The sequence below is a fragment of the Heloderma suspectum genome, chromosome 2 (assembly GCF_057233095.1).
Source record: "Heloderma suspectum isolate Gila_16-S chromosome 2, 16-S_ref, whole genome shotgun sequence".
Taxonomy (NCBI): Eukaryota; Metazoa; Chordata; class Lepidosauria; order Squamata; family Helodermatidae; genus Heloderma; species Heloderma suspectum.
Window position 1 is genome coordinate 286,039,464 of NC_139459.1, and position 144,179 is coordinate 286,183,642.

The following is a 144,179-nucleotide window of genomic DNA, read 5'->3' on the forward strand; positions in this document are numbered from 1 at the left end:
ATTCACTCTGACTTCCTTCACCTTGGATTGGCTGGCCGCCGTTTGTTCCCTCCCCTTTACTCATGGTTTCTTTTCTGACTGTGCAGAACGTTTAGTTTCTCTCCCCTCTACCTGCAATATCCAGGGAGCAAGCAAGTTAGTGTTAAATATCTTTACCCCTTTCAATGCCAGATGTATCTGTTAGTAGTGTGTGATTAACACTAATGTGAAATGTGGCGCGGTGTGTGCTCGCTCGCCTGTCTGAGGGGCTGGGATGACACAGTGGAGTGGAGACTTGGGGCTTTATTCATACAAGAGTGAACTGGGGGGAACTGAGAAGGCAATTGCAAAATGAAGGGCAAAATAGCAGAGTTTTATGTGTAGCTGAATTGAAGATTTCTGGGTTTGTGTGTTTGCCCCCTGTTCCTGCAATATCCAGCAAAGAAGCCTCTGTTGAACATTTTAATAGTGGTATGAGATTCAGTGTGGATTATATTGTAGTACTGTTTACAGATTCAGTTTCTTGCATTTTTAGTAGTGTTTTTTATTCAATCTGCTCATTATAATTGTTGTGCTTTTTAAATCAAGTCTGGTGGATTCAACTTTTCACCTTTCTTATGGGGCCTTTCCGAGAAGCATAAACCTACCTTTGTGTTTCTAACAAATAGTGCCTATGACAAAATTACATCCTGGGCAACGCCGGGTATATCAGCTAGTAAGTATATAAATAAATACAATATTCCTATTATACGGTGATACACATTTGGGAAGGCTAAATCTGGGCAGCTGAAGGCAAACCCTAACCTGATCCTATTTCCCCATCTGCTCAACCCTGGAAAAAATAATTATAAAAACAGAAATTTAAGAAGAAGAGAACCTGCTGAGCTCACAAGTTCCCAACCACACAGAAAGTGAGATGATGGGAAAAGGCTCTACTTCAGTCTTAACACCTCATTATCTAACACAGGTATTTTTTTGTGTGTATTTTGTATGGGAGAACATTGAATCATGTAAATTCTCTTTAGTGCATGGTTTCAATGCCACAGCAAGGATACATCAGCACAGGGATATATTTTGTAGCTGGGTTCACACAACATGCTAACCCACCCAACGTGGGTTGTTGCTGAACTGTGGGTTATCATGTTGTCTGAACACAGCACTTTTTCTGTAGGGTGGGTTATCGTGTTGTGTGAACGCAGTGAGTTTTCTGTGGGTTTGCTCATTAACCACGCAGTGTGGTTTGTAAACCACCCTGAACAACCCAACAACAAGCCATGGGTTCTCAAGGTGGCTTGTCTGAGAAAAATAAGCCACACTGCACAGTTAACAAGCCGCACTGCGTTCAGACAACACGTTAACCCACCCTGCGGAAAATGCACTGGATTCAGGCAACACATTAACCCGCCCTGGAGAAAATGTGCTGCGTTGAGACAACATGAAAGCCCATGGTGGGTTAGCGTGTTGCGTGAATCCAGCCTGTGTTCCAAGTTAGGTGCCTGTGTGCTAAACTGGATGTACTGGAATAAATTGCCACCAAAGTGAAACAATGCAGTGTAGATTAACTGCATCACATAAAAAGCAAAGGTAGCACTGTTGGTCACAGGAAAACCCCCAAAATCCATATTAGGGTAATTCCTTTATTAGGCCAATTCAAACGTCACAAAAAGTGTGAATGCTTTCGATGGCCATCTTGATGATATCATATAAAGCTTAAGCAACTGGTCAGAATGGCTATCACATGAAAGCATAATCCAGAGACATACACCTTTCAAAAAATTATAATGAAATTTTGCCACCTTACATGATACTAATATGTCACCTTTCAGCTCTTGGCCCACGGACTAAGCCCCCTATGCTGATTTCTCAGGACAGATTGTATGCTAAATAGTCAAGGCTTAATATGCACTATCTAGAAGAGAATACTTCAGATGCTTGGGCTTTGCACACATGCACCCCCCCTTCAATCCCCCCCCCATTAGCTCCACAATTTGAAATTCAGCTATAAGAGGGCTACCTTTATCCATTCGTGCCCTTATCTATGGTGCTACTACAAACAGTTCTTTGTTGATTCCGCTCAGCTGCTCAGAGAATCCAATTATGTGACTGCTCAAGCCCTAGATGGACTCACTTATGGCTCATCAGCTAACCCCACACACTGCTAATGCTGTCCTCTGCATGGCTCCTCCTTCCAAATGGCTAGAATGTTTCTCTTGGACAGGGGCACATTGGGGTTTCCGGCTGTGATCTTGTATCATGGGATGGATTCTGCTACCCTGAGATAGTAGAAATGATCTTGCAAAAACTCGAGTTACTGAGCAGTATTTATTTCCTGGTAGCGTGAACACTCCTGACTGTTGCCGCATCAGAACTAGGAACACAGGAAGCTGCCTTATAGTGCCTTAAGTGCCTTTGATCCTTCTAGCCCAGCACTGTCGACACTGACTGGCAGCAGCTCTCCAGGGTTTCAGGCAGGATTCTTTCCTAGCCCTCCCTGGACAAGCCGAGGATTAAACCTGGGACCTTCTGCATGTAAATCATGTGCTCCACCATTGAGCTACAGCCTCTTGCTAATATAATTCTGTTGTACTGTGAGCAAATCCATGGAGTAAGGTACCCTTGTTCATGTGTAAGACCATGAGAATCTGTCCTTCAGTAAGAGAATGCCAAGTGACTGAAAGTATCGCTAAGCCAATCTTGACCAAAACCAATGAATATCAACTAGTCTTTGATGATGAGGGCAGCCAGCGTATAAATCAAACAATTTGCCAGCAACTATGCCGAGCTCAAATATTAAATGTGTCTCCAAGGAACCCAATTAATTTAGGACAGCATAGCTTTCAGCAGAAGTTTGGGATGGTTCTGTCAAGGGCTCCTTGGTGGCCTCTCTCAGTCTATTCCAGTAGCCAAGTCCAGACACAGACAAAGGGATTCTTTTCAAAGCTTTATTCTTCTTTTATAACTTAACAACTCTACTGGTAGCAACTAGATCTGAGCAGCAGAGTACCTATGCCCTAAGTTGGAATAGTTGGTCCCCGTTTGAAAGGGAATTACTGGCAGACCCCTGAACTTAAGGACTAGGGAGAGTCTCTCCCCTTTTTCCTTGGATCCTCTGGGCGCAGCCGTTGTTTGCGCGCCAACCGGGCACTACGCCTCTTTTCTGCACCCTCCATTTGGCGCCGCTCTCTGCGTCGGCGTCGTGCGTCCACCAAGTCTACTTCCCGCACTCGGTCACTCCCTGGACTGCTATCTAAGCTAGGAATGCTGGTGGGAGGAATCTCTGTCAGCTGTTGACCCTGGAAAAGAGGAGCGCACTCCTCTCCCAGGAGCGACTGCTCTTCCTCAGAATCAGAACTACTCTGGGATTCTATGGGCTCAGTGTCCACCCTGACAGGTTCTTTGTATTATTCCCAGCTTCCCCTGCAATATCCAAAGGTGGTGCCAGGATCATGCCATGCTGTTTCTGCAAAAGTAGCAGTAGTTCTTGATCTTGGTGTTCATCAACTACTTTGTGATTATGCTATCCTGCCAATTATTTATTTGCATTTAAAAACGTCTATCCCGCAGAATGTAAATTCTAGCCTCAGTTCCTTCTGCATGCTTATGCTTCACTTTTCTTGCCTTTCAGCTTCATCAATTGCCATTAAGTGCTGTCTTCTCCTCCCCACCCCTAGCATCCCCCTTCCTTCAGGCTACTCAACTCAGCCCTCAGGATTCAAGGCTATGGGACAAACTACAGATTTACAGGCAATGCAGTCACTTTCCCTATTCACCCACAGCTTCTTTTTCACCTGCTACCTGTATCTTTTCTCTACTGGATAGGAAAGCGGGGGGGGGGGATCTTGAGCCGAAAAACAACAGTTAAGGACAGAGTTAAGCACCCTCTTGCCCTATTCTCCACTGCCCCTTCATTCCCATGACTTAAAAAAAAAAAGGAATAAGAGAGGTTACACTCAAGTTCATGCAATGTTTAATGTAATCTTCACTATTTTTCAATTATGAGTTGCTTTGGCTCCTGACGTTGCCACCAAGGCCACTTGGGGGTCTTTCCCAGGGCATGGGGGAGCTCTCCTGTTTCTTTCTACCAGGTCCCCAGATTCCATGCATATATGTGCTAGCACACACACACACAAAATATAGTTCTTTGCTTTGACAGATTTTCTTGAAAATAGCAAATTTTACCTGTGGCTAGCACAAAAGCCACTAGGCCTAACTGTCTGAAATTAGGGAAGTTTTGGTGCCAGATCACGAAACTTTATGCACTTACGTGGAAGCACAAAAAAAATTTATAGCACTTTGCTTTGACAGATTTTCTTGAAAATAGCAAATTTTACCTGTGACTAGCACAGAAACCACTGGACCTAACTGCCTGAAATTAGGGACGTTCAATCAGCTCCATGGGGGTTACCAGGTCTCCAAATTTCATGCATTTATCCTACAAGCTAAAGAAGTTATGGCCGTTTCCATTTTCCAATGCAAGTCAATGGAAAAATGTTTTTAAAAATGGCAATTAGGACAGCTCAAAAGATCTGGGGCCCATGCCCAAGTGGGCGTTGCCCTAGCAATGCCCCTGGTCACCAGTCAGGCAAATTTCCCCAGGCTCGCTTAGTACTTGGAACGGGATGGATCTTTTTCTCGGCACTGAGAGAATACTCTGCTCTGATTGGTGCTGCAAAATCTCCTAGCGCAGGTCCACGTTGAGCTCTCTCTTGCCTGTGCCGACATGTTCCCATCCACCTCCTGCTCAATGCACCACTGCAGCTAGTCACTCACATTGCTTTTTGCCTCTTGGGCTACCCACCCACCCACCCACCTCCGCTCCTAGCCACCTTACAGCTGATGAACACAAGGTCTCCTGACTTCCCACACCCAAAGCTTTCTCCTGTGGCCCAGATCACAGGAGCCCCCCCCCCCCCAGCAAATAAGAAGGCAAAGCTAGAGATCTGCAAGAAGAGAGAGTGAATAAATGAGAAAGCGGGGGGCGGGGGCGGGCAGAGAGCCACACTTGAGATTATTGGAAACTGTCAGTGGCCCTTCGGCCTTGCAGTGACAAACACTTGATGTAATGTGTAGTGTGGCCCTATAGAAATGACAACTACAGCCTCCAGGTGTAGGTACTACATAAACAGGATTATGTTATGAATGCCAAGTTGCTATTGTGCTACTTTAACCATTGATGCACTGTAGCTAGAGCAGGCTCCAAAGGTTTTTGGGAAACCCTCTCTACAGACATCATATAAAGAACCTGAAAAGGAGATGCCTGCTCATACTCACAGAGTCCTCCTCCTAGTGTTGTGGGTGCTGTGGATGGGAGCTGTGAAGAGGACTTGGGTAGTAAACAGAGGGAGCAGGTGAACTCCTGCAAACTCCAGTGACTTGCATCTGATACTAACCTTGGCATCCGGCCAATTTGTGTCAGTGTGTCCCTGAGATCCGCACAGGATGTGAACTTCATTGGCCTTCTTGTGCAAACCCCCAGTTCAAGGGCAGGGGGAGAGGAGAAGGAGTTCAGCAACAGACTGGAACACACACAGACCAAGGCCAGAACTTTGTACAAAGTGAATGTCATGTTTTCTTAGGCAAGCTTATGAAAAGGCTAAATATCTTCTGAGCTGTAAGTTTCAAAAATATTGTTTTTATAGTTAGTGTTTTTTTGCTTATCCATCCCTTACCCCTCTCAAAGATGCTGACTCCTTTTGAGCTTTCTAGATGATGGACACCCATCACCCAGTGTTGTAGGCCAACCTGCCCACCAGCAGCTACAGCTTCTCCGCAGGTTTCCTGATCTTCCAGTATGCTGTCACTAGTGCATGCACTGGTCACTTACTTGCTCACTTCAGAATACTATGTCAAGACCAGCAATTTATAATGTCCCTTTTCCAATTCCCTACCTGTCCCCAGTAAGCTTTTCAGAGAAAGCTTCTGATCTAAACGTCTGGGGCCGTGTGTGTGTGTTTGCTTGGAAGGAAAAGACCCTCACACTGTCTGTGTACAGGTAGATTAGATTCACCCATGTTCACTTTCATAATAAAGAATATTATGGATTCAGATGTGCAAATTTTAACAGAGTTGCTATGAAGGAGAGATGCAGACTTCTTTTCAGACAAATTAAGATGTATTTTTTTGCCACCCCCTTCCCAGCTGTGCCTATACCACATACACACACAACCAGCTCTCTCTCTCTCTCTCACACACACACACACACTCCCCCTTCCCTTCTATGTTTTCCTGACTGGGGACACCATATTTTCTTCCACACACTGATTTGCACTGTGGAAGTCTATGAGCTTCATCACACAAGGCTAAAAATCCTGCAATTTACCCGGGCTTCTGCTTCTGGAATCTTTGTGGGATTAGATTGGGTCCTTTCCACATGGCTTTAAAATAACCCTAAACTTCTATGTGTTTCATTACAAAGCCACCGGGTGGTGCTGTTGTTTTATTTGCAATAAAAGCGAAAGATTTATACTATCTGAAGAGAAAACAGAGTATAATACTTTAAACAGTATACCCTCATTTATAAATGACTCCATGCTGGGAGGAGGGAAAATGCCGGACTTTCATCATAATGAAAAACAACATAATAGAGCTCACAAAGAGCAGGAGGTTCCCTGGAGGAGGGCTGTGTCGTGTACAGGACTCGCAAACTTCTGTGAGTAACCAATCTCCGTAGCAGGATAAAAGCCCCATGTGAAGGAGCCCTGTAGCAGAAAAGAAAGTTCATTGCCATTAAAACAGCTTTCAAGCTGGGAGCAGTTTCTCCCCCCCCCCCAAATCTATTGTGCTTGGTGCCTAAGAAAAGGCACACATGGTTCCCCCCTGCCCTGCCCTCTACTCATTTTCCTTATGGCACTGATGAGACACCTTATTTCCTTGTACAGAACATAATAGTGTTGGTAGTCCATTAAACTAACCAAGATAACTGGAATTTGAGATAGGATAAATGAAGATCTTGATTGGCAGCAGCTATCCAGGGGCTTGGGCAAAAGCCTGTCCAGCACTGCTGCTTGAGATCTTTTTTTGTTTTTAAACTGGAAATGCCAGGGATTTAACCTGGGATCTGTGCATGCAAAACATGCGCTCTCTTATTCAGCTCCCTACAGTAAAACCTCAGCTTTACCTATCCTGCAGCAATTTTCTCATGTCCTTACATAATGAGTAAAGGACGCAAAGATATATTAACAGTCCTACATGTTGCTCCCTGTGTCTCTACATTTCTATCATGGAGGAAATTGTATGGATCCTGCATGTAGATCAGGGGTGGGCAACTTGTGGCCCTCCAGAGTCAGCACAGCCAATAGTGAGGGATGATGGGAGTTGTAGGCCAAAACATCTGGAGGGCCACAAGTTGCCCATCCCTGATTATGCATCATCGTGTGTGATGATCCTACACTTGTGAACATCTCTGTGCCTCCACTAAGGCAATGAGTAGGTGTTCATTTCTGAAAAACATTAAGAATAACTTCCACTTTCATGCTGCCAGGTACTAATTCCAATCCAGAATTGTTAGCTTGGTAATTGTAGAAATGTGTAGGGGGGAAAAGGAGGAGTTTCCTCTCCTGGGAGAAGGAGGACACTCGTTAGCATCTATCAAAGTTCTTCAGTGCCTCAACTTCTCCTAGTCCCATGGAGTGGTGAAACCTGACTAGACAAAATCACCACAAGCTTCGGCGTAAATCAATTTTATTCCTAATGGAAAGAAGAAAGGAAGATTTTTGAAATGGTGGGGCACTCAGGAGTGGGAGAGTGAGCCTAACCCCTCCCTTCATTTTAAAGACCTACACGTGTGCCATCTGGGATAAGCAATACTTTTCCAAGCACTTAAAATGTCAGGATTCAGGCAGAAAGGAAGGGCTTCAATGGTTCATTGGAGATCTGTCTAACTTCCAAAAATATTCCACAGACCACATTTTCAGAGCTGTTTGAAGAACAAAGAGCAGTGCTACAGATACCAAGAGCACATTAGCTTGCCAGGCAGCAACACCTTTCCCAGAAAATACTCACGTTTTACAGCCCAAATGTTCCTGTCTTACACAGCTATCACATTGATGTCTGACTCGCTCTCCCCCTGCACTTCTCTTAGTCTAAACATAGGTAAACTATGATTGCACTTGCTTTGCCGTGTAATTGATGAACAGCAGTAACGATTGGTTCTTCTGATATGGCGTTGCTTTTTCATTAATAAAGACTGCAGTAAAGCAAAGGCCAAGATTGCTTCTGATATGATGTTGCTTTGTCAGTAATAACAAGGATGTGTTCAAGGCTGAATATTTACTGAAGCTGATTCTCATGAAACATCAGGGCTAGCTTTGCCTTACCAAAGCTTTGGCTCCCAGGCATTTAAAGCTTCATTTGAAGAAATAAAAACAAGTACTGAGAAAACGGTCACATACATATAGTTAACCCCATTTACAGGAGAATAAAGATTGCTGTTTTCGGGGCTCAAGTATTAATGACATTTAACAGAGACGCACCAAAGTCCGTGCTGGATTATGACCAAAGTCTTTTTGAAAAATTGTTGCTGTTCAGTCGTTAAGTCGTGTCCGACTCTTCGTGACCCCATGGACCATAGCACGCCAGGCCTTCCTGTTCTCCGCTCTCTCCCGGAGCATGCTCAAGTTCATTGTGAAAAATTACAGTCTCATAAATTGAATAACTACTGACAACTACACCAGTTTGCTTGTTGAATCGTTTGAACTAAAATGCTCACTTTAATTTCATGGAATCAGTGCTTAACCTAGATTCTGAAGCTTTCATGGGATACAACACCTGCTTGGTATAAACTAAAGTAGGTTGCTGCTTTATCTGTGACGTTTCATAGAAATTGTCATGCTAGCTCATGACTCCAGGTTGATAGAGAAGAATACATCATCAGATTTATTTATATGCTGCTTTTCCAAATTATAAACAAATCATCAATTTATAGGCACAACAGAAACACTGATATATTTATGACTAATATTTTGTAATATTGCACTAATCACATTAGAAAGCTGGCATAAATTACAACTAACAAACAGGAGGATTTAATGTGTCCCTTAGCAAGGCGCTGGAAGTGCTTAAAGAGCTACTTATGGAAACCATCTAAGGCAGGAGTCTGGAACTGCTTTTCAGCCTGGGGGATACACTCCCTCCTGGCTAAACCTCAGGGGCCCACATGCCATTGGTGAGTGGGGCCTAAGGAAAAAGTGGGTGGCCTACCCACTCTGTCACACACATCTATACAACCATTCATTCACACTCCACACATGATTGGAAATGGAGTACTTTGTCCTTGCTTCACCAGTCCCATCACTTGCTGCACTGGCTGGCAAAGCAGGAACAGTGTGCAGGAAAGTATGCAAAAGCTGGAACAGTGTGCTCTGCTTCATCAGCCCCATAAAACTGACAGAACTGGCAAAGGGGCTCCCCCTTCACCACTGCTCAGCTGTTTCCAGGGCAGTGGGGTCAGGGGAGGGGGAGTTTCAAATAAGGCAGTGTTCGTTTCTAACAGAAGAACAAAGCTATAGCCAACTTGGGTTTTTTGGGCACAACAGATACAGTGCCTTGTGTAAGCATTCAGCCCTCTTTGACTTTTCCACATTTTGTTGTGTTATTACCTGGAATGAAAATGGATATAATTGGTGTTTTTACCATTTAATTTACACAACATACTTAACACTTTGAAGGTGCAAAATATTTTCATTGGGGGCACAGACGTTAATTAAACAAAAACAAACTGTCATTTGTTGGTTGCATAAGTATTCACCCCCGAGTCAATACTAGGTAGAAGCACTGTTGGCAGCAAATACAGCTGTGAGTCTTTCGGGGTAAGTCTCTACCAGGTTTCCGCACCTGGATCCTGCAATTTTTGCCCATTCTTCTTGGCAAAATTCCTCAAGCTCTGTCACGTTGAATGGGGACTGTTGGTGAACAGCAATTTTCAAGTCTTGCCACAGATTCTCAATCCAATTGAGGTCTGGGCTTTGACTGGGCCATTCTGAGACATTCAGGTTCTTGTTTTTCAACCATTCCAGTGTAACTTTGGCTGTGTGTTTACGGACATTGCCTTGCTGGAAGGTGAACCTCTGCCCCAGGTCCCTTGCAGACTAAAACGGGTTTTCCTCTAGAATTGGCCTGTATTCGGCTTCATCCATCTTGCCCTCAATCCTGACCAGTTCCCAGTCCCTGCCGATGAAAAGCATCCCAACATGATGCTGCCACCACCATGCTTCACCGTGGGGATGGTGTTCTCAGGGCGATGAGCACTGTTGGCTTTGCGCCACACAGAGGTTCTTGCAGTAAGGCCCCAAAGTTCAATTTTGGTCTCATCAGACCAGATAACCTTTTCCCACGTTTGCTGTGTCTCCCACATGCCTTTTGGCAAAATCCAAACAGGATTTGATAATGGGCTTTTTTTCAGCAATGGCTTTCTTCTTGCCATTCTTCCATAAAGCCCAGCTTTGTGGAGCATCCAGGTGATGTTATCCCATGGACGGTTTCTCTCATCTCAGCTGTGGATCTCTGCAGCTCTTTCAGAGTTACCCTTGACCTCTTGGTTGCTTCTCTAATGCCCTCCTTACCCAGTTACTGAGTTTTGGTGGACAGCCTTCTTTAGGCAGAATTATGGTTACACCATATTCTTCCCATTTTTTAATAATGGATTTAATGGTGCTCTGGGGAATGTTCATAGTTTGGGGTTGTTTTTTTTTATAACCCAACCCTGATTGGTGTTTCTCCAGAACTCTCTCCAGGACTTGTTTTGATAGCTCCTTGGTCTTCATGATGCTGTTTGTTTAGATATGCTCTCCAACGAACTCTGGAGCCTTCCAGGAACAGGTGTATTTAATCTGGGATCATGTGGCACTTGAATTGGTGGGAGATTCAGGACAGATAAAAGGAAGTACTTCTTCACACAGCACATAGCTAAACTATGGCATTCGCTACCACAGGAAGTAGTGATGGCCACCAGTTTGGATGGCTTTAAAAGGGGCTTAGACAAATTCATGGGGGAGAAGGCTATCAATGGCTACTAGTCTTGATAGCTATGTGCTACCTCCAGTACCAGAGGCAGTGAGCTTATGTACACCAGTTGCTGGGGAACATGGGCAGGAGGATGCTGTTGTGCTCACACCCTGCTTGTGGATTCCTGGTCGACAGCTGTTTGGCCACTGTGTGAACAGAATGCTGGACTAGATGGACCCTTGGTCTGATCCAGCAGGGCTCTTCTGTTCTTATGAACTGCACACAGGTGGACCCCATTCAACTAATTACGTGACTTCTGAAGGCAGTTGGTTGCACTACAGCTTATTTAGGGGTGTCACAGGAAAGGGGGTGAATACTTATATAATCCAGACTTTTCCGTTTATTTGTCAATCATTCTGTAAAATATGTAGATTTCCCCCCCACTTCGACATTTGTGTAAATCAGTGACAAAAAATCCCAATTAAATCAATTTTCCGGGTTGTAACACAACAAAATGTGGAAAAGTCAAAGGGGGGTGAATACTTATGCAAGGCACTGTACCTGCCTGCAAATTAACTCACAACCCAGCATACACTCAACAGCCCTACTTGATAAGGAATCTTTATTGCAGTGCCATCACAGATCTGGATGATATGTTTCTTAATGGGATCTCGTTCTCTGGATTTCTCAACTCCAGCAAACCTTGGGACTTGGGGGAGGTCCCTGCAAGAAAGTAAGTATGCACCCATTACAATTTTCTGAAGCTTCTTTTCTAGGAAGAAATCAAACTTCTTGGCAGTGAGTTCCAACTTGGATCATCAACAGTGTATGATCCATGGGATCAATGGAATACAATTTCTTCTATCAATTTCTGGCCACACATCATCTACCAAAGCCACAAACAAATGCTCACTCAGAGGTTAAGTCTTAGGGTCAAAACAGACATTAAGGGAGCAATCCTATGGCCACTAGATAGTGGCTAGATGGCCATAGGATATGCTGTTTTCTGGGAACTGACCTCGGAGCCTGTGCTTCGAGGTTGGTTCCCGGAAAACTGACCTCCCCCCACGAGGAGGCAGCATGGAGAAGCTCCATCCTCCGCGCTTGGAAGAGGAGTGCGGAGCGGCTGAAAAGGGGAGCGGCTGGGGGCGTTCTGGGGCGGGGAGAGCGGATCTGCGTGTACAACACATCCTATGCAAAGATGTCCTATGTGTCATACAGCAGCCTCCTCTCCCGCTCGCCCGCCACCCCACCCCCCGCAGCTAAACAGCCAGAAAAAGCAGGACAGGAGAGGTGCGGAGGGAACGATCCCCCCCGTGCGTCTCCTGCCTTGCTTTGGATAGGCGGCCGCCTATCTAGATAGGATTGTGCCCTAAATCTATGTGCAGCAGCTATGTCTCCCCCGCCCCATTTTTACTGTAGAGTAGGCCCAGGGCCCCCAATTGGGACCCTATTATGGGGTGGTAGGGGGGCTTTCAAGATCTGGAGCAAAGATCTTGAGAAGCCGGTGGAGTCCTGAGTCAGCTTTGGCCCCCACTCTCCTTCCCCAGTCGGAGAAAGGGAAGGTGCAGCGAAGCCAGCTCAGGACTCTGCCAGCTTGCTGAGGCACTGTTTTGAGTGTGCAACTGGCTTCACACGCAAGCTGCTTCAGCTGGTCCAGGGACTACAGAAGCAAGCAATCTCCCAGAGAGCGAGTGAACAGGGGGAGCAAACAGGGGGCGCAAACAGGAGTTGGCCAGGGGAGTTGCAGTGGTAGAAGAGACAAAGGAGACAGAGGCTAAGAGGTAAGTGGGCTGAGGAAGCCCAGGGGGCTGCCCTTTATCCTTCTGAGTGGCCGTGAGCTCACCAGATGCTTCTGAGAGCTCCAACTGAATCGGGGGTGTGGGCCTGAGTACTCCCAGCAGCTGAGTGGGCGGGAAGCTTCAGTCTGTTTCCCGCCTCCCAGCTGAGCAGAGCAGAGCAGAGCAGAGCAAGCTGCTCCAGGGACAACAGAAGCAAGCAAGCTCCCAGACAGCGCGCGACCAGAGCGAGTGGACAGGGGGAGCAAACAGGAGTTGGCCAGGGGATTTCGGCAGGAGAGGTCAAGGGGGAGGCCCCTATCATTTTTTTTCTTTTTTAACTAACTTTTTTTCATTTATTTGTCTTGTAACACACACTTCCACACCAGTGGGATTCTGCTTAACCTCTACTGAGTAAGGGAGCAGGCACAGGCTAGTCTAGAACAATCACAAAGCTAGACACAAAAAGGGAAAAGAAGCAATGGAAGGACAGGACTCTCCAGTGGTGGTGACCTGCAAGGTGTGTGCAATGTTTGTTTTCTTGCCTGAGAACAACATGGCCTACACCTGCAACAAGAAAAAGTAAGTGGACTGGAGCAGCGACTGTCGACCCTCCGGGGAATAAGAGAACACAAAGAGTTCTTGGACAGAATGGGGGAACTACAGCAGCAAAGGGAAGACCAGAAGCTTGAAAAGCAACAGCAAGAGGAGGCAGTGGGAAATGCTGAGGTGAAGAAAAATGGAGTAGAGGATACTCCTTGGAAAAGGGTGACAGGAGAAGAACTAGATGCCACTCTGCACCAGTGGAAGCAGTGGAGCTGTGGAACCGATTCCAGGTACTTGCGGATGAGACTGGAGGACAGCCTGCAGAGGAAGAATCACAGGGGAACCTACATGAGAGTGAGCAAGAGGCTGAAGGTCAGTCAAACAGAGGCGATGAAACCCAGGCCTATAATAATAATAAGAGAAGAGTGGTAGTAGTGGGAGACTCCTTGCTGCGTGAGATCGAGACCCAAGTATGTCGCGAAGACCCGTGGACTTGCCAGGTATGTTGTCTCCGGGAGGATGGATTAGAGACGTGACTGAAGGGTTGCCTGAACTCATAAAGCCCACTGACAGTTATCCCTTTCTTCTCATCCATGTGGGAACAAATGATACCGCCAAGCGGAGCTACGAAGAAATCACGTCAGACTTTGAAGCTTTGGGAAGGAAACTCAAGAACTTTGGGGCCCAGATAGTTTTCTCATCCATCCTTCCAGTAGTTAGAAGAGGGCTAGAAAGGGAAAGAAAAATACTCCGGGTGAATGACTGGCTACGAAGGTGGTGCTGACGAGAGAGATTTGGATTCTGGGACCACGGGCTATACTTCCTGGAAGATGGGCAAGGGACAGGTTGCACCTCACAAAGGATGGGAAGAATGTGTTTGGCCACAGCATGAAGAACTTCATCAGGAGGGCTTTAAACTGAATCCTACGAGGAAGGGAGATGTAATGTTGGGGATAACAATGGACGTAGGCTCATGTACTGCAACGGAGAGAACAGCTCTGATAGCGCCCAATAATAGTCTTCAGACACATATAGGAAGAAAGCCAGACTATGAAGCACGTGGTCTTTGATGTCTATAAACTAATGCCCAGAATATGGGAAACAAATAGAACGAACTTGAACTCTTAATACACGAGGGAAATTATGACTTGATAGGTATAACTGAGACTTGGTGGGATGACTCTCATGACTGGAACACAGCAATTGAAGGATATAACTCGTTCAAAAAGAACAGGAGGAACAGAAAGGGAGGTGGGGTTGCACTGTATGTGAAAAATACATATCTCTGCACAAAAATACAGGAGGATGAGCTTGGTAGCCCCATCGAGAGCACCTGGATCAAAATAAATGGAGCAAAGAATAAAAGGAACCTGGTGGTTGGAGTCTACTACCGGCCACCCAATCAAGGAGAAGATGAGGATGAAACTTTTGCAAAGCAAATAGCCAATGTTTTAAAGAAGCACGATGTAGTAGTAGTGGGGGACTTCAATTTCCCCGATATTTGTTGGGAGACAAATTCTGCAAAACATGGCCTCTCCAGGAAATTCCTGACTTGTGTGGCGGATAACTTCCTCCTACAGAAAATAGAGGAAGGAACTAGAGGATCGGCTATCCTTGACTTGATCTTAACCAACAGAGATGACTTAGTGGAGAAAGTAGCAGTTACAGGAACTCTGGGGGAAAGCAACCATGTTGTACTTGAGTTCTTGGTTCTAAGGGAAGCAAAAGCCGAGTGTAGTCAAACGCGTACCCTGGATTTCAGGAAAGCTGATTTTCATAAACTCAGAACAATGATCATTAAGGTCCCATGGCAAGCGACGCTAACGAGAAAAGGAGTCCAAGATGGGTGGGAGCTTTTAAAAAAGGAAATTCTCAAGGCACAATTACAAACAACTCCAACAAGAAGAAAAGGTGGAAGACAACAGAAGAAGCCAACGTGGTTTCACAAAAAGCTTAGGGATGACCTGAAAACAAAAAAGGACACATATAGGAAGTGGCAAGAAGGCCAAGTAACAAAGGAAGAGTACAGGCAGATACCACAGAATTGCAGGGATGGTGTCAGGAAGGCTAAAGCTGAGAACAAGCTGAGGTTAGCGAGGGATGCTAAAAACCACAAAAAGGCTTTCTTCAGCTAAGTGGATAGTAAAAGGCAGAGGAAAGAAATGGTGGTTCAGCTATTAAATAAGGATGGCAAAATGATAACAGATGACAAAGAAAAGGCAGAGGTGCTCAATTCCTACTTTGGCTCAGTCTTCTCCCAAAAGAGGGTCTATGACCCCCCTGGCAAAGGCGAAGTACAGGCTGAAGGGGCAGGATTGCAGCTTGAGATCGATAGGCATATGGTCGAGGAACACCTAATTTCTTTGAATAAGTTCAAATCTCTAGGGCCAGATGAACTGCATCCTAGAGTAATAAAGGAACTGGCAGAAGAACTCTCAGAACCGCTGTCTATTCTCTTTGAGAAATCATGGAGGACGGGGGAAGTGCCAGATGACTGGAGGAGGGCTAATGTTGTCCCTATCTTCAAAAAGGGTAAAAAGGAGGAACCTGGGAACTACAGACCAGGCAGCCTGACATCAATCCCTGGGGAAATTGTGGAGCAGATCATAAAGCAATCCATCTGTAAGCACCTTGAAAACAATGCAGTGATTACTCGAAGCCAACATAGATTTGTCAAAAACAAGTCCTGCCAGACGAATCTGATCTCATTTTTTGATCAAGTAACCTCCCTTGTGGACTGTGGGAATGCTGTGGACATCATATACCTTGACTTCAGCAAAGTTTTCGACAAAGTGCCCCATGATATCCTGATGAGCAAACTAGCTCGAAGTGGGCTAGATGAAACAACGATCCGGTGGATCCACAGTTGGCTACAGAATCGGACTTAAAGAGTGCTTATCAATGGGACCTTCTCAAACTGGGGAGAGGTAACGAGTAAGGTACCGCAGGGCTCAGTCCTGGGCCCAGTGCTCTTCACCATTTTTATTAATGACTTGGAGGAGGAGGTGCAGGGAATGCTGATCAAATTTGCAGATGACACAAAATTGGGCGGGATAGCTAATACTTTGGAAGACAGAAACAAAATTCAAAGTGATCTGGATAGACTGGAGTGCTGGGCAGAAAACAACAGAATGACATTTAATAGGGATAAATGCCAAGTTCTGCATCTAGGAAAAAGAAAGCAAAGGCACAGTTACAAGATGGGGGATACTTGGCTCAACAACACTACAAGCGAGAAGGATCTTGGAATTGTTGTCAATCACAAGCGGAATATGAGCCAACAATGTGATGTGGCTGCAAAAAAGGCAAATGCTCTTTTGGGCTGCATTCATAGAAGCATAGCTTCCAAATCCCAGGAAGTACTAGTTCCCCTCTACTCAGCACTGGTTAGGTCTCATCTGGAGTACTGTGTCCAGTTCTGGGCACCACACTTTAAGAAGGATGCAGACAAACTGGAGAGGGTTCAGAGGAGGGCAACAAAGATGATCAGGGGACTGGAAACAAAGCCCTAGGAAGAGAGACTGAAAGAAGTGGGCATGTTTACCCTTGAGAAGAGAAGACTGAGGGTAGATATGATAGCGCTCTTCAAGTACTTGAAAGGTTGTCACAGAGAGGAAGGCCAGGATCTCTTCTTGATCATCCCAGAGTGCAGGACACGGAATAATGGGCTGAAGTTACAGGAAGCCAGATGCTGGCTGAACATCAGGAAAAACTTCCTGACTGTTAGAGCAACACGACAATGGAACCAATGACCTAGGGAGGTGGTGGGCTCTCCCACATTGGAGGCGTTCAAGACGAGGCTGGACAGCCATCTGTCAGGGATGCTCTGACTTGGATTCCTGCATTGAGCAGGGGGTTGGACTCGATGGCCTTGTAGGCCCCTTCCAACTCTACTATTCTATGATTCTATGATTTATGCAATTGCTTCATTAATCAACATTTACCCAATCCAGGAAGATACTTTAAAGTGGTTCAGACTGAAATAGAAGTGATAGTCTGGGACACATATTTGTGCAGATGGGGATTCTCTTTCTCCAGTGGATACAGACCTGGGGTGCTTCCTACCAGCGCTAGTGCTACTGGTGAAAATGCATTGTACGGTTATTCCCTTTGTAACAGATTTTTGGGTATGAAAAAAATGGAAGATGCAGTAGAAAAACATGTGAGCATTACAAATGGGGTCTGGACACACCACGTTAAAATCCTGTGAATGAGGCAGGGCAATTGTACAATAATAGCCCTGTCTGGAAGCACTCAATATAATGCAGTGCTCTGGAGGGGCCCACATTAGCAGACCGAATCTTGCTGTAGTCACAAATTCTGGTATATTTTTGACGCTTGTTCTCTGACTTAATTTGATAATAATACATAAATGGTTTCAGGTGTAAAAATATTTCAGATTAGACATTAAACGTATATACGTCCCCAACAAAATGTTTTTGCACTTTGGTGTTAGTGCCACCTGGTGGTTGTGATGCAGAATCATGTCCATCGCTCTATTGTTTTTCACCAACCAAGGAACCTGTTTGGTTTCGCTCAAGATGGGAGATTGTTGTTGTTGTTCAGTCGTTCAGTCGTGTCCGACTCTTCGTGACCCCATGGACCATAGCACGCCAGGCCTTCCTGTCCTGCGCTCTCTCCCGGAGCGTGCTCAAGTTCATATTCATTGCATCCGTGATGCTATCTAGCCATCTCATCCTCTGCCGTCCCCTTCTCCTTTTGCCTTCAGTCTTTCCCAGCATCAGGGTCTTTTCCAAAGAGTTTTCCCTTCGCATTAGGTGGCCAAAATATTGGAGCTTCAGCTTCAGGATCTGTCCTTCCAATGAGCACTCAGGGTTGATTTCCTTTAGGATGGACTGATTTGACCTCCTTGCAGTCCAGGGGACTCGTAAGAGTCTTCTCCAGCACCACAGTTCGAAAGCATCAATTCTTCGGCACTCAGCCTTCCTTATAGTCCAGCTCTCACAGCCATACATTACTACTGGGAAAACCATAGCTTTGATTAGACGGACCTTTGTCGGCAAGGTGATGTCTCTGCTTCTTACTATGCTGTCTAGGTTGGCCATAGTTTACTCCCAAGGAGCAAGCGTCTTTTAATTTCATGGCTACAGTCACCGTCTGCGGTGATCTTGGAGCCCAAGAAAGTAAAATCTGTCACTGCTTCCATTTCTTCCCCTTCTATATGCCAGGAAGTGATAGGGCCAGATGCCATGATCTTAGTTTTTTTAATGTTGAGTTTCAAACCAGCTTTTGCACTCTCCTCTTTCACCCTCAACAAGAGGCTCTTGAGATCCTCTTCGCTTTCTGCCATTAGGGTGCTATCGTCTGCATATCGGAGGTTGTTGATAATTCTCCCGGCAATCTTAATTCCGACCTCTGATTCATCCAACCCGGCATTTCTCATGATGTACTCTGCATATAAGTTAAATAAGCAGGGTGACAATATGCAGCCTTGTCGTACTCCTTTCCCAATTTTGAACCAATCGGTTGTTCCATCTCTGGCTCTTACTGTTGCTTCTTGACCCTCGTACAGGTTTCTCAGGAGACAGGTAAGGTGGTCTGGTACTCCCATCTCTTTCAGAATTTGCCACAGTTTGTTGTGATCCACACAATCAAAGGCTTTAGCGTAGTCAATGATGCAGAAATAGACGTTTTTCTGGAATTCTCTTGCTTTCTCCATGATGCAGCGAATGTTGGCGATTTGATCTCTAGTTCCTCTGCCTCTTCTAAACCCAGCTTGTACTTCCGGTAGTTCTCGGTTCGCATACTGCTGAAGCCTAGCTTGTAGGATTTTGAGCATCACCTTGCTGGCATGTGAAATGAGCGCAATTGTGCGGTAGTTTGAACACTCTTTGGTGTTGCCCTTCTTTGGAATTGGAATGTAAACTGACCTTTTCCAGTCTTGTGGCCACTGTTGAGTGTTCCAGATTTGTTGGCATATTGAATGCAGCACTTTAACAGCATCATCTTTTAGGATTTTAAATAGCTCGGCTGGAATACTGTCATCTCCGCTAGCTTTGTTGTTACTAATGCTTCCTAAGGCCCACTTGACTTCACTCTCTAGGATGTCCGGCTCAAGTTCAGTGACCGCACTATCATGGCTATCAGGGACATTCAGATCTTTCCTGTATAGTTCTTCTGTGTATTCTTGCCACCTCTTCTTAATCTCATCTCCTTCTGTTAGGTCCCTGCCTTCTTTGTCCTTTAGCATGCCCGTCTTTGCACAAAACGTTCCCTTGAGATCTCCAATTTTCTTGAAGAGATCTCTAGTCTTTCCCATTCTGTTGTTTTCCTCGATTTCTTTGCATTGTTCATTTAAGAAGGCCTTCTTGTCTCTCCTTGCTATTCTCTGGAACTCTGCATTCAGTTGGGTATATCTTCCCCTTTCTCCCTTGCTTTTCGCTTCCCTTCTTTCGTGAGCTACTTGTAAAGCCTCATCAGACAGCCACTTGGCTTTCTTGCATTTCTTTTTCTTTGGGACGGATTTCGTTGCTGCCTCCTGAACAATGTTACGGACCTCCGTCCATAGTTCCTCAGGCACTCTATCAGGTCTAATCCCTGAAATCTATTCCTCACCTCCACTGTATATTCATCAGGGATATGATTTAGGTCATACCTGAACGGTTTAGTGGTTTTCCCTATGTTCTTCAATTTAAGACGAAATTTTGCAAGAAGCAGCTCATGATCTGAGCCACAGTCAGCTCCAGGTCTTGTTTTTACTGACTGTATGGGGCTTCTCCATCTTTGGCTGCAAAGGACATAATCAATCTGATTTCGATATTGACCATCTGGTGACGTCCATGTGTAGAGTCGCCTCTTGTGCTGTTGGAAAAGAGTGTTTGCTATGATCAGCATGTTCTCTTGGCAAAACTCTTATTAGCTTTTGTCCTGCTTCATTTTTTACACCAAGGCCATGCCTGCCTGTTATCCCGGTGATTTCTTGACTTCCTACTTTAGCATTCCAATCCCCTATGATGAAGAGGACATCTTTTTTTGGTGTTAGTTCTAGAAGGTGTTGTAGGTCTTCATAGAACCGATCAACCTCAGCTTCTTCGGCCTCAGTGGTTGGGGCATAGACTTGAATTACTGTGATGTTGAATGGTTTGCCTTGGATTCGTACTGAGATCATTCTATCATTTTTAAGATTGTACCCCAGTACTGCTTTTCCCACCCTTTTGTTGACTATGAGTGCTACTCCATTTCTTCTAAGGGATTCTTGCCCACAATAGTAGATATGATGGTCACCTGAATTAAATTCGCCCATGCCTGTCCATTTGAGTTCGCTGATTCCCAAGATGTCGATGTTCAATCTTGCCATCTCATGTTTGACCACCTCCAGCTTACCTTGATTCATTGATCTGACATTCCAGGTTCCTAAACAATATTGTTCTTTACAGCATCGGATTTTCTTTTCACCGCCAGACACATCCACAGCTGAGTGTCCTTTCGGGTTTGGCCCAGCCGCTTCACTCTTTCTGGCGCTACTTGGAAATACCCTCTGCTCTTCCCCAGTAGCATATTGGACACCTTCCGACCTGAGGGGCTCATCTTCCGGCGTCATCTCTTTTAGCCTTGTGATACGTTCCATGGGGTTTTCTTGGCAAGAATACTGGAGTGGGTTGCCATTTCCTTCTCCAGTGGACCACATTTTGTCAGAACTCTCTGCCATGACCTGTCCGTCTTGGGTGGCCCTGCACGGCATAGCTTATGGCTTCACTGAGTTACGCAAGCCCCTTCGCCACAACAAGGCAGTGATCCATGAAGGGGAAGATGGGAGATAGTTTTGGGTTAACACCTGGTTTTTATGTTTTTTAAAATGGAGGATCTAAAACTGTCTGTAACTTTCTTCTTTCCAGTAGTCCAAGGGGCACTGAAACCATCACATGACCTGGCAGAGCCCAATTTCAATGTCTGTAACCCCTCCTCCTCCATATCGTCTTAAGACCCTGGCCATGCAGACATCCTGACAACAGCCAGTCAGCTTCCCCACCGCCACCCTCCATTTCCTCCACCAACCTGTTTATTTGTAAAATGTTGCCTGATGAAGAGATATGGAGATCTCAAAAGCTTGCATAATTTAAAAAAAATATTTAAGTTGGCCTAAGAAAAGTATTACACCATATGGATTTTGGAATTTTTCTTATGACCAAACACTATTGCCTTTGTTTTTTGGTAAGGAAAATTGTGGATTCATTTGTTGACATGATTGCACATTCAAATATGGGGACTGATCATGCAAAGGCAATGTTCTTGCAGTCCACGTAATTTATACAGAGGGAAGATTTCTTCAGTTAAGACTAACTTACAAAAACTCAAAACCTGCATCATTCAGTGATGCTTACTCATGGGCAAGTGTACACTGCAATTCTAGTCACACTTACCTGGGAGTAAATCCCATTACACTCAATGGGACTTACATCTGAGAAAGCATGCACACATTCAGGCTATAGTTCTAGGCACACTTTTGTTGCTGTTCAGTCGTTCAGTTGTGTCCGACTCTTCGTGACCCCATGGACCATAGCACGCCAGGCCTTCCTGTCCTGCGCTCTCTCCCGGAGCGTGCTCAAGTCCATATTCTTTGCATCAGTGATGCTATCTAGCCATCTCATCCTCTGCCGTCCCCTTCTCCTTTTGCCTTCAGTCTTTCCCAGCATCAGGGTCTTTTCCAAAGAGTTTTCCCTTCGCATTAGGTGGCCAAAATATTGGAGCTTCAGCTTCAGGATCTGTCCTTCCAATGAGCACTCAGGGTTGATTTCCTTGAGGATGGACTGATTTGACCTCCTTGCAGTCCAGGGGACTCGTAAGAGTCTTCTCCAGCACCACAGTGAGTAAATCCCATTGAAATCATTGGGACTTCCAAGTCAAATGCATACAATGAAGTTGCATGTTAACTCAGTGGGGATTACTTCTTGAGTAAACAAACATATTTGGAACTAAGTGCTTTCCCCTTAAAATAAGCTGTTAGCCTATACCCACTTTCCTTGGAGTAAGCCCATTGATTTAAATGGAACTGTAGACGTGTACAGGATTGCATTGTAAGATCCCTTCATACAACACATTCACATTCTGTCACCTTCCTCATCTCTCTGTCCCCCCTCTAAATAAGCAGTAAGTCTTAAGCTGCTTACTTAGCAGGATGAATGCCCACAAAGTGGCCTTGTGTCCCCCCGCCCTTTTTTTTTTTTTTTAACAGAGGGCCATTCTCTGTTTGAAGGGCTGAACTGGCCCATCCACAAGTCACCCAGTCACAGTCTTCCACACTACGGTGAAATGTACTGTATATCTATTTAAATACTATGTATTTCTAAATTTGCATCTATACCTAAAAGTGAGCATTTGCAAAAGCTATGCAGATCGGTGTCCTATGTTTTGGCAATGCATTTCCTTTTTTGTGGCGATTCGTGACCACCCTGCCAAGAGCAATTTCGAGCCATCCATTGGCCATCCTGGCTGGGGCTTATGGGAGCTGGAGTCCAACAACATCTGGAGGGTCACAGGTTGCCCACCCGATTCCTAGGAAATGTCCCCCTTCTCTTCCATCTAACACAACTTCCTTAGCCAAAAGACGCCCTCCTTCCCCGGCCTCGCCCTCTACAACCGGGGCGCTGCTCCCTCAACTCCCACCCACTCAGAAAGCGCGGCCTACTCACGACGCGCTTCCTTTCCTGCCGGCGGACAGCGTCCCTCGCGTCCCCGCCTCCCCTTTAAGGGCAAGACGCCGTTACCAAGGCGGGCGGAGACGCGCGCAAACCGAATCGTTCCGGCGGCAACAAGCGTGACGGCTCTCGGTTCCGCTTCGGCTTTCGCGGCGCCATGGCGTTTGCCTGCCTGGTAAGGGCAGAGGTGGGGCTGGATACCTTCGGCGAGAGCCCAGTCAGGCAGCGGCGCGGGAAGAGGGCGCAGGGGTGCGCCGTTTGCGGGGCGGGAGCGCCGGGCCCCGCCGAGGAGCGTGTGAAAGGGGGCCTTGCAGCCGGGCCGGCGCCTTTGCTTCCCTGTCCGCAGAATCCGGTCCCACGAATCGAGTCAAAGGCCCACATAAGCCGTCCTGTCAGACAAAAATCGTAGGCAGCCAAGGGGGTCGGGGGGGATAAAAAGAAGCACTTCATACTAGTGGTTAAGCGCTCTTCTGCCTCTCCCATTGGAAAAACTATTTTTAAAATGGGAGTGAGCGGGGGCGAACAAGGGTGTTGCCGAGCGTGTTATAAGAAAGCTCCACAGCCTAATAATCTTAACACGGCACGGAGGACTCAAGCGCTTAGTCCAAAAAGAGCAGCCGCCCTTCTGTCGAGAAATAGGCGTGCCCCCTTTTTTTCTTTCGCTAGTAACAGCTACAGGGATGCAGGGCGAAGATTTCCTCTTTGCTCAATCCTTGTGCTTCACCTGCAGAATTCCTGCCTGCCATATTTGGACGTATTAAAGCCTATGGGGGTAGGGGACGATGCAGACACCTGCTGAAATTCCCTCTTCTACACAACTGTAGAAGTGCAGGAGCCCTGACCTCGTTTGAATCTTCCCACACTATGAATGTAAGGTAGGGAGCGTAGCCTCCTTGAAACCAAAGCTGTCTGGGATATTTCAGTACAGCTGTTTTGTATATGATGACCAAGCTACCTTCTGGACAGATCTACCTATAAAACTATCTGTGCTGATGTTGAAGTGTAAAACCTTCAAACCTACCTGTTGGTTTCCCACAGGCAGCTGGTTGGCCCCTGTGTAAACAGAATGCTGCCTTGTAAATGGACCCTTGGTCTGATCCAGCATGGCTCGTCTTATATTCTTATCTAAAACCAGGAACTTAGGCAACAGTATCCCATAAAAGAAGGTACTGTTTTGCACATCTATGTAATGTGTCAGGGTACTGTCTGGCTTGCAAGGATTGAATGCACTGACAGTGGTTCCTCAGAACATCCTGCATAGATGTGTGCTCTGAACACTGCAACTTTTATATCATGATAGTGATGTGAGATGGTGTACTGAATACTATGAACTCAAGTACTTTAACTTATTTCTGTATTTACAACATTTGTATACTGCTCCACATCTAGATAGATACTCGACTGGTGAAAAATAAAGATACAAAATAGGATAAAAGAATAAAATGCCATATTAAAATAATTACTATTTTTAAAAAGGAATAGAAGTCTGATAAAACTGTGGCAGGTCAATCAAGGTAGGCTTCCTGAAATAAAGATGTTTTCAGGAGGTGCTGGAAACAGCACAATGTTGGCGCCTGCCTGAACTCCAAAGGCAGGGAGTTCTATAGGAAAGGGGCCACTGCACTGAAGGCTCTTCTGCAGGTGGACTCCAATCAAGCCATAGGTCTATGTGGAACCACCAGGAGCATGCCCTCCGATGACCTCAGTGACCAGGCAGGTTGGTAAGGGAGAAGGCTTTCAGGATCCTGGTCCCAAGTTGTTTAGGGCTTTGTACACTAGTTGTTGTTGTTCAGTCATTAAGTGATGTCCGACTCTTCGTGACCCCATGGACCATAGCACGCCAGGCCTTCCTGTCCTCTGCTGTCTCCCGGAGTGTGCTGAAGTTCATATTCATTGCATTGGAGATGCTGCCTAGCCATCTCATCCTCTGCCGTCCCCTTCTCCTTTTGCCTTCAATCTTTCCCAGCATCAGGGTCTTTTCCAGTGAGTTTCCTCTTCACTTGTACACTAGTACTAAAACAAACCTAGCGAATAGGCAGTCAGTGCAGTTACTTAAAGATTCATTGGTTTCAGTGGAGCTTCAAATGAAATTTGCTTAGGATTGTGATGTAATTGCTACTTTTCACAAGACATTTAAAGAGGCTGGTGTAATATTTTGTTCACTTGTGGCTGAAAATATAATGTACAAATATAAGATGATATTTACATGTACCCTGTATAGCACAGTGATCATGTTATAAACTATAATTTTCACAGTTGTTCTACAAAATCAGTTCAAAAAACACAGGCAGAAAAACAGCAAAGTGTAGCCATGTAAGTCTGTACTAGCAAAAACAGAGTCCTGGGCACCTTAAGGACTAAAACTTTAAATGGCACTTACTTTATTTCATATTTCAAAAAAGAAATATTTATGTATTTGTGGAGAAGAGCTATCAATTTCTTTTAATGTGTTAAAAATGGTTTTAGATAGTTCTCTTCCATTAATAGACACTGTCCCAGGGCTGTGTATACTGTATGCTAACAATAAAAAATTTTACACAAGGGATCCAAATTCCATGCCAAGGAAAAGCTAGACCGTGTGACCTGCATAACATATTCAAGTTAAACAAATGGCATAATTTTTCTTATTTTGCATAATTATCCTGGATTTGCTAGTCATGGTGAGGGGCAAGAAGCTATGGAAAGCACTGAAGCAACTACTGGAAATTGTATGCAGTCAAACCTCTAGCTTTTGAGATTTTAGCAGGGATTGACCACTTGCTGTAAAGTTTATCTTTGCATCTGTAAGGGCTAGCAACTTGCTATTTAAAATGAATGCTGAGATTCTTAGGAAGCGAAATGCTCCCCTCAAATCAAATTCTGCACACCCTCAGAATTGCAGCATATGCTTAGGCCTGCATTGTTCCTTCCTAAAGAATTACATTATTGTAGAATGTTGAATATCTGATTTAAAGTATAAAGCAGGGGTGGGCAAATTGTGGCCCACCAGATGTTTTGGCCTTCAACCCCCATGATCCCTCACCTCACCATTGGCTATGCTGGCTGATAGGAGTTGTAGGCCAAAACATCTGGGGGGCTGCAAGTTGTCCAGCCCTGGTATAAGGTATGGGCAGAATTCTGTAATTTAAGATGGAATTGTGCATACTGAACTGGATTCTGAAGTAATTGGTTGATCTTCACCAAAGCCAGGCATACTTCAAAGCTCAGCAAAGGTATAGTTTTCCCCGGGGTGGGGTGGGGTGGGGTGGGGATGACTGCACTGTGTGTGTGTGTGTGTGTGTGTACTTGATATTTGCCTTTGCTTCTGCATTTCTTCCAGTGAGTGTACTGTATGGTATTTGAATCTTCAAGTTTAAGGACATGGCTATACTTTTTTGGTGAAATAACACAAGTTCAGCATGAATTCTGCCTTACTCATCTTGACTTTGAATGTTTTGTTAAATTTCCCAGCTGATCTGTGATAGATGTATTTTATTGTGTAAGGGTGCCTATAGCCCAGCCTTCCCTAACTTGGTGTCCTCCAGATGTTTTGGACAGCAACTCCCAGCATTCCTGACCATTGGCCATGCTAGCTGGGGCTGATGGCAGTTGAAGTCCAAAACATCTGGAGGGCACCAGGTCGGGGAAGGCTGCTTAAGTGCTTAATGACGCTGCCTTGGATCCAGACTTAGTCCTGCTTTGAGTAGACCTATTGAAATCAATGGGACTTAAGGTAGGCATGACTAACTTGTCCTGTTGATTTCAGTGGGTTTACTCTAAGCGTGACTAAGTCTGGATTTAACTCTGAAGTTGCAATTCTTAGGGAGCAATCGTATGGCCCCTAAACAGAGTCGGGGCGGGGTGGGGGCATAGGATACTTTGGATTCTTGGATCTGAGGTTGGGGACAACACTGACTTCAGGAATCTGGGCTGCCTCCACCTTGCAGCTGCTGTGGAGAGAACCATGTGGAGAGAACTTGGCGACCTTGGAGAGGGGATAAAGGGGGTGTGCTGGTGGGTGGGGAGGGGACTGATGAAGCTAGATACAACATATCCCCAGGTCTCCCCAGGTCTCCCCTAGCCTCCTTCCCTCCCTCTCTGCGGAGCCCCAGCTAGACAGGTGAAAAAGCCCATCTAGCCAAAATGAAGAGTGGGAGGAGCAGGAAGGTGAAGCTTGCCTCCACCGTTCCTCCTGCTCTGCACAGAATCCTTTGGGTTTGGAGGCTTGTGGGCATCAGCATAGGACTGCACCCTTAATCTGTTAAATTCATCAATTAAAAAACCTTTTAATCAGCTAAAAAGATGTCCTTAATTAGTCAGGTAGGAGATTATTTTTAAAAGTTATTGTTAATCCATGTGCTTATAAAAAGGACACCCTGCAGCTGGCCACTACCGTGTTAAAAGAGGCATTCTCCTTTTTCTCACATACAGGAGGAATGCCTCTCCTAAGATGACTTACTGATTTTAATTTAAAATGCTTATTAGCCCCAAACTTATCTATAAGGCCAAACAAGTTACTAGCCTGCTTCAAGGCTACTAGCCTCTTAGCAGTCTAGTGGGAAAAAAATGGCTTTACCAAAGAGGCTGGCAGAGGAGAACTGGATCTCTCCATCCCTTGTTCACTAGTGTGCTTGGTTTCTTTGCTAGCTGCAGAGAAAGAGGCTCGCCTTCCTACAGGGCTAGCACAAAAATGTAATGGGCTAGTGGGTGAGGGGCAGCGTGATCTGTCCCTTCCCTGCTAGCCCACACTCTTGCCTACATGGAATCCCTCATTGCCTGTATTGACCAGGTAACCGCTTAAAGGCAAATCAGTATTAGCCTCTCTTCAGCTGAAACTCTTGGAGTGGCTTACAAAATGAAACAATAACAAATCACAATAAAAATGATGTCTGTTATGACATGTGTGCATCGTTTAAAAACAAAGTATGCTTTTTGCTTCAGAAATGTTGCCTTTACCCACTTGGAAATTTAGTCCAATATGATTTTTTTTTTCTTCTATAGGAAGATCCAACATTGGAGAGGCATTTCAAAGGCCACCGAGATGCAGTAACTAGTGTGGATTTCAGTCTAAATAAGAAACAGCTAGGTAAGTTACCAACTCAACATCATTTTCTTCAGTTTACTCTTTCATGTAACAAAACTCCCAGTAAGTCATCTCCAGATCATTCAAATACACTGTTAAGGTTTTAATTTCAAAATGTAAACTGTGCATTCTTAACAAATAAATATACACAACTATATAAAAGAGTGTTGCATCTGCCTTTAACTAGAATTCAAATCATGTTTGGCCAATTTATGGCCTACAGAGTATGTGGTTTGGGATTGGGCTCTTAGCTGGAGTACTCCCCTTAGTTTTAGCTAATGCATATTAAGAAAGATAGCAACAAACCACAGAGAATTTAGAGTAGAGCAGAAGAAACATAAGAGAAAGGGCTAATAGAACCAGACATATCTGTCTTACATGAAGGGAAAAGACTGGTTTTTAAGAATCTAAAATGCTGTGATAAAAAAACATGTGTATCAGATCCCTGAAGAAAGGCAAAACAATAATAGATTCAGTTTGCAGGAAAGGGATTTTAAACAGAATATTGGGAAATGCTTCCTAACTGCAAGAGTAGTTTTGTTGTGGAACAACTTGGATGTTTATAATTCTTCCAATTTGCTTTACTGGCTATTTTTCAGAAGCAACACCAAGAAGCATATTTTATTTCTAGGTAATTCTGCTATTGCCAGGGGCTGAGCTAGGATAGCTTGTGTGTTTGGTTTCAGTTCTTTGATTAGTGAATACTACGTTCTTTCAAAGGGAAGAGAATTTGAGGCTTACGATTGATATTTCTGCTGACTGTGTGTGTGAGATCTGTTTCCGGTGTAATTTTTAAAAGGTTATGAGCCTCTTCTTTTATTTAATCTAGTAAGTGGCTCTATGGATTCATGTTTGATGATCTGGAGTATGAAACCTCAGATGAGAGCCTATCGCTTTGTGGGTCACAAAGATGCAGTAATGTGTGTTCATTTTTCACCATCTGGCCATCTGATTGCTTCAGGCTCTAGAGACAAAACGGTTCGCTTGTGGGTGCCAAGTGTGTAAGTATATACTGGTCCCTTGCCATCTTATGCTAAGTTGCATATGTGATTTTTATCACTCTCAGAATCTCCAAGGTTTGGGATTTTTTTAAAGCAAGTTCAATCAGGGTAAAGATGGCAATTTATTAACATTGGAGGCAGAAATTATTTTTCCGTGGCTGCAGTCAATACTGACATATACTTTAAAAAAAAAACCCCGGCACAAAACTAGAGTATATAAGAAGAGGCCAAAGCCTCTGTTGCACTTCAAACCAGAGAGAATGAGGTTAAGGGTACAATCCTACACAGAAAAAGTCTTACAGCTCCCAGCATCCCTCCAGTCACCCATGCTTAGTGGGGCAGGTGGAGAATTGCAGGACTTTTTCTGTCTAAATATGCATAGGATTGTGCCTTAAGAAGCACTTTGCCTGCGTGTGTCAACTCACATGGGACACAGCCAACCTGAAGAACTAATGTTGCTGGATTGATTGGGAATACAGCCCCTATTATAAATGAGGTGAAGATCAGAACAATACTGGCTAGTGGTAGCAGAGGAAAAGTGCTACCATATTTCTTGCTTTCCTAAACAGGAAGAAGCTATTGATTTATCCCATTTAGCCCATGTTGTATCTTGGGATGATCTCATAGGATACGTTTTCCTGGTGAGAACAATGACAGCATGAATGTTCTGTGGTGTTCAATTTTTCAGTAAAGTGCTAAACGTTTAGTTTTCCCTCTGCTTGTTTCTTGTATGTAACTTTCTGGCAAGGACTCGTCATATGAGCTTTTAAGAAGTAGCAGTACGCTGTTTGAGAGGAAAATACATGTCAGTTGGTGAAACTTTTACATGGGTAATTGCCACAGGCACCCAAGTGCTTGTTTTTGGAAATGATTCCTAGTTTGACAATTTTTAGTTTCATGTAAGCTGTTGAGTTATATACAAGAACACACAAAATATTTATAGTACATTACTTGTGCTAGAAAATACTAAGGCAAAGTGAAATACGTGTGTGATAAAATGTGAATTTCTCCTTGGATAGTTGTAAAGCTTTTCTGGCTCTCAATTTGCCCCTCTTGTCTTTATATACCCTTTCCCTTTTTGTAGTAAGACATCTGATGTGAAGTTCTGACGTGTTCTTTTTCTTACTGCATCACTGGAATAAATGGTTTAATAGGACGCTGTTTTGACTTGACTACTTCAAACATTCCTTTTTTATTATTATTTTGCATAAAGGGTACAAACGCAAGTTGTCTGACGTTAGGAGCTGTTCCAGTAACTAAACTTAAGTAGAACAGTTTCTTCTTGTGCTGTGTTTAGTGTGCTATGTACGGTTAAGATCAACAATTTCCTCTTAACGTAAATGTATATATTAGAAACTGGTAGCAAATATGTGTAAGCTTCAAACTGTTTGGAATACAATGTTTTAGTCTTCTATTGTGCTTTTCCCCCTAAACTTAGCAAGGGAGAATCGACTGCGTTCAAGGCTCATACAGCAACGGTCAGAAGTGTTCACTTTTCTAGTGACGGACAGTCGTTGGTAACAGCCTCTGATGACAAAACAGTTAAAGTATGGGCTGTCCACAGACAAAAGTTCTTATTCTCACTAAGTCAGCACATAAACTGGGTTCGCTGTGCTAAGTAAGTAAAACTATTTCTCTGTGTGATACCGTTGTGGTGAGGTGGGTGGTGTCAAAACAGTTTGTCATATGACAAAAGCCCTTGCCAGGGGTTTTTCTCTCCATGAGAATAACATTGCATTTAGAGATGGTGGGGCTGCCCCAGATCTGTCCATGCGCTGCGCATGCATTGGAGGAAGATCTGATGCGGGGAAACATGCCGAACATCTGCAGGTTGTCCACGAGGGCTTCCCTCCATTTTAGATCTTCCTCCAATGCATGCACAGTGTGAGGCTTGGGTTATTGGAGGATGCAACTGTGAAGCGGGGTAGTGTTCACTGTCTCTCAAAGTAATGTTACTGATGTGGAGAGAAAAATGCCTGAATCGGGCTTTTGTGTGCAACTGAAGTTTTCAGACCATCGAAGACCTGAAATTTTTGCTGAATTTATGTACAAATTCATTCATCTTTTAATATGGGCACCCATCTATTTTAAGAATTAGCCACATTTCAGAGCTCCAGTTATGTTTCCAACAAACTCCTGTCTTGTTGAAAAGGAAAATACCGTGTTGTCGCATAGGCCAGTATGGAGAATAGAATGGGAAGATATAGATTAAAACAGTTCCTTTGAGCACAATCCTGACTATATTTAGAGTTAATGAGAAAATGTTGAAGTAGGTTGTGAAAGGGGGAAATGCTAAAATTTGATTTTTATAAGCCTATTAGTTCAGTGCAACTACATACTTCTAAAATAATTTACTCACTTCTGTTGCCTCTTGCTTATGCCTTTGCTTTAACAGATTTCTTTATTCTAGATTTTCTCCTGATGGAAGATTGATTGTATCATCTAGCGATGACAAAACTGTCAAACTTTGGGATAAAGCAAGCAGAGAATGTATACATTCTTTCTGTGAGCATGGTGGGCAAGTATCAGTACAGTTCTGTGGGTCTCCAGGGTGTTTTCCCATTTTTGAAAAGTACATGAAGACTGTTCCTATTTTTAATTTTTATTTTTTTGAAGAGTCAAACATAGCATTTGGTATCATTTATCCTCTAGCCTAAAAGCCTTTTTGGAAGTGGTTCCATGTAAGTGTGCTAATAATTAGAGCAGAGGCCCACAGGCATGCTCACCAGAGGTGACCATAAATGTTCCAGCCATTTCTATAGGCAATGAGATTGGGGAGCTGTTCCCTCCACTCTGGTCTGATGAAAATGTGCTTCAGTCCATCCCCACCAAACTACCCCATGTGCATTTTGTCAGGTGGATAAGGATGGCAAGGGTAGCTTGATAGGTGTGTATGAGAAACAGTGAGGTCAGGAGGGAAGGGAGCAGGGACAGCGAGAGCATCCTGGGAAGTGCATATGGAAGGGTAGGATAATTGGCTCCCAGACAAGCTACAATTTGTGGGGCCCTGCTTAGAACCATGATATTCTGACATACAGGAACTTTAAATAGTTTTCCTCCTATTCAGATAATCTCATTACATAAAGGTCTTTGCACTTTTGTGACATTCTAAGCTTTATGTAACTTTTCATGCTGCGATAAGCTCTTCCAAGCCTGTGGGATAGAATAGGTAACACGTTGAAATAGAACCTTGCGTTGCATTTGCGTCCAACTTATTCTACTGCTGTATGATAGCTTTGTATGTAATTATTGTGCAAGTTTGAAGCCTGACTCGCACATCTAGTGTATGTAAGTAAAATAGCCACAGGATTATTATTTTTTACCATGTTGGTTTCACATGATCACTGTTCGGTTTGAGTGTGCCCTCATGTGATGGGAATTGTGTCATGATACTGCAGAGAGGGCAATGCCACCCTGGGCTGAGCAGTATTAGTGCCATTTATTTAACCCATAAACTGAGGCAAAGAGTTTGTGGTTCTGCCATCTGTGGATTTCCTTACTTCTTACGCTGAAGTAAGAAAGCTAGCATCATGGGCTGCAGGGGCATTGCTAGGTTCTTAAAAGATCCAGGGCTCAGGCCCATAACAAAAATTTATAAAAATGACGTAAAATGACAAAAATGACATAAAAATGTCTGTCTGTCTGTCTGTCTATCTATCTATCTATCGATCTATCTATCTATCTATCTGAGTCTACGCGCATGTCTAAAGTGTGTGGGTGTGTGGTGTGTGTATAGAGTACATAATACATACATACATAAGAAGTCTGCACTAACCCCCCACCCCACTTCAACTGAGACCCCGATTCAGCGTTTTAGAAAACATCCCGCTTCTGCTCGGGCCAATTTGTAGTCTGACCACTTCAGCTCAGCACCAAACCTGACTCAATGTTTGGAAAAATGAGTCTTTATGCTTCCTGTTGACTACTATGTTTTTTCTCTTGGTCAGAACCGGATGATAATTTCAGGCATAGTAGCCCCCTAGAAGGAGATTGCACCTGCCCAATATCAGAAAAAAAAATAGGTGCAGGGTTTGTATTTGATTTTCTTTAAAGGGAGCTGCCAATAACATTTTTATTACTTGGAAGAAGTGGATAAAAATTTCAGGATTCATTGCCCCATCAGAGATCATGTCTGCCAAATTTCAGAATGATAGCCTCAAGGGTTTTTGTGCAAGGGTGCCCTTGACATTTTGAGGTCTCCAAAAGAGGACATACTAATCTCCCTATGTTCTTATGGACCATTGTTCTGAAAGTTAGAGAGAGCTTGGAGGTGTCCCTAAGTAAGAAACCAGCAACGTTTCAGAAGTATAGGTGCAGCAGTTCATGTGGAAGGGGAGTTCTCCAATTTGGGGGAGGGAGTGATTTGCCTTCCCTTCCTTTCACCCCTTCCCCAACAGTTTTTGGGTAAATTTATATGAAAATGCACAGGTCATTAGAGGTGTCCCCCAGGCAAGAAACCTGCGAAGTTCCTGAAGGATATACATGCATGCAAATTTAGAATTACTACAATTTCTTTACATTTCACCAATGTTAGCAGCAGGGGAACATGGGTGGGAAGGTGCGATTGCACTGATGTCCTGCTTGTGGGTTTCCTGTGGGCATCTGGTTGGCCACTGTGTGAACAGAATACTGCGATAGATGGACCTTGGTCTGATGCAGCACGGTTCTTCTTATGTTCTTAAATAGAGAGTGCCTCTGAGCAGGTGCAGAATGCTTTTCTTTCACCACTGAGCACTTACATTCTCCCCCTACCAATTCTATTCCCCTCCATGCAACCATTCCTCCTCATCCTACCATCCTCCAGCAACTCTTCATTAAAACAGATGTCTTGTTTTGTGCAACTCCTCTCTACCTCCTCCTTGTTATGCGCAAGCTGTCATTATATCTTCCTCCCCATAACTTCATTTTTACCAAGACTTCACCAGGATTCAGCCAATGAGTCTGTTTTCAAAACTAGGGCTAAGTTATGGAGAAAGTCTGAGCATGTACTAAGTGCCTTTCCCTCACCACTGAAGCTAGAGTTCATGCAAAAAAAACCCAAACCCACAAATGACAAAACATGCATAAGACTGAGCAGAAAGGGTAGCCAATTCATTAGATGGACTTGAGTAGGCACTGTATTAAGCTTGCAGTACCATGCTCACAACTCAGGACTTACTCTGATGTAAACATGCAGAACATCAAGGTGCAAATGTCCCTGCAAAAGTAACTTGTGCTGGAATCCTATGCACACTTTCCTGAGGGTAACCCTCATTAAACATAATGGGACTTCTGAGTAGGCATACATAGGATTGCATAAATTAGCAGTATTTATCTCCCTTTCACTTAAAAAACAAACCAAAAACTCCTATGTTTTAAATTAAAGCTTTCTGTTCATAGGGACATAGGAAGCTGCCTTATACGGAGTCAGACCCTGGGTCCATCTAGTTCAGAATTGTTGACACTGACTGGCAGCAGCAGCTCTCCAAAGTTTCAGGCAGGATTCTTTCGTAGCCCTACCTGGAGATGCTGGGGATTGAACCTGGGACCTGCATGCCAAGCATGTGCTCTGCCACCGAGCTACAGCCCTTCCTATTGGGTAATGGCAGCTGACAAACAAAACAGCCCCAGATTTGTTTCTCTGCGACCATGTGAACCCACTCTTCTCAAAGACATGAGTGAGGAGAAGGAGAAAACCCAACCCTCTTCTCTGTTTGTATAAAGTCAGATACAGTTCAGAACTTCTGTTGCCCGCCAAAGAGAATTCTCATTAAGAATTCCCCAAGATATGCTCTGGGTGGAATAAAGAAGAGAAAGAAAAAACAGTACAGGGGAGGGAAGAAGAAGAGAAGAATGGTGATTGGAAATGTGCGCAGGGGTGGGGGGTAGAGAGAATTCCCTAAACCAAGCGGCTCCTTTCAGAGAGGTAGTACTTCAGAGGAATTTAGGAGGCTGTGGAGGGTTTGTAAGGATTGCATGTACTTAAATGAACTTTATGAGGTGAGGTGGCTGAGGGCTTTTTCTAGCTTTTTTACAACTGTAGAACCTATTTAAAAGCCCCAGCAGTTTCTCAATCATGACACCACATAGTCCTAACCCTCCCTCTGGGATTATTTGAATCCTACAGCTATTTCGGAGAAATTAAAGTGGAGGGGGAGAAAGAAGTTTGTGGAGGCTGATTGGATCCTTTGCTGTATTGAAGCTACTAAACTTCTGCAGAAGCCAAAGGTTCCATTTTGGGGCAGTAAAATCAGATGCGATGTGAAATATCAGTATTTCACATGGAGCTCTTTCTTCCCTCCTTTCTCCCTCTTCAAAATTTCATTGCAGGCAAGCTTCCAACAGTGGGAATATAAGAGCAGAAAAGTAGGGGGAGAGAGGAGTTTTTGCGCTTCGAAAAAAATTCCTACACCTGAGATTAGGGATAGTGACCTCCTAATGGTCACGTTAAACACCTTCTGATTAGGATCTCTAATCCCCTGGGTGGCTTCACAGTTTTTACTTTTTGTTTTAGACTTTGAGAAAAGGAAACTTTACGCATGGCTAGCGCAAAAGCCACTGGACCTAACTGAAATTTGGTAGGTTCAGTCAGCTCCATAGGGCCTGCCAGGTCTCCAAATTCCATGAATTTATGTGGTAGCACAAAAAAAAATTATAGCTCTTTACTTTGACAGATTTTCTTGGAAAAAGCAAATTTTACCTGTGGCTAGCACAAAAGCCACTGGACCTAACAGTCTGAACTTTGGCAGGCTTACTCAGCTCTATAAGGGCTGCCAGGTCCCCAAATTCCATGCACATATGTGGAAGCACACACACAAAAAATAGCTCTTTGCTTTGACACATTTTCTTGAAAGTAGCAAATTGTACCTGTGATTAGCACAAAACCCACTGGACCTAACTGCCTGAAATTTGGCATGTTCACTCAGCTCCATGGGGGCTACCAACCCTCCAAATTGCATGTATTTATTTTACTCCCCCCCAAAGCTATGGCCATTTCCGTTTTCCAATGCAAGTCAATGGGAAAATGTAAAAAAATGGCAATTGGGACAGCTCAAAAGATCCGGGGCACAGCTCAAAAAAGATCTGGGGCCCATGCCCCTGATGGGCTGGATAAAGTCCTCACATGGTGCCTTTACCATACTGGTCATAAGTAAGAACTGGCCCACAGAAAGCTTTAATATCATCTTTTTAAGAAAGCATTAAATATGAGATAATAGGAAGTAACATAATGCTCGGATGCTCATTGAATAACTAGTATTTTTCACTTGTTGCTTGGATCAATAGATTTCTCTTGCTCCTAATCAGAAGAGGTTTAATTTTGCTTTTTAATCTTTGCAGGTTTGTACCTCATGTGGACTTTCACCCAAGTGGTACATGTATCGCTTCGGCTGGCACAGACAACACAGTGAAAGTATGGGATGTTAGGATGAATAGGCTTCTGCAACATTATCAAGGTAATGACAAGCAGCACCCTGTCAGATTCGTCCTTTGTTAAGCGTAGGGCTGGATTCTCAAGCAGAAGTGAATACTTAATAGTGAATAATCTGCTTCCCCTCACAAGTTAGATATATCAGGAGGGACTTCACCCACTTGCATGCAGAACTTTGGTTCAGAACCATTGGCTTTAAATGCAAGACATTTCCATTTTTTATATAATAGGACGTTATTTAAAAAAAAATAAGTACAAACACGAAGAAGACGATTTCTAGGAGGCCTCTTTCATGGTTACATCATTTTGCAGAGAGAGTGCTAGTTTCTATTTAAATACGGTGTTTTCTTTGTCTAATACACTTCACCAGACTACGAAACATCAAATTCACAATAAAAGATCACTACACGTGTAGGGAATTCATATAAATGAGTTGGATTTGAGGCTTCGCATTCTATTAAAATATATATATATACTGATGCTGCTTTAGGTTGCTTTCAATCTAAAAACATATTGCATACCATAATCAGCCAGTATTATTTGTTTTATTGGTTTCCATCATAAAGGCTGCAGAATTGCTCTACCATTCTGCATCAGCAAAATGTCATTTAAAAGCCTGTGGTATCTAGGCTATATTTTTGCAGTTTAGTGTTATCAGTGTTGCTCATAAATTTTGCACTTCTAAGAGGCGGCCTGTGGCAAACCGGTTTTGTGGGATCGGTTCCAGCTTCTTCCTCCTGATGAAGTGGACAAGGTGCTTTCATCTGTACGGCCGACCACCTGCTTACTTGATCCTTGCCCATCTTGGCTCATTATGGGCTGCAGAGAGAGACTGGGTGAGGGGATCAGGGCGGTGGTGAACGCCTCCCTTGAGGAGGGAGTGATGCCATCAGCCCTCAAGGAGGCAGTGATAAGACCGCTCTTAAAGAAGCCCTCCTTGGATCCTCAAGTTTTGAACAACTTTCGCCCAGTCTCAAATCTGCCATTTTTGGACAAGGTGATTGAGCGGGTGGTGGTGGTGCAGTTGAAGGCACACTTGGAAGAAACTGATTATCTAGACCCATTTCAGTCGGGCTTCAGGCTTGGGCATGGGACAGAAACGGCCTTGGTCGCCTTGGTAGATGATATGAGGAGGGCTCTGGATAGGGGTGAATGCTCCTTCCTTGTTCTCCTCGACCTCTCAGCGGCTTTTGATACCGTTGACCATGGTATCCTCCTGGATCGCCTGGAGGGGTTGGGCATTGGAGACACCATATTGCGGTGGTTCCGGTCCTTCCTCTCCGGCAGGTACCAGAGGGTAGTTCTGGGAGAGGAGGTTTCGGACCGGTGGCCACTTACTTGTGGGGTGCCACAGGGTTCCATCCTCTCCCCGATGCTATTTAACATCTATGTGAAGCCACTGGGGGCTATCATCAGGAGGTTTGGGGTGCAGTGTCATCAATATGCGGATGACACGCAGCTCTACCTCTCATTCAAACCTTCACCAAGGTTGGCTGTAGAATCCCCGTCCAAATGTCTGGAGACGGTGAGTGGCTGGATGGGGAGGAATAAGCTGAAGCTGAACCCTGACAAGACCGAGGTACTTTTGGTGGGAGACAAGAGGAGGTTGGGGGATGTTGACCTGGTGTTGAATGGGGTATGGCTACCCTTGAAAGACCAGGTCCGCAGCCTGGGGGTCATTTTAGACTCCCAGCTGTCCATGGAGGCTCAGGTGTCAGCTGTGAGCCGGACAGCGCTGTATCAACTCCTTCTGATACGGCGGCTGCGCCCCTTCCTTCCCGACCATCTGCTCCCATCGGTAGTACATGCCCTGGTCTCCTCTTGTTTAGACTACTGTAATGTGCTCTACGTGGGTTTTACCCTTGAAGACAGTTTGGAAGCTGCAGCTGGTACAGAATGCAGCGGCTCGCCTGATTAAAGGCAGCCGCCGGCGAGATCACATCACTCCAGTGCTGAAGGAGTTGCACTGGTTACCAGTTGTTTTCCGGGCCAAATTCAAGGTGTTGGTTTTGACCTTTAAAACCCTATATGGTTCTGGCCCAACCTATCTTAAGGAGCGCCTCCAGCAGCACCAGACAGGCCACTTAACAAGATCAGCCTCGGATGGCCTTCTCTCTGTCCCATCAGCCAGGACAGCTAGACTGGTGGGGACGAGGGAGAGGGCCTTTTCTGTAGTGGCCCCCACTCTGTGGAACTCCCTCCCTAGGGAACTCCGTCATGCCCCCTCTTTAATGAGCTTCCGTCGTGCATTAAAAACGTGGTTGTTCAGGCAGGCATTTGGGGTGGGTTAGGGTATTTTAGAAAACGTTTTTATTGTAGAATTTTATTGTTTTAAACTGTTTTATTGTATGTTGTACATCGCCCAGAGTGGCTGGGTGACCAGCCAGATGGGCGATTAATAAATTTAATAATAATAATAATAATAAACTTCCTCTTACCGCTCAGCTGCCTGGCTCAAGGCTTCCTGGGCTGCCTTTGACATCAGTGCAGCTAACCACACAGCACTGAGATAGGCACAACAGTCAAGGAAGAGAACACAACCATGAAAAGGGAGGAGGACGAGGAGGAGGAGGAGGGAAGTGCAGAAGAACATAAATACAGCCTGTTGAGCAGAAGGGCTCCAGGCTAGTTTTATTGCTAAAACTGGCTCTACTTTTTACTGCTTGTATTTTTGTTAAAAACTAAAGGGGTATGCTGTATGCCTCTTGAATTTCTGTATGTCAGCCAAAGTAATTAATTAGAGCTTAATTAATTGTTTGTTGGTGGTGTTTTTTTGTTTTTAAATTGCAATGATTGGGAACCTCTGAGACAGATTTCCATTAATTGGTGCAGCTTTCACCGTTTATTTTTGTGCCAGTTTTTGTAGAACATCAGTCTGTTTCCTGAGGGTGCTTAGAAAACGTTTGGTATCTTGTGACAGTCATGAGCAGAACGATTGTCTTTCAACCATTCTCTGTTTAAATGGTTTTGTGCCTTAGACATCTTTTTATTTCATTTGGTATCTTTTTAGGTAAATCCATGTTAGTAATGTGTGCCCTTTTTTGATTTTTTTTAGTACACAGTGCTTCAGTGAACTGCCTGTCCTTTCACTCTTCTGGAAACTACCTCATTACTGCTTCCAATGATTCAACTCTAAAAATACTAGATTTACTAGAGGGAAGGCTGCTCTATACACTTCATGGCCACCAGGTGAGGAGAGTTGCTTTAGAAACAAATGGTTGGTTTGTGTAGCCCTTGTAAACCTCTATGCACACAGTTTATAACACAATCTGTGTACTCTACAGCTATTCATTCATTTACACATCTGTAATGGCCCAAAAGAAACACATCATTTTCAAACTTGACATACACTTGTTTTTTAAACATATGTGAAGATCCTCTATGTGAGAAAAAGGTTGCACATGAAATAAGGTTGCAATCCTATGGCCCCTGGGAGGATGTCTTGGATCTCCCCCTCTGAGGTCAGAGAGAGCGCGCTCTGATCTTAGAGCAGGGGATCCAACTGTGTAAATCCCCTCCCAGTTCCTGCAGAAAATCTCCCTCCCTTGCTTCTCTGGTGGTGGAGCTCCAGTTTCAATAAATGATCCTATATATCAGGGGAGGATCAGGGGAAGGCTTTGGTCAACGGAAGCCTTCCCATACTCTTGAAATGCCTCTGGAATTGGGGGAAAGATAGGCCATCCCTGGAGCTGGTGCTCCCATTGCAACCACTGGGAGGGAAATCATAAAGGAGTATGGTGGTGGGAACCAGTAGGGGCTGAAAAGAAAAGCACCACTTCTCCCTCCCTTCTGGTCTGCTGGTGTGAGCCCAGCAGGGCTTTGGATAAGGTGGTTCCTCTACCTTTGGATCTCCCCCAGCCCCTTGGTAGGATTGCACAAACAGATTTGTTTTTATTTAGTCGGTTTATAAACTTTCCTTCAGGACAGGTCTCCCAGGATGGTATACAGAATAAAAATTAAAAGCCATAAAATCAATAGAGTCAAAAAATCCATTAAGAGATAGAGACCAGATTTGGACGAGCCACAGTGCATGTGGGTGCCAGGTTGCATATCCAAGCCCCGCTCAGGGGTTGTCATGATGTGTGAACCCGGCATTTGTGGATTATGCAAGGGTTAAAACAGACTATGGGTTGTGCAAGGGTTGTTTGAAACCTTCCCATAACCCATGCTTGCTGGGTTTGCACAAACGACAGGCCCTGAGTAGGGGTTTCATGGCAGCTGCGCACGCCTCAGCTTCACATTATTTAATCCATAGTGGGCTGTCGTGTTGTGCAAATGGCCCCATTGGAACACAACTAAGATGAGCTATAGGCATGTTGGGATGCCTGGGCAAGTAATAGGTGATTACTGAGCACCAAAAAGACATCAAGGTTGCCACAAGGCAAGCTTCTCAGGGGAGGGGAATTCAAATAAGGGTGCCATGATTGAGCGAGACTTCTCCCTGGTCACCATGTGCCCTCTGGGTCCCATGTGGACCTAGAGGCATCCTTGAGAAATGAAGATGGCAGGGTGTGGGTGCTTTACTTTGCAGCATTGCCTGGTAAAAATGTAAACAAACAAAATAGAGGGTTTGTTAGTGCTGCCTAATAAACTTGGGGAGAGTGGAGTGACACTGGGGGTGGCTGTGGAGGAAAAAATCAAGGCAGCACAGGGGAGGAGGATAATGGAGTGACCAGGGGCAGGGCAGGATGTAGTAACTGGTGCAGGGGATGCAGAGCAATAGGGAGTGACACAGAAAGAAGGCACAGAGCAAACAGGAAGGTGGACACCCCCCCCAACACACACACTTTGCTTTTTCGTGGGGTGTGGGTAAAACTCTGATCCAGTAGGATTTCACTTAAGTGAAAACACTCTTAAATAAAACCATCATTTCACTTGCTTTCTTTAAGCTAACAACAAGTGTTGTTAGTGACTACGGATAAAAACAGTGTTAACGATGCAAGGATTTCTAAATCAAGTGTCAAGTCTGTGGGGAATATTAGTCACCCAGATGAACAGCTTGTTAATTTTTTAATAATTTACATATTCGTGCTGAAGACACTGCCCGGCTCAGATTTGGTTCTTATTCTGACATCTGACTGGTGCTCTGGGACAATTACTCATGAGAAAAGCCTTGGATTCTTTAGATACGCTTTGACATAACTATTGATGTACCAGGAATTCATTACCAGCTGATTAGCTCTAGTTTACATATGGAAGGCTGCCAAGTTTACATTGCTGTCTTCAGTTATAATGGTGCTTACTCTTCATGCCAGCAGGATTGTTAAGGAAAAGAAGTTAACGCTCTGCTCACACATGCAGCTGCAAAATTTGGTCTGCTGTGATTGCTTCTTGAGTGTCTCTGTTTATGGAATACTTTCCCCTTGAAATACAAACAAGACTTGGAATGAACACATAGATCCATTGCTGACATTTCACTTGTATAGAACAGGAATGTTCCAGAACCAAATCATTTTTGGGAGGTCACTAAAACCAGTGCAAATGTACATACATATCCAGAGCCCATCTAGAGGAGTCGGCTGCCAGGGCTTGGGAGGCCATAGGGTTCTGCAGATCCCAGCTTCTCTCTTCCCTTCCCACCAGAACATCCCCTTCCTCCCCAAAGTCATGAGGTGCTACCTCGGAAAGCAGGCTGTATGGTTCTTTCTGCAGCTGCTGTGAGTGGGTGGGGGGAGGGATTGAATCCCAAGAGTCCCTATCCCAAAGTCATAGGACCATCTATGGCCTTGGGAGGGGGACTCTGAAATATCCTATGGTATCTGGGATGCTTTCCGAGGGACCATGGGATCGCTCTCCCCGTAATAAAGGCATAGCTGTAATCATGATCGATACTGTTGAATAGGGCCATACAAGAATGTAACAGCAAAATGAGAGCCTATTCCAAAGGATGAACTAGGATGAATAAGGTCCAGTTGGGATGACTTGAGTACAATTTTATTTATCTTTTGAAAAATATTTTCAATACTGCCTTTTGAGGCAAAGCCTCCTCAAGGTGGTTTACTAAATAAAACCAAAAAACAATAAAATATAGAATATAATCATTGCGGGGGGCGGGGAGAGGAGACATCACCAAGAGGACATGGGAGATTGACCTGAAACTCTATCCCCCCCAGTGTGATATTTTTATTTAAAAGATTTTAAATTTTATTTAAGAATTTCTATACCACCTTTTGATGTACAACCCCCCCCCCAACCAGAAAATGATCTAAAACATACAACATTAGGGGTACAATCCTATGCAAGTTTAGACAGAAAAATGTCCTACAGCTCTCAGCATGCCCCAACCAGCCATGCTGGCTAGGGCATGCTGGGAGTTGTAGGACTTTTTTCTGTCTAAACTTGCATAGGATTGCGCCCTAAAATAATAAAATACAGTCATGATCCAGGGCAAGTTAAAATCAGATACCAGTAACTGGAATTAAACATCAGCAAAGACCTGGGTACCAAAATAAGTTTTCAAGAGGCACCAAAAGATCAGCAATGCTGGCGCCTCTCTGAGTTCAAGGGGAAGACCATTCCACAAGGAGACTGCCACCACAGAGAAGGCCCATTTCCTGGTTGCTGTCAAATGCACCTCCAAACTGTGGCACAACCAGGAGGACCTCCCCAGCCGATCAAAGTGATTTAGCAGGACAGTAAGGGAGAAGACATTCCTTCAGGTAAATGATTGACTTCATACAAAACAACAGACATAAAAGTTGTGTTCTACAGCATGTCTGCATCCAAAGTTGAGAAATTAACATCTCAATTTGGGCCAAAAATGGGGTAGTGAGCAGAAGTGTATTAGAATAACGAAGTCCAACAATGGCACGGAAAGCCCTGAAGACCTCAAAGGAGGGTCTGGAACCAGAAGATCGCAAACTAGATAAAACAACTAAGGCAGGAATGGGTTGAAGTAACAAAACCTTGAGAAAATGGTTACGGAAATGACAGATGAACTTACTGATACTGTAAAAACAGCAGGCAATCCATTAGAACTAGGAGCGAGTCAACAAAAATGATAATATCCTGGGAGAACCACAAGCCTAGCTATACTGCAACTGGACAGCTCAGCCTTGAATCTAAGGACCAGTCTGGCTGATAAATTATCTCGGGGCAGGGTATAAAATTTTAAAATTGTTTTAAGTTTTAATTGTAAGTTGCCTTGGAGGCTCTAGTTGAGTCAAAATGTAACTCATACATTTAATAAAAACAACAACAATGAAAACAATAGAAATAATTATAATAAAAATAGTAAGCATTGTAAAAAAAATGATAGGGAGAAGTACCCCCCAGCAACTTCGTCATATATTTTTAGTCTGTTCAATATATACTATATCAGTGGTGATTTTGTCTTCACAGGGACCGGCTACCTGCGTTTCTTTTTCAAGAACAGGAGACTTGTTTGCTTCTGGGGGCTTTGATGAGCAGGTATCTACTTTAAATTTTCTTAAATTGTGTTTATTTGATACATTTTTTTAAAATCAAAGTCTAATACTGTGTTGGGGTGTCTCCCCATGGAGGTAAACCAGGTTGAACTGAAATCAGGGAAAAGGAGTGGCAGTGAGTTACATAACTTTAAAATAGTCATGTGGTTATTTTTCTGTTTATTTGGTTTTCCATGTTTTCAAGCCTGCTTCTGCCTTCCAAAAGATTGGAATTTCTTTTACAAGCTGTTTAATGAGATTTAGAAAATTAATTAACTACCTTTCTATAAAAGTGCTCAAGGCAGAGTACAATAGGGTTTATATTACAACCAGAACCTAAGCGGCATTTTAAAGCCTTGGGAGAACAGAAACTTGTTAACTTGGTGTCAAAAATAGAAATGTTCCCTGGTGGGATTGTTCTATAAATTGCAGCACTGCTACCTAGGTAGTCCTGCCCTGATACTTTTATTTATTTATTTATTAAATTTATTAATCGCCCATCTGGCCAGTCACCCAGCCACTCTGGGCGATGTACAACAATAAAAACAGTTTATACAATAAAATTCAACATTAAAAACATCACGTTTCTAAAATTACCCTAGCCCACCCCAACTGCTTGCCTGAACAACCATGTTTTTAATGCATGGCGGAAGCTCATTAAAGAGGGTGCATGGCGGAGTTCTCTAGGGAGGGAGTTCCACAGAGTGGGGGCCACCACAGAGAAAGCCCTCTCCCTCAGCCTCACCAGCCTAGCTGTCCTGGCTGATGGGACAGAGAGAAGGCCATCCGAGGCTGATCTTGTTGAGCGGCCTATCTGGTGTTGCTGGAGGCGCTCCTTGAGATAGGCTGGGTTGGAACCGTATAGGGTTTTAAAGGTCAAAACCAACACCTTGAATTTGGCCCGGAAAACAACTGGTAGCCAGTGCAGCTCCTTCAGCACTGGAATGATGTGATCTCGCTGGTGGCTGCCTTTAATCAGACGAGCCGTCGCGTTCTGTACCAGCTGCAGCTTCCGAACCATCTTCAAGGGTAACCCCACGTAGAGTGCATTACAGTAGTCTAAACGAGAGGAGACCAGGGCATGTACTACCGATGGGAGCAGATGGTCGGGAAGGAAGGGGCGCAGCCACCGTATCAGATGGGGTTGGTACAGCACTGTCCAGCTCACAGCTGACACCTGAGCCTCCATGGACAGCTGGGAGTCTAAGATGACCCCCAAGCTGCGGACCTGGTCTTTCAAGGGTAACCATACCCCATTCAACACCAGGTCAACATCCCCCAACACCAGGTCAACATCCCTCCTCTTGTCTCCCACCAAAAGTACCTCGGTCTTGTCAGGGTTCAGCTTCAGCTTATTCCTCCCCATCCAGCCACTCACCGTCTCCAGACATTTGGACAGGGATTCTACAGCCAACCTTGGTGAAGATTTGAACGAGAGGTAGAGCTGCGTGTCATCCGCGTACTGATGATACCACACCCCAAACCTCCTGATGATAGCCCCCAGCGGCTTCACATAGATGTTAAATAGCATCGGGGAGAGGATGGAACCCTGTGGCACCCCACAAGTGAGCGGCCGTGGGGCCAAAACCTCCTCTCCCAGTGCCCCTCCAGGCGGTCCAGGAGGATACCGTGGTCAATGGTATCAAAAGCCACTGAGAGGTTGAGGAGAACAAGGAAGGAGCATTCACCCCTATCCAGAGCCCTCCTCATATCATCCACCAAGGCGACCAAGGCCGTTTCTGTCCCATGCCCAGGCCTGAAGCCCGACTGAAATGGATCTAGATACTTCTAGATCTAGCATCACAACTGGGTGAAACTTCCCACCTGATCTAAAAGCACAGGAAGACATATATTAGAAAAGTTATTCCCTAAGGCAGGGGTACGCAACGCTTGCATAATCCTAAGACAGACCATGGGTTACCTGAGGGTTGTTTAGTCCTTCCTCGCATAAGCCACGCTAGGCAGGTTCGCACAACATGATGACCCCTGAGTGGGGCTTGTAGGTTAAATAACCCACAGTAAGGCTGCAGTGTGTGGCCACCATTTTGAATATGCAAGCCCCACAGTGGGACGTTGTGTCATGTGAATAGCCCCATTATCTGTATGTTTTACAGGTTTCAGTTAGACTTGCTCAAAGGGTATGTGTGGTGTATGTTTTCTTCTGTTTCCCTAGGAAACATTATTGTAAATAATGAGTGTTTGGTTTGTATTGCGCGTGTGTGTGTGTGGTTATTTCTAGTGTTAACACTAAATGGGGCGGGCGGGGGGAGGGTCAACCGTCTGTGATTGAAGGCTTATTAGATACAGCCCCAAATGTACCTGCATGGTCGTACTGTTTTTGAAAGCAATTTTTTATGTTGTCAGTTTATTTATTTATCTTTCTTTTGCTTTTGGACATTCATTATAGCTTCCATGGAGGCTTCCAGGCAATTTGAATCCAGCCTGAGACTTGCTTAGCTTTAACAATGTAACACCATCATGTGCCCCAAACTGTTCTGAGCCAATTCTTCAAAAGCTGAAATTTAATAGCTGTTTATTGAGGCCCCAATAGAGTACTTTTATAATGTAAGTTCTGTATTTGAGTAATATTATTTTAGGTATGGGTAATGCTTCATTGCATTCTGGCAAATCACTTTTATTATTTTATTCTGGCAAAGATGTTCTCTTAGTTCTGTGAACACTGACATTATTTCCAGATGACTACTAAAATAGTTGCAGGCATGAAAACTGTTTCAGGTTGGCTTTATTTTGCAGGTGATGGTATGGAAAACAAACTTTGATGCTGCTGATTATGGTGATGTACTAAAAACACGCAAATACAGTATGAACGTGAATGGTGCTGATTATGGCGATGTGCTGAAAACACAGAAATTGAGTATGAATGGGAATGGTGCCTTTAACAATATGGTAAGTTGATGTCATTGATATCAGTTCTAGAACTTTAGGTACTCTGGCTCCTATGCAGTGTTTGGGAGTACTGGTGGTTCCAGCTTTCTCGGGTAAGAAATTTAGATTGCCTTCTTTCTCCGTATTCGCAATCCCAGTTGAACTTCCCGCTGCATGTCAGTGGTAATGAAAAGTCAGACCCAGTAAAATCAAGACAATATGGAATTGTATCCAACTCATATTGGTTGTCAGAAATGTTTAACTTTTACAGATTTATACATCTTCAGACTTATTTATTTATTTATTTTAAGATACTTGTATGCCACCTTTAAGGGAAAAATCCTTTCAAGGTGACTAAAGCCTCTCAATCCCTAATTCATCAGTGGGCGTAATTTTGGGCCCAGAGTTTGAAAGCAGTCTTTTCCCTTTACAGCAAGCTGGCTTTCTAAGCATTGTCCATATATTCTATGGTGTATTCCCCTTATTCTTATTTTTCTCAGCCATTTTGTACTATGAAGCTACTGTCCTATAACACTGTCCTGGTTTTCATTATTCTTTGTAAGGAGAGTCAGCATTCACTAGGACTTGTGCTCTGACCTTTCTGCCAGTTTTTGAAAAAATACCTCTTGCCTAACAGTTGTCCCTCAAATGAGATAGTGTGCTCTATTATAATTCATAGTTGCTCAATATTATGTTACTTGTGGAGGCAAAAGAATATATGTGTTTTGTAAAAATTGGCAGTGCAGGTCAACAGTCTTAGAATTTGGAGCTTTACAATGCTGAACACTCTCTTAGAAACAAACGGCCAGATTAAATGAGAATGGTGACAAGAAAGAAAGTTGGCAGCAAAGGAGAAGTGGTAGGAATCTTTACTAATAATTCTTTCCTTGTCCTGTGTAAGTCTAGAATATAAATTAATGGAAATTAGGAAGAAAAGCAGGACGCTAAGCTCTCTCAAGGAAGTCAGTTAACAGAGATAAACAGTGGGCTGCTTTGCATGATCGCCACAACCCACTGTAGCATATTTAAGCTATGGTGGGTTGTGGTGCCTGTCAGCAGCCATTTTGAATATTCAAGTTGTGGCAGGTGGTCATCGTGGCTTATTGTGTCCTGCGACCCCCACGAGGGTGGCTTGTGTGAAGGTTAAACAACCCTCGCATAACCCTAAAACAGCATATGGGTTATGCGAGGGCTGTTTAACCCTCATATAAGCCACCCTTGCTGGGATCGCATGATATGATAAGCCACAGCAACTGCCTGCTGTGGCCTGAATATTCAAAAGTGCATCTGGCACACCTCACACCCCACCGTGGTTTAAATAAGCCATGGTGGGTTATGGTAGTATAAACCCAGTCAGTGTAGTTATTTTGTTATCCTGTTATATTGTCCTCTTCCCCGAATTCAGCATAGACAAGAGTTTTTAAAACTGGTTTCTAGTGGATAGAATTCTTCAAATATGAATGTAAGCAAACTATGAGAACTTTAACCACTTCATCATGTAACTTATTCAAACAGGAAAGGAAAATACTTCTGGTACAGCTATGGAGGGTACTTTCAGATGAGACTTTTATTGTGCTGTTCTCTTTTCTCTTTCAAGCAATTTTACTGTGGGTTCAGATGTTGCCATTTTCCATTTGTAAGCCTCCCATGTTTCCCACCACTTCTTCTGCCTTTTTTCTTAGCAAAGAAAATCAGTTAAGGATGGAAAGATGGAATAACTCCACAATGGCTTTTGATTGGTAGTGCTAGGAGCCCTCTTTTTGGAAGCACCCTAAGCTTGAAGTAGAAAGGGTCACAAAATGTGACACTGATAAGCAAAACCACAACACCTCTTGGTGGAAGTTGTTGCTGACAATTTTTTTCACATTTTGGATGGATGAAACATATTTCTAGTATGTGTATTGGTCTGCATCAAAACTTATTTCTGTCACAGTATTTCTGATGCAACTTTGTCGAAGAAATGCTCATAATATGCTTTCAGTGTTTAATGCCAGTTAACCTCTGCCACTAAGGGTCATACAACTTATGATGATGATCCTATATGAAGATCATCTCTGTATAAGGGGAAATATATATGCTGTCACTTCTGAAGTGCAGTGTATACTGTATGTGTGTGTGTGTGTCATGTACAAATAGGCTGGCTTCCCGGCATAGGCACTTGCAGCAAAACTCACATGCTGCTCCTCATGCCTGGGCTTTCCTGTACAGAGTTTGATGTGGCCCTGGCATAAAGTTAGATGGAATGGTTTGCTAATTTGTTTATCCTGCCTATGTTAGCAATTCCACCTGGTGGGGCTGGACTATGAGCAGTAAAATAATAACGTGTGTCCTTCAGTTATGCAGCACTGGTAAAAGTCGACTTGCTGAAACTCTTAAGAATCAGGATCTTATCCATTAGACTTACACTATATAGATACAATGATAAATTAAAATAATCATAAAGCACCTTGTACAGTGGAAAATACTATAGAAGCGTTAATGATAAACTTGTGTGGGGGAATGGAGGGCCCATTGTGGATTCCCCCCTCCATGAATGGATGCCTATGAACAGTATTACGCTGAAAGGCAAAATCTGTGTGAACATTGCTGGAAATACCTGTGAACTGCAGTGGGCCCAAATCTGAAGCTTCTGTTCTTACATAACTTGGCTGCAGTATCTGCGGATTTTGCATCCATTTTTCATCCGGGAGGAGTTAGTGTATCCGGTTCTTTGGGTACAGAGGTTTCTAAAATTAATTATATTAAAAGACTGGAACATTGTCATGTTCCCCCCAGGCGCCCCCCCCAGCCTTTATTAGAAAAGGAACCTTCTGCTCCTCTCAGATAAATAAAAAAATGCAATAAGAATCCATATTTCAAATGAGTAAACCTCCGGTTGCTATGTAAGACAGTCTACTTTCTTCACTTTGCCAGTGGTCTGATGGACTGTTCGTATTGCTGACTATAACATTTTGTTCCTTTATCTAGTTAGTCTTTATGTAAGCAAATTCTTCCCAAACTACTCATATGCCAGATGTGCTTTTTGTTCTGACCTCGTGGTTCTCAAATTAGGAATGCATTCTAATTTTGGCATCGGTTCACCTTTCTCTCTCTCTCTCTCTCTCTCTCTCTCTCTCTCCAGCATCTTGCTATTGTATTTGTGGGGGAGTACTATAAACCATTTCCTTGGAACTTGGCGATCCCATTAGGAGTAAATCAAACTAAATAGTTAATACCATTTAGAGTCCTCTGATGCTTTTGTTTGAGAAAATATACTATTGCTTAAAAACAAACGTATATTTCTATACAGCACAATCCTATGCAATTGTGCTCAATTAATTGTGCTCTCAATTAATGTATTTTATTTAAAGTGTATTTTATCCTAACTCCTCCAGTGTTTGAGCAGTTTGTAAAATAACAATGTAAATAGCATAATCTTAAAAAATAAGACCACATTTGCAGAACTTTGAGCCATCTTCCCATAATCAAAACTTGATTATGTATTGTTCTTACATATTGTTGTAAAGACATTTTTTGCTTTGATTGTACAGCACCTTGCTGAACATGATTATTATATACATATGATTTATTATTACATGCATTTATCTGACATTGTTTTACTTCAGGCTGAACCCAATTGTCATCAGGTTTGCCATTCAAATTCAGTACAGTATTTAGAGGTATATGGATTTCTTGGGTTATTCTCCTGTTACCTTGACCTGTGTGATAGATCAGCCTTTTACTTCACATCATGTATTTTATGGGTCTGTTTTCTACAAAAGTTAATGCCTCAATAAATTGTTGCTAAGGTTCTGTTCAGTTTTTGCTTTGCCCTAGCAAAGGCGGAACTCCACTGGATGTCAGTCTTACTCTCCGTGTGGAGCTAGAGTGAAAATGCCTTTTACTCAAAGCCAAAATAGCTAGTCTGAAGGGGGATTAAATGAAATTCTAATGTTAATTTCTCCATCACCCCCCATAAGTTCCTAAAGAAGTTATCTGATGCGTTTGACATTTCTACAATCCCCATAACTTTTGGTACTTTGCCTGTTAATGGGTTTTCTAGACCCAACCAGGCCTAGGCATTTTGGGGGGAGGGTAGGCATATCATTTTCACTCTGTTAAGGTGGCCAGAGTATTCTTCCTCATGCTTGGAAATCCCCTAAACAGAAAACTGCTGAGAGCTCAGTAAGCAAGACTCTTTTATGTGTTTTCAGCAATTTTCATTGGACAGTATTTGAGAAAAGCCAGATGGGCCAGGAAGTGATCCAGCAAGTGTGTCGTAAGAAAACTGTTGTAGCATAGTGGAAAAGAAACAGCTGTGAACTAGGAAGTCCCTGGTTCAAATCTCACCTCTACCATGAATTTACTAGGTGACCCTAAGAGGGCTCTCAGCTCTCCCTATCTGTAAAGTGGGGCTAAGAATACGGATCTTACAGAATTGCTGTAAGGATTATAGCAATGTAATGTATGTGAAGTGCTTTAAACACTCAAATGCGAAGTATGATTGTTGAATATTATGTTTCAATGAAGAACGGCTGCTCTTTAGACCTCAATGAAGATGATGTCCTTGAAACAACTTGTGAATAAAGTTCAGTCTGTGCAGGCCCAAATAAGTTGCTTGGCCAACCCCCCCCCCCCCCCCCAGTTAACAAGAATCATGTATAGTGTGGGTGTATGATAGAATTTTCAAATAAAGGCTGACTTCTCCTTCCCAGCCCACAGTTTAGTGGAGGCTATAAATAATTCAAGTATGTTGATTCCTTATTGTTAGTAACAGTACTAACAATTGCTTGCCTATCCTACCATTTAGTGTTCTTCTGTTCTTTGAATATTTCCCTTACCTGTTAAGTAGGCACTTGCTCAAATACCTTTGTTCTTTTGTGCTGAATAAATTGTGCACTAGAACAATTAACTAAAATAGACTTAATGCCTGAACTAGGGTAATTACATAGTACCCCTTCCAAATAGTCCCTATTTAGAATTCTGCATATTGGCTGTGAACAGGCTCTAAAAAAGCACCTTGAATTTAATTTTGCTCTGTGTAGCTAGGTAACCATTGAGTTAAGTGTCATTGGGGCTGTTCTCATGTAATGGCAGCATTTGGCGGCAAAGTGTGGGTTAGTTAATTAACCCACGATTTGTCGGGATGTGCACTGCATGTGAGCCACTTCTGGTTTGCAGCAGCAACCTACGAATGCTCTGTTCATAGGTTGTTTAGTGTGCCATCTGAACCCAGACACTTCAGGTTATTCATTAATCTAAGAACAAACCATGGGTTAACTTTGAGTTGTTTAACCCACGAACAATCCATACTGTTCAGGTTTGGACATTATGCTGACAACCTACGAATGGGGTATTTGTAGGTTGTAGCTGCAAACTGGAAGCGGCTCACAAACTGGAAGCAGCTTGCACACAGTGCGTGTCCCCACAAATTATGGGTTAATTAACCCACAATTTGCCACTGAATGCCGCCGTTACGTACGAACCAGGTCACTGTCTTTACACCCATGTGTGTTTTTTTTGATTTAGAGGGTCTGAAGGTTCCAGCTTCCTTGGCTGAAAATAATGAAGTTAAACCATCAGTTTGGGGAAGCCATTGTTTCAAAGGGACCGGTAGAAGCAATGGTGGGTCAGGTACCTATTATGCTTGTCGAGCCGGATGCCTGGTTGTCCTTTCACTCAACTCTTGGTGCAGCTGTGCCTACTAAACTCCCTGCTGTTCCCCCCCACCCCCGATAGCTCTAGTCAGACAAGTGAAATTGTTCTTCTGAATCAAATTATGAAGACTTAGAAAAGCCACTTGAAATTAAGGAACAGTGGCAAATGTCGGGAAGATAAGGGTGAATGATGAAAGCTCCTGTTCTTCATTTCTTGAATGTATTCTTTAAGACAGCCTTCCCCAACCTGGTGCCTTCCAGATGTTTTTGACCACAACTCCCAGGATTCTTGCCCATTGGCCATGGTGGCTGGGGCTGATGGGATTTGAAGCCCACCACATCTGGAGTACACCAGCTTGGAGAAGGAAGCTTTCAGATAACTTGTGGTGCAGAACCCCTGGTGTGGGACTGCCTAGTTGGATATCTGGGTGGTTCTTTGCATTGTGTTCAGTTTCAAAGGCCTGCAGCTGACTTTTGAAAATCTTGTGGAGAATGCTAATGAGTAATTGTAGGAAATGTGGAATAACACAAACCGTCTTGGAATGTCTCCTTGTAGAAACCGATGGACGCTGTCAGTAGTGGGATTCAGAAACCTGGAATTTACAGACAAGAAAAGGTAAAGTCAAACATTGTTTAGTTTAGATAATTTTTCTGCTGTTTAATTGTGATGAGTAGAAGCAAGTCTTCATGAGTATTTTGACAGAACCCTTTGTCATGGAGCTCACTTCTGAACTTTGTTGACAAAGGCATACTTTGCAAACTATGAAAAGAGTTGCCAGTGACATGTTCCCTGTGTGTGCCCACAATGAACATCAGGATGCTTGATGAAGGGCAGATGGCTGTCTGCAAACATGTGGCTAGCAGCATCCCAGGAGCCTCAGTGGTCCAAGACTCCTGGGCATGCAGGCACAGATCTCCCTTTCAGTTATAGTGAAAAACCGGCACGTGTCTCAAGTCTCCTATATGTGAAATAGCTCCAGGTAAGGATTTGAACCTGCATCTTTCTGAATTCCACACTTCCCGTGGGTGGACTATCCTGGCCTATATGGGCTGTGTACAGGGCAATAAATGGCTAGTAATTATTGAAGGAGGAAGTGTTACGTGGGTTGAGCTGGAAAGCCTGACTCAGTATTCAGTTGGCTAGGGAAAGTACAGTTTGTGTGCTGTAACAGTTTTATTAAAAATTAAAATAAAGTTGTGCTTATCAGTAGTGTATATTCATACATAAATTATCAAAATATAAGTTAATTAGGGCGCAGTCCTGTGAGACGGAAGCCCCCAAACTTGGAGGCTTCCATGTATCCAATGCCCTGCCGAGCTGTTGCCGGCAGGGCAGAAGGAGTGATGGATGCGATTTTAGCCTCTCTGTCTTCCGCGTTTTGCTTTTCCCTCTCGGCAGGCCTCTGAGCCTATCTAGAGAAGATGTGCTGGCGGGGGCAGGATGGGGCTGGAGAGGCCATAGGATTCCTTGTATCCTGACCTTTCCTCTCTCTTCCCCACCTGCCAGCATGTCCTCTTTCTAACCTCTCTGAGGCCACTTCTGCGACCTCGGGAAGCAGCTGTCACAATTCTTTCTGCAGTGGCTGCAAGGGGGAGGGGGCAGGGGGAAGGATCGGATACCGGAGTCCCCCTTCCAAGGACATTGTAGTAGTGTCTATGGCCTCAGAGGAGGGACTTTGTAGAATCCTACAGTCCCTGGGATGCTCTCCCATAGGATTGCTCTCTTAAGTCCATTCCAAAGATCAGTTGAGTTTTATTGAAGCAACGGTGCCCAGTGGAGAAGCATTTCTTTTGTACGCCAGATTTCAAGCTCTGAGGAACAGGTGCTGGATAACTCTCCCAGGCTTTAACGTTATAAAACCCTTAGATTGTTTAGAAGTTTCTGTTCTTGAGATTCTGTGGTTATATTCCATTTTTGATTTAGTTATGTTTAGTTTAGTTATGTCATTTCATAGATTGTATTAAATCTTAAGTGCTGGATTGGGAGAGAGTTGGTGGGCTGGTTTGGAAGTAGAATATCGATGTGTCAGTGAGGTGCATTCATGGTGCAGTGCACAAATTGGTGGGCTGCACTGGCACAACTCTTCACAGTGGATTGGGCAACATTTCTTCTTTGAATGTCTTTTCCCACAATTTTTTAAAACCTTCACGTGGGATGGTAAGCAATGTCCCTTCATCTTCTAGCAATTGGAGATGGATTTTGGAGAAAACCCAGATAAACAAAAAATACAAGTAACGGAAACTGCAGGATCGGTCAGAAGGCAGCAAGAACGGATAGATGAGGCCAGTCTTGCCAGTACCCTTCAGCATATTGTAGGACAGCTGGATGTTCTCACCCAGGTATGGCATACTGTCAGGATACTTGATGAACCTCCCTTCATAAAACTTGTGTTGATAGCCTCAAAGAAGAATCAGTGTTGAGAAGCTGATGGAGAAGTCTTCTGGGATATTCCATTTCAAGGTCGGGTCTTGAACAGTAATTCCTTTTATACTTGCCTTGTCCACAAGTAATGGGAAGAAATGTGGATGCTTATGATTCACAGGTAGTATGTTTTAAATTTCATCTATCAGCCCAGTTTTTATTTGATTACCAATAAGTCACAAATGTTTAATCCATGAGCTGCTGTACATGATGCACAAGTAGTTACTCTGTGTGCTCATGGCAAAATAACCCCTTGTGTTGGACTTCACAAATGACAGCCATCATGTTTTCCCCTATGTGGACATGATCTTAGGGTGGCCCTATTGGGAAGGGGTTGAGGTGATTTTTTAAAATGTTTTTTTAAACCTTAACTGCTGCCTCTCTTCACAGAGTGCAGAGCAGCACTACTTGGTAAGAGCTTTTTTAAAAGGTGTATGGGGCAGAGTTGCCTAGCTAGCACGTCCTTTGAAATTCTTGTCACAGACTAGAAAACTCGTAAGACCCAGCTTCTGCTGTCACCTGGCAGAGGTAAGCTACTTTTGGGTGACCAAAGGTATTAGGTGCCACTTGTGCTGTACCTTACTTGTAAATAGCTCCCAGCAGGGTATGGAAGCAATGTTCTTGTTCCTCTTTCCATTGTGTGGGTCCCTCCATTTTTCTCCAGTATATCCAGTCGCCTGTCCAAAGATTACAAATTGTACAACAAATTGAATGTGCATTCACCCACCAGAACCAATTAGGGAAATGAAATGCAGTTCCTAAGTGTGTGCAGTAACCTTGTGGAACATGTATTCTGTTGGTAAATGTATGACCTGTTAGAGATGAAAGTAATATTTAGAGGAACCACCCTTGAGTTGAGGTTGCCAAAACAGACTGATAATTTTAATAGATTCTGTAATTTGGTGAGACATGCCTATATTTAGTTCCCACTTCAGCTACTTGAGCATAATGTCAGGAAGGGGGGGGGGGGTTAAAACAAAATCAGAAAACGAAATTGAATATTTAGAATGCTCAGGAATCATGAAATACTTGCATTTTTTTTATCCACACCATTATATTCTAAATGATAAAATGCAGTATTGTGGCTTACAGTTTTGTATTGTGCTCTGAATGCTTCACTAGAGCTCAGACTGAATCCATCATCCTTGTCTGTCAAAGACTTCGTATCTGCAGTAGTCATTGTATGCACGTGGCTTTATTTTAATTCTGCCTCTGTGTATGGGGAGAAAACTGTTCAGTTGTCACAGCCTAGAATGCACTAAACTTCAAAATGAACTCAATTCATATTTTGGTCTTTGAGTGCAGGTGTTTTCTTTGATTATGTTGCGAGTTGACTTTAGTGCCTCATACTGTGGCAAAATGGCAGGAAATAAATGTTTGTTTAATTAACTTTAATTTATTATTGTGTTAAGTAGCTTCATTCTGCCAGTCACATATTCTTTCATTTTATTTAAATGTCACCCTGTAATAAAAAGATCTCAGGGTGGGTCACACAATAAAACAGGTTAGAAACAACAACAATAATGCAAAAAATTTAAAAGGCCTCAGGAAATAAAATCACAATAATGAAAGATTGAAAGGCCTGGGAGAAGAGAAATGGCTTCGTCTGGCACTGAAAAGGTAACACTATAGGTGCTTGGCAAGACTCTTTGGGGAGGCCATTCCATAAATGAGAGGGCCTCTCTCTTGTAGCCACATGCTCAGCTTCATTTGGTGGAGGTTCCCGGAAAAGATGAGTTAAAGGTCCAGGTAGGAACATATGGGAGGAGATGTTCCTTTAGATACTCTGGCCCTAAGCTGTTCAGGGTTTTAAAGGTCAACACTAACACTTTGAATTGGACCTGGAAACACACTGGAAGGCAGTGCAGCCTAATTATATTAGGAACATTGAAGCTGGACTGGTCTTGTACCCTGCAAAATGGGATGTGCACAGGCAGCACATAGGAGTGTTTGCTTTTTCAGTTAAAATACTTCAGCTAAAGAAGGGAAGTTGTATTGGCACAAGATAGGGGCTAGTGAATATATTCTTAAAGATGACTTCTTGAGAAATTAGGCATACATCTTGAAAGTCTCAGTGAATGAGTGAGTTGGTGGGATATTATGTTGAAGAGATCAGATCAAGCAAGGCAGCTATGCCAGTATTGCATCCAAAAATTGTGATCCTAATGCTTGGAGTTGTTGTCCAGGAGATTAGTCCGGAGAAAATATCCTAGAAGGATCTAGCACAGGGTATTTAGTAGGGCAGGAGTTGCAATTGCCTGTAGTCCTTCTGTAATCCTTATATTTCTCTTACAATTCTTTCACTTCTGTATGCGAAGACACACAATGTGAATACAAGCCTTTTATTCTTTGTTTATAACATTAAAAAATAAAAATGGCAGAAATTCACACTAAGATAATTTAACTCTAAGTTATGTCTTGCATTGAAAACTTCACTAAGTTCCCTTGTAGTGGGGTGTGTGTCTTGTATGTTGTACCTCCATGGTGACAAATTCCGGGGGTTAGCTATGCTACAACAGACACAAAGAGTAAGTCTTGTGGCACGTTTATCAAGAGAGATTTATTGTGACATAAGCATTATTTTGATCAGTACCACAGAAGATCACTAGAGGGCTCTAAAATATAACATGCTATATTGAAAGAGAAGCTGTATACGTGCATTATACGTTCTAATATATCTGAACTTCATAGTCAGGCTTTTACATGATCACTTTAAATATGTATGTTTATCATTCATAGAAGACTTAAGAATGATTAAGGAGGCTATTATTGCCAGCTGTCATACTACTGCTTGATGTCTAATATTTCACATCTGTAAGTAGGCCTGTTTGGCATCATTCAGCTCATCTTGCAGAACATTCCTCTCCTAAGTCGGCACTTTACCACACACGCGGTATATGGTAGTAATACAAGAAGTAGTAATTTTGGTATATGTTGAAACATGGTAGCCCATTTTAGCCTGTTTTGTATGTGAATGGTGAATCTAAATAGTCCTGGCTTTATTATGCTTTCACTGCTGTAGACACCTATAAAGACCAACATCTGGTCACACTTCAGTATGACAAGAAAGAAACCCTGGGACATGGCTAGGCAGATAGGGCCTGGCTTGGCTCTCACTGGCTCCTCTTTCTGTGGGAGCAGGCAAGATCTGCTGTCATCCCAGACACTTGGATTGCTTGCAAGGAAGGCACTACCATGTGTACTTCTCAATGTGTACTTCTACTTTCTTCAATAAAAGTTAATTGTTACAATTCATTCCTTCGGGGCAGAGTAAAACACATGAATAATGACGTTACCGCGAGGGCAGAAATGCCCACCACCCCTGACACTGGGTGGAGTGGCCCCCAGGGGAGTCCATGGAAAGGGAGCCCCCCCCCCACATAAAGAGCCCCATTTGAGAGAGTATGACTTCTCTTCTTACCAAATGCATTTTCTGGTTTGCAGAAATGGGGGGTGGGCAGATTTGGAAAAGCAGATGTGTCCTACATCTTTCGCGACCTGAGGCAATGGTCTCAATGAATAGGGGGGAGGTATGGGGAGTGGGAGTGGGGTACTGACTGTAATTCATACCTTCCCTGCCCATCAAATGTGATAGGCCTTTAGCTCATATGCAATTACAGGCTGTATTTTCTTGAAACAGTGACTTCTCCAAAGGGGGCAGAATTATGGCTTTGTACGGGATTCTTTCGTAAATTTTAATTGAGTCTACTTTTCCAATTTTGGAATTGTGATATTAAATTATGGAGAGCAGCAAGAACATATGCATAACATAGTGGCTGGGTTCAGACAACATGATAACCCACACTCAAGGGTTGAATGTGGGTTGTTGTTGAAACATGGGTTATTGTGTTGTCTGAACCCAATTCAGTGAGAAAATGTTCTTCTGTTTACCAGTCTGCTTTACCCCTGTGTTGTGCCAGCATCCTGCATATGAATTTAGATGTTTTAAATTTTGCAGTATCTTTCTTTGTGTGACATTTTTGTTATGATTTTATTCTGTTGTAAGTCTCTTCGTTAGGCAAAAACCTAGCCTATATGCCTGAATATAAATAAGAAGTGCAGCACAGTCTGGTCCTCTGCGTGCTTACTCAGAAGTAAGTCCCACTGAGTTCAGTTTTGTCCCAGGTAGTGGCGCATGCAGTTGTAGTTTTAAATTGCTAGTCTTACAACACCCTTTTCACTTTGCAGACTGTTTCCATTCTAGAACAAAGGTTGACATTAACAGAAGACAAGCTGAAGGAGTGCCTTGAGAATCAACAAAAGATTGCTCAAAGTAAATCCAACTGATTCTCCAGGGAGCTGATGAAGCCCTTGTTGTTGGGGTGCGTGCAAATTCGAAGAATTTTGTGTGAATGGTTTTTAAAATGAAAGTATTTCCTATTTTATTAGAATAAATTGTACAGCTAAGAGTGTCTGTAAATACATTTCTATTAAGATTAAACTTTCTTTCCTTACTAAATGGTGGCCATTTGTGATGCTTGTCTTTACCATCCTAGCTCACACATTCAGGTGTTGAGAGGTTGTTCCTTTGAAAGTTACGTCAGCCTCAGTTCTCAGAGCTGCTATATTAAGGACTGGACGTCCTCACGTTGGAAATGATAAGTTTCTAGAACCCGCTGGAGAAGACTTGTTGAAATCCTGTGTGTGGGTGCATACGTGCGTTTGAGAACACTGTGGGAGTTTGTTTTCAGACATAGAATTACCAAAACACTGGAGGAGTTCTTCATTCCAAATTCACTGCAAGCATTCCAAGTAGAAATGTGACTCACCCTTTTGGGAGATTCCGCTTGAAGTCTCAAGTGCCAGAAGATCTTAAAATCTGAATGTCAATGGCTTACAAAGAGGTTGCAGGATGCTGGATCTGCATATATTTCTTTCAGTACATTGGAGCTGAGAATAACAAGTTTGGCTGTAAGATGAAACACACCAGCAAAGCAGATCCAGATTCGATCCCAATTACTTTTAATGTGAACATTACTTGTCTAACAATCCAATATCAGACGCCATGACTACTTTTTCTCCATGTGTGTCTGTAGAGTCTGGTAGCTTTGCATGCATGTTCAAGATCAGAGATTTGTTTGCATGCATGTTCAAGATCAGAGATTTGCCTGCATGTTCAAGATCAGAGATTTGTTTTGGCATAGCCACATGTTTGTCATACTGATAAGAGTAGTTGTGATCACCTTACATATATTGGGATGATGACTCCGGGCCCCGTTGGGTGTCCCTTTTGTGGTGTGGGAGCCACTGCAGTGCAGCAGCTTCTTTCCCTGCTGCAAAGGTAGCTTCGCAAGCTCCGGCTCATGTGGAAGGAGTCCGTAACTTAGAAGCTGGGGCAACACTGGTGTGGGAAGGAGCTGAACTGTAGACTTCCCTCATATCCACAGGGCATCTGATGTTCCTTGAGGAGAAGGCTGTCAACTGCTGCTAGTCCTGACGGCTATATGTTACCTCCAGTATCAGAGACAGTGTGCCTATGTACAGCAGTTGCTGAGGAACATGGGTGGGGGGGTGCTGTTGCACTCATGTCCTGCTTGTGGGCTTCCCACGGGCATCTGGTTGACTACTGTGTGAATAGAATGCTGGACTGGATAGGCCTTTGGTTGGATGCAGCGTGGCTCTTCTTATGTTCTTACTCAAGCAGCGTAGGAAGGGGCTATGCTGCAGCATCTCCACTGCTATAAAGGTAAGCTGTGTGATGTTTGTCCTTGCTTAGCTGTGAAAGTGCTCTTGACCCTTCCTGATATCTTCATTATTGCCAATTTTAAAGACAAACCTGCACTACTATAGCTCTTTTTATCCCAACCCCCAACAGATTCCTCCTACACTCTCTCTCTCTCTCTCTCTCTCTCTCTCTCTCTCTCTCACACACACACACACACACACACACACACACACAAACTCACTTTTTACATTCCTTAGAACCAGATCTCTTCTCTGACCCCTTCCTTTCCATGGGAGTCTATGTCTGTCTGTGTTTTACTGAAACCTTAAGTCTTTTTGGAGGTTAATTATTTCCATCTGGGAGATTTTTGGTGGTTTTATTTTTTAACTTTTTCTTCATTTGCCAATCCCATAAAAGATCCTCATCTCCTTCCATTATACTGCATTCCGGCCTTCTCAGAAAGTCTGTTAAGAGCTGCAGGTTATTTTGCTTCTTGGCTTGAAATGAAAGGAGGGAGAGAAGATTTGTTCCTTGCTTTGTTTTTGCAGGCAATTTCTTCCCCCAAACACCTTGCCCAGGGGTCTTTTGCACATTACAGGAAATGGTCAAAGAGGAAGCAAGGGTGGCTTGTTACTACACGAGCGCCAGATGTAGAAACAGCTTGGCATCTCCCCATGCCTAATGTGCCCTGTCCCCTTCTGCATCTTTCTAGCAAGAAAGAGAAAAGAGCGCACGTGACTCTTGCTTTCTTTTTTGCCACTATGTAATGTGCAGAAACGCTCTTCCTTGTAGGGTGGTGTTTCTTCCCTCCAAGGTACCTTCTGTGATAACACATTTGGAAAGTAATCTTCTGTACTGGAAACCTTGGAAGCCTTGCATGGAAACCTTGGGAATTTGCTGGTGAGTCAATGTCAAACAATGCCAAGCATTACCATTAAAAAAAAAAAAAAAAATCACCCTTCTCCAGGGTGCTCAGGGTATTGTCCATGGCATTCTATCCTTAGTTTTACAACAAGCTTGTGAGGCTAGCTGGGCTAAAGATGGTGACTTTGGGTTAGCCCCCCAGTGAACTACATAGCTGAGCAGGGATTTGAATCCAAGACTCCTTAGTCTCAAGTCCAACCCTCTAGTCACTTTATCACGTTGGCTTTCCTCCAGAAGCAAGTCCCATAGAGTTCAGTGGGGCTTAATTGCGGCTAAGTGTGCACAAGATTGCATTCTTACACCAACTTTATATGTGCCTTAACCAGTGTGGGGCCTCTTCTAGGGATGCTCCCATGCTGCTCCAGGCTTTTTGTTCAGGTGCTTTGTCCAGATACTGTGTTCCCAAGCATGGACCTCTCAAGGGTTCAGACATTGGCTGAAGCCCCTAAATGTACTCAGACTGGTGTGGGAAGCAACTGCAGGGGCAGCTGTGACTATAGGATTAAACGTGTATGAATAAAGGCATTTAACTTAGAATATGGGTGGGCAATGTGTGGCCCTCCAGATGTTGGACTGCACCTCAAGCCCTAGCCAGCATAGCCAGTGGAGAGGGCTGATGGGAGTTGCAGTCCAACAGCATTTGAAGAGCCACATGATCTGGCCCTTCCATTGCCAATCCAATGATCTGGCAGCATTTGGCAAAGGATTAAATGAAGTGTCATTTGTAGCATCAGAACGTGCTGTGTTGGTGAGCTACTTTAGAAGAGTAGGAATCCAGCTAGTGGGCTATCTCTCATTCCCTTTTGGAAGTGGACCTCTACAAAACATGGCTGGAGACCACAGTCTGAACCACTACTCTCTTCATCTAGATTTCATCCTTTTGATAGACAGATGTGTTGTCTTCAGTTTCCAATCAAATGTGCTGTCTGTTCAATACCACTCATACATTATGATCATTAATGGGTACCACCCGTATTATTCAAATGTGTGTGTGTGTGTGTCTATATATGCATGACCAAGTACTTTGTCAAACTTTAAACAGGATATTCCTACTCTGGTGCAGGGGAGGGTGGGTAGCTATAAATATACCCTCACTCCTTGCATTTAGCTCTTTTTCCCGACAATGAAACATCTGTGCTGATCATTTTACAAAGCTCCTAGTTCAGGAAGCAACTGAATAAATCGGGGGGGGGGGGGCTGTTGCAAATTCCTGAGTAAACGTTCCAACAGTGAGAGCAGCTCATTTAGGGAATTATTTGTGTGGCTGATCCTGGGGAAGATGACAAAGGGTTAAGGATTCTGTTTGGATCTCTGAGGCAATTGCTAAGCCAAGTTCCTAAAAAAGCAGTTTTAATTTGTTGCCGTTAGGTTTGCCAAACATATGACCTCACTAAAGTTTTTAGTAACAGCTCTTTTTACTCAGATTGGTCCCTAGGGGAGCTACATATGCCAGAGGGCTGAAGCGAAGGGAGGTTTTTTGGCTGTTATGGGCATGGAACATGTTAAAACATACTCGTATATTGTGGAGGGGGAAAAAAGCTGTCTTTAAGCAATGCCCACTTTTCTTCCTGTCTAGGAGTTTACATTGATGCAATACCGTGTTTAATTCATAATTATGTTGGAAGACATATACAGTGCTATATGAGTGGTGGTGATGGCTGTGGGTTGGATGTTCAGTACAAGTTGGCTCAATTCCCATTCTCACAGTGACTGTAATCAGTCTGAAAAACAGGCTCAGATTTTGTGCAGATTCTTTTATCTTTAGTTCAACCTTTAAAATATGTATTGTTTTTAAAAACCTGTTTTATTTCCTGGCTTGCTTTCATTCCCAACTGATTACAAGAAATAGGGGCCTCCCCGGGCTGTTCTGAAGATCCAGCTTATGGAAAGATTGCTTCCAGTCTGGATGTATCTCTGAATGTTTGAAGGCTAGACAGTATACAGATTGGAAACTGTGATCATGTGGCTCTTACCTTGGTAACAGAACATTGCCCTACAATTATCACAGAGAGCATTAAGAAACAGTCACGCCTGGGTTCCCTTCCTTGTTCTCTATGCACATATAGTCGTTTTGAACACATCTATTTTTAAGTTAGACATTGGTTTCTTTCTCCTAGGAATGACTAGTAGCTAAATACCAGGGAAATGTGCATGAACTGAGTTCAGAAGATGACCTGTGTAAGCATTCCTTGTGAAGCCTGTCTCATATCAATGTGTTTACTGCATGAGTCGACCTTGTCATAGTTAGCAGTAGCATGCTAGCAAGCATCCTGGGTGGCTTTTCTGCCAGCATGCCAACTGTACATGTGAATGGGCAGAGTTGTGGTACCTGAAAGACTGCCTTCTCCCTTATAGCCTGCCAAGGTTTTAAGGTCTTCGGGGAGGCCCTTCCCTTGGTCCTGCCATCATCAGAGGCATGTTTGGTGGGGAAGTGAGAGAGGGCCTTCTCAGTGGCTGCTCCCAGGCTCTGGAACTCCCTGCTGAGGGAAGCTAGATTGGCTTCCTCTCTGTTGTCCTTCTGCCAGCAGGCAAAGACATTTTTATTCAGGCAGGCCTTTGGCATATAAACTGGTCTGTTGCTGAAGGGCCTTTTTGACTGGTTGGGTGCTGTTTATTGCTGTTATTGTGTATTTTTATGTTACATTGTAACTGAGCTTTCTAAATCTGTATTTATTGTTAGCTGCCTCGAGCACCATTTTGTGGCAGAAAGCTGGGATATAAAATAAGTAAATGAGTCTGTGTGTGGTGAGCTAGTGTGGTGTAGTGGCTGGAGTGTTGGACTGGGAGCCGGGAGATTCGGGTTCTAGTCCCCACTCGGCCATGGAAGCTCACTGGGTGACTTTGGGCCAGTCACAGACTCTCAGCCCAACCTACCTCACAGGGTTGTTGTTGTGAGGATAAAATGGAGAGGAGGAGGATTATGTACGCCGCCTTGGGTTTCTTAGAGAAAAAATGGTGGGATATAAATGTAATGAATGAATGAATGAATGAATGTGGGGGTGTTCCGTGGAACACTTTACATAGGCATGTGCTTTACCAGTGATGGAATATAGGAAGTTTCCTTATACGGATTCAGACCAGGGTCCATCTAGCTCAGTATTGCTAACACTGATTGGAAATGGCTCTCCAGGGTTTCCCCTTCATGGATCACTGCCTTGTTGTGGCGAAGGGGCTTGCGTAACTCAGTGAAGCCATAAGCTATGCCGTGCAGGGCCACCCAAGACGGACAGGTCACGGCAGAGAGTTCTGACAAAATGTGGTCCACTGGAGAAGGAAATGGCAACCCACTCCAGTATTCTTGCCAAGAAAACCCCATGGAACGTATCACAAGGCTAAAAGAGATGACGCCGGAAGATGAGCCCCTCAGGTTGGAAGGTGTCCAATATGCTACTGGGGAAGAGCAGAGGGAATTTCCAAGTAGTGCCAGAAAGAGTGAAGCGGCTGGGCCAAACCCGAAAGGACACTCAGCTGTGGATGTGTCTGGTGGTGAAAAGAAAATCCGATGCTGTAAAGAACAATATTGTTTAGGAACCTGGAATGTCAGATCAGTGAATCAAGGTAAGCTGGAGGTGGTCAAACATGAGATGGCAAGATTGAACATGGACATCTTGGGAATCAGCGAACTAAAATGGACAGGCATGGGCGAATTTAATTCAGGTGACCATCATATCGACTATTGTGGGCAAGAATCCCTTAGAAGAAATGGAGTAGCACTCATAGTCAACAAAAGGATGGGAAAAGCAGTACTGGGGTACAATCTTAAAAATGATAGAATGATCTCAGTACGAATCCAAGGCAAACCATTCAACATCACAGTAATTCAAGTCTATGCCCCAACCACTGAGGCCGAAGAAGCTGAGGTTGATCGGTTCTATGAAGACCTACAACACCTTCTAGAACTAACACCAAAAAAAGATGTCCTCTTCATCATAGGGGATTGGAATGCTAAAGTAGGAAGTCAAGAAATCACCGGGATAACAGGCAGGCATGGCCTTGGTGTACAAAATGAAGCAGGACAAAAGCTAATAAGAGTTTTGCCAAGAGAACATGCTGATCATAGCAAACACTCTTTTCCAACAGCACAAGAGGCGACTCTACACATGGACGTCACCAGATGGTCAATATCGAAATCAGATTGATTATGTCCTTTGCAGCCAAAGATGGAGAAGCTCCATACAGTCAGTAAAAACAAGACCTGGAGCTGACTGTGGCTCAGATCATGAGCTGCTTCTTGCAAAATTTCGTCTTAAATTGAAGAACATAGGGAAAACCACTAAACCGTTCAGGTATGACCTAAATCATATCCCTGATGAATATACAGTGGAGGTGAGGAATAGATTTCAGGGATTAGACCTGATAGACAGAGTGCCTGAGGAACTATGGACGGAGGTCCGTAACATTGTTCAGGAGGCAGCAACTCAATCCATCCCAAAGAAAAAGAAATGCAAGAAAGCCAAAGGCAAGAAAGGCTGTCTGATGAGGCTTTACAAGTAGCTCACGAAAGAAGGGAAGTGAAAAGCAAGGGAGAAAGGGGAAGATATACCCAACTGAATGCAGAGTTCCAGAGAATAGCAAGGAGAGACAAGAAGGCCTTCTTAAATGAACAATGCAAAGAAATCGAGGAAAACAACAGAATGGGAAAGACTAGAGATCTCTTCAAGAAAATTGGAGATATCAAGGGAACGTTTTGTGCAAAGACGGGCATGATAAAGGACAAAGAAGGCAGGGACCTAACAGAAGCAGATGAGATTAAGAAGAGGTGGCAAGAATACACAGAAGAACTATACAGGAAAGATCTGAATGTCCCTGATAGCCATGATAGTGCGGTCCCTGAACTTGAGCCGGACATCCTCGAGAGTGAAGTCAAGTGGGCCTTAGGAAGCATTAGTAACAACAAAGCTAGCGGAGATGACAGTATTCCAGCCGAGCTATTTAAAATCCTAAAAGATGATGCTGTTAAAGTGCTGCATTCAATATGCCAACAAATCTGGAACACTCAACAGTGGCCACAAGACTGGAAAAGGTCAGTTTACATTCCAATTCCAAAGAAGGGCAACGTCAAAGAGTGTTCAAACTACCGCACAATTGCGCTCATTTCACATGCCAGCAAGGTGATGCTCAAAATCCTACAAGCTAGGCTTCAGCAGTATGCGAACCGAGAACTACCGGAAGTACAAGCTGGGTTTCGAAGAGGCAGAGGAACTAGAGATCAAATCGCCAACATTCGCTGCATCATGGAGAAAGCAAGAGAATTCCAGAAAAACGTCTGTTTCTGCTTCATTGACTATGCTAAAGCCTTTGATTGTGTGGATCACAACAAACTGTGGCAAATTCTTAAAGTGATGGGAGTACCAGACCACCTTACCTGTCTCCTGAGAAACCTGTACGAGGGTCAAGAAGCAACAGTAAGAACCGGACATGGAACAACCGATTGGTTCAAAATTGGGAAAGGAGTATGACAAGGCTGCATATTGTCACCCTGCTTATTTAACTTATATGCAGAGTACATCATGAGAAATGCCGGATTGGATGAATCAGAGGTCGGAATTAAGATTGCTGGGAGAATTATCAACAACCTCAGATATGGAGATGATACCACCCTAATGGCAGAAGGCGAAGAGGATCTCAAGAGCCTCTTGTTGAGGGTGAAAGAGGAGAGTGCAAAAGCTGGTTTGAAACTCAACATTACAAAAACGAAGATCATGGCATCTGGCCCCATCCCTTCCTGGCATATAGAAGGGGAAGAAATGGAAGCAGTGACAGATTTTACTTTCTTGGGCTCCATGATCACCGCAGACAGTGGCTGTAGCCATGAAATTAAAAGACGCTTGCTCCTTGGGAGGAAAGCTATGGCCAACCTAGACAGCATAGTAAGAAGCAGAGACATCACCTTGCCGACAAAGGTCCGTTTAATCAAAGCTATGGTTTTCCCAGTAGTAATGTATGGCTGTGAGAGCTGGACTATAAGGAAGGCTGAGCGCCGAAGAATTGATGCTTTCGAACTGTGGTGCTGGAGAAGACTCTTACGAGTGCCCTGGACTGCAAGGAGGTCAAATCAGTCCATCCTAAAGGAAATCAACCCTGAGTGCTCATTGGAAGGACAGATAATGAAGCTGAAGCTCCAATATTTTGGCCACCTAATGCGAAGAGAAAACTCCCTGGAAAAGACCCTGATGCTGGGAAAGACTGAAGGCAAAAGGAGAAGGGGACGGCAGAGGATGAGATGGCTAGATAGCATCACGGATGCAATGAATATGAACTTGAGCACGCTCCGGGAGAGAGCGCAGGACAGGAAGGCCTGGCGCGCTATGGTCCATGGTGTCACGAAGAGTCGGACATGACTGAACGACTGAACAACAACAACTCCAGGGTTTCAGGCTGGATTCCTTCCCAACCCTACCTGAAGATGCCGGGGACTGAACCTGAGACGTCTGCATGCAAAGAAGGTGCTCTACCGCTGAGCTACAGCCCCTCCATATGTCTGCAGGGATGGCTCCAGGGTTGAGGAGGTCCAGCGTCAAGCACTGTCCATTGGTGGGCCCTGGTGTGCTTAACGGGCAGTGACCTGTCAACCAGAGCTGGGTGCGGCTGGCCCTAGCTCCCATCTTAATGTGTGGTGTTTGTGGAGGAACACTACATTAGGGAAATTTTAAATGCTGGCTAGAACCGGCTGCTCAAAGCGCTGGGCCAGCATTATTATTTTTTTGTAAGGGAAGGCTGGGATTGGCCCTGCTGGGCCCCTAGTAGTTGCCCAGCAATTCCAGGTGCAGACACTGCCCCTGGATGGCTACTCCATCCGTTTTGACCCTGAGAGGGCTTTTCTCAATTTCCTCCCCCACACCCTCTTTGGATGTGTTTCTCCTGGGACAACGGATCACTGAATCTGAACTAAAAGTGTTAAGTGTGCTCTCCGTAGTCTCAGGTTTAACCTGTGGCTTTTGTTCTTGCCCAAGGACCCTCCCCTGTAGCATCCGCCTGGAATTTCATCCACTGGCTTTTTCACCAGAGAAATTCAATCTGCATCAGTTCAAGTGCTAGTGGCCACGCTCGGTTGCTTCCATAATAGTTTTATGTCTCATGCTAATAATGATCTTCTACAGCATGCTTCGATTGCCAAGTGGGAGTCAGGCAGGTATTACCTTCAATTGGACTTCCTTATTCATGGCTGCTAGTCCTGTAAGTATCTCTCTTCTTCCTTGCCTCTCTCATAGTATGGCCGAGAGCCATCTTAATCATCCCTCCCCCCATAAATGGGTGATATGAGCAGCATTGACTCCTAAAAGGGTTAATGTAATAACTTTGCAGTGTGGGTTGTTTGGATGAAGTTCAGCATTGCTTCACTTCCCTTTTACACTCCCTCTGTGAGTATTTTCTTAACAGCTGTCTGGGATCTGTTCCATTCAGACTTCCCCTAGTGTGGGCCTATGAAAACATGCAGTCTGCTACTTTCAGTAAAGTTTCCATTGTGGCACCCTTTACTGGAAAGGGAAAATGAGCATCGCGCATAGGGCTTAAATTTAATATGTAGTGCATGCTTTCTGTTTATCTTACTTTAATGATTAATAAAGGAGAGGACAATTCCATCGTTGTCTGATATACGAGTGTCTCCACAACTTTTGAACACCTTTACCACTCTGCTCCGTGTAACCGGCCTTCCTCCTCAAACGCACATAGAAATAGAATACGGAAGTAGGTGCACTTTTGAGTCCAGAAGTAAAGTTGCTACCATTATTCCCATCAGAATCTCTTTGCCTTTTAAGAACTGCAGGACACGCAGCAATGGAATAGGTGTAGCTTGCCCCAGCATTGCGTTTATAGACTGGGAAGCTGCGCCAGTTGAATTTTGGCTCCCAGCAGCCACACACGAGGCTCCTAGTGCAATGTCAATCCTCACCTCCATTTGTGGTCCCGGGTAACTCACTCTCCCAGTGTCTGTTCCTGATCTGTAAAATGAGAAGAATTTGTCCTCTTCTGAGGTGAAAGAAGATTATTATAAACCCATTTGTGCAATAAATGTGTTAAAGAAATTACAGTAGTCTAGCATGGATCTCTGCAAAATGGCAGGACTGAAAGAGCAGAGCCCCTGTCTCAACTAGTCACACACAGATTCTCTACAACCTGATTACCTCCCCCTCCTCCCTCATCTTCCCTGTTAGCAGAAGGCTAGTTTCAAGAATCCTGTTTGGGCTGTTGCTCAGCGGCTTGCACCATGGATGCCATGAGTGTGGTATAGGCACCAGGGTTCTGTGGCCCATCTGAACAGGATCAGGAGGATCCCCGAGCGTCCCTGTGGGACAGAGTCAGGCCTGCACTCCTGGTTGCCTCTCTTGTGCTGCACCATTCCCTTCTCAGCTCAGCAGACTACAGGCAGAGCTCCCTCAACGCTTGGGACAGGGAGCAGAAGCTGCAGAAGGCAGTGCGCTGGGGGGGGGCGCACACTCATACTTTTGACTTGACATGCGGCACACTTGCCCAAAAGGCTTAGGTCACTCAAAAGAAGAAATTAAGCTCATTTCCCTGGCTAATAGCAACACTGGCCATTTCCAAAAGAGCATGGTTGCACATGGGCGCAACACCCTTTTCGCCTTTTAGACATTTTTTAAAAATTAATCTTTTATTGTGAATTTTTACAAAGCAAAACAAACTGAGAACATTACAAAACCTAAAGAAAGGATGAAATAAAAATAAAAATACAAAAACATGTTCGAAATCCTCAGTTTCTAACATTACAATATTCAAGAAAAAAAGAGTGGGGGGAAGGTTACACATAAACTTCAGTGAAAGCAGACCAAATATCCGCATATAAGTCCATTTGCAAGTTACGCCTATATACCACTCTTTCAAATGTTGCTAGTGTGGTTAAGTCTTCAGTCCGTTGCATTATAGGTGGTGAGCTTTTATCCTTCCAATATCGTAGTATCAGTCTTTTAGCAACCAAAAGGGTGCAAAAAATCCATTTATGCTGACCATGTGTTACATTCCATGAAGCAGGTAAGTAATTTGAAAGAACACTTACATCAGTAAATATTAAAGAGTTTTCCAATACAAAATGTATCCATACAATAACTTCCTCCCAAAAGGAGGCAGCCATTGGGCATTTCCAAAACATGAATAAAAGAAGCACTTACTGCATTATACCTCCAACAATTAGCCGAATCTGACAAGCCTTTACTAAAAAGAAGCTGTGTCATCCAATAGACCCGAAACAAGAGCTTTTGCTGAATAAGGTGTAACCGAAGATCCATTGAAATGGCCGATACAGATGCCAAAATGACAGTCCATTGAATAAGCAAAATAGGACGTTCCAATTCCCTGTTCCATTCCTGCTGTAAACCACTTGTGTCATATTTATTCATTGATAATAAATGTTTATAAACATGAATCATAGGTTGATATATCTGATCAGCTTCAGTAAGTATTTCCAATAGCGAAGGAGACGCCGAGGCAGTAAAAGCAGCAGTACTGAATCTAGATACCAACAAATGTTTCAATTGCAAATACTGCCATTCTGCTGAAGCTGGCAGATCAAATTGATCTTGCAAAATTGAAAATACCAAAAACTCATTATCAACCCCCACTAATTGATCTAAAGTAAAGATAATCTTATCTGTCCAGGTCCACCATAAAAACATTTTCTTGCCAATTCTTAAATCTGGATTTCCCCATGAAGTCAATTTAGCATGGGAAAATGGATCAAACTGTAATTAACGTGACATTATATGCCAGACTTCCTAGCTGCCAAAATTGTGGGAGGAGTTCTGTCTACCTTAATATGCCGAGAACCTAATGCCATCCATTTAAAGAGGCTCCAGACAAGAAGATTCCAATACTGACCACAGAGGAAAATCTAATTTGAGTGGAAAAGACCAAAATTTAGTAGAGGTCAGCAAATAGGTCCGATGGTACATAGCTAGATCTGGAAAACCGAACCCGCCTTCATTAATTGGAAGTTGCATCCTCTTTAAAGATATTCTTGGTGGAGAGGAACCCCAAAAGAATTTATGAAAGAAAGCACTGAGTTTTTGGAAATATTTGCCAGATATAAGTATAGGGATCCCTTGTATAACAGAAATTATTTGGGGTATGGTATTCACTTTAAGTGTACACCTTACCCCATAAACTCAACTTTAAAGATGCCCGTCTGTCTATATCTCGTGAAATATCATTAATCAACTTGTTTAAATTTAAACTAATTATTTGAGATATATCTCTAGGAATAATTATTCCCAAATAAGTAATAAACTCTGGGCACTGTCGAAATTGCCAATTGGCTAATACACTAGAGTGTATCCTATGTCCAATCGGTATTATTTCTGACTTTGACCTATTAATTAAATAGCCGGACAATTCACCAAAGGTATTAATCGATTTCATCACAGCTGGAACAGACAACTGGAGTCTCGAGATAAACAACAAAAGATCATCAGCATAAAGACTAATTTTAAATTCTAATCCAAAATGGACAAATCCATGAATACTATTATTTTGTCTAATAGCACACGCCAAGGGTTCCAAACATAAATTGAATATCAATGGGGAAAGTGAGCAACCTTGTCTGGTGCCTGTCCTAGTAAAAAAAAAGAAAAAAAAAGCTGAGAATAAATCATTAGGAGCTGAGTATAAAATTTTAACCCATTTCAGAAATTCTATAGGAAAACCAAAATTAGTCAATGTAGTAAAAATAAATTTCAAATTAATTTTGTTGAAGGCCTTTTCTGCATCCAAGGAAATGATGGCCTGATCAGTTCTTTCAGAGTTTAAAGCAACCAGATCAACAACTAATCTAAGATTATCAGCCCCCTGTCTATTTTTAATAAATCCCACCTGGTCTGGTCTAACCAATACAGCCATGACCAGTTGTAATCTATTGGCCAAGATTGCTGTTAATACTTTGATATTTACATTAATGATATAGGTCGATAGTTTGCGCAATAGATATGGCCCTTGCCTGGCTTAGGAATCACAGTAATGTAAGCATCATTTAATGATGAAGAAAGGGAGCTCACTTCAAAAATATGGTTATAGAGGTGATACAACTTTGGGGCTAAAAAGCTAGAACATGTTTTATACCATTCAATTGGGAATCCATCCAGTCGGGGAGATTTCCCAGTATTCATTTTCATTTTTGCATTCATGATTTCCTCTTAAACACAGAGGAGCAAAAGGAGCTGTTGTGAAGAATCTAAACGTGGAAGATGAAACTGAGAAAAATGAAGCGTCCATATCCTGCACTGATACCTTATTACTGGTACTACACAGATCAGCATAAAACTTTAAAAATTGTGAGTTTATGTCTGTAGGAGAAGTATATACTTTACCACTCTCATATTTAATAGATGAAATAACATTTTGATGTTGGTGCTGTTTATGACAATGTGCAAGAATCTTACTAGGACGTTCACCATTTCCCCAATATTTCTATCGTAGGCTTGTCAGCGCAAATTCCGCCTGTTGTGAAAGGATATTATTCAACTCACACTTAGTATTCTGTAGCTCTTGATAAAGTTGTGCTGTGTGGGAAGTGGCAAACTGAGTTATGAGAGATTTCAGCTTATTTAAGTCCATCTGTTGAGTTCTTTAAAGCTTTTTTTGATAGGAAGCATAAGAGATAATTCAGCCCCTTATAAAAGCTTTACTAGCCTCCCATTCAATGGCTCATGAACCAACTGTACCCTCATTAGTATTGAAATACTATATTAGTTCAGCTAACATCTGGGTTTTAAACTTTTCATCAAGAAGCGAAACATTAAAACACCAAAGACTAGGAGTATCAGAAAATTGCGGTCCCAAACATACTGGGGTATGATCTGACAGACTGACACTACCATTGTATCAATCTTGCAATCTTTGATTTGACATACTAAAGTTGTAGAAATAAAAAATAGTCTAATCTAAAGCAATTATGGTGAACTGGTGAAATAAAAGTATACTCTCTATCAGCAGGATGTAAAATTCTCCAAGCATCAGTTAAACCATATTCCATCATGTAAGCCTGGAATGCCAGTCTCACCGCAGACTGAGTCTTGGGAGAAGGTCTACTCCTATCTAACAAAGGCTGAGACCTCGTTAAAGTCCCCACCCGCAATCCAATAATCATAGGTAATACCAATGAGTTTAGCAAAACAATCATGAAACATGGCTGGAGAATCAATATTTGGCCCATATACATTGATCATAACAATGAATTTGCCCATATACCTTCCTACCAAGATAAAAAAATGCCCCTCAGTATAAAATAATCACCTGTTGAACTGAGATAGAAAGTCACTTATGGATTAAAATTGCAACCCCTCTACACCGTGTTGAAGTGTCTGTGACATAGGCCTCCCCAACCCAATCCTTTTGCAACATCTGCAGCCATCAAATGAGTTTATTGTAAGAAGGCCATGTCAATGTTAAGCTCTTTTAACTTGGTAAGAACTCTTTTCTGGTTGTTTAGGCATGTTTCTGTCGTTTAGGCATGATTTTGCAGCCCCTTGACATTCCATGAAGTCACGTTAGACACTGAAAAAACAAAAGCAAATTCTTTGCCCCTCCACCCAAACACATCTTTCTAGATTTACAAACAATGACTAAATTTATATACCGTAATTGGTATAACAAATACATCCTTAATTTACATTTAGGACTAACCATTTCAAACTTCATCAAAATAATTCTTGTTTCATAGAAACTGAGAAATTTTTTTAAATTATTCCAAAATATGAACAAAAATTGAAAATAAACCCAAAATAAAAATAAAACTCAATCCAATTTGTGTTCACCTACCATAAAAAAGTGCCAAAAAAAAGCACCCCCAACAAAACAAAAACAAAAGATAAAAACTTTTGCCTTCTCTTTGGACCAACATGTAACTGCAGGGCTCAGCTTCGCCCTTCCCGCGTATTAAATACATACACAGAGCAAAGTTACAAACTTTACAAATTTAACCAACAAGAAATAGTAGTAGTTGTAGTAGTAGTAATAATAATAATATAATAATTTTAAAAAGAATTAAAAAGCCAATTGGATATTTTAACCAATATTATATCTGGAGATGTCTTCATATGTGTGTACACACACACACACACATACATACAGGATCACGTTTAGGCATGATCCTATGCACTTTTCCTTGAAAGCACGTTCTATTTAAAGTGTGGAAAGCAATGGAGAGTGGACATTAGCTTGTGCCTTTCCTAAACATTCCTTATCTGTAGTAAATACTGCTGGGTGAAGTCATAATTCCCTGCACGGAAAGGGACTTGAGTGCACAAAGCTGAGCCAAGCACAACATGAGCTGAGAGTTTGCTCTACTTCAGGTTCATGGGAGGAAACATTGAGAAGGCTTGGTGGCGCCCTGTCCTGGCTGGTGTTTGATGTAGCCTAGCCGAGCAATTCCCCCAATGCTGAATTATAGAAGACTTCTTAAGAGAGCCACGAAGTCAGCAGAAGAGGCTGAAGATAGTCAGACAAAATGGATAAAGCTCAGTTTGCTTCCCAGTGTAGGGATGGAAGTAGGCTGTGCCTACAAAATTCTGTTTGTGGGTATTAGCTCTTGAAAGAGCCATCCTAAAATCTGTCACAATCTGTCAATAGAATAGGAGGCAATTAACTTTTCTACATGAGGCATTTATTGTGTGCTCATTCCCTACCAATGGTTGTTTATGGGTTCTTTAGACAATGTTGTGACTGTCCAGTTTCACTTCTGTTTTTAAACAGCACTGTCAGTGACTATTTTTAGAGTGGGAAAATGTATTTGTGAAAGCAAAAGAAAACGTATTTTCCACTTTGGTATAGCAGATTACTTATTACACAAGTGCCACCTAGAGGTTATGTAGTAGAAACGCAGGAAAGGAAATGCTCTTCATATAGTGCTTGGATCTCAACTCTGCAACAAAAGCAAAAGTAGATACAGCTCATTAACAGCCTTGTGTAGAAAAGCTCAATATGTACTGTATAAACACCAGCCTACAGAAATAATTATGAGTGCATAGTACTTACACATATTGTTACAGATGGAGAATGCTGTCATTTTAGATGGCGCTTTTCAATGACACCTAAGACAAAAAGGACAGGTCCTTGTCCTGAAGATCTTGCAATTTAAGGGTGCAATCCTATGCATGCTTACTTAGGAGTAAGTCCCACTGAGCATGGTGGGGCTTACATCTGCGTAAACATGCATAGGATTGTACTATTAATCACTCAAGATCTCTCCATCACACAGGGGAAAGATCTCTTTTTTCCCCCTTTCCAACAGGTGATTCTTGTCTTCAACAGCTGCAGAATATTTACCCATCACTGCATTTCCTTGCAAGACAAAGCAGCACCTGTTTATTCCCCCCCTTCCCATATAGCTGTAAAAAGGCACAGAGCAGGGGTGGGGGAACCTGTGGCCCTCCAGATGTTATTGGGTGACAGTGTCCATCATCCCTGATCAGTGGTCATGTTGGCTGGGGCTGATGGGAGTTGGAGTCTGATGAGAGCCAGAGGGCCATAGGTTCCCCACCCCTGGCAAAGAAGTGCCTCTTAGGCAGCCCTGTTTTGGATCTACGCTTTCCTGATCTAACAGTGCTATCCTACGGGTACTTGCTCAGAAGTAAGTTCCACCGTATTCAATAGGGCTTATTCTAAGTAGGGGAGCATAGTGGGACTTACTTCTGAGTAAATATGGATAGGCCAGCACCCGAAGTTCAGTGCTCTGTCCACGGGTCTGCGTATACTGGCTTATCGTGGGTAGGCTGTCCGTCAGATGCCTGCTTTGTCCTGTGTCGCCTTCCTGTGCCATTCGCAACAACCCTATTTCATGGCAAGTGCAAAGGGTCACATTAATAGAACCTTATTTTTACATTTCATGATGGGGGTTTTTTGGTGTGGGGTGGAGGGTCATTTGAATTCTAGTTCCCAGCAACCTTGATCTATGATATCCATCAGTTCATTTTCAGATTGGGATGATTGACTGTGATCAAGATATGGTTGGATAAAGTAGAGTGCTCACAGCTAGTTTGTTTTTAAATCTCGTAAAAGGGGAGGTGGACTTTGGTTTCAATAGGATTTAGGATTGTAGCCGTTCTTCCCGCCCCTCTTGTTCCAGTCTGGGAAGGAAAGCTATTGCAAAGGATGGAAGTTAGCATCTGGATTGATGCGACGTTGGCATGACAACTTAGAGTTTTGGTTTCAGATTGAAAGGAATGGCCTGCTTGTATGGCAAAGTTCTGAATTGTGGGCTAGGCTGAGTAAATTCTCCATCCAGCTGACATGAACTAACCTCTCAGTCCTCAGGTTTAACTGTGAAAAGTAATTTGGGATTTTTAGGAACAGATACTGACAGTATAAACTCATTTATCTGAGTGGCTTGGAGAACATCTAACATGATCACCCAATTGACTGTTTATATAGGATTATTTTCATATGGGCCTCTTTAGAGACAGCCAGTGATTTCAGATAATCCAGGAGATTGGGAAAGTAATAATAACGTTTTGGACAACGGGAACTCTTTTTGTGCTACAGTTGCATGTAGAGGGACAAACTGAGAGAAAGCTGGCATTGTGCAAACAGCGTGGGATAGAAACACTATGCAGGCCCAGAAAGAACATTGTGAATTGTGGACTGGACTCTGTCCATGGAAAACACACACACATAATATCAATAAACTAATGGAATGATAGGAAACTTTACCCACTGGGGCATCAATTTAGCCTTGAGCATGACCTTTTCTCCCCTTCATGGATCACTGCCTTGTTGTGGCGAAGGGGCTTGCGTAATTCAGTGAAGCCATAAGCTATGCCATGCAGGGCCACCCAAGATGGACAGGTCATGGTGGAGAGTTCTGACAAAATGTGGTCCACTGGAGAAGGAAATGGCAACCCACTCCAGTATTCTTGCCAAGAAAACCCCATGGAACGTATCACAAGGCTAAAAGAGATGACGCCGGAAGATGAGCCCCTCAGGTCGGACGGTGTCCAATATACTACTGGGGAAGAGCAGAGGGAATTTCCAAGTAGCGCCAGAAAGAGTGAAGTGGCTGGGCCAAAGCCGAAAGGACACTCAGCTGTGGATGTGTCTGGTGGTGAAAAGAAAGTCCGATGCTGTAAAGAACAATATTGTTTAGGAACCTGGAATGTCAGATCAATGAATCAAGGTAAGCTGGAGGTGGTCAAACATGAGATGAAAAGATTGAACATCGACATCTTGGGAATCAGCGACCTACAATGGACAGGCATGGGCGAATTTAATTCAGGTGACCATTATATCTACTACTGTGGGCAAGAATCCCTTAGAAGAAATGGAGTAGCACTCATAGTCAACAAAAGGGTGGGAAAAGCAGTACTGGGGTATAATCTCAAAAACGATAGAATGATCTCAGTACGAATCCAAGGCAAATCATTCAACATCACAGTAATTCAAGTCTATGCCCCAACCACTGATGCCGAAGAAGCTGAGGTTGATCGGTTCTATGAAGACCTACAACACTTTCTAGAACTAACCCCAAAAAAAGATGCCCTCTTCATCATAGGGGATTGGAATGCTAAAGTAGGAAGTCAAGAAATCACCGGGATAACAGGCAAGCATGGCCTTGGTGTACAAAATGAAGCAGGACAAAGGCTAACAGAGTTTAGTGAAGAGAACAAGCTGATCATGGTAAACACACTTTTCCAAAAGCACAAGAGGCGACTCTACACATGGACATCACCAGATGGTCAATATCGAAATCAGATTGATTATGTCCTTTGCAGCCAAAGATGGAGAAGCTCTATACAGTAGGGATGTACGAAAATTCCGCCACGGATCTCTGGGAGGCCGAATGCCAGCGCATTCGGCCCCCTGAAATCGGTGGCGGAACGGCCTGCCCCCCCCCGGGGTGACACTTACCTTGGACGGATCTTCCTGGCGGCGGCGGCAGTTCCGGCGGCGGTTCGGCAGCGGAGGTGACCGTTCTTCTGACCGGCTGCCGCCACCGCCATTTCCAGTTTTTTTTTTTTAAGTGATAGGCTACGTAAAGATTTACGTAGCCTATCACGGCTGACTTTTTTTAAAAAAAACAAAAACGCGCGTACGCAAATGGCGGCGGCCATGGCCGCTGCCATTTGCATTCCTTATTTTGGCACGTCTTAGTCTACGTAAACATTTACGTAGACTAAGACGGTGAAAATAAGGGGAACGCAAATAGCGTAGCATCTACACTATTTGTGTTCCCCTTATTTTCATTGTCTTAGTCTACGTAAATGTTTACGTAGACTAAGACGTGCCAAAATAAGGAACGCAAATGGCGGCGGCCATGGCCGCCGCCATTTGCGTACGCGCATTTTTTTTTTTAAAGTCAGCCGTGATAGGCTACGTAAACATTTACGTAGCCTATCACGGCTGACTGCAGGGATGCAAACGGCAGCGGCTATGGCCGCTGCCATTTGTGTCCCTGCTAGCCAGCCGGTGGCTCCACGGAATCCCTGCGGAGCACAGCCGGCCGGCCAGTATTCCAGGGAGAGGAGGAACGGAGCGCCTCCCCCCCTGGCGAGGATTCCGGGGGGAAGGGACAGAACACCTCCCCCCCAACCATAAACATAATCCGCAAAAGGTAAGTACCTTTTGTACATCCCTACTATACCGTCAGTAAAAACAAGACCTGGAGCTGACTGTGGCTCAGATCATGAGCTTTTTATTGCAAAATTTCGGCTGAAATTGAAGAACGTAGGGAAAACCACTAAACCGTTCAGGTATGACCTAAATCGTATCCCTTATGAATATACAGTGGAGGTGAGGAATAGATTTCAGGGATTAGACCTGATAGACAGAGTGCCTGAGGAACTATGGATGGAGGTCTGTATCATTGTTCAGGAGGCAGCAATTCAATCCATCCCAAAGAAAAAGAAATTCAAGAAAGCAAAGTGGCTGTCTGATGAGGCTTTACAAGTAGCTGAGGAAAGAAGGGAAGCAAAAAGCAAAGGAGAAAGGGGAAGATATATCCAACTGAATGCAGAGTTCCAGAGAATAGCAAGGAGAGTCAAGAAGGCCTTCTTAAATGAACAATGCAAAGAAATCGAGGAAAACAATAGAATGGGAAGGACTAGAGATCTCTTCAAGAAAATCGGAGATCTCAAGGGAACGTTTTGTGCAAAGACGGGCATGATAAAGGACCAAGAAGGCAGGGACCTAACAGAAGCAGATGAGATTAAGAAGAGGTGGAAAGAATACACAGAAGAACTATACAGGAAAGATCTGAATGTCCCTGATAGCCATGATAGTGCGGTCACTGAACTTGTGCCGGACATCCTAGAGGGTGAAGTCAAGTGGGCCTTAGGAAGCATTGCTAACAACAAAGCTAGCGGAGATGACAGTATTCCAGCTGAGCTATTTAAAATCCTAAAAGATGATGCTGTTAAAGAGCTGCACTCAATATGCCAACAAATTTGGAACACTCAACAGTGGCCACAAGACTGGAAAAGGTCAGTTTACATTCCAATTCCAAAGAAGGGCAACGTCAAAGAGTGTTCAAACTACCGCACAATTGCGCTCATTTCACATGCCAGCAAGGTGATGCTCAAAATCCTACAAGCTAGGCTTCAGCAGTATGTGAACCGAGAACTACCGGAAGTACAAGCTGGGTTTCGAAGAGGTAGAGGAACTAGAGATCAAATCTCCAACATTCGCTGGATCGTGGAAAAAGCAAGAGAATTCCAGAAAAACGTCTATTTCTGCTTCATTGACTACACTAAAGCCTTTGATTGTGTGGATCACAACAAACTGTGGCAAATTCTGAAAGAGATGGGAGTACCAGACCACCTTACCTGTCTCCTGAGAAACCTGTACGAGGGTCAAGAAGCAACAGTAAGAACCGGACATGGAACAACCGATTGGTTCAAAATTGGGAAAGGAGCACGACAAGGCTGTATATTGTCGCCCTGCTTATTTAACTTATATGCAGAGTACATCACGAGAAACGCCGGGTTGGATGAATCACAGGTCGGAATTAAGATTGCCGGGCGGGAGAATTATCAACAACCTCAGATACGCAGACGATACCACTCTAATGTCAGAGAGCGAAGAGGATCCAAAGAGCCTCTTGTTGAGGGTGAAAGAGGAGAGTGCAAAAGCTGGTTTGAAACTCAACATTACAAAAACGAAGATCATGGCATCTGGCCCCATGACTTCCTGGCATATAGAAGGAGAAGAAATGGAAGCAGTGACAGATTTTTTTTTCTTGGGCTCCATGATCACCGCAGACGGTGACTGTAGCCATGAAATTAAAAGATGCTTGCTCCTGGGGAGGAAAGCTATGGCAAACTTTGACAGCATAGTAAGAAGCAGAGACATCACCTTGCCGACAAAGATTTGTATAATCAAAGCTATGGTTTTCCCAGTAGCAACGTATGGTTGTGAGAGCTGGACTATAAGGAAGGCTGAACATTGAAGAATTGATGCTTTCGAACTGTGGTACTGGAGAAGACTCTTACGAGTCCCCTGGACTGCAAGGAGGTCAAATCAGTCCATCCTAAAGGAAATCAACCCTGAGTGCTCATTGGAAGGACAGATCCTGAAGCTGAAGCTCTAATCTTTTGGCCACCTAATGTGAAGAGAAAACTCCCTGGAATACACCCTGATACTGGGAAAGGTTGAAGGCGAAAGGAGAAGGGGACAACAGAGGATGAGATGGCTAGATAGCATCACCGATGCAATGAATATGAACTTGAGCACACTCCGGGAGAGAGCGCCGGACAGGAAGGCCTGGCGTGCTATGGTCCATGGGGTCACAAAGAGTCGGACACGACTTAAAGACTGAACAACAACAACATGACCTCTTCTGTAGAACACAGAAATGGTTAAGTCAGCAGATTGAGTTCAAAGTTAGGAGCTATGCTCTACCTACAACAAACCCCAGTGCAAGCTCTCCCACCACTGCATCACACCCCTTCCCCCACCACATTGCGTCACATGCACTCTCCCCTTCCTCCATGACCACATTGTCCAGCTGTTTGGTTCTCCTTAGAGTTGATGCAGCAGCAGCAGCAGCAAAAGTAAGGGGGTGCATGTGGCGAGGGAATCAGGGCAGGCAGCTGCTCCAGAGAGCCCTGCCGGCTGCTGTTTTGCTGTAACAAATGCCACGGTGGGAGAGGGGCTGGCAGGGCTCTCTAGAGCACCTGCTGGAGGTGGCGCTGCAGTGGTGGCAGGCCTTCCTGGTGGGTGCAGGAGAGAACAGTGCAGTTTGCTGCTCCTCCCACTCCTCCACCTGATGGAGCACCTCACCCTGCTTCATGGGAGGGCCGGCCCTGCCTACAAGCGCCCATGGTAGTATATGAGGAAGATGCTTTGCTGTTATGCAAGAACCTTGGTAGAGACTACCATGATCCCTCTTTGTTTTACCTAGTTATTGCATTTATATCCTGCCTTCCTTTAACAGATCCCATGGCAGTATATGTTGGATTCCCAGGAGTCTCCCCTCCAGGTTACTGACCCAACCCGACCCAGACTAGCTTAGAAGACTAAAAGTAGGGTGTGTGTGGACATGCGCCATTTTTATGCATGGGAACATGCAGATCTGTCTATAGTTCTGAATCTTGTGTATATCTGATAAAAAGAAGAGTTACAAGCATCAACTTCTGAGACAAGATGTGTGCTGCTGCTGCTGCTGCTGCTGCTACCCCCAGACCATTTATGGAAGTTTGCCTTTCTCCCCCATCCTCTTGCAGAGAGAAGCACCCATACTCTCAGCACGACTTCCATGATCAAAGGAAGTTACCCTCTACTGAGTCAGGGCACTGATCTGTCTTGCTTTGCATTGCCTATAGTGCTAGGAGTAGACAACCTGGTGCCCTGCAGATATAGGGACCTCAACTCATAGAATCATAGAATAGTAGGGTTGGAAGTGAATATGAACTTGAGCACGCTCCGGGAGAGAGCACAGGACAGGAAGGCTTGGCGTGCTATGGTCCATGGGGTCACGAAGAGTCGGACACGACTGAACGACTGAACAACAACAAGGGTTGGAAGGGGCCTACAAGGCCATCGAGTCCAACCCCCTGCTCAATGCAGGAAACCAAGTCAGAGCATCCCTGACAGATGGCTGTCCAGCCTCGTCTTGAATGCCTCCAGTGTGGGAGAGCCCACCACCTCCCCAGGTAATTGGTTTCATTGTCGTATTGCTCTTACAGTCAGGAAGTTTTTCCTGATGTTCAGCCAGAATCTGGCTTCCTGTAACTTGAGCCCATGATTCCGTGTCCTGCACTCTGGGATGATCAAGAAGAGATCCTGGCCTTCTTCTCTGTGACAACCTTTCAAGTACTTGAAGAGCGCTATCATATCTCCCCTCAGTCTTCTCTTCTCAAGGCTAAACATGTCCAGTTCTTTCAGTCTCTCTTCCTAGGGCTTTGTTTCCAGTCCCCTGATCATCTTTGTTGCCCTCCTCTGAACCCTCTCCAGTTTGTCTGCATCCTTCTTAAAGTGTGGTGCCCAGAACTGGACACAGTACTCCAGATGAGGCCTAACCAGTGCTGAGTACAGGGGAACTAGTATTTCCCGGGATTTGGAAGCAATGCTTCTATGAATGCAGCCCAAAAGAGCATTTGCCTTTTTTGCAGCCACATCACATGGTTGGCTCATATTCAGCTTGTGATCGACAACAATTCCAAGATGCTTCTCTCTTGTAGTGGTGCTGAGCCACGTATCCCCCATCTTGTAACTGTGCATTTGGTTTCTTTTTCCTAGGTGCAGAACGTGGCATTTATCCCTATTAAATGTCATTCTGTTATTTTCTGCCCAGCGCTCCAGTCTACCCAGATCACTTTGAATTTTGTTTCTGTCTTCCAAAGTATTAGCTATCCCGCCCAATTTTGTGTCATCTGCAAATTTGATCAGCATTCCCTGCACCTCCTCCTCCAAGTCATTCATAAAAATGTTGAAGAGCACTGGGCCCAGGACTGAGCCCTGCGGTACCCCACTCGTTACCTCTGCCCAGTTTGAGAAGGTCCCATTGATAAGCACTCTTTGAGTCCGATTCTGTAGCCAACTGTGGATCCACCGGATCATTGTTTCATCTAGCCCACTTTGAGCTAGTTTGCTCATCAGGATATCATGGGGCACTTTGTCGAAAGCTTTGCTGAAGTCGAGGTATATGATGTCTACAGCATTCCCACAGTCTACAAGGGAGGTTACTTGATCAAAAAATGAGATCAGATTCGTCTGGCAGGACTTGTTTTTGACAAATCCATGTTTGTTTCGAGTAATCACTGCATTGTTTTCAAGGTGCTTCCAGATGGATTGCTTTATCATCTGCTCCAGAATTTTCCCAGGGATTGATGTCAGACTGACTGGTCTGTAGTTCCCAGGTTCCTCCTTTTTACCCTTTTTGAAGATAGGGACAACGTTAGTCCTCCTCCAGTCATCTGGCACTTCCCCCGTCCTCCATGATTTCTCAAAGAGAATAGACAGTGGTTCTGAGAGTTCTTCTGCCAGTTCCTTTATTACTCTAGGATGCAGTTCATCTGGCCCTGGAGATTTGAACTCATTCAAAGTAATGAGGTGTTCCTTGACCATATGCCTATCGATCTCAAACTGCAATCCTGCCCCTTCAGCCTGTACTTCGCCTTTGCCAGGGTGGTCATAGACCCTCTTTTGGGAGAAGACTGAGCCAAAGTAGGAATTGAGCACCTCTGCCTTTTCTTTGTCATCTGTTATCGTTTTGCCATCCTTATTTAATAGCTGAACCACCATTTCTTTCCTCTGCCTTTTACTATGCATGTAGCTGAAAAAAAGCCTTTTTGTTGTTTTTAGCATCCCTCGCTAACTAGGGATGTACGAAAGTCACTTACCTTTTCGCAGGGGTGCTTCGTGGTGGGGGGGAGGTGCTTCGCTTCTCCCCCCGAAGTTCAGGCAAGGGGGGGGAGGCGTCCTGCCTCCCCGGCCGAAATTCAGGCCGGGGGGGGAGGCGCCCCTCCCTGCCTCGCCCGGCCGAAATTCAGGCCGGAGAGAATCGCCCCGTCTCCCCGGCCGCGAAACAAAAAGTAAAAAAACAAACCGTGATAGGCTACGTAACGATTAACGTAGTCTATCACAGCTAGATTTCCAAAGTCAGCTGTGATAGGCTACGTAAATCGTTACGTAGCCTATCATGGGTGACTTTGGAAGAAAAAAAAAAGGCGCGTACGCAAATGGCGGCGCCCTATGGGCGCCGCCATTTGCGTTCCTTATTTGGTCCCGGTAGTCTATGTAAAGATTTACGTAGACTACAGCGTCGTCTCCGTAAATCTTTATGTAGAATACCAGGACCAAATAAGGAACGCAAATGGCGGCGCCCATAGGGTGCCGCCATTTGCATACGCGCTTTTTTTTTTTCTTTTTCAAAGTGACGACTTATGTAGCCTATCACGGCTGACTTTGGAAATCTAGCCGTGACAGGCTATGTTAATCGTTACGTAGCCTATCACGGGTTTTTTTTTTTTTTTTACACTTAACTTTGTAATGGCGGCGGCAGCTGGTCAGAAGACTGGCTGCCGCCCCCGCCGAAAGGCCGATGAACCGCCACCGGGACCTGCCGCCGGGAGGGACATTCGCCAAAGTTAAGTCCCATCTCGGGGGGTGGGTGGCGGGGGGGTGGCTGAGAATTTCACCGCCGATTTCGGGGGGCCGAATGTGTTGGTGCTCGGCCCCCCAAAGATTCGGGGAGAAATTCTCTGCCATCCCTATTGCTAACCTCAGCTCATTCTCAGCTTTATCCTTCCTGACGCCATCCCTGCAATTCTGTGCTATCTACCTGTACTCTTCCTTGGTTACTTGGCCTTCTTGCCACTTCCTATATGTGTCCTTTTTTGTTTTCAGGTCATCCCTAAGCTTTTTGTGAAGCCACATTGGCTTCTTCTGTTGTCTTTCACCTTTTCTTCTTGTTGGAATTGTTTGTGATTGTGCCTTGAGAATTTCCTTTTTTAAAAGCTCCCACCCATCTTGGACTCCTTTTCTCGTTAGCGTCGCTTGCCATGGGACCTTACTGATTATTGTTCTGAGTTTATTAAAATCAGCTTTCCTAAAATCCAGGGTACGCGTTTGACTACACTCGGCTTTTGCTTCCCTTAGAACCAAGAACTCAAGTACAACGTGGTCGCTTTCCCCCATAGTTCCTGTAACTGCTACTTTATCCACTAAGTCATCTCTGTTGGTTAGGGTCAAGTCAAGGATAGCCGATCCTCTAGTTCCTTCCTCTACTTTCTGTAGGAGGAAGTTATCCGCCACACAAGTCAGGAATTTCCTGGAGGGGCCATGTTTTGCAGAATTTGTCTCCCAACAAATATCGGGGAAATTGAAGTCCCCCACTACTACTACATCATGCTTCCTTAAAACATTGGCTATTTGCTTTTCAAAAGTTTCATCCTCATCTTCTCCTTGATTGGGTGGCCGGTAGTAGACTCCGACCACCAGGTTTCTTTTATTCTTTGCTCCATTTATTTCAACCCAGATGCTCTCGATGGGGCTACCAAGCTCCTCCTCCTGTATTTCTGTGCAGAGATATGTATTTTTCACATACAGTGCAACCCCACCTCCCTTTCTGCTCCTTCTCTTCTTTTTGAACAAGTTATATCCTTCAATTGCTGTATTCCAGTCATGAGAGTCATCCCACCAAGTCTCAGTTATACCTATCAGGTCATAATTTCCATCTTGTATTAAGAGTTCATATTCGTTCTATTTGTTTCCCATACTCTGGGCATTAGTATATAGACATCGAAGACCATGTGCTTCATAGTCTGTCTTTCTTCCTATCAGAAGAAAGGAAGAACTCCCATCAGCCCTAGCCAGCATGTCCAACTGCAAGGGATTATAGGAGTTGTAGCCCATCTGGAGAGCACCAGGTTGCCTACTCCTAGTCTACATTGGCTGGCAGCAGCTCTCCACTGCTTCAGACAGGAGTCAATCCTACATGAAGATGCTGGGGATTGAACCATGGACCTCCTGCATGCAAAGGACATGCTCTGCTGCTGAGCTGGAGCCCTTTCCCAACACTTCACGATTCACCTGAAACCACAGTTTTAAGTATATGTAAAGTGGCCCTACAGGGTGTGTAAGTGTGTGTCCACTGTAGCACAGTCAAACATCTGCTTTAAAAGAACTGTGCAGGCTGCTACCAAACCATCTTCAAAGTTCTGCTGTTAATATGCGAAGCCCTACATAAATTGGAACCAGGATACTTGGCAGACCTCCTACATGCATCCAGTTGACCCTTGAGGTCTTCTGAGGAGGCATTTCTGGTTGTTCTGTGCCCAATAGAATGTCACAACCTAACAGCCCTTAAGTGGGCCTTCTCAGTAGTGGAACCCACCCTCTGGAACACTCTCCACCTATGGTTCGAGAGGCAGAAATGGTGGCAAGTTTCAAATGCCCCTTGAAACATACTTGTTCACTCACATTTTCCCTGACCTGTAATGAATTATGGCAGTGTCCTGTTTTATTGCCCTTCTTGCTGTAAAGTTTTTGATTATTTTATATTGTATTTATATTTTCTATATTCATTTTAAATGTGAACTGCATAGGGATTTAAAAAAAAAAACACTAAGCGGTGTAGAAGTATTATTAATAAATAAATAAGCAGAAGGCTAGTGAAAGAGCCATTCTCCATACTCCTCATGTTACTCTGTTATTTGCCAGACTACCTCTTGCTTCTATTTTGAGGGGAAAGTTGCTTTCCAAATGTAACACTTTTTTCGTGCTGCATTTTTTGGCTTAACAATTGGCAGTCTATTTGCAAATCTCTCTCTCTCTCTCTCAAACCCTTTTCTGCACAACACGCCAGATAATGGTGATGGTCACAATTTGATTCTCCCTTCCCAGCAGTCCAATTTTTTTTTGGTGATAGTGTGAAAATGTTGAAGAACAATAGGGCTAGCGGAATGCGTTCTGTCTGGAATAAGAGGTGGAGATGCAGAACAGCGTGAGTGTTGTGTAAATGACTCCAAGCAATTAGCAGGCCAATCTGAACTCCCACAGCAACTGTTCATACTAGATTGTTAAGGATGGCAGGGGACTTAGCAACCTTCTGTCTCCCTCCCCTCTCGTCTTTATTTGCGTCACGTGGAATTTGGAAACTGTGGCTATACAGCCCGTTCAACCTGCTGCTACTTTATGTAAGTGAAACCTCAACAAATTAGAAGCTGGGGGGTGGGGGGTGGAATCTGGATGCAGAAACCCAAAGGTTTAGTAGAAACTCAAAGGTTTAAAGATACTGATTTATTTAGTAGATTGAAATAGCCAGTTGCCAAAATGGCTTTAATATCACCAGGCCTTTTGCTTAAGAATCTATTTAATACTAGGCTTTTAAAAGACACAATTTAATCTTTCCTTGGGGAGAGATAGTTTAGCTGTACATTGATGTGGGTTTTTTCTTTCACTCTGATTTAATAGAATTGATAGACCATAAACAACAGTCTACCAAGTTTGTGCAGCCCATGAAGATAAACTAGGCAGAAGCCTAGAAGCACTGTATTAGAAGAGCATCTGGTCCAGTCTGGAGGTCAGAAGCCCCTTGAGTTCTCTCATATGTGCTTGATCAGCCTCTTCTTAGCAACCTTTTTTTTCCTCTCGTGCTCTGGAGCATATATTATGAGGCTCAGGTTGTGCCTGTGTCATTGGGAATCACAGCTCTGATGCAGCAATGTGCACAAGGCCTGCCTTTTGTATAGGAGCAATGATACAGAGAGCTTTTCTACTCAAGGCATTTATTGTGTGCTCCTCATTCCTTACTCATGGTTTTTTATGGATTCTTTAGATGACTCCACTGCACTCCTGTTTTTTAAGAGCACTCTCCCAGGTTTTTTTTTAGAGTAGGGAAAATGGAGTATTATGTATGAAAATGAAAGAAGACACATTTTCCTACTTGTGTTATTCCATTATATCACAGGGATACTTAGAGGTGACGTAGCAGAAAAGCAGGAAATGAAAAGCTCTTTATGTAGAACTCAGATCTTACTCTGAGACGAAACAGCAGATTAACAGGCTTGTGTTGAAAAGCTCAAAAGCGTTAGGTCTACCTTCTCACCACCATTGTCATGAGCTGCTATTGTCATCCACCTCCTTTTTCTCATCATTGCTACCACTTGCTTGCATGGCAGGAAGAATCATAGAATAGTAGGCTTGGAAGGGGCCTATAAGACCATCAAATCCAACCAACAAGTACAAATACTTATTATCAATTCTGTCTAATACCTCTAGAGATAATTATTCCCAAATAAGTAATAGACTCTGGGCACCGTCAAAACTGCCAATTAGCTAATGCACTAGAGTATACCCTATCTCCAATTGGCATTGTTTCCAACTTTAACCAATTAATCAAATAGCCAGACAATTCACCAAAAGTATTAATCAGTTTCATCAAAGATGGAACCGACGAGTGGACTTCCGAGATAAACAACAAAAGATCATCAGCATAAAGGCTAATTTTCAATTCTAAGCCAAAATGGTCAAATCCATGAATGCTACTATTTTCTCTAATAGCACACGCCAGGGGTTCCAAACCGAAGTTGAATATCAATGGGGAAAATGGGAAACCTTGTCTACTGCCCCACCCATACAAAAAGCCAAAAATAAACCATTAATAATTTCTTTCACTTTTGGAGCTGAACATAAAATTTTGACCCACTTCAAAAATTCTATAGGAAAACCGAAATTAGTCAATGTGGTGAAAGAAAATGTCCATTGACTTTTGTCAGGGCCAGTGAGCAAGTAGGCAGTGACTTCTGTTGCTCCTCCTTCTCACCACCACTGCTTGGGAGAATAAAAATGTCTTTGCCCCCTGCCTGAAAGACAACAAACAAGGTACTGATCCAGCTTCTTTGGAAAGGGAGTTCCACAGCCAGGGCACCACAGATTTAAAAGCCCTCTCCTGGATCCCCTGCCTGCTTTATCTCTGATAGGGGGGCACCTATAGAAGAACTTAATACATGGGTAGATAGATGTGGAGGAAGGTTTTCTTTATGGTAACTAGGCCCCCAAGGTGTGCAGGGCTTAATTTGGAGAAGCATGTCACATACTTCCCAAGAACATTGCTAGTCCTGTAATTGCAACGACAGGCACATGAAATGGAGTTTCCCACACTGTCGGACAGAAGAGGGTTATTCCAGGGCATGTAATTCAGTAAGAGTTTGGTGGGTTGTATAAGAGCATACAAAGTGCTGAAAAAGACAATGTGCATAGGTGCTCTCGCTAATACCATGAAGACCACTGCACAGACGGTCCCAATTGAATCACTGCTCCTTCACCCACACAGCATCCAGCCACAAGGGTCCTTCTGGTCTGCTGCTAATGCAAGCAGTTCTAAAATGGAAGATCCAATTGATAGTCACCTGATAAGAGAAGTCTGAGGAGTAGCAAAACCCCAGATTCCTTTGCTGCGGGGGGGGGGGGGGAGATGTGCATTCCCAAGCTGAGACTGTGTGGCCTCCTTAGATACCTGGTTGGATGGAAATGCTCAAAAGGCCACCAAGAATCAACGCAGAAACACCCAACTGTTCTCCTGGGCTTAAACTGTTGTGGCAATTAACCATTGCTAATTCCATTGGTGTTCCCATGGGACAACTCATACATGCTTTTCAAAATTTCAGTTCCATTACTCCACTTAACTCTCTCTGGTGGTAGTAACACAGGACACTAGCAGAGTCCTCAATTCTTCTGACATGTCTATTCAGGGAAACTTCTGCCCTGACTGAAAGAGCAGCACAGTGCAACTTCATAGCCAGGGAAATTCCTTCTTTCCCACTAATTGCGACACTGTGTAACTTAATTCAGAAAGTTATGGAAACTCCAGCTCTGTCAATAATTGCAGCATTATGTAACCTAATCCTAAGGGCAATTCCTGCCATTTGTAAGTGCAGCACTGGGCAACCTACAAATGTGTTGCCAATTTGTCAAACACCAGCTGTGATGATAACAACCCATTCCCATCCTTGGTCCTCACTGGGGAATATGCCCCCTCAGCTTCCACCGAAGTAAAAATGCAATTATGCTGCGCTGCCCAAGTGTTTAATTTAGAAGAAAACGTGGTATTAGTAGATTAATCCCCCTTCCTTTAAAACATGCTTAATTTCAGTAACCGATTTGGTGATGTTTATTCACAACAAGAACATGTGTATGCAGTTTGAGTGCATTTCATGAATTACTTGCTTTTCATACTAATGCAGTTCACCACACAGAAATGATCTTTGCAAAACTTTGCTTACTATTCAGCTTTAGAAATGCAAATATTTCTTTATGAATATATTTATGGATGGATGGATTTATAGATGTAGAATATATTTGTAGATGGAAACATAAATCACAATAAATTATAATGTTCACAAATGAGGTCTGAAAAAGATGGAAGGCGACACAGAAAACACTGGAATACAATGATTTGTCAATGTCATCTGGATCCCCTAAAAAAATAAATGAGGGAACAAAGATTGGCAGTTCTGGAGAAAAAAGGCTAATGTGAAGCAACCGTAGTTTCCGCTCCCAGAGGAAAGGTTATCCCTCAGAGATCCTCTTTTTGGCTGGCAACACTTCTGTGTTTAAAAGGACATGAGACTTTTGTTTCCAGACAGGCCTCTTTGAAAGGAGAAGATGACCCAGAAGTTTTGGGTTCCCTATAAGAAAGAACAGAAAGCATTTTACAGAGGAGGTTCATGAGGTTCCACGAAAGCTTGTCAATCACAAACAGAAGGAACAGATATTGAACTAAAGCCCTTTCGCTTTAAAGGGGACTGAATAGAAATGTCAGAAGAACAGTTTCAACCCCACCCCTGCTGCCACTTGGAAGTCAGAATAGAAACATTTGAAGGAATCCCTTTCACTCTACAACACTAGTGGTACAATGCGGTCAAAACAAAAGTTTCAGCTGTTGGAAATGCTTGGCAGCCACAAACTTAAAAGAAATGATTGTAGAAGCGAGTTTCATGCACTGGCCCTTACTCTTTATTAGTGTCCAGCTGCCCCCCTGCCCCACCTCTTCCTGTGCTGCCCCCCCCTCTTTGCTGGACAGCTGTCTGCAGCCATCCAGCAAAAAAAAGACGTAACTGCAGAGCCCCAACACTCCTTTCCTTGGCTCATGTCCAGGTGATATGGGGTGGGGTGGTGGCGGCATGGGGTGTGTGTGAGGGCACTCAGGGGCTGAATGAGATCTGTTTTCCCTTCCACTGCTGCTCACTGCCTGTTTAGGGCTTGCTTGCCCAGGAGTGTGGGAAAGGGATCTCTATCTACCAACCCCTAGCAAACACAGGAACAAGACATGTGGCACGGTGACGGTGTTTATTGCACAGCATCTGGGAAGTGGTGGATCCTGAAAGGGGCTCCCATATCTTTGGAAATTGTACCCTAGAGAAGAAGAGCAGCTGTGGGATCCCTTGGAGCAGGCATAGGCAGAAGGAAGGCCTGGATCTACTGGTAGATTGCTGGGTGATTTGCAGCAGATCAGCAAGGGTTTCTGACTCCTGCTTCGTTCATAATAGCAACAGCAAAATGACCCCCCTGCTCTAAGTTATACCGCTGAAACCACAGAAGTTGGGTGGGGATGAGCGGTAACCAGGCGTGAATTTTTGTGTGGAAGGACTGTGAGCTTCATTCAGTTCTGGTAATCAAAACAGATTCCTGGGCTCACCTTTATTTCTAAGTGTGTCTTTTGCAGCAGGCTCCGGTTGGTGGATCTCGAGGTCCCTACGAGATTGAAGTCTGCCTGCCCTTGCCTTTTAGCCCCAGCGCCATGTTGGGAACCTTTGCCTGTTGTCTGACTGACTCTCATGGAGCAATCCTGCAGGGAGCAGCGCTGGTGGTGTCTCGGCTACCACTGGTGCAGATGGGGCAGGCCTCCCGCAGGGTCAGCTTGGAATGGGGCGGTCCCTTGGTCCCATCAACTATATCTGTTGTGCCCTTTCTGGCGGCAGGTGAAGACCTTTTTCTTTTCCCGGGCATTTTAGCATTCCAATCTTTTAGCAATGTTGTTTTAAATCTGCTATTGCATTTTAAATCTCTGCATTGCTGCTACTCTGGTTGTACTTTTATACCGCGGCTTTAAGCTATTATATTTTATATTGTATTTTATGCTGTATCTTATGGTTTTATTGTGAACCGCCCAGAGAGCTTTGGCTTTTGAGCAGTATAGACATGTAATACATAAACAAATAAAAAAAATCTGCTGGAGTGCAGCCTATGGCAGCCACTATGCTGGCTGGGAATTATGGGAGTTGTGGTCCAACACATCTGGAGGGCACCAAGTTGGGAAAGGTTGGCCTATGGCAACCAAAGGGAGACCCAGGCTCTCTCTACACCAGCCTAAAATCCTGCATTTAAAATGGGGCTTTCTGCTTCTGTTTTAACTGCGGGATCACCACTGACTCCCTTTACATGCGTTTCCTCCCCCTCCCCTTCTCCCCGTAGCCGAGTCTTCCATTATCTGTCATTGATCTCGCTCCTCTTCGTGCCACTTTAACTCTTTTCACGGAGGGAACTGAAGCGGAACACAATGGGGTAATTTGACAGCTCATTATCTGCAATCTATTTAAAAATGGAACAAAGGGCACTTAGTGCAGGAGATGCCTGGGATGATCACGGCGCCACGTAAAGAGACCGCAAACTTCCGTGAAGGAGCAGTCTTAATCGCAGGATAAAAACTCCGTGTGAAGGAGCCCCCACAGAAAACAAGGAGTAATAATCAGCAGCTTGAAGACCTAGTCCCTGGCACCAGATGCCCAGTAGGTGTTTGTGGGGGAGTGAGAAAGAAGAGCGAGTGGTGCCACATGCGTCTTCAGCCACTGCTCATCCCCCCATGGCGGGAGGGAGAAGGGTAAATGTCATTGACTGTGAATATGCTCCCCCCCTTCCCCCTTGGAAGCTGCAGTGGATTCTCTCTCTCTCTGCAGTGGCTGTTTGTTCTGTTCCATGTGCCTGGGTTGTGGCCCTGCAAAGCAAAAGTGCTCATGCGTGCTTGACCAGCAGGGCCAATGGTCAGAACAGAGTGCTTGGCCTTTGCAAATGGAGATTTTAGCTGCCAGCTTGTGGGGGGGGCACTGCTTCCCCTGTGTGGGGTGCACTCCACTGTTGGGATGGAACAGCATTAGCACAATGTAGTTGAGGTGAAATACAGTTTTCGCAGATGGCAAGAGGGGGGCATTGGCAGGGGTGGGGGGAGGAGATGGTCTCAGCAGTTACACTTTGCAGCAAGACTCTCCCCCATCCTGCCCTGCTTACCTGTGTGGGGTGGGGTGTCCTGGTTCCCCTGTTAGAAGACTGGTGGTGGCCGTTTGTGTAGTGAAGGAGTCCCAAGGGAAGGGTGCCTGCTAGGATTCTAGGCAGAGATGTTTTCCCAACGTGCTCAAGTTCCTAGAAGTCTGGGGTGGGTCCCGCTGTTCGTTAATGGCATGAGTGCACTTCTCCTTTGTGCCACCCAAGTCCTGCCCACAACTCTGCCCCATCTAATGGATCTGTTTGGAAATATTTATCTACCACCCTTCGTTAACAGATCACAAGGCAGTGTACCAAATTCAGTGAAACCACAAATAAAATGAAAGACAAAGATAAAAAGTGAACAACCAAAAAACCTACTATGCTAGGTATAAAAATCAGCAAATGCACTCTTGGTAAACAGATGCGATTCCAGCAAGCATTGAAACCCCATCGAGGATGGCACCTGTTGCAGTGCAGGGCTGGGGGGGGGGGAATTCCAGAGGTGGGGCACCTCCATTGTGGCTGTTCCACCAGCATATCTTTGCTGGCAGAAGGGCTGCACCAGTGGAGTGTTCCACCAGGGTATCTGACATGTTCCGCCAGCATATTTTTCAGGCAGTGGTGTATATTGTGGTCCAGTGGCATAGTGGGCTTTTGCTGGACCCTGTGGAAGATCCTAAATACAGGATCGTGCCTCAGAGGAATCACTCCATAATGAAAGCGACAGATGGACAGACTTCCAGTAAAGTTCCCCAGATCTGGTTTTAACACAGAGTTTCAGTTCCCCTCAATTTCAGGGAAGTTCTGAAGAGTCCCCAAAACGTCTGCTTCACAAAAAGAGAGAACAATGATGCTTCTGTTTGCTCAAACATTACTCATGCCTTTTCACCCCCCATGTTTTACATGACAAAGATATTAATATAGTGGTCTTCCACAGAGGGCTGCTTTAGCTAGTAATGCAGAAGACTATCTAAAGAGCCTGAGAAGGCAGCATGATGTAATACCAAGTACTGTCATTATAGGGCTGAAACACATTTCCAGATATGACGGCCCCGTGTCCTACTTTATAGACGACAGCCCTCTATTTGAAGGCCAGTCCAAGTCCAGTTTAATAATAAAGAGCCAGTGTGGCATAGCGGTGACAGTGTTGGACTGGGAGCTGGGTGATCCGGGTTCTAGTCCCCACTCGGCCATGGAGCTCACTGGGCGACTTTGGGCCAGTCGCAGACTCTCAGCCTAACCTACCTCACAGGGTTGTTGTTGTGAGAATAACATGGAGAGGAGGACCATGTGAGCCGCCTTGGGCTCCTTGCCAGAGGGAAAAAGGCAGGATGCACACACGTACATACACACATGAATGAACCATATTAAGAACGAAGAACTAGGACCTTGAAGTCACCCATCAACAGTTGGCATCGGGATAGCAAACCGAGCAGGCGCATAGGTCTTCCCCACTATGATGAGATGGTTTGTATTTCAAAATCATTACTAAATTTGCATGCGCAAATTATGCATGCATAAATTAGTATTTGCAAACATTCAGGTCTTTGTGTGTGTGTGAGTATGATGTGTTTCCTCTTTTTTGGTGATGTGTAAGTAGCCATCCTATCTCCAAGAAGAATCCTGCCCCTAATATGATTCCTGAATTTCAAGAGCACCCACCTCCACCACACAATGGGTGGCAGCCTCAAATCCATGGGGGAGGGCGGGGGGAAGCTTTCACAGACATCAGGCTCCATATATGTGAGTCTGTCGTTAATAAAGAGAATCCTACCGTAATGCTAATCCAAGATGTATACTTTTCAATTAAAATGAAAGCAAAGTGACAGATGGATGGGGGAAGATACACATTGCTTCCTGACTAGGCAGTCTTCAGAGCACACCTCCAACTCTCAGCTCATCTTCTGCTTGCTGCTGGGAAGACAGGGAGGGTCCCTCTCCAGGTTTGGCTGGAGAATTTGCTATTGTGGATGCCTGATGCTTGGGTGAATAGATAGGTAGCAGTGGTATCTCTCTACTGCAGGGGCAGGCAGCATGGTGCCCGTGGGCACCAGTGTGGCCATGGACACCTTTCCTGGCACCCGCCAAGGTGCCCTACCTTTCCCACTTAGAAAAAATAAGGATAACACATTTCCTTACTGGCAGCTGGAATTGCTGTGAAATAGGTTTCTGTTGGTTCTGAAAACTCTGGGTTCAAAGGAGTTGTTTAGTGCGTTGGGGCTTTGTACCACCTCTGCTTTGTACTCAGTCTTTTGGGTAGGCTACTTGTCTTTGCCATGCCTCCCATGGCAGCCATTTTGTGGTGGTGCCCAGGACAGTTTCTCAAATTGCCCGATGTGCTCACGGCCACCAGAGGTTGCATACGCCAGATCTATTGCAATGCAGTAGGAGCTCAGTAACTCCTGAGATGACTGGACAGCACTCATGGCATGACAGGCCCATAAAAAGCCACCACGGTGGGCAGGAGCGGAGGAGGCCGCAAGGATGGGAGAAGAGCAGGGTTAGCATTCAGTTAACACTCACTGTTTTAACTCTCCACTTGATGGGTGCTTTCCTTTAGTTCTGGCTCCAAGGGGAGACCTTGGTCCAGGCGCCCTGTGGGCCCCCTCCCTGAGTTGGCCCACTCCTACCTTGCTGTTGTTGCCCTGCTCATTCTCTCAGGCCCAATTTGCACAGCGGTCCAGAGGGAGGGGGCAAGTTGAGCAGAGACTACAGCTTTTCCTCCTTCCCCCCTGTCACTGCTAGTTTGCTTAGGGCACAATCCTACGCATGCTGAGACAGAATGCAGCTCCCGGCATTCCCTAGCAAGCGTGTTGTAGAACTTTTTTCTGTCTCATCATGCATAGAATTGCACCCCTAGGGCATTATGGGCAACCTGTGGCCTGCTGGCTGCTTGCAGCCCTGGCTTGCTCTCTGTGCAGCCCACTGAGCCCACTTTTCCCCACCGCTCTGCTGATTAGCCATCATCTGGAGGGCAGTGAACAGATCAGTGTTTTCCTGCTGCTAATAGTAATCTGGATTGGGATTACTGTGGTTTTAACCTCTCCCCCCGGCCCCCAGAGACCCCATCCCTGGATCTCAGGAAGCAGAGAGGGGAGGTTTAAACTTCAAGACCCCTGTGCACTGAGAGGTGTGTGTGGGCATGTGTGCGGCTCCTGACACATCGCCTGACCTGTCATGCTGCCCTTGGGGCCAAAAAGGTTGCTTATCCTTGGCTTAGAGAGTAGAGGTGAGAAAGGAATGACAGCAAGGAGGAGGGACAGGGGCCTACAGCTGTTGGAAGTGCCCCCCCGAGAGTGTGGGCCTTGGCAAGTGCCAACAAGGCTAACCCCCGGATGCTTCCTTGCCTCCTTTGGTGGAAAATGATGCTTTACGGTAAACTGGAACCACCACTGTAACACAGTTTAAAATAAACCCATTCCTTCTGGATTAATTGCCATTGGCCTCCAAAGAACTGCATGATAAAGTATTGTGGGGGAAAAGAACCTGGCCTCGCTAATACATCACGCAGATTGCTGATGGGAGGTGTGGGTGTAACAGACCAGAACCATAAGAACGGTTTCCTAAAAGCTCTGGTGCATCTGAGAAAACTCACCTGCATTCCAAAATGAAATGCCAAAGAATACTTCAACATGTGCTAACATGGGTTTGAATTTGCTCCCCAACATAGCCTAACCACAGATTCAGAAGCATGAGAAAGGCCTGGAAAATGGCCATGCCTGAAGGCTGTGGCTTGACCACATGGGGGAGCATCGCATGCTGCCATTTGCCACTGAAAAGCCACAGGCCTCCCTAATCAGACTGTTACAAAGCTCATTCAACAATGAATGTAGAAATTAAACCTCTTAGACTTTGAGAGTCAATACAAGCAAGATGTTCCTCAGCTAAAATCCCCCAACTCTTAATATAAATCAGTGGTGTCCTCTGTCCATGTTACAGCCTTTCCGTCTGAAGCTGAAGAACAGGGACCCTTAGACACATTCAGGTCGTATGCAAAGAGTCAAAAGGGGGTGCTTCTTCTCTGTGCTGCAGATCTATTTATTTTTCAAATGTCATGGGGGGGGGGGGCTTCTCAAATCTACTGCCCAAATCAGCAAATCCAGGACTAGGTCTGTGTCCACACCGATGAACTTGTGTTTCAGATTATTTGTCCATATTTTCAGCTTTCCCGTATGCTTCCTCCTCTTGCAGATTCTTGCTTGCTTGCTTGCTTGCTTTCTTAATTGTAGCTCAGTTGAATAGCAAATGCTTGGCATGCAGAAGGACCCAGCATGTTCAGGTAGGGCTAGGCAGGAATCCTGCCTGAAACCCTGGGGAGCCACTGCCAGTCGGTGCTGACAGTACTGGGCCAGATGGACCAGTGGTCTGACTCGGTGCGAGGCGGCTTCTTACATCTTTTCCTTCAAAACTGAATTTGTGGAATTGCACCTATGTATACACCCTATGTCCCCTTCATGGATCACTGCCTTGCTGTGGCGAAGGGGCTTGCGTAACTCAGTGAAGCCACAAGCTATGCCGTGCAGGGCCACCCAAGACGGACAGGTCATGGCGGAGAGTTCTGACAAAATGTGGTCCACTGGAGAAGGAAATGGCAACCCACTCCAGTATTCCTGCCAAGAAAACCCCATGGAACATATCACAAGATGCCGGAAGATGAGCCCCTCAGGTCGGAAGGTGTCCAATATACTACTGGGGAAGAGCAGAGGGTATTTCCAAGTAGCGCCAGAAAGAGTGAAGCGGCTGGGCCAAAGCCGAAAGGACACTCAGCTGTGGATGTGTCTGGTGGTGAAAAGAAAATCCGATGCTGTAAAGAACAATATTGTTTAGGAACCTGGAATGTCAGATCAATGAATCAAGGTAAGCTGGAGGTGGTCAGACATGAGATGGCAAGATTGAACATCGACATCTTGGGAATCAGCGAACTACAATGGACAAGCATGGGCGAATTTAATTCAGGTGACCATCATATCTACTACTGTGGGCAACAATCCCTTAGAAGAAACGGAGTAGCACTCATAGTCAACAAAAGGGTGGGAAAAGCAGCATTGGGGTACAATCTCAAAAACGATAGAATGATCTCAGTACGAATCCAAGGCAAACCATTCAACGTCACAGTAATTCAAGTCTATGCCCCAACCACTGAGGCCTAAGAACCTGAGGTTGATCGGGTCTATGAAGACCTACAACACCTTCTAGAACTAACACCAAAAAAAGATGCCCTCTTCATCATAGGGGATTGGAATGCTAAAGTAGGAAGTCAAGAAATCACCGGGATAACAGGCAAGCATGGCCCTGGTGTACAAAATGAAGCAGGACAAAGGCTAACAGAGTTTAATGAAGAGAACAAGCTGATCATGGTAAACATACTTTTCCAACAGCACAAGAGGCGACTCTACACATGGACATCACCAGATGGTCAATACTGAAATCAGATTGATTATGTCCTTTGCAGCCAAAGATGGAGAAGCTCCATACAGTCAGTAAAAACAAGACCTGGAGCTGACTGTGGCTCAGATCATGAGCTTCTTGTTGCAAAATTTCGGCTTAAATTGAAGAACGTCGGGAAAACCACTAAACCATTCAGGTATGACCTAAATCATATCCCTTATGACTATACAGTGGAGGTGAGGAATAGATTTCAGGGATTAGACCTGATAGACAGAGTGCCTGAGGAACTATGGACAGAGGTCCGTAACATTGTTCAGGAGGCAGCAACGAAATCCATCCCAAAGAAAAAGAAATGCAAGAAAGCCAAGTGGCTGTCTGATGAGGCTTTACAAGTAGCTGAGGAAAGAAGGGAAGTGAAAAGCAAAGGAGAAAGGGGAAGATATATCCAATGGAATGCAGATTTCCAGAGAATAGCAAGGAGAGACAAGAAGGCCTTCTTAAATGAACAATGCAAAGAAATGGAGGAAAACAACAGAATGGGAAAGACTAGAGATCTCTTCAAGAAAATCGGAGATCTCAAGGGAATGTTTTGTGCAAAGACGGGCATGATAAAGGACAAAGAAGGCAGGGACCTAACAGAAGCAGAGGGGATTAAGAAGCGGTGGAAAGAATACACAGAAGAACTATACAGGAAAGATCTGAATGTCCCTGACAGCCATGATTCTGGCCGGGGGGGAGGCGCCCCATTCCTCCCCGCCGAAATTCTGGCCGGGGGGGAGGTGCCCCATCCCTCCAGCTGCGAAACGTCGTCTCCTGCTGGGATGCAAATGGCGGCAGCCGTAGCCGCTGCCGTTTGCGTCCCTGCAGTCACCCGTGATAGACTACGTAAATGTTTACGTAGCCTATCACGGCTGACTTAAAAAAAAAAAGCGCGTATGCAAACGGCGGCGCCCATGGGCGCCACCATTTGCATTCCTTATTTTGGTACATGTAGTCTACGTAAACATTTACGTAGACTACGGCGAAAATAAGGGCAACGCTATGCCCTTATTTTCGCCGTAGTTTAAATGTTTACGTAGACTACACGTGCCAAAATAAGGAACGCAAATGGCGGTGCCCATGGGCGCCACCGTTTGCGTATGCGCTTTTCCCCCCCCCAAAGTCAGCCGTGATAGGCTACATAAACATTTACATAGCCTATCACAGTGTTTTTTAAAAATCTAGCCGTGATAGGCTACGTAAATCTTTACATAGCCTATCACGTTTGCTTGTTTGTTTGTTTGTTTTTACTTGGAAATGGCGGTGGTGGCAGCCGGTCGGAAGACCGGCCGCTGCCGAACCGCCGCCGAACCACTGCCGAACCGCCGCCGCAGCCAGAGACATTTGCCCAAGGTAAGTCCCGTCCCGGGGGGGGGGGGGGGCGGGGGGGCAGACCGTTTCTCCACCAATTTCGGGGGGCTGAATGCACTGACATTCGGCCTCCCCGAGATTCGTGGAGAAATTCTCTGACCTCCCTACTTACGAGTCCCCTGGACTACAAGGAGGTCAAATCAGTCAGTCCTAAAGAAAATCAACCCTGACTGCTCATTGGAAGGACAGATACTGAAGCTGAAGCTCAAATATTTTGGCCACCTAATGCAAAGAGATAGTTGTTGTTGTTGTTCAGTCGTTCAGTTGTGTCCGACTCTTCGTGACCCCATGGACCATAGCACGCCAGGCCTTCCTGTCCTGCGCTCTCTCCCGGAGCGTGCTCAAGTTCATATTCATTGCATCCGCGATGCTATCTAGCCATCTCATCCTCTGCCGTCCCCTTCTCCTTTTGCCTTCAGTCTTTCCCAGCATCAGGGTCTTTTCCAGGGAGTTTTCTCTTCGCATTAGGTGGCCAAAATATTGGAGCTTCAGCTTCATTATCTGTCCTTCCAATGAGCACTCAGGGTTGATTTCCTTTAGGATGGAATGATGTGACCTCCTTGCAGTCCAGGGCACTCGTAAGAGTCTTCTCCAGCACCACAGTTCGAAAGCATCAATTCTTCGGCGCTCAGCCTTCCTTATAGTCCAGCTCTCACAGCCATACGTTGCTACTGGGAAAACCATAGCTTTGATTAGACGGACCTTTGTCGGCAAGGTGATGTCTCTGCTTCTTACTATGCTGTCTAGGTTGGCCATAGCTTTCCTCCCAAGGAGCAAGCGTCTTTTAATTTCATGGCTACAGTCACCGTCTGCGGTGATCTTGGAGGCCAAGAAAGTAAAATCTGTCACTGCTTCCATTTCTTCCCCTTCTATATGCCAGGAAGTGATGGGGCCAGATGCCATGATCTTAGTTTTTTTAATGTTGAGTTTCAAACCAGCTTTTGCACTCTCCTCTTTCACCCTCAACAAGAGGCTCTTGAGATCCTCTTCGCTTTCTGCCATTAGGGTGGTATCGTCTGCATATCGGAGGTTGTTGATAATTCTCCCAGCAATCTTAATTCCGACCTGTGATTCATCCATCCCGGCATTTCTCATGATGTACTCTGCATATAAGTTAAATAAGCAGGGTGACAATATGCAGCCTTGTCGTACTCCTTTCCCAATTTTGAACCAATCGGTTGTTCCATGTCTGGTTCTTACTGTTGCTTCTTGACCCTCGTACAGGTTTCTCAGGAGACAGGTAAGGTGGTCTGGTACTCCCATCACTTTAAGAATTTGCCAGAGTTTGTTGTGATCCACACAATCAAAGGCTTTAGCGTAGTCAATGAAGCAGAAATAGACGTTTTTCTGGAATTCTCTTGCTTTCTCCATGATGCAGCAAATGTTGGCGATTTGATCTCTAGTTCCTCTGCCTCTTCTAAACCCAGCTTGTACTTCCGGTAGTTCTCGGTTCGCATACTGCTGAAGCCTAGCTTGTAGGATTTTGAGCATCACCTTGCTGGCATGTGAAATGAGCACAATTGTGCGGTAGTTTGAACACTCTTTGACGTTGCCCTTCTTTGGAATTGGAATGTAAACTGACCTTTTCCAGTCTTGTGGCCACTGTTGAGTGTTCCAGATTTGTTGGCATATTGAATGCAGCACTTTAACAGCATCATCTTTTAGGATTTTAAATAGCTCGGCTGGAATACTGTCATCTCCGCTAGCTTTGTTGTTACTAATGCTTCCTAAGGCCCACTTGACTTCACTCTCTAGGATGTCCGGCTCAAGTTCAGTGACTGCACTATCATGGCTATCAGGGATATTCAGATCTTTCCTGTGCAGTTCTTCTGTGTATTCTTGCCACCTCTTCTTAATCTCATCTGCTTCTGTTAGGTCCCTGCCTTCTTGGTCCTTTATCATGCCTGTCTTTGCACAAAACGTTCCCTTGAGATCTCTAATTTTCTTGAAGAGATCTCTAGTCTTTCCCATTCTGTTGTTTTCCTCGATTTCTTTGCATTGTTCATTTAAGAAGGCCTTCTTGTCTCTCCTTGCTATTCTCTGGAACTCTGCATTCAGTTGGGTATATCTTCCCCTTTCTCCCTTGCTTTTCGCTTCCCTTCTTTCGTGAGCTACTTGTAAAGCCTCATCAGACAGCCACTTGGCTTTCTTGCATTTCTTTTTCTTTGGGATGGATTTCGTTGCTGCCTCCTGAACAATGTTACGGACCTCCGTCCATAGTTCCTCAGGCACTCTGTCTATGAGGTCTAATCCCTGAAATCTATTCCTCACCTCCACTGTATATTCATCAGGGATATGATTTAGGTCATACCTGAACGGTTTAGTGGTTTTCCCTACCTTCTTCAATTTCAGCTGAAATTTTGCAAGAAGCAGCTCATGATCTGAGCCACAGTCAGCTCCAGGTCTTGTTTTTACTGACTGTATGGAGCTTCTCCATCTTTGGCTGCAAAGGACATAATCAATCTGATTTCGATATTGACCATCTGGTGACGTCCATGTGTAGAGTTGCCTCTTGTGCTGTTGGAAAAGAGTGTTTGCTATGATCAGCATGTTCTCTTGGCAAAACTCTATTAGCTTTTGTCCTGCTTCATTTTGTACACCAAGGCCATGCCTGCCTGTTATCCCGGTGATTTCTTGACTTCCTACTTTAGCATTCCAATCCCCTATGATGAAGAGGACATCTTTTTTTGGTGTTAGTTCTAGAAGGTGTTGTAGGTCTTCATAGAACCGATCAACCTCAGCTTCTTCGGCCTCAGTGGTTGGGGCATAGACTTGAATTACTGTGATGTTGAATGGTTTGCCTTGGATTCGTACTGAGATCATTCTATCATTTTTAAGATTGTACCCCAGTACTGCTTTTCCCACCCTTTTGTTGACTATGAGTGCTACTCCATTTCTTCTAAGGGATTCTTGCCCACAATAGTAGATATGATAGTCACCTGAATTAAATTCGCCCATGCCTGTCCATTTTAGTTCGCTGATTCCCAAGATGTCGATGTTCAATCTTGCCATCTCATGTTTGACCACCTCCAGCTTACCTTGATTCATTGATCTGACATTCCAGGTTCCTAAACAATATTGTTCTTTACAGCATCGGATTTTCTTTTCACCACCAGACACATCCACAGCTGAGTGTCCTTTCGGGTTTGGCCCTGCCGCTTCACTCTTTCTGGCGCTACTTGGAAATACCCTCTGCTCTTCCCCAGTAGCATATTGGACACCTTCCGACCTGAGGGGCTCATCTTCCGGCGTCATCTCTTTTAGCCTTGTGATACGTTGCATGGGGTTTTCTTGGCAAGAATACTGGAGTGGGTTGCCATTTCCTTCTCCAGTGGACCACATTTTGTCAGAACTCTCTGCCATGACCTGTCCGTCTTGGGTGGCCCTGCACGGCATAGCTTATGGCTTCACTGAGTTACGCAAGCCCCTTCGCCACAACAAGGCAGTGATCCATGAAGGGGACAAAGAGATAACTCCCTGGAAAAGACCCTGATGCTGGGAAAGATTGAAGGCAAACAAAGAAGGGGACGGCAGAGGATGAGATGGCTAGATAGCATCACCGATGCAATGAATATGAACTTGAGCACACTCCGGGAGAGAGCGCAGGACAGGAAGGCCTGGCGTGCTATGGTCCATGGGGTCACGAAGAGTTGGACACGACTTAACGACTGAACAACAATACACCCTATGTATGCAAAAGGGAAAGAGACTCATCCATGATTTGAAGGCATAGTTAAATAAGATGAGAGTTACTATATGAGTGAACAAAGAGCCTTTCTACACGAGGCTTTTATTGTGGGCTTGTGATTGCTCACTCATGGTAGTTTGCTAGTCCTTTACATGACGTCATTGTCCTCCAGGGCCTCTCCTGTGCTTTGCAACCATTATTGCTGTTTTTTTCCAAATGAGAAGAGTCTGGTATTTTTTCCTAATCATGTAACAGAGCGCTCCTGTAATTGCACAATTCCACTGTACCACAGCACCACCATTGTATAATGGGACATAGATTTTCCTGCTGAAGAAAATCTTTCTACAGGGTTGAAATGTATTCTGGCTATTGATTCCATTTTTTAAAAAATAGTGTATACCAGGAACCATTCTAGCAGGCTGAAGCAGATGTGGAGCAGGGCCATTCTACCAGCCCTTCTAAAAGACTACTTGCTTTTCCCTCTTTCCTCCTCATTTCTCCTCCTTTTGTGTCGTATCTTCTTAGACTGAAAGGGGCTACTGGGTTGTGTTTTTAGTGCCGCATCCAATTTCATTCACATGGACATCTGAGGTGGGGAAGCCTTCACGTGTAGGCCTCCACACGAGGAGGATTCCAGGTCCTGGGAAGCCTCTGCTTGTAGAAGGCTATGCCTGGCGGCCTTTCCACCTGAGATATTCATGCAAATGTGTGGCTGGCAGGGGTGGAAGGAGTCCTATGACTTTAGGGTGGGACTCAAGGTGTAACCCTTTTCAACACATTTTCCCTCTTCACTGTAATAATGATTGCAGGGAGCTCTACTGACTTCAGAAAGAGGACCCATGGCCACGTTTCTGGAGTCTTGCCATAAGCAGGCCTCTCCAAGATGGGCCTTTTGCATTTGACGATCTCTGCAAATCCGTAGTAGTGGTGTGCCTGGGCTTCTGACAAAGCCCTAACTCAGAGTTGAAGTGGGCTGCTTTGGAGCAACTGGGGCTTTGTCCAAGGTGCAGCTAGAAGTGAACCCCGAACATCAGGTCTGCCTCAGAAAGAGGAGGCAAACAGGCAGTTGGCCACAGCTCATCTGTTAAAAATGGGTACATTTTCCCTCCAAGGTCCCCATAAAAAGAAAATAGCAGGTGGCGGGGAGGGAGGGAGGGGGAGGAGGGGTGTAGTTTTGTCACTGACAGGTCTAGCTTCCAACCAGAAATAACTTTGCCAGGGCTCTCCTTTTTTAACTTCTAATTACAGTGCTTATCAGTTGGTGTCAATTGAGCAAAAAACCCAAGCAAAGCCTCACACTTTTTCATTTATCATAACTCCCTAGCTACTGCACTGATCCCTCTGAAAGAGGAGAAATTTTAAAAAGGAAAAGAAATTAAAGCTGAACTTTCGGAGTATGGGCTGGGAAGACTCCCCCACCCCTGGCTACAACTTTGGAAAAGATGCTAGCAGTGTGAATTTCATCAGGAAAAAAATTGGGAACAACTGAAGCAGAGTTAAAAGCAAAAAACAGACCTCCACTAGCCTAGAGAAAGGCTGCTCTGACCTGTCTGCTGCTTGCATGCCATTGTTAACTTTCCTTTTTATCTTTCATAATTCAATTAACCTTCATTCTAATTATTAAGCTATTTAATTACCTCCATAGTTGCAGGCCTCACATAGTTTGCCTGACTTATTCTATCCTGTCCTTCAGCTGTGCCATGAAGTCTCCACTGGAATAAATGAGTCTCTTCCCCCCAAATTTGCTTTAACAGTTGATGCATTTGAAAATCAGTTTCAATCTCTGTACGGAATTGCCAGAAGCATTTACTTACTTACTTACTTACTTACTTACAACATTTATATAGCGCTTCACGTCTAAACAGATTCCACGCTGAATATGATTGAATCAAACACTGCCCTCTGAGCATGTGAGCTGCTAGAGGAGAGCTCTGTTAGTGCCTAGAACTAAATCCTGGCAGAGGTGCAGTGGAGGTGGGGCTCACAGGGATGCAGCCCTGTGACGTTTTGATTAGCAGGGATAATGAAGTCACCTGACCCCCCACAGGCTTCCATGTTCCTTCTGAGCTTAGCTGCAATCCTTGGTGGCTGGGCTTGGCTGTGGGAGGCAGAATGGATTTTCTCAGCAGGAATACATTATTTCCTGTTGTAATGCAAAAGATTTTGGAGCCTCATCAGTCCAGAATGGGCAATTAAGACTCATTCGCCCTACAAAAGACCTGCTCCAGGTAGAAGTGCAAACTGCTAGAACTGGTTTGCTGATACGGATCAGCACAGCTGCCTACATTTCTGGCTTCTCCTTGGTGGTGTGGCTATGGGGGCTGTCATGATGAGCGTCTGCCCTTCAAAATTTACCACTCCACCAGTGATTCCAGAGGTGCAGCAACTTGCTCCACGTGGCCACCATGGGTGGTGGGGAGGGTAGATGAAGACAGGAACTGGCATCTGAATGGCGCAGCAAGATTTTTTAATGTGTTGCCCCTTGTGAGCGTGTGCCAGTTGGAAAATTTCTCAGGCTGGCTCTGCTGCCCTTTCTGAAGCAATATTCCTTAATTCCATCTTCATCATCAGGCGTTTACTTGAAAATATTGGTTTTTGCTGCCAAACACAGAGGGGTGGTTTGCACAACCTCCATAGCCCGCCATTATTCATTTAAGCCACGGTGGGTTGTGGTGTGTGCTGGCAGCCATTTTGAATGTTCAAGCCATGGTGGTGGGTGCCATGGCTTATTCTGTCATCCAGACCAGACGAGGATGAGTTTCTGGCATGGTTAACAAATCACACCAGCAAACGCATGCACTGTTTTAGAGTTGTGGGTGGTTTGTTAGCCATACCAACAACCCACCCCTGCCAGGTTCAGACAACACGATAAGTCACAGTGGGCTGTAGGGTTCGTGCAAACTGGTTGCCTGGGGGGCAGTCTCCCCAGTTCCCGGATGGTTCATTCTTCATTTACTTGCCAAACTGTGAGTTTTGTGGCTGAGTGGGAATTTGAACCCAGCTCTCCCCCGTCCCAGCCTGCCTTTCGGCCTGCTACAACCCCAAGCTGTATTGCATAGTTCAGAAAGCTGGGGGCATCTAAGGAAAATGCAGTGCCTTTCTTAGAGGTCGTTGTAAGGATGACTGTGATAACATGTGTGAAGCAAATCAGAGCTCTGTAAAACGCTAAGTATTATTGTCAATGAGAGCTGTCTGGATGTGGAAGATTGTTTCACTCAGTGACTGCACCATCAGCTGTACCGAAGGCCCATTACAGATCACACATCATCCTGGCTATCTCCTTCGCTCATAATACTTCTCCTCAGAGGCGGCTTGTGCACTCAGCTGTGAGTCAGTGAGGGATGAGACACGGTGTGCTTGTCCATGCATGTGTGAATCAGCCTTGAGTTTTCATCTTGCCAAATAGGTGTCTCCCCATCAGGGCAGGAAGTGTGACGCCCTGTTTAGTATACACTCGGCTTCTGTGTTATTTCTCCCTCTCTGTGCCCCCCCTCGAAGAAGCTGCAGTTCAGTGACTGCTGAGTAAGCCACTTTGATGATGCCCCCCCCATCTCCTTCCTATGACCTGTGGCTCTCCTCCCTGCCCTCTGACTCGCCCATAGAGAGGTTGCTCCTGTTTGCAGTCCCAGGATAAGTTTGGGAGGCTATATTCTCTCTGGCAATGACCCATCTCTTTGCCTCTTAGGATTGCCCTTTTGCTGTGGAGTTCCAGAGGAGAAGCAGAAATTAAAGGGAACAGAGATCATTACCAATGATGGTGGAGGGCAATTTTTTTTCTCCCTCTTCTCTTAAAGTTATATACCATTCAACTAATGAACCTTTTTGTGTGTGCTCTGTATTCCCCCACCTGTCCAAAGGCTACATGCCAAAATATTATTTGGAGCTTTCTGGAAGCCAGCATGTCACTTTAAACCCTGTAGTGAGGCTCATGCGGGTGACACTGTTTTTTTAAAATTGCACCTCCACACTAATTAGAAAGAAATGCAAAATGTATACATTCTGGCTGCTGGCATTGCTGCATGAATGAGGTGGGAGGGGTGGACTTTTTGCAAAGGGCAGCAACTTCCTTTTAAATGTAAATGCCTTGCTAATTAATGTGGATGGGAAAGGAATGGTGGAAAGTACCTGATAGCCAAATGAGAGCTTGCGAAAATATATTTCTTTATACTTTACTTCAGTGCTTAAGGAGGTCCAGGTACCTCATCTAAGGTGGCATTAGAACAATGGTAAAGAACAATATTGTTTAGGAACCTCAAATGTAAGATCAATGAATCAAGGTAAGCTGGAGGTGGTCAAACATGAGATGGCAAGACTGAACATCGACATCTTGGGAATCAGCGAACTCAAATGGACAGGCATGGGCGAATTTAATTCAGGTGACCATCATATCTACTACTGTGGGCAAGAATCCCTTAGAAGAAATGGAGTAGCAGTCATAGTCAACAAAAGGGTGGGAAAAGCAGTACTGGGGTACAATCTCAAAAATGATAGAATGATCTCGGTATGAATCCAAGGCAAACCATTCAACGTCACAGTAATTCAAGTCTATGCCCCAACCACTGATGCCAAAGAAGCTGAGGTTGATCGGTTCTATGAAGACCTACAACACCTTCTAGGACTAACACCAAAAAAAGATGTCCTCTTCGTCATAGGGGATTGGAATGCTAAAGTAGGAAGTCAAGAAATCACCGGGATAACAGGCAAGCATGGCCTTGGTGTACAAAATGAAGCAGGACAAAAGCTAATAGAGTTTTGCCAAGAGAACACGCTGATCATAGCAAACACTCTTTTCCAACAGCACAAGAGACGACTCTACACATGGACATCACCAGATGGTCAATATCGAAATCAGATTGATTATGTCCTTTGCAGCCAAAGATGGAGAAGCTCCATACAGTCAGTAAAAACGAGACCTGGAGCTGACTGTGGCTCAGATCATGAGCTTCTTGTTGCAAAATTTCAGCTTAAATTGAAGAACGTAGGGAAAACCACTAAACCATTCAGGTATGACCTAAATCATATCCCTTATGAATATACAGTGGAGGTGAGGAATAGATTCAAGGGATTAGACCTGATAGACAGAGTGCCTGAGGAACTATGGACAGAGGTCCGTAACATTGTTCAGGAGGCAGCAACTCAATCCATCCCAAAGAAAAAGAAATGCAAGCAAAGTGGCTGTCTGATGAGGCTTTACAAGTAGCTGAGGAAAGAAGGGAAGCGAAAAGCAAGGGAGAAAGGGGAAGATATACCCAACTGAATGCAGAGTTCCAGAGAATAGCAAGGAGAGACAAGAAGGCCTTCTTAAATGAACAATGCAAGGAAATGGAGGAAAACAACAGAATGGGAAAGACTAGAGATCTCTTCAAGAAAATCGGAGATCTCAAGGGAATGTTTTGTGCAAAGACGGGCATGATAAAGGACAAAGAAGGCAGGGACCTAACAGAAGCAGATGAGATGAAGAAGAGGTGGCAAGAATACACAGAAGAACTAAACAGGAAAGACCTGAATGTCCCTGATAGCCATGATAGTGCGGTCCCTGAACTTGAGCTGGACATCCTAGAGAGTGAAGTCAAGTGGGCCTTAGGAAGCATTAGTAACAACAAAGCTAGCAGAGATGACAGTATTCCAGCTGAGCTATTTAAACTCCTAAAAGATGATGCTGTTAAAGAGCTGCACTCAATATGCCAACACATTTGGAACACTCAACAGTGGCCGCAAGACTGGAAAAGGTCAGTTTACATTCCAATTCCAAAGAAGGGCAACGCCAAAGAGTGTTCAAACTACCACACAATTGCGCTCATTTCACATGCCAGCAAGGTGATGCTCAAAATCCTACAAGCTAGGCTTCAGCAGTATGCAAACCAAGAACTACCGGAAGTACAAGCTGGGTTTAGAAGAGGCAGAGGAACTAGAGATCAAATCTCCAACATTCGCTCGATCATGGAGAAAGCAAGAGAATTCCAGAAAAACGTCTATTTCTGCTTCATTGACTACGCTAAAGCCTTTGATTGTGTGGATCACAACAAACTGTGGCAAATTCTGAAAGAGATGAGAGTACCAGACCACCTTACCTGTCTCCTGAGAAACCTATACGAGGGTCAAGAAGCAACAGTAAAAACCAGACATGGAACAACCGATTGGTTCAAAATTGGGAAAGGAGTACGACAAGGCTGCATATTGTTGCCCTGCTTATTTAACTTATATGCAGAGTACATCATGAGAAACGCCAGGTTGGATGAATCACAGGTCGGAATTAAGATTGCTGGGAGAAATATCAACAACCTCCGATATGCAGACGATACCACCCTAATGGCAGAAAGCGAAGAGGATCTAAAGAAGAGGATCTCAAGAGCCTCTTGTTGAGGGTGAAAGAGGAGAGTGCAAAAGCTGGTTTGAAACTCAACATTACAAAAACGAAGATCATGGCATCTGGCCCCATCACTTCCTGGCATATAGAAGGGGAAGAAATGGAAGCAGTGACAGATTTTTTTTTCTTGGGCTCCACGATCACCGCAGACGGTGACTGTAGCCATGAAATTAAAAGATGCTTGCTCCTTGGGAGGAAAGCTAAGGCAAACCTAGACAGCATAGTAAGACGCAGAGACATCACCTTGCCGACAAAGATTAGTATAATCAAAGCTATGGTTTTCCCAGTAGCAACGTATGGCTGTGAGAGCTGGACTATAAGGAAGGCTGAGCGCCGAAGAATTGATGCTTTCGAACTGTGGTACTGGAGAAGACTCTTACGAGTCCCCTGGACTGCAAGGAGGTCAAATCAGTCAATCCTAAAGGAAATCAACCCTGAGTGCTCATTGGAAGGACAGATACTGAAGCTGAAGCTGAAATATTTTGGCCACCTAATGCGAAGAGAAAACTCTCTTGAAAAGATCCTGATGCTGGGAAAGACTGAAGGCAAAAGGAGAAGGGGACGGCAGAGGATGAGATGGCTACATAGCATCACTGATGCAATGAATATGGACTTGAGCACACTCCGGGAGAGAGCGCAGCACAGGAAGGCCTGGCGTGCTATGGTCAATGGGGTCACGAAGAGTCGGACACGACTGAACGACCGAACAACAACGAGCAATGTCCCTCCAGATTTTCAGCCTACAACTCCGATCATCCCTCACCACTGGCTATGCTGGCTAGGGCTGATGGGAGTTGTAGGCTAAGACATCCGTAGGGCTGCAAGTGGCCCACGCCTGCATTAGAACCTCTGATGATAGTGTCACACTCACGGTGGGGCATGTTTTTTGTTCCTCCTGGGGCAAATAGCAGGGAGAGAGTGATTTTCATTTTGACTGTAGCACAGTGGGAAAGGGTCAAACCCACCCACACCACTGTTGTGATTGGGCCCTCTAACAGAGAGAGAAAGTGACTGGCCCAAGGTCACCCAATGAGCTTCATGGCTAAGCAGGGATTTGGGCCCAGGTCTTGCTGGTCCTAGTCCAACACTCAAACCATTGTACTACAGTGGTTCCTTCAGCATGGACACGATCGGTTTTTAGGACCAGCAAGTGAAGAGGTGTTTGTTTAACTAAGTTCATTTAGGGTGCAACCCTATGCTCGTTTAGACAGAAAAATGTCCTACAATTCCCAACATTCCTCAGCCAGCCATGCTGGCTCGGGAATGCTGGGAGTTGTAGGATTTTTTTCTTCTTCTAAACATGCATAGGGTTGCACCCTTAAATGACAGGCCATGGGAAACTTTGGCTTAATCTTTTCATCTTTTTCCAGTGGATAATGAAGCTTAAATATGTGTAACTGCATTTGGCCCCATACAGCCCATTGCTATCTATGCCTGTCCCTCCCCTCCCTTCTCTTGTGTCCCCTCCTTTTTGAAACTGAGGTTGTCAGCTTCTTGGGGCAGAGACTCTTTTGCTTGCAAAACTCCATAAAGCACCATGTCTTTTGCTGATGCTGATGCTGACGACGGGGATGATGATGTTCATCATCATCACAGATATTAACAGCAGTGAGCCTCGTTAGCTCCCTGCCAACCAGATAGATTGGCCGAGCACACAACACTCTGTGGTCTACGGTGGCCATGTGTCCTACTTTGCAGAGGACGGTCTTCTCTTTGAAGGGTCCTCCAGTCCAATTCTGCTTTAAAAATGAAGAAGCAGAAGCAGGGGGAGCAGAGGCCGTGAAGTTGCCCACCAACAGTTAGCACCTGGGCAGGCGGATCAGGAATAGTGGTCCCCTGGCCATAGCCTTACCCCACAATGAAGAGATGTCTTGTATTTCTATTTCAATTATAGTCATTATTTCTAAATCTCTCTCTCTCTCTCTCTCTCTCTCTCTGTGTGTGTGTGTGTGTGTAGCAAATGCAAATTTTATTCAGCTCTGTGTCCTCGTTTGTGCTGATGCATTTCCTCGTTTTTGGCAATGCAAAAGTGGCCACCCTAGCAGTTACATACATGTGCAACTGGGATAAACCTGCCAGAAAGCTCATGCCTGGGAGTAATTTAGGGACATAGGAAGCTGCCTTATACAGAGTCAGACTTTTGGTCCTTCTGCCCCAGTATTGTCAACACTGACTGGCAGCAGTGGCTCTCCAGGGTTTCAGGCAAGATCCTTTCCTAGCCTTACCTGGAGATACAGGGACTGAAGCTGGGTCCTTCTGCATGCCAAGCAGGTGCTCTACCACTGAGCCTCGGCCCCTTATTACACAATCTCCCAGGCAATATGTTGCCTGGGAGATTGTGTAGTACGACATCGTGCATGGTCAGCCTGTGGCAAGGGTGTTTCAGCACACCTGAACCGAAGCAGCTGGGTCCTTGAGCAGCCTAGAATCAGGCTTTTCCTTGCAGGCCCTCCTCACAGCTACTTTTCCTTTAGCTGGAGCATCCCATGTATGTTTCGCAGGCAAATGGCAGGGGTGGGGGAAGGAAGAGATGCACTGAGAGCAGCAGAGAGGGGGAGGGTTCAATATCCTCCCCCCAGGCCCCCTTCTCCCACTTTGTGCTTTGGCAACAAACGCAGGGGCAGATGGGAATTCAGTGCTGCTTCCAAACATCTCATTCCATCCTGGAATGTACTTAACTATGGATCGCGCTCCAAGACATTTAGGGGGTTGGATCCAGGACCTGCCTTCCTCAAGAGGAAGGGCTCCACTCATATAAGGTCCCTCTGACTGTTGGGGGGGGGATACCCTCCCCCCACATCTCAACCCACTCAGCAGGGTCACCTGACTCTGTGTAGCATTTTCAGGGAGCTGGAGGGGCTGCCCTGGGAAGGAGGGGAAGGGGAAGTCCACTTCCACCAGCGCAGTTGATCTAGCTTACATCTGGATCCAACCCGGAGTGAGCAACAGGAAACAGGTTGCTCCTTCAATGCTTTAAGGTTCTCGCCATGCTTCTTTTGAAGCATGCAGCCTTGTCCGCTGTCAGGCAGAGTAATTGTGCTTATGGTTTCATAAAGTAGGCGAGTGTACAAGCACCAGTGGGAAAATGACAATAAGGCCTTAAGGAGAATGCAGATCTCCATCTTAAGGAAGAGGAGACAGTGATTAGAGGCTGCTGCCTGCATCCTAGGAGTTACTTAATTAAAAACCACAGGGGTAGCCTCTGTTGTTGGGTACAGCAAGGGGGCAGGGTGCATAAATGCCCCAGCTGAGGAATAGCCCTGGGAAGCCTATTGCAACAAAGGCGCTGAGTCACAGCACCACAGCACACTTTCCTCCAGGCTCACGGAAGTAGACATGTAATGCGCTGGTCTGGCCATATTTATCCCAGATCGCTGTGATGATGAAACATTTTAAGACAGAATGTTGAATGAGACAAGGAGGGAATGGATCAGACTGACTCATACCCTCTCAGCGGCCAAGGTTGCCACCTCTTTTCTCGAGGCATGCCTTCTGGATTGTTGTTAATCGTAGCTTCATGAAAAGCAAAAATGGAGCAGGCACATAGCTGCATCTTCCCATGTGCTTGAATTTTCAAAGGAGGGTTGGGGCTTTCCACTGTTCATCTGCACCCACTTGCATGCATGTTCACAAGGGTCAGCAGTCATCCACACCCACACTCAGCAGTCTCTGACCACACAGCAGCAAACAGGCCTGGTATCAGCCGCAGGCTGGCATTGGCATGCTGGGACGGCTAGGGCTGATGCTTCTTGCTGTGTAGCATCTTCCTTCCTTCCTTCCTTCCTTCCTTCCTTCCTTCCTTCCTTCCTTCAATGTTATAGTCAGAAGGCAGCTGGCAGGGCAAATACGTCATTATAGATGCTCATGTTATTATTTTTACTTTAAAAATATTTTTTCTTTTCTATGGTAAAATGGTGCTTATTCCCAAGTAAATGTGTTCAGTATCAGGGGAGCAGAAGCAAAGTCCATTTTATTCCTGGAGCCGTGATGGTGCTATGATTTACATGAGTTTAAATGTGAAATTGCTCATACACACAGTAGTTTTTGCTTTTATTATGTATGGATAAGAATTTCATTTCAGTTCATTTTTGGTAAGAATTTACTAAAATTCAAAGTTTTCTTCATATTTGGGACAGAAAGAACTTGACATTTGAAAAAACGGAATGTGGGAGAAACAGAAGCAGACAGCTTTGTCCATCCAGGCCCAGGGCTTTGAATGTTTTGCTTTTAAAAGTCTGGCTTTGAATCCCTGTGGATTCATCCATGTTAAGAGTCTGTACCTGACAGGCTCCGCATCTTTAACAGCTGTATGGGAGGCAGGTATATCATGGTCCTCTCCACATTAGGAATAGTTGTTCCCATTGAATTTGGCTGGTGCAGATGGACGAGAATTTCATGTCAGTTTGTTTTTTGATTTTAAAAATTACCAAAATTTTCAAATTTCTTCACATTCGGGATGGAAAGAACTGGAGATTTTAAAAATCTGAACATGGAAGAAACTGAAACTGACAAGTTTGTCCACACCTAGTTTTTATCAGGTTTGGAAAACAGTTTCATGTTCATTACATGATTACATAGCACCATGACGGGAACTGCACCTCTTAGCATCTCAGAGAGGCTTTTACCTTTAAGCCAGGGTTGCACAACCTGTGTTCCAGGGCTCGCATACAGCCCCCATGGCCTTTACTGCATCTGCCCTCCCCCAATGATCCTGATACTGAAATTCCCTCACCTGTACTCTCCACCCCCTTCCCCCAGAGATCCTCATACAGATAGCTCTTTCCTGCCACTGCTAGCAGCAAGGAAAGAGTAGCCTGTGAGCATTTCTACACCAGGCTAAAATCCCGCAACTTTACCAGGGCTTCCTGCTTCCATGTTAAATGCAGGATCATGACCGGCTCCCTTTACACGTGCTTCATTTCCCCCCTTTCCCCCTTATCTACATTGTTCTGTATGTTTCATTATACAATCACTAGATGCCGCTGTGGTCTAGCTCCTCTTATTGTGGGATTTCCTCTTTTCAGAAGTGAACACAACACACTGTAATTTGATAGCTCATTATCTCCGATCTTTTAAAAAATGGGATAAAAGTAATTTAGCACGGGAGACACCCTGGAGGTTGACAACGTCATGTAAAGGACATGCAAACTTCTGTGAGTAACCAATCTCAATAGCAGGATAGAAGCCCCCTGTGGAGAAGCCCTGTATCAGGATCAGATTGCTCTTTGTGTGCGTGCAGGCGTGCAGGCATGGTTGTGGATGTGGCCCCCTACCACTGAGCCAGCGTCACATGTGACCCTTGGGGCTGGAAAGGTTGTGCACCCCTGCTTTAAACCTCCAGACCAGCTAGTGTTATTGTAGGCTTACTAAGAACCCCACCTGCTCCAACTATGCAAACAGTGCAGGACAACTGCAGAAAAAGAAACATTAATTCAGCTTGAATTACATCTTTTAAAAAAAAGTTTGTTGGCTCTAAGTCTCAGCTTGTGATACATCCGAGATGTTTTGGACTACAACTCCCATCAGCCCCAGCCAGCATGGCCAATGGTCATGGATGAAGGGAGTTTAGTCCAAAACAGCTGGAAGGCACCAGATTGGGGAATGCTGGACGTGACAGTGTTCACAAAATATATGTTTGGAACTCTTTCAGGAGAACAGGTGTGTCTTGTTAACATGAGTGATGCCTTTCCATACCCATATCTCCCAGCAGATGTCACCTTCACACAGAGCTAGGGAAGCGGGAGAAATGGATGCTACCTACAAAGATCCTTAGTTATGCTTTCTCATGAGAGATGTGGAGAAATTTCATTCATTCAGTTGCAATGCATTTCTGTAAATAGTAGGCAATTTTTAGTGTATCAAAGTGACCAGCTTATGCGTAAAAAGTATTGTACTATCTTTAACATCTCTCAGGGTGCAGTCCTTTTGCTGTTGTGAAATTTGGCCTGAGGTTTTTTTTAAAAAATCTATGTAGTAGGAAAACAAGAGGTCAGCAAAAGATAACATGGAGAGTGGTCTCGGGAGTGCCAGCATCTGACAATTCTGGATATGGCTGAACAAAGTTATATGTTTCAATAATGTTGTAGCGATTAATGCCAGCTTTCAGAGGCAGTCATTTGTTCAGCTGCCGCCGCCTCTTCCTCCTCCTCCAAACATATTTATTTCATCTGGCCATTTTGGAAAGTAGTTTCCTGCTTCATTCAGCAGATCCATTTTTTCTTTCATTCTGAGAGATTTCAAATACTGCACAGTATCTGCTGTTCCTCTGCCCCCAGTCCATTACAAGGTCAAACTGATTATGTAAATAAAATAGTTGTCTTTATAGTCTTCTATGCACTCAAATCCTCCATTTGCATGTAACTTTTAAAGGGCAATGTTTTCTAGATATACTCAGAGAACCCAATTATCCAGTCTGAGCATACATGAAACAAACCTTGATAATACATTAAAAGGAAGAAGATTACTGCTGTATAATAAAATGTTACTAAAATATACCACAATCTGATAATAAATGATAGGGTTAAATCTGTGCTGGGAAATAAAAATTGGGTGTTAACCCACAATTCATCCCAATTTATTATTTTTTGATCGAATCCCTTAGATAGAACAATGGGAAAAAGGTACAAATCTGGCTGCAATCTTATGCATATTTACTCTTGAGTATGCATGAAAGGGCAACCCAAATGATCAAGGGACTGGAGCAACTCTCATATGAGGGAAGGTTACAATGTCTGGGACTGTGTGGCTTAGAAAAAAGGCAAATCAGGAGAGACATGATAGCGGTGTACAAAGTTATGAATGGTGTGGAGAAAGTGAATGTTTTTCTCCCTCTCTCTTAATACCAGGACCCAGGGTCATCCAATGAAACTGATTGGTGGGAGAGTCAGGACAGATAAAAGGAAGAACTTCTTCACATAGCACATTGTTAAACTATGGAATTCGATACCACAGGAAGTAGTGATGGCCACCAGTTTGGATGGCTTTAAAGGGAGGTTAGACAAATTCATGGGGGAGAAAGCTATATCACTGCCAGCTTTGAGATTTGTACTGGGAGCTGATTTAAGCCTCATGTGTGAAAGGGACCTTAGAGTGGTTCACATCAAAACCCTTTTCACATGAGATTTCATTTTATTGAGCCCTTGTCCCTTGCTGAAAGCTGCTTCAAGCAGTATGAGAAATGCTGACAATGGATGCATGGGTGTCTGGCGTTTTGCATTTCCACTGCAATATATGGAAGGATCTGTGTCTAGGAGGTGCAGAGGCTTCAGTTCAGCCTTCCTCAATCTGGTGCCCTCCAGCTGTGTTGGACTAGAAGTCCCATCATCCCCAGCTAGCATGGCTATAGGGTGGGGAAGGTTGCTTCAGATGGCAAGAAATGTGGTGTATCCCCTCTGTAGGTGTTATCCGTTGGAGATGAAGATGATCACAGCAACTTACACAATGCCTAAAACCCTTAGGCACTGTGCAAAAATTATATAAAACAAGCCCTGCCCGAAAGGTTGCACGCAGAAGTACCTGCGAAGAGGAGCAGGTGCATTGTTTGTTTGTTTGCTTGTTGTGGGTCCTGCTCTGCTCCCAAACAAAACAAAACAATGACAACTGCACCATTAACTTGGGATGGGTCCAGAATCATTCCTCCACCCATGGAAGGTGATATTGGTGGAATGGGTCTTTTGTGTCCCCTCCTAGAACCACTGCAGCCCGCCCCTGCTCCAAATCTCCTATGTAGTGTTAAGGGACTCTCTGGAGGAGATTTGGAGGGAATGGGGAGGCGGCTGCAGGGGCTGAGGAAAGGACTTGCAAGTCTGGTCCCATGGGTGGTATCCTTCTGCAGGCGGAGGAACGATTCTGGATCCAACCCATAGTTCCTGATGCATTTTGAGATCAAGAGAAATTCTTCACATGCTTCTAGAACTTTCCAGGAAGCTGCTCCGGTACAGCTAAAGAAGAAGTGAGGTAGTCCTGAAGTGGGGTACTCTCAGGGCCCTGAGTAGCTTTTTAGGAAGTTTTAGAAACAAGTGAAGTGAACAGTTTCCCTGGATAGATAACATCTTCAAATGTGTAGGGAACAATATGTTGGTGCAGTGGTCTACTTTGTCTTTTGTTTGGCTTTACTGCTGGTTTTGATCCTCTTCCTTGTTGCCAGTGTTGCTCCCTCTACCCTTTGCTTCTGCACTGACACTCATGCCTCACTTTGGATCAAAAGCTGATTTATACCCTTCATGAGGGCTATCTGCTTTCTTGTTGTTTTCAAAGTGCTTCGTGGTTATCCAGTCAAACGTTTGTTTGTTTGGTTAGTTGGTTGGTTCTGTCTGTCTGTCTGTCCTTTCTTTTTAAAAGCTCCTCCCTTTTTTAACACATTGAAAACTGCTCTGAGAAGAGGGAAGTGGCTTTGTAACTGGTTCAAGGACCAGCTAATCAGTGCTGGGCACAGCCATGGCCTGAGAAGTGGGGTGGGATTACTTCATGACTGACGCAAGGCTTAACCAATTAGTGCTGTGCAAATTGAGCGTCTGCCCCCAATCAGACAACAGGTTTCCTTTTAGCCCAGTCTGGGTAAGATAGTCATACATGTGTTAGAAGTGTGATGGGTGTGATTCCACCATGGGCTGCACACTGAAATTACATTTTTCTTCACAACACACCCTAATTTTTTTAAAAAGACACATTAAAGAGTGTGTCTCCCTGCGCTATTTGCGTCCCCGCTTTTGCTGTGATAGGCTACGTAAATATTTACGTAGCCTATCATGGCTCAGCGACGGGACGCAAATGGCGGCCAGTGTAGCAGCCGCCATTTGCAGCCGCAGCCTGGCAGCAGCCAGAGCCGCTGCTGCCAGAGTCGCCGCCACTGCCGGAGCTGCAGCCAGCTAGGCTCCGTTTCGCGGGGCTTTTGCGGGGTGGTGGGGCGAGTTGCTCTGTTCCGCCACGGATTCCGGGGGCCCGAATTCACTGGAATTCGGCCTCCCTGGGATCCGTGGCGGAATTCTCTGACATCCCTACTTGCTTGTAAAAATAGAAGAGGCAGATCAAAGTTCAGATGGGGGCCACATTTAAAGGGAAAGGGACACTCATCAGGGTTGTGCAGAGGCAGCTCAACATCAGACACACCAGGCATCTCCCCCCTCAAAAGCAGGACCAGACCCAGACCTTGTTGCTTGGTGCCCTTGAACAACAGTGGTGTGCACAGTCTGGTTATTCCCCAGCCAAGCTCTGTGCTTGAACTCTAGGAAGGGGGAGGATATGGCCTCTTCCCCCACAGTTCAGGGGAAGGAAGGAGGTTGCAACTCATGGATGTTCGCTGGGATGATGGCCTCCCACTCTTGAACCCAAATAATGCTCCTCAAAAGCCGCTGTGAATCCTCCAGTCTCCATTAAGCGGCAATGTGCTAAGTGCACAATTAAGATTACAGTGAAAGCGCCTGAAGCTGAAGAGCCAGGCACTCGTGCATCTGCTGCTCAGAGCTTCTCAGTCATTATCCAAAGCCTTTGTGAAATGGATGAACCTTTCCCATGTCTATATTGTTCCTCCTCCAGGAAGAGGCTCAATGTTGTGTGTGTGTGTGTGTGTGGATAGGAGGATTATGTACGCCACCTTGGGTTCCTCAAAGAGGAAAAAAGGTGGGATATAAATGTAATAAATAAAATAATAAATAAATAAAAAATAAATTAACAAACATAGAATTTGTGCAAATGCATCTCTGGTCCTCTGACATTCCAGTTAATGTGTTAAGGAAAAGTGTGTGTGTGTGTGTGTTGTGTGGGGCAGGGGGTGGGGAGACCTTGAGATGGCATGGGGAACTCTTGGATTCCTGGACTGTGAGGTACCTTGACTTTCAGCAGATGAAACTGGCAACGTATCTACATCAATGGGCACTGAGGCACAATGCTGCCATATCACAGGAACAAAATTTAAAGAGAAAGGGGCTCTGAGAGTGAAGGAGGAGGGGTAAGCCAAAGGGAAAGATGATGGCACATTGATTCTTCAGCCCAAGGGCTCAAAAGCCTGGATACTGTTTAATAAGGTAGACGATGTTGTGTGAGAAAAATGAGCTGGAGAGCAGATGAGACGCAGCTCAGACAGATGTGCATATTGACAAGGGATTCTGCCAAGCCCCAAAAATGCAAAATAAAAATGCCTGGTGTGGATGCACTCTTATTCACTGATTTGTATCACTGCTCATTTGTTCAGTCTGCCTTGCATAGCTTCCAGCAGGTTCACTAGTCAGCATCTACATTTCTGGCATCACAAAGCTTTCCTGGTTTAGTCTTCGGAAGGTGGAAAGTATTCTGGACCAGTGGCTTACTAACTGTTTAGCCTGCATCAGTGTGTGCTGTCTTTTAGTCATCCCTTCTGAGTCATGCTGGAGCTGGCCTGTTCATGAAGCCTGGGTCTCTCATCAGCAATGGTTGTGTCCCTCCTTGCTGTTTACAAAATGCCCCGAGTGGCCTTTCTGCCCTCAAAATGTTCAGTGGCGATGTGTCACTCCCTTTATTTGGAAGTAGCTATTTATCCTGGCACACACCTCATGTGCAACCTCTAAAAGGCATGTACAGATCCATCCATCCATCCATCCACCCATCCATATAATCTGTCCATCCGTCTGTCTATTAATTACATTTTTATACTGCCCAATAGCCAAAGCTCTCTGGGCAGTGCACAATTAAAACCATAAAATACAACTTGACAAGACATAGTATAAAACTTTTACAAGTTTAAAAGTACCATGTAAAACCAAAGTGAAACTCAGCAGCAGTTACAGCCCAGGGAAAGCCTGTGTGAAAAGGTGTGTTTGGAGGAGGCGTTTAACAGATGTGACATTTTCTGCCTCCTGAACTGCATGAGGGAGGGTTTTCCAGAGGGTGGGTGCCACTACAGAGTTATGGGGCATTTCCACACCAGCCTAAAATCCTGCATTTAAAACAAGGCTTTCTGCTTCTAAGTGCAGGAGCACGACGACTCCCTTTTTCACGTGCTTCCTTTTCCCCCACCCCTTCCCCCCTCCTCCCCATATCTGAGGCTTCCATTCTCTTTCATTGATCTCGTTCCTCTTCTTGCTGCTTTTCCTCTTTTCACGGAGGAAACTGAAGCAGAACACAACAGGGTAATTTGACAGCTCATTAACTGCGATCTATTTAAAAACGAAACAAAGGGCATTTAGTGCTGGAGGGTCATGGCAGGGTTATTGCGTCATGTGAAGGGCCTGCAAACTTCCATGAAGGAGCAATCTCAATCGCAGGATAAAAGCCCCGTGTGAAGGAGCCCATGTGCACCTTGAGAGACAAAGCGATAAATCCCCATCATAGCGATAAATCCCCATGTGCCACTTTAAGCACGTTTTCTGTAAAAGCATGTTGATGGCAGCATGCACACTCACTAGCCTTCAACAAGGTTGTTTACTTATTTATTTTAACAACTTCTATCCTGCCTTGTTTCCAAGAGGAGCTCATGGCGTTTAACAAACAAAACACACACCAATATTTCTAAAAATGTACATAGTGCTCCCCCTTCCTAATAAGAACAACAATGCACGATATTGACATGATAGACCCAGGGTGGGCAACAGCTGGAGGTTGGAGGACTGGAAGCTGCTGGGGACCCCCACCCCGGAATTGACCACCACTGGATTTGCCACAGTGGTGGCTGAAATCACAGTGGTTTTGTAGGGAAAGAAGGCACTCGGGGGCTGTGTACTTTCTTTGCAAATAAAACTGCACTTCTGAGAGGCTTCTGGGAGTGCAGTTGTACTTGCAAAGAAGGCGTGGGCAATCCATGCACCTTGTTCCCATGCAAAGCTGCTGGGATTGTTGCTGTGGGCGTTGCAAATGCAACAGCAACAGGGAATGCAGCAGGGGCTGAAAAAATTGCCCTAGGGGGACGCATGCAGCTCGTGGACTGTGCATTGCCCACCCCGGTAACAGACCAACAACAGCCTTCTTTATGGGTTATTTACACAAAGGGGCAATGTGGATACAAAGGAGCTACACAGTTTTGCCCTGGAGGTCATAGAATCATAGAATAGTAGGGTTGGAAGGGGCCTATAAGACCACTGAGTCCAACCCCCTGCTCAATGCAGGAATCCAAGTCAGAGCATCCCTGACAGATGGCTGTCCAGCCTCATCTTGAATGCCTCCAGTGTGGGAGAGCCCACCACCTCCCTAGGGAATTGGTTCCATTGTCGTATTGCTCTAACAGCCAGGAGGTTTTTCCTGATGTCCAGCTGGAATCTGGCTTCCTATAACTTGGCCCATTATTCCGTGTCCTGCACTCTGGGATGATGGAGAAGAGATCCAGGCCTTCCTCTCTGTGACAACCTTTCAAGTACTTGAAGAGTGCTATCCTATCTCCCCTCAGTCTTCTCTTCTCAAGGCTAAACATGCCCAGTCCTTTCAGTCTCCTCTCATAGGGCCTGGTTTCCAGTGCCCTGATCATCTTTGTTGCCCCCCTCTGAACCCTCTCCAGTTTGTCTGCATCCTTCTTGAAATGTGGTGCCCAGAACTGGACACAGTACTCCAGATAAGGCCTAACCAGTGCTGTGTAGAGGGGAACTAATACTTCACGTGATTTGGAAGCTATGCTTCTATTAATGCAGCCCAAAATAGCATTTGCCCTTTTTGCAGCCACATCACATTGTTGACTCACATTCAGCTTGTGATCGACAACAATTCCAAGATCCTTCTCACTTGTAGTATTGTTGAGCCATGTGTATCCCTGACCTTGTAACTGTGCATTTGATTTCTTTTTTCCTAGGTGCAGAACTTGGCATTTATCCCTATTAAATGTCATTCTGTTGTTTTCTGCCCAGCGCTCCAGTCTGTCAAGATCACTTTGAACTTTGTTTCTGTCTTCCAAGGTATTAGCTACCCCGCCCAATTTTGTGTCATCTGCAAATTTGATAAGCATTCCTTGCACCTCCTCATCCAAGTCATTAATAAAAATGTTGAAGAGTGCTGGTCCCAGGACTGAACTCTGCGGTACCCTGCTCATTACCTCTCCCCAGTTTGAGAAGATCCCATTGATAAGCACTCTTTGAGTCCGATTCTGTAGCCAACTGTGGATCCACCAGTTCATTGTTTCATCTAGCCCACTTTGAGCTAGTTTGCTCATCAGGATATCATGGGGCACTTTGTTGAAAGCTATGCTGAAGTCAAGGTATATGATGTCCACAGCATTCCCACAGTCCACAAGGGAGGTTACCTGATCAAAAAATGAGATCAGATTAGTCTGGCAGGATTTGTTCTTGACAGCTTCTTGACAAGGTCATATGGCTCCTCCCAAACCCTCACATGTTGAGGGTTAACTTCTGCAGTGGGGTGCCTGTTCTATCCATGGATCCTGCTCACGTGATTTAGAACCCTGGAAGATCAGGGTTCTAACCTGCATGGGGTGTGTCCAAGGATAAAAACCTCACTTCACAGCAGAAGTTATCCCGTAACACCGGAGGGGCTGAGAGGAGGAGCACGATCATGGGGGTGGGGCTCAGCTACTGCTAGACATGTAACATTTCTGGAAAGTTTGAAGCCATGGAAAAATACTGTTTTTTTCCTCTTTTTTGGGGGGGGGGAATGGAAAGGCGGGGGGAATGAATAATAGGCAATACTTTTTCTTTCTTTTTTTTAGCACTCTTTATAGATCTGAAGTCACTTTGTTGCTTAGGGCAGTCTTTCCCAACCCGGTGCCTTCCAGATATTTTGGACTTCAGCTCCTGTCAGCCTCAGGTAGGATGGCCAATGGTCAGGAATGCTGGGCACTGTAGTCCAAAATATGTGTAGGGTACCAGGCTGCGGAAGGCTGCTTTAGGAACATAAAGCAGCTTTTATGTTTCTAAAGTTATATTATGCATAACTTGGTTTGCTCATAAAATTATTATATTTGAAAACTTTAACAAGTCAACTCAGTAAATTTGTAATTAATGTCTGAATAAACTATGTTGTTAAAATTTAATATACCAAACATGATAATTTTATGTGTCAAATTATACATAATATATTTTAGGTTCCTAGTTTATGTCTGACAAGAGGGAACTTCAGCACATAGTCCCTGAAACACCGGAATCATCCTAGAATCCAGAAGAAGCATGAAGAACTGGAGGCAGAGGAAGACAAGTCCAGAAACACAGGACTCTGTAGAACAAAACTCACTGCCAAGAATGTGTATTTTCTTCCATATTATAAAGGGACTCTATTCACATGTTGAAAATTGAGCATGACTTGGAGCATCCCAAAATATTTATCAGTAAAAGATATATTGGATCAATAATTTTAATAAGAAATGGAAGAAATAACTATGCTGAGAATCTTACAGAGAGGATTAAAAAGCATCCCCCCCCCCCCCCGGTTTCAGTATTTCCAGATATTTTACATCTCTAGTCTTTCTATAAAAGTGTTCTTATTACATAGCTTTTAGAAATCGTTTGAGGGGAGAAAAGGATGTGTAACACTATATAAGCACCTTGTCTTAAATTCTAGAAGAAAATATTTCATAATCCAAAGCTGTTCAATTTTTCCATTTTTTCAGAAAAAACAAAAATGGCCATTCCGGGCCTTCATACCTCTAGACGCTGCTACTCCAGCCAAGTCTGTTTGTGCGTCACGTGCTGCGCCCATGAGGATGACACGTGCCATGTGAAACTTCCCCATGGGGGGAAGTGGTGCGGGTGAAGCGGCCCCTGGCCAAGGTGGCAGCTGGAGCACGCCAGCCACTGTCTGGTATGGGGCGGCTTTGCTGCACTGTGCTTCCCCCACCTAGCCACCAGGTAGTTCAATGGCTTGACTCAATATAAGGCATTTTCCTATGTACCCGCGTCTGACTCGGATGTCATCATTGTCTCATTCTCTTGCTTCACTATCTTAATCCTGCTTCTAAAAGCTTGGCGGCCGACCAATCCAAACTGGATAAACAGCTCCGATGCTTTGAAAATTGTGTGTAAATGGTCATGACCATACTGCCCTCTGCAAGCCTTTTATAGAGTGTTTAAAACCTTACCTGCCTGGGGGAGAAGTGCTAAATACATTTTTAATTTACAGTACAAGGATTCGTCAACTAGAAACCTGGGGCCTCTGAGGGAATGTATCCAAGTGCATGGTATGGATGCCCTTACCAGACATTTTCCCATTTACCTCGACACAAAATGTGCAGCAGCAGAGTCCCTCTTCACTGCATGGAATGTTTACCATACTGGAGCAGAGATCAAATACATATATGGAAATTGTGCATAGAGCCTTTGATCCAGGGATTGGACTGGGAAACTCAAGGGGCCCCTTCTAAGGTTATCATCTTTGATTGAAAGTTCAGATGGAAGCCATGTGCGTATGCGGAGGCAGCAGCGGAATGCCTTTTAGACTCAACACAGCCTTTTTCTATGTAACAATTCCATGCAACACAGACTGTTAACTACTGCCTTCTTCTTGGTTGCTTATTTTCTGGGCCTGGGGAGAAAAACCGCCTGCTTTTCCTTCTACAGCAAACTAAGAATTGTTGCAGTGGTCTGCATTTGCTTGTGTATCATTGGGTGAAGCCATTCACAAAGGTCTGGCCCTACCATTAGGCAGAGTGAGGCAGCTGCCTCAGATAGGTGATTTGAGTGTCTGCCTGAGTACCAAAATAACTTGGGTGGCCTTGGGTAGGGTGCACCTTGACTTGGAGTGGGGTGGAGGAGGAGGGTGCTGCTTGCTGCTGTGCCTCAGGCTGCAAAATGTCTCAGGCCGGCCCAGTGGGCACACTGAGGAGATGTTCTTGCCTCACTGGGCTGCCAGTTGTCACACCCAGTCTTGCAAATTGGGCAGGTAAGAAGCCACGTCATCACCAATAGTCTCTAAATGAGCAGTTCCACGCAGGAAATAGCTTGCATTCTTTGACTCATGAAAGGATTCTGAGAAAGGTGGTGGTGTGAATATTTAGGGGGTGTGAGAATCTCTTGATCTTATTCTTGATGCCCCGCTGGTTCTTTAACCATTTCGTATCTCTTTCTGTCTCTCCCATCTGTGGCCATAACCCTGATTTAAAGAAGCCAACCAGTTTAAGGCTATATTTATAATATAGTTATATTTATAATATTTATAATATTATATTATAATATTATAAATTTATATATTTACTATATTTACTATATTTATAATATAATATATAAATTATAATTTATAATTTAGGCTATATTTATAACTTTGAAACAAAGAGGCAATAGTGGCATGTCTTGCCAAGCCACAGAGAAAAATTCTCCCCCCCCCCCCCAGGCCATTTAAAAAATAAAAATGCCTGACAAAGCATAGAGTTCATGAGGGCACTCTTGTACCACCTCTTAACCTTTGCAATCCATGCACGAAGGCTTGTCAGGAACTTGATAAACCCCCTATTATTTTTTAAGAGGAGAGAGAGAGAGAGAGAGACAATAAAGCAATTGAGGGAATGTGGCAAAAGAGAAAGAAGAAGAATGACAAACATACATGGCATAAAGTTAAAATATTTCACAGGTTAGGGTTAAAGATGAAACTACTGCCTCGTCCCAGATACACAAAGGCCAGCTGTGGTTACGGAGTGGAGATGTCCTGGCACTTTGCACATACCCAGAGGCACCGGGTTTGACAAGTTACAGTAGCCAGGTGGGTTGGATGATGAGGAGAGGCTATAAGAACCAGGGGTGCCAGGATCTAGGTGAGGAAGGGTGGTATTTAAGGGGTGAAAATGACTAACATCAGCTGTTGCTTGGGCATCACTTTTGTCTGTCCCTCTGCAGCAGCCTATTCTGAGAAGGCAGCCAATGTCATTCCTCCATAACACGCCACTGTGCGCAGTGCCAAGCATATTATGCAAGAAAACGGACTGTGAGCAATTTCCCTAATCAGGTAAAGAAATTGCATAATGAGCTCAATCACAATCATTTTCTTGAAGCCTCATGTGATGAGAAAATATGTGACTCCAGCCGAGCCTTATGTAACTCACAGCCAGCCATATCAGACTAGAATGATAATCACCCAGCGCATTCTAGGCTAATTATTCTGGGTTGGGGAGGGTGGTTCCAGCTGGAAGGGCACCCGTTATTAAGTGCCATCATCTATGATTTCCCACTGAAAAGATTCCAACAGGGGAAATACGATCATGGGTTGCTTGAAATCAGGGGTGGGGAACCTCTTTCAGCCCAAGGGCTGGATTCCATTTCAGAGAAGCTCTCGGGAGCTGCACTCCAGGGGTGGGTAGGGCCCAAGGTCCAAGGGGGTGGGGCCAAGGGCAAAAGGGGGTGGGCGCAAAATTCAGAGCACACCAAAAATACTGGCAGATTTTGGCTTAAAGCTCTGGTTGCCCATAATGGAGCCTTAGGAGGGGCATCCCAACCTTTTAGGGCACAACCCTATGCATGTTTAGACAGAGAAAAGGCCTTTTCTCTGTCTAAACATGCATAGGATTGCACCTTTAGAATGGGGAAAAATGGCTCAAAAGCCAGGAAACCATCCAATGGCTGCCAGGCAGGGGAAGAGGTGAATCCAGGGGAAGGGGCATGGCCACCTGGCCAGACTGGAACCACAGGCAGGCCAGATTTGGCCCGAGGTTCAACACGTGCTTTGAATGGTGCAAAGGGGCTCCCCTATTTGATGATGATGCAGAACTGGGCATAGCAGACCTCTGCTCTGTGTGGGGCGAACTCTCCCTGTTCCCCATCCAGTGTGCACAGACTGTAGAGAACCCATGTTTCTTGTGAGAGACGACCGGGTGCTCTGCGGCTTGCTGTGGCTTAAGAACATAAGAGCACAAGGAGAGCCCTGCTGGATCAGACCAAGAGTCCATCTAGTCCAGCATTCTGCTACTACAGTGGCCAACCAGCTGTCAACCGGGCTTGTTTACCCCTTAGTTTTCCAGCCCACTCCTGGCATGTAACCCAGTGTCCTTTGTGGCACAACCTCTCTCCTATCCTGGTTCCTATGGAGGGAAACTTTTCCGGCATCCCACCCCACTCCGATCACTACTCCTTTTCTGTGCAGTTTTCCCATTCTCAAGCTTTTTATTTTTTGGTGCTTTGGAAGTATGCAAATGGTTGGGGGGGGGTTCTACTCCCCCCCCCCCGGTTGTTTGCAAGCACACTCATTCACCTGCCTGTTATTTACTTTCTTTTGTCTTAGCAGTACAGATCAATATCCCCTCTGTATGTGTTCCCACTTGTCAATTTCACAGTCTCATTGTTTTAGGTCTTGAACTCGCACCTGTCAGTTTCCTCCCCCACTTCTGCGCTTCTCTTGATCCCGAACTCTGAAAGCAGTGGCTGAATGAGAGAGAGCTATCGGGGTGGGTGGGTGCACTTACGGTGGGAGTATGGGTGTACTTACTGGGCAAATGGGTTAATTTTTTTCCTGTCATTCACAGGGGTGCAAATGCCAGGCAGCTGTACCACCTGAGACAAGCCATCATGCCGGGTTTGCACGTCACGACAAGCTATCCTGAAAACAGGTCTCCCTGAACAACCCAACAACAAGCCGTGGGTTCTGGGGTGGCTTGTCAGTGGAAAACAAACCATGCTGAGCAAACTACACCAGGTTTGTATGTCACAACAAGCCACCCAGAACCAAACAAGGGTGATAAAGGTGGGTTGTCGTGTCATGTGAACCAGGTCTGTGAGTTGGATCTGTGATACCCAAGTTTGTTTGTTTGATTGATTTATACTCTCCCTTATCACAAAGGCATTCTAGGTGGTTTATGATAAAGTAAATGATTTAACTATTAAAAGCATCCTTTTAATTTACAGCATACCATAAAACATGAAAACAGCAGCAGGAATTAGAGAGCCATTTAAACAGCAAATAAAAATTGCATACAGAAAGCCTTCCTAAAAAGGCTTCCAGAACTTCCAGAAGGTAATTAATGAGGAGGTGAGAGACAGGAGGCCTCCCAGGGGTTGTTGGGGCATAAAAGAGGGCCTCCGAAGACAAAGGGTGCCTTGAGGCAGAGGGCTTCCAGTGCTAGCAATGAGGAGGCATTGTGCAGCTGTCCCACCTTTTTCTCCCTAACGGATTTTCCACATCAAGGAAAGAGACGTGAAACAGTGGGGAGACGCAGAAGGGTCATGGCCAGAAGACCCCAGCATATGGATCTTCCATAAACAAGGAGGAGTGGTAGTACCATGAAAGCCTCATCTGGAAGCAACAGGCAGGCAAGCTCATATGGAAGAAGGTGGTCCTTTGAATATGCTGAGCCTGAGCCATTTAGGGCTTTAAAGGTCATCACCAGGCCTTTGAGTTGTACCTGGAAACAAATAGGAAGCCGGTGCCGCTGTTTCAGCAAGGGAGTCATATGCTCACTGCATGCAGCCCCTGTTGACCATCAGCCTGCAGCATTCTGGGCCAACGGTAGCTTCAGAAGGCCGAAGGCCAAAACAGACATTATTTTAAATCCATATCTGGCAGCTACTTTTTCTTTCTTTTCATTTTTACTCTAGAGTAGGCAGTAGGATCCAGATTTTAAAAGCCCCCCTGCCCCACATGCTAGGGTGCTCTTCTGGATCAGTCCCCCCATGCCTACTCTAAACATAGGCAGAAAGACGTAGCTGCTAGATCTGGATGTAAAGTTCTGTCTGTTTTGACCCTAAGTAGAGTGATTTCCAGTAACCCCAATGTGATGTAACGAAGGCAGGTGTCACCCTGACCAGATTCACAGTCTTGGGCAAGCCATTATTTGTTATTTTCCAGGAATAATACTGACCCACATCAGAGGGTCAGGCAGAGGTTGAAGCTCAGTGGTAGAACACATGCTTTGTTTGTGGAAAGTCCCTGGTTCCATCCCAGGCAACTTTAGGTGGGGCTAGGGGGAAAACCCCCCTCCTGTCTGAGACCCAGGATAGCTGCTACCAGAGTGGATAATACTGAGCTTAATTCAACTGATTAATCCAGTATACGCTCATAGGACTGTTATACGAGCCCAAAATAAATCACGTTGCAAATTAAAAATGTTCTGGAAATTATGAAGAGAAGTGATAGCAGGAAGATTGTTCATGGCCTCCACTAGAGAACAGGGTGGAACTGAGCTCTCTTATTAACCAGGACTCCCTGAGCGAACAGAGCTAACCTTTTGTCACGTGTTAAATTTCTGGTATTGGTCTCTAAAGCCCTAAACTGTTTGGACCTAGGTTATTTGAAGGACTGCCATTGCCCATACTGAGCGGCTTGCACTCAGAAATCAACATCAGAAGCCCAATTTGTGTGCCCACCTGACAGCTATCAGGCTGGTGGGCATGAGGAATAGGGCCTTTCTGGTGGTGCCTCCCCTCCCACACACCTGTGAAGCTCCGGTCTAATTGATGCCTGCCAGACAGACCCAGTGGCTCAGTGAAGTCAGGGCTCACAGAGTTGAAGGGCCGGGACGTTCTCTTTAGCAGAGACAGTGATGCCATCTGCCACCTCGCTCAGGCTTCCCTGTTCCCTCTAAGCTTAGCTGCAGCAGTCCTCATAGTAGCTGGAAGAATGACTTTTCCCAGCAAGACTATATTGCTCCTTGTGATGCAAAGTATTTTGGGATGGCTTGGTCTAGGATGGGCAGTTAAGACCCATTAGCTTTGCAAAAGACCTGTTCCTGGTGGAGATGAAAACTGCTAGATGGGTTCAACACAGCTGCCTACATTTTTGGACTCTCCTTGGAGGTGTGGCTATGGGGAGTGTCATGATGAGTGCCTGCGCTTTTACATTTACCACTTCTCTACTGGCCAGCCCCCATCATTACAGGCCTTCAGGCAGGCCATAAAGACTAATTTAATTATTTCCCTAGGCCTGTAACTGAATCAAGATTTTACTGGGTGCTGTTGTGTATATGGTTTATCTGGTTTTAATGTTAATTCTGGTTTTAATGGTTAATTCTATTATTGTTTTATTGTTGTTGTTATCATTGTGTCTTGTGGTTTTTAGATTTTTATTCTGCCTTGGAAGAGCTTTTCCGCTTAACAGTAGACGTGACAAAGTGACCCCCTGCAGCCACCCTAAATTCTACTGCTGAAATGAAACCAGGACTGAATTTTTGTGTGGCAGGACTCATAGGGTTGGAAGGGGCCTACGAGACCATCGAGTCCAACCCCCCGCTCAATGCAGGAAGCCCGATTCCCAGGCAGTCTCCCATCCAAGTACTAACCCGGGCTGACCCTGCTTAGCTTCCGAGATCAGACTGTGAGCTCCGTTCATTCTGGGACTCAAAACCCTCGGCTCGGAATTCTGTACTTCTGAGAGAAGGTCTGTTGCATCAGGCTCTGGCCGGTGGATCTCGGGGGGTGGGGGAGGGGTCCAGCAGGGAAAAAGGAGATCCTGCAACTCTGAGGTCTGCCCACCCCATCACGTAGGCAAACCATACAGGCAACAGGCTCCCCGGAAGCCCCTTATGTTAAGTTACCACTTGGAAAATGGCCGCCTGTATTCCTCCTCCTCCACTGAAAGAGCCCCAGTGAGGCAGTAGCACACTGCGCAGACTTACATAGTGGTGCCTAAAAGAATATTGTGTCAGGTGTCTTCAGTTTAGCCTTCCTTATAACGTTTGGTTTGACAGATTGGCCAAGAAAAAAACCTGTCGTTCCTATTCATCCCCTTTGGTCTGTTTTATTTATCTATAAAATGTTTGTACTGCTTTTCCATGAAACCGTGCCTCAAGTGGGGGCTTGGGTTTTTTTCTTTTCCTTTTTTTTTGTGGACACCCACGACCATCTGATGACACATATGTACCAATGATTCACATAGCATTCATATTCCCAGATGAGGTACTGAGAGTGGAGTAAGTTGCATTTTTAAAACAGTCTCATGAGGAACCTGCCTTTAACCCAGTGGAGGCTGGTGGTTCCAACGCCAGTGGGCAGTGAATCTGCTCCAGGTTTCAGTGAGAACCAGTCAGAACTCTAAAAGAGGTGCTTGGATAGCTCCTTTAGTGTTCTGAGTGGTTCTCACCGAAACCTGGAGCAGATTGCCCCCCCCCCCCGGCACTGGAGCCTGCGCTGCTTATACCGCGTCAGACCATTGCTCCAGCCAGCTCCGTATGTCTCCACCAGCCTTCTCCAACTTGCTGCCCTCCAGATGTTTTGGACTACAACTCCCAGCATTCCTGGCCATTCGCCATGCTGCCCGAGGCTGATGAGAATTGAATTCCAAAACATCTGGAGGACACCAGGCAGGGCCGCCTCAAGGGGACTTCAAGTGGGGCATCTGCTGCGGCGCCGAATCCTGGGGGAGCCAAACGGCCCCCTGAAGGCAGTGGCGGGGTCTGTGTGGCAGCAGCGACAGTAGCGGTGGCACTCCAGCCCTCTTCCTCCTTGCAGGCGCTGGGAGGGCCACATCTGCTTGCTGCTCCTCGGCCACCGCTGCTGGGAGAGCTGCGTGTTCCGCCGCTCCGTTTCTCCAGAGCGGAGGGCCGTGGCCTAGATCTGAGGGGTTCTGAGAGTGAGGAGGAGAGCGGTGGCGGTGGCCGGAGAAGAGCAGCAGCAGCAGGAGGGTGATGGCGGCTGCTAGAGGGGGAGAAGAGGGGGAGGCTGCGTGCTCCGCAGGGCAGCAAGATACCACCTTGCAGTGGTGTAGTGGTGGCAGGTCGCACCAGGGCTTCACTCCGGCACTTTTTTTGAAGCCAGCCCCCAGCCGGGTCGCAGTCTGCTAGGGAAGGAGGAGGGCGCAGAGGGAGTGTGGGCGGCTGCCTCTCGGCTGCCTCTCGTCTACTATGCAGAGCCAGCCAGACAAAGGGAGCGAGCGAGAGAGGGAGCCTGAGGGAGCTCTGCAGCCTTCTCTCGCCCCCCCTTCTCCTCCTCAGCTCTTGGCTTCTCTGACTGTCCCTGCTCCGGGCCTGTGCACCTGGCACTGCCCTCATCTCCTGCAATACCAGCCACCTGTTCAGGGCTGCTGCTGCTGGCCACAGCAACGGGGAGGGGGGGGGCCTTGCTACCATTATTTACTTATGGGGCATGGCAGGTGGCTGGTTTGTGCCAGTTTTTAGGATTTATCCCACAATCAGAAGTCAGTCCCAATATGTTCAATTGCGAATTGGACTTTCTCCCAGTAAGTGTGCGTAGGAGTGCAGCCTTAGCTGCCGTCCCAAGATTTCTGTAAATTTAATTCGAAATAAAGACCCATTGGATTGCACTGTTAATTCTTGAACATTAATTTCTACAGTAAGCAGAACTACCAAATGCAACCTGCTCTGTCAGCTACACTTTTTGGTACAAGGTTGGCATGTACCTGGGCAAACAAACCTTGGTGGAGGGGAAGGAAACAGGAAAAAAAATCAGTTGCGGGGAGGGGAGACAGAAGGGGTCTGTGTGTGTGTGGTTCAATCCCACTGGCTGTGTGGATGTTTCTGTTGTAGTGTGTGTGTGGGGGGAGATAAAATGAAGGAGCTTGGGGAAGGCTAGTGGGTAATGTTGGGGCACTAAGGGAGTGTGCAAGGTGCTGCTTAAATGAGAAGGGATCTGTCCATGAGGGCTGAGTTGAGAGGGTGAAGCTTCCACAGAGTGTCATATTTTGAAAACCTCAAATGTTCGTGTGTGAGTGAGTGAAAAAGATTAACACCCCTGCATTTTTGTCTCAGACATCCAGTTGAAATACTCCTGCCTTACTCTCAGCTGCACTGTTTCAGGATCCCAGTTGAAGGCTGTATATCTTACAAGGCTGTACCATCTTAGAAGGGGGCATGGCCATGAGGGGGCGTGGCTGTGACTGTCACGAAGGGACCCTGCACTTCTTGATTTGCCACTACGCTACTGCCACCTTGCCTAGGGTGCCAAAATACCTTGCAATGAGCTTGACACCAGGTTGGCCTATACTGGTTTGGCAGTGGCCTCCACTGCTCCCAGCCCTATATAGAGAAACTGAAGGCTGGACCTGGGACCTTCCTCATGCAAGACATGTGCTCTGTCTCTGAGCAGTGTGTTGTGTGTGCATGTTTGTAAATGTAGGCACCATTGGGGTGGGGTTTTGTTTGAGCATGACATACAAAATATGAACATAGCACTTTGACTGTTTGGAAAATATGACATCTCTCTAGCCAGCCTCCCTTAAACAGCCTCCCTTAAACAGGTGCCCTCCAGATATTTTGGAGGACACCTGCAACTCTCATTAGCTCCTGCCAGCATTTGTGATGGTCAGGAAAGCTGGGAGAGGTAGTCCAAAACAGCTGGAGGGCACCAGATTGGGGGAGACTGTCTTAAGTAGTAGCCCCATTGTTTAGCATTGTTAAGTAGAGACTCTGTGTCCTTCAAAGCACTGTTGCACATCACATATTATACCTGTGCCTGAGGATATGGGTGTGTGGACACTATATACTTACTTAAAGTAAAGGTCTTCATCATTTGATTATTAACTAGTGATTATGATTCTGTGCACTTTTTGTTTTGGCATCATATAATTGTTCTTATCATCCATTGATTTGTTCTATTTGTGTTAAGCTCTACATAATGGGAAGAGATGAAGAGTGTGCACTATGCAGAACAAATGTGTTTTAAATAATGTGCAAAAAGTGAACAGCTGGGAAGGCTCTAATGTTGTTGTTTAGCTTGGAAAAAAGGAGGGCAAGGGGAGACATGATAGAGGTGTGCAAAATTATGCATGGTGTGGAGAATGTGGATAGGGAGACATTTTTCTCCCTCTCACAAAATATTAGAACCCGGGGTCATCCCATGAAGCTGGTTGGTGGGAGATTCAGGACAGATAAAAGGAAGTACTTCTTCACACAGCGCATAAACTATGGAATTCGCTACCACAGGATGTAGTGATAGCCACCAATTTGGATGGCTTTAAAAGGGGGTTAGAAAAATTCCTGGAAGAGAAGGCTATCCATGGCTACTGGTCTTGATGGCTATGTGCTACCTCCAGTACCAGTGGCAGTGGGCTTATGTACACCAGTTGCTGGGGAACGTGGGCAGGAGGGTGCTGTTGCACTCATGTCCTGCTTGTGGGTTCCCACTCGACAGCTGGTTGGCCACTGTGTGAACAGAAAGCTGGACTAGATGGACCCTTAGTCTGATCCAGCAGGGCTCTTCTTATGTTCTTAAGTTCTCTTCCTTTTCTACCCAACTATCCCTTGTCCCCCTCCTCATCCTGTTATGTGGAACTATTAAAAAAAAAAAGGGGGGGGGAGCACAACAAAACACAACTGTTCACTATCATATGTAAATTGTATATCTGCCAATGAGTAGCAATGCTTCAGTTTATCAGCAAATTTGATTCTTTCAGTTTGGACTAATTGGAACTGTGGATTTTCCCTCCACACCTGGCATAATGTTGCTGTCAATATCAGGGCCCAACGAATGCATGCGTGCACCTTAGAAGTTAAGACCACTTCTTAATGCCACAAAACTCATTCAAGTATGTTCAGTAGTTTTCACTGGACCAAATGAACTTTTATGGCTAAAACTGGGGACTGTTTGATTTGCAACAAATGTTTTCTTCAGCTGTTCATATAGGATCAAGATGACTGCTACAGCCAAATCTGGGAGTGTTTGACTCACAAATTATTGCTTTAAAGATAGTTTATATCTGGAAAAGTTTCTTTTCGTAACTTGATGGGTTTTGTTTAATTTCTACTACATGTTTGTACATGGACTCCATATTAAAGGTGGAAGATTTGATTAAATGTGGATATGATAAGATCATCTTAGTGAGCACGGTATTGGACTTTGCAGTGGTGTTTTCATTTTGCGTGATATTAGTTGGGTTATATCTAGAGCTTATGCTTACAACTGGCACAAATAATTCCTTGCACCATTATGATGAATGGAGCTGGAACTCCATTCGTCTTTTCTCCACTCCTCTGCCTTAAGATAAGATGGCTGCCTATCTGACATTCCTTGAAAATCTCTGGGGAACAAGATTACACAACAGTTAGACAGCCTCTTCCCTTACTGGAGCAAGAGTTCTGAAACCCTGGTATGCTTTGTATGCAATCGTTCTTGTGGGAATACAGGCTTTCCCATTGCAAATGGATTGGCTGGAGAGCACAGCCTAGCGTGTTGCAATGGAACATTGTGGGGGTCAATTTTTTTAAAAAAATATTTTGGTCTTAATGGCATGTGCTGAAGTTGCTCACTCATACACTCATAGTGACTATGCAGCAGGGAATCTAGAGAAATGGGCTGGGGAGTGGATTTCAATCAGAGGAGGGAAGAATGAGGTGAGACATCAGGAAAAAAAAACATTTTAACTCTTAAGAGCAGTTATTCTGCTATGAAAGAGGCTGCATGCAGCAAGTGTGGAGTCTTTTGCCTGGAAGTTTCAAGAAATGCCAGATATGCATTTGCGATGTCTTCTGTAGGCACAGAATATGTTAGGACAGAGAGATGAGATGACCCCTCCCTTCCCTACGACACTCCAATCCAGGAAATGTGAGTTGAACCTAAGTACCACTGCAATCAATGGGAACTGAATTGCTCGCCACTCTCTTCTGCAATCATTTTTAATGCAATCTAAGTGTAACTCGCTCCCTCCGGATTGTGGCAAATGTGTCTGTGTTCCCTTCTTCCACATTTGGGATTAGATGTTGGCACCAAAAAACTCTCTGGATTTGGCAGCTTCCATCATGCACTTCCTGGGTCATAGCCAACCCTGGCTGTCCTCCAGTAGAAGGGAAAACACTGGCGGAAAGGTCTTCCCCTTCCCTGCAGCCTCCCAGATCTGCTCCAGAGGTTTGGGAGATGCTCCTCTTCTGGAACAGATTTGGGGGGGGGGTGCATGTGGGCCGCAGAGGGGAAGAGAGCAAGGGGTAGTCCTGTTGCGCAAGGGGAAATCTGCTTCCATGAAGTTTGGTTTAAGCCCCTTCAGCTTCCCAGTGACATATGACTGGTCACAGCTGCAGGAAGAATATGGAAATAGATGGACCTCAGTCGTAATGAGGCAATTCCCGTATTATTTCTGGCTTCTTGGAATATCCCCCCACCTCCCCATCACCATGTAGACAGCAGGGTGCAGGCTAGGGCCAGCTGAAAACACTGTGCTGTCTGAGGCAAAGAACAAGATCCCCACCCCCACCCCACAAGTACAGAAGCTGACCAGGCTGTCAGCTGAACCTTACTTCAGCACGGGCAACAGGACAGCATCCTTGACATGCAGGCCATGTAGCACACTCCAGGTAGGCTCCAACTAACGTCTTTCACAGGGTAGACCTATGGAAATGAACGGGATTGAGTTGGTCATGACTAACCTAAGTCCCATTCATTTCAATGGGTCCACTTTGTGTAAGACTTTAGTTGGAGTCTACCCTCAGTTCTGTCCTCATCCAACAGTCCTCTGCTGTTCCCTGCCCCTGAGCATCTTCTACCTGAGGTGGCCACCTCACTCTGCCTAATGGTAGGGCCAGCCCTGAAGGTAGCTGAGGCCTGCTGGCGTTCTTTTCCAGGTGATGGCTCAAGCCCGAGCAGAGGGCTATAGCCAGGACCTTGGACAGCTTCAAGTGGAGCTTGGGCTCGAAAGCCCCCCACAAGCAGGCTCAAATGTTGTTTCAGCAACAGACGCGCTTAGACTGAGGCTTAAATAGGCCTGTGGTTGAATCTGCTGTCTAGCTCCAACCCTGATGTGAGAAGCCTCTTGTGCTGAAAGGGGCCTTGCCTGCTTTAGCAGCTGTTGAATCCGATCGTGTTGGGAAGAGCGTGGCTCTGCTGTGGTTTCCGAGCTGGAGGCCTCAGTGCAGCACAGCCTTCTCAGGGACTGGGGCTTCCAGGGGAGTAGGGTCATCCGGAGTTGGTGCTGAAGGGAATTTCCTCCCTACTCCATTAGCTCTTCAGAATCCATTCCCCCAAACATCGGGTGTCTGACCCTGAGGCTGTGACATTCGGTCTAACAATCTTCCCCATCAGCCATACAAACAAGCCGGGGATTGGCCTGTGCTGGAACCTCAGGCCTGGGGGCCAAATCCTGCCTGGCTGGGGTGCCACTCTGGCCTTCTGGAGTTTCCCAGGTGCCCACATCCTCTTTCCCTGGCTCCATGCTCTTTCCCCAAAACCAGGTCATTGGGTGGCTTCCCGGCTTTTGTACAGGGTTTCCCCATTCTGAAAGGTGAAATGCCTCCCCTAAGGCTTACTGGCAGTAAGTGCTTTAAGCTACACTGTGCTGGAGTTTGTATTTTTTGCCATTCAGCTTTTGCCTTTAGCTTCACCCCCTTTACCTGCAGCCCTGCCCACCACTGGAGCGTGGCCCCTGAGAGCTTCTCTGGAACTGAATTTGGCCGTCAGGCAGAAAGAGGTTCCCACCCCTGCTTTAGATTCTAGGCCCTCCAGGCAGATACTGCAGTACTTCCGGGCACTATACAGCACCTGACATGCTGTTGGCACTCACTGCACCTCAAAGAGTAGCAGAAAAACCATAGAAATGGGCATGGTGTTGCCTGGCGGAAGGACGCATGGGCCTCCTTTAACAGTGGGCGCAACTTTAAATCCATAAGCAAGGCCTCCATTGGAAAGCAAGTGCTTGTGTTCCAATTTTTTATTTTACAAATGTGGACACATTTTGTCATATGGCTCACTTGTACTGCTCAAGCAGCCATACTAGTACGACAGACCTTTTGGAGGAGCCAGGGCCAGCCATGGTTAGTTGGCAATAACCAGATAATGACTGAGTCATTTGGTAGGCTCCACCCTGGTGGTGATTGGTGCACCCTACGTGAGATGAGTGTCACCAGATAGGCCACTCAGGGTCAGTTACTTCCTTCTGTGACATGTTTGGGGATGACGCACAAACTTTTACTGCTTGCTAATTGCCTTCTCCTTTTCCCAGAATGGCTTTGGGTGTGATCATAACAATTAAAACCACCAAGGGAAAAAAGAAGAACCTGAGAACTGGGTTAGTAGGAAAGGGATTACTTGACTCATGGAGACAGGTGTCAACCACCACAAAACAGCAATGGTCAACTTTGTGGTCTAAGTTCTTTTCATTTTGTTTCTCAGGAAAGACATCCAAGTATGGAGTCGTGTGTATGTAAATGTCCGAATCTTGAGGGGAAGGCCTGTACTTCAGTGGTAGAACACCTACTTTGCACAAAGAAGGCTCTAGATTCAACCCCTGGCATCTCCTGTTTAAAAAGAATGTAGGGTAGCAGGTGATGTGAAAGGCTTCTACCTGTGACCATGGAGAGCTGCTGCCAATCAGAGTAGGCAGTCCTGAGCTAGATGAACAAGTAGTTTGACTTGATAGAAGGCAGATACCTATGTTCCTAAACCTGGTGGATGTTGACATTTTCTGGTAATTCTTAAGATTTTTTTAAAAAACCTTCTTAAACCAACCAAATGCTCTTAGTAAATGATCAGAATCAGATTTCACACATATTGCTATCACTTACAAGTAAAGTAGAATGTTTAGTTCCCTGATTTATAAATGTCCAACACAAGCATCCAGGCACCAGCATTTCTGACATTTACCAGTACATCTCAAGACCTTTGGTAAGCCAGCAAAGATCACTGTCGTTTCCATTATTACTGGTAAAAGACAGTATTTACTACCATGACATTGGTGTATCTGTCTAAAGCAATTTTTATGACCTCACAGGAAGGGCAAATGGACTGTGGCATCATTTCAGTCCTTTGGCCAGTGTGAGCTCCCTTAGTCTTCATCTTTCCTGTTTGGACCAACAAGCAGTGGGGGGCTTATTTACGCTGGCTCAGACTCACCGTGTGACAATGCCATCAGGGAGTTGTCTGGATACTTCATGAAGGCAGTGATGCCACCCAACTCGGCCCAAGTTAGCTGTGCTTTAGTTTTCGCAGATGTCATCCTCCTGCAGGCCCCTTATGGAAATCTCTAGTTTGTCCACTGCTTAAATGACATCATTTCCAGATTCTGAATGTTCCACGTAGAATGCTGAAGTGGCCTTATGCTCTTTGCTCTTAGACATTTTGACATTTCCCTAGGGAGGTCTGTTGCTAGGGATGGGGAATCTGATTCGTCTTTGGCTCGATGGAGTTCTGCGGTGTACACAATGTGCTTTGCATCTGCAAGCCAAGCTGCAGACTGTTGCCCAAACTCGGGCAACTTTTTGGTGCATTGGGGGGGGGGGGAGGTTTTTCTGTGTGTGGAATTTCTGAGCAGTTTGAACAAATCATGGCCAGATTTGTATAAGTTGTGCAAATTTGGCCATAATTTGTACAAATTTGGCTGTAATTTGTACGAATTGCTCAGATATTTGCACAAATTGCAGAACCTTCCCCCCAAATGTGCAAAATTCCCAGGAAATCTATGAACTGGCCCAACTTGCTACAGATTGATTTGGGTGCCACAACAGGAACCAAAACAACATTTGGGGGGCCGAGCCTAGGAAAACCCATCGAACTCCACTCCCCAAATGAATTTCTCTGACATCGCTACTTACCCCCTGCATGATATTCCCTGCGGGACATCAGCTGTGAGCTGTGCACACTAGCTGTCCTATGTACTGTATGTTTTCCACAATACAGGGAGTCATGGTCACTATCACAAGATGGGACTTTTCCAGTGACAAATCTGCCTCTCTATTTTCATGTCAGAGGTTGTCAGCCTTTGATTACACAGATATTTCATTGGAATCCTTTCCCTGTTCACATCAAGCCTAATGGCATTTTAGTAGATAGAACCATGACTTTATTCCTGGTCCCCATCTACACCGGGCTTTTACTCCAGGGTGGGTGCAAGGCGAGGTCCCTTGTGATAGATGACACAGTCGTGACTTCACAGCCATCCATGGTTTTTGCCCAGAAAATGTGGAGTTCCAAGGAGATGTTTTACCTCATTGGGGGGAGGGGGTTTACTGCGGGTTCCCCCACGTTTGCAGGCCATCTGTTCCTTCAGACTTTGCATCTTACAGTGGGTGTGTTGTAGGCGTGCGTAGTGCCTGCATCACTCTGTGATGCCCCTTTGCTCGTCCATCCCTTCGCAGCTGCACAGTTACAGAGGCACAGAGGGGCGTTTTTATCTATTTAATCACACTTTCGCACAGTTTTACAGCTTCGTATCTTTGCAATGGTTGTGGACTCAGTACCCAAGGGCCGGGGGGGGGGGGTGTCTTCAGGAAGGACCAACTTCGCTCCGGCCACCATTTCGGAGCAATGGCTAGGCACATAGTGCTCACGCTTGTGAGTGCAGACCATCATGAGAGTCTCATGCTGGGGAACTGACAAACTGAAGGTACGGAAATGAAGGAGCACAAACACTCAATTTTTACCTAAAAAGGGACAGAAAGAGACAGCAGAGCCCCTCAAATACAGAACAGCCACTGAAATGTCGCACCCCCACACTCAGTGGACTGCACAGCTGTGCATTTCAGTAAAATGCCCCCCCCACAGGGCACGGCGAGTCTGTAAGGGAAGCACGCAGTACATTGCGAGTGTATCGCAGGGCATGCTGACTCGAAGCCAAATCGCTGCACAGTTGCGACGGGGTGGGGTGGGGTCAAAGCGGTGCCATATAGATGCGGCCCTGGTTCTTTTCCATTTCTGAGCACACCATGGCCAAAGGGATCTGCCTGCCAGAGAGTGATTTCATTCCCTCGCTTTTTCCACCTGTTGGTTTCCTGAGTGTGCCACTCTTGGCCTATTGAAACAGGCTGTAGGTGACCCAGGTTTGAATCGCTGCTGTCTGACTAATTAGGGGTGGGGGTGGGAAACTGCCAATGCCGAGCAATGGAAGCAAAAGTGCATTTTCGGATAGCATCGAGAATGGGAGGCAGGAGAGATGTCAAAATCATGGGGTGATGTATGCAATCAGCTCACTGCTCCATCATTCTTCTTGAGTGCCTGGGGGGGGGGGCGGTTGTGTGTGTGTATGTAGGAGAGAGCGAGCATCAGCATGAGCATTCGGTGCACATTAGCATGTAGGGGAGATGGACAGAGGCAAAGATTGGAGCACTCAGAGCTTTATTTACCCGTGAGCTTTGAAGGGGGTGGGGCGGGGCTGATGCTCCTTCTGGCCCATTTAAACCCAGCCTCCCCACTCTGAGCATCCAGCCAAAGAGGATAGCAGTAGTTCTCTGGGCTCTGATGACAGCTGGATCCCTAATGTAAACCATGTCATGGTCTATAACTAGGGAGGTTGGAGAAATCCATGACAGAATCAAAGGAGTTTGGATTTCTAACCCATGGATTCTGCAGCAGACTGGCTTTTCCAAGTCACATGGATTCCATGATCTTGTGGACTTTTTTTTTTACTTTCTGGAATTTTATGCAAATATAGGCATAGAAAAATATGTAAAATAAAAAAAAAACACCGGCTGAAAATGCGCATTTTCCCCATAGGCTGAAGCATGAAGCATGGGGGGAATTTGTGCATGCTGGGGGGGATTTGCACAAGTGCAAATTTGTGCAAATGCAAATTTGGGAAATTGGAAAACCCCCCAGATTCCATCAATGTGTAGATGATGGGATGAAAGGCACCTGATCATCCATGAAATGCAGATGCGACAGACTTTACAAAATCCTCACGTCCCTATCTATAACATTAACTACCATAGTGCGGTCAAGACCACATGACCACCCATTTGTAACATCACAGTCAACTAACTGAATGATCCCACTTAAGTTACAGGGAGGTTCATGAGCAATACAGATTTGGCAATAATATCTGGCGTATACTTGAGCACTGATAAATGTATGGCAGCCTTCCTCAACTTGGTGCCCTCCAGATGTTTTGGACTTCAAATCCCATCAGCCCCAGGCATCATGTCCAATGGTTAGGAATTCTGGGAATTGTAGTCCAAAATATCTGGAAGGCGCCAGATTGGGGAAGGTTGGTGTTGGTGTATGGTTTATACATTAAAAATACACAAAAGCACTTGAGAATAAAAAAATTACCCAATATATACATAAAAGACTTCCAAAAAATCAGAATATGCACAAAGGCTTAATTTGTACATTCATGATTGTGAATAAAGGAACTAGGCAAGTATGGCCAATAATAAAAAGAGGCATACATTGTAAGATTTAGGTTGACCCCCATTGTTGTTGTTCAGTCGTTCAGTCGTGTCCGACTCTTCGTGACCCCATGGACCATAGCACGCCAGGCCTTCCTGTCCTGCGCTCTCTCCCGGAGCGTGCTCAAGTTCATATTCATTGCATCCGTGATGCTATCTAGCCATCTCATCCTCTGCCGTCCCCTTCTCCTTTTGCCTTCAGTCTTTCCCAGCATCAGGGTCTTTTCCAGGGAGTTTTCTCTTTGCATTAGGTGGCCAAAATATTGGAGCTTCAGCTTCATTATCTGTCCTTCCAATGAGCAGTCAGGGTTGATTTCCTTTAGGATGGACTGATTTGACCTCCTTGCAGTCCAGGGGACTCGTAAGAGTCTTCTCCAGCACCACAGTTCGAAAGCATCAATTCTTCGACGCTCAGCCTTCCTTATAGTCCAGCTCTCACAGCCATACATTACCACTGGGAAAACCATAGCTTTGATTAGACGGACCTTTGTCGGCAAGGTGATGTCTCTGCTTCTTACTATGCTGTCTAGGTTTGCCATAGCTTTCCTCCCAAGGAGCAAGCGTCTTTTAATTTCATGGCTACAGTCACCATCTGCGGTGATCTTGGAGCCCAAGAAAGTAAAATCTGTCACTGCTTCCATTTCTTCCCCTTCTATATGCCAGGAAGTGATAGGGCCAGATGCCATGATCTTCGTTTTTTTAATGTTGAGTTTCAAACCAGCTTTTGCACTCTCCTCTTTCACCCTCAACAAGAGGCTCTTGAGATCCTCTTCGCTTTCTGCCATTAGGGTGGTATCGTCTGCATATCGGAGGTTGTTGATAATTCTCCCGGCAATCTTAATTCCGACCTCTGATTCATCCAACCCGGCATTTCTCATGATGTACTCTGCATATAAGTTAAATAAGCAGGGTGACAATATGCAGCCTTGTCGTACTCCTTTCCCAATTTTGAACCAATTGGTTGTTCCATCTCTGGTTCTTACTGTTGCTTCTTGACCCTCGTACAGGTTTCTCAGGAGA

General features: G+C 44.9%; 1 protein-coding gene across 6 annotated transcripts; it reads left to right on the plus strand.

Annotated features, from left to right (window-relative positions):
* Positions 1 to 22,996: 22,996 nt before the first annotated feature.
* Positions 22,997 to 62,461, plus strand: POC1A (POC1 centriolar protein A). 6 transcript variants are annotated; one of them, XM_084839718.1, is made up of 13 exons: positions 22,997 to 23,075; positions 24,737 to 24,883; positions 27,881 to 27,965; positions 28,792 to 28,963; positions 30,402 to 30,581; positions 31,374 to 31,481; positions 36,281 to 36,396; positions 39,427 to 39,560; positions 43,713 to 43,781; positions 46,532 to 46,684; positions 52,856 to 52,915; positions 54,484 to 54,639; positions 58,910 to 62,461. In XM_084839718.1, the coding sequence occupies exons 4-13, from the start codon at positions 28,803 to 28,805 to the stop codon at positions 59,006 to 59,008; spliced, it is 1,236 nt and encodes a 411-aa protein (XP_084695844.1). In that variant the 5' UTR covers positions 22,997 to 23,075; positions 24,737 to 24,883; positions 27,881 to 27,965; positions 28,792 to 28,802; the 3' UTR covers positions 59,009 to 62,461. The 6 variants fall into 6 exon arrangements, with proteins under 6 accessions (XP_084695844.1, XP_084695843.1, XP_084695842.1 ...); XM_084839717.1 differs by lacking the exon at positions 24,737 to 24,883 and having other exon boundaries at positions 22,997 to 23,770; XM_084839716.1 differs by lacking the exon at positions 24,737 to 24,883.
* Positions 62,462 to 144,179: the final 81,718 nt, after the last annotated feature.

Excerpts from the sequence above, each read along its gene's own strand:
- POC1A (XM_084839715.1), top strand. The coding sequence starts at position 24,597 with ATGACCTCAGTGACCAGGCAG. Across the intron at positions 39,561-43,712 it reads ATACACTTCATGGCCACCAG|GGACCGGCTACCTGCGTTTC; the intron begins GTGAGGAGAGTT and ends TTGTCTTCACAG. Across the intron at positions 46,685-52,855 it reads ATGGTGCCTTTAACAATATG|AAACCGATGGACGCTGTCAG; the intron begins GTAAGTTGATGT and ends GTCTCCTTGTAG.